At 45.1% G+C, this 144,179-nt stretch overlaps 1 protein-coding gene across 1 annotated transcript; it reads left to right on the top strand.

Annotated features, from left to right (window-relative positions):
- Positions 1 to 82,747: 82,747 nt before the first annotated feature.
- CHRNA4 (cholinergic receptor nicotinic alpha 4 subunit) lies at positions 82,748 to 143,912 on the top strand. The gene is made up of 6 exons (XM_040435648.1): positions 82,748 to 82,950; positions 100,786 to 100,937; positions 112,718 to 112,762; positions 115,493 to 115,602; positions 137,800 to 139,180; positions 143,787 to 143,912. The coding sequence occupies exons 1-6, from the start codon at positions 82,893 to 82,895 to the stop codon at positions 143,910 to 143,912; spliced, it is 1,872 nt and encodes a 623-aa protein (XP_040291582.1). The 5' UTR covers positions 82,748 to 82,892.
- Positions 143,913 to 144,179: the final 267 nt, after the last annotated feature.

Genomic DNA, 144,179 nt, shown 5'->3' with positions numbered 1-144,179 from the left:
ATGCCTGCTGAGTAGCACACAGGCTGCGGGATGATCCCCAACCTGTGTGCTTTCCTGCACAGCTCATCAGGCGCAATGACGTGACTTCATCGCATCTGCTTCTGGGGAGGGGACAAGCCAGGGAAGCAGGGAGCTGATGACTCCCTGCTTCACTATTACATTTAACTGTATCTGCGTCCTCAGGAGTGCTGGGTGTTACTATGGAACAGATCCTGCAGGAGGCCTTTATGTGGTGAGGACAATGTCTCCACTACAGTTGCATAGAGGTTGGAGGAATCTTTAATATTGAAATCAGTGATTGTTGCTCAGTTTACACATAAAAAATGCACAGAAAATCCTCCATGATGCTGGAACTCGGGGGAGGAGGAAAAGCTTCCACAGGGAATATGTATTATTAATGACACTATGAGGCGGAGAGGTATATTGCCTTTTTTTATATTACTTAAAACAAGCCCCGAGCTGTCATTATCTTTGTACAGTACAGCAGTGAACACTGCTGTCCTCTGCTTATAAAAATGCCAAATTGTCTTATATAAAACAGATTTTATTTTTCTAGGATTTTCATAAAGGACATCAAAAATGTGATTTGACCATGATGTTTCAACAGACCCTTAAAAAACCTCTTAATGGGAAGAGAGGAAACTAAATGAAGCACAGGTGTCAGCACCTGGCAAAGCTGGGCAGAGGCTGGGATTACATTATACTGTGTAGAAATAGCACTGCAAACCAGGGGTGGATTGGCCATGGACCGTACAGGAGAATTTTATCGGTGGGCCGATGCCCAGGCGGCCACCCAAGCCTCCCTCTCTGCTGCTGGTTGGCTACATAATGAGCTCTCAACAGTAATTAACGCCATCAAAACCAGGTACTCATCGATCTGGCCAGCGAACACACATTCCCTCCTCAATTCAACTGTTGTGTGCACCTCACCTCCTAAGCAGTGATGGTCAGTTCGCAGTGTTCGCCAGCGAACACATGCGGGCTGCCATCTTGACTCACCCGTCCTGCGATGCACAGGTAAGCCTTTACCTGTTCAAATGCGGTCACTGGGAGCAGGCAGTACCGAGAATAGCCGCCGGGGGCCTTCATCAGGCTGTTCTCGGAACTGCCTGCTCCCAGTAACCGCATTTGATTTCAGACTGGCTCCCGGCACAGGCACAGGCACAGGTAAAGGCTTACCTGTGCATCGCAGGACGGGTGAGTCAAGATGGCAGCCCTCATGTGTTCATTGGCGAACACTGCGAACTGATCATCACTGCTCCTAAGGCCTCTTGCACACGAACGTTGTGCACCCGTTCCGTGCATTGGGGACCGCAATTTGCAGTTCCTAATGCATGGGCAACGTCCGTGTGGCGGCCAGGACGGATCGAGACCCATTCAACTTCACTTCTGACCAGCTCGTCTGCCCTATTGGCTGATTTTAATTAGTGCTAGTATATAGCTTGGCCTGCTCCCCCTCACTCACTGAAGCCATTTGGCACCAGGAGAAAGATAGTGAACCTGCACTTTCTGAATTATATGGTAGCCGTCATGGCACATAACAGGTAAAATTTAGTGTTAGGAACCCGTCTAACTAGAGATCGCCTTGACGTGCGGGAGACGGGCTCAAATAATTTTGTACAAAACGATTTGCCAAGCATCTCTAACTTATTAGTATAGCATTTGCAATTATGATGCAATTTTGTACTTTATTTGGTTTGCAGTGAGCTGTTGCATTGCATGTTTTGTTTAACAGTCTTGTTCTCAGCCATAGAAACGTGCCCCTGCGCTTTGGGATGTGCTGACTGACCCCCTTTTTCTTTGCAGCTTGTGCTGGAGGTGTGGCTGCCTCCTTAGTCGTGCACTCCTGACCAGCTCGTCTGCCCCATTGGCTGATTTTAATTAGTGTTAGTATATAGCTTGGCCTGCTCCCCCTCACTCACTGAAGCCATCTGGCACCAGGAGAGAGATAGTGTGTGGACTCTCATTGCAGTCCTTGGTGACCTTTTGGCGCCAGGGGTGGTGTGGAGTGGGCCCGGCATGCACGCTGGTAACTGCTTTCCGTGGATATAATGGAGGCCATTTTGGCACCAAAAATGACAGAAATTCAGGCGGATCCAGCATGCATGTGGAACCTGCACTTTCTGAATTATATGATAGCCGTCAAGGCACATAACAGGTAAATTTAGTGTTAGGAACCCGTCTAACTAGAGATCGCCTTGACGTTCGGCAGACGGGCTCAAATAATTTTGTATAAAACAATTTGCCAAGCATCTCTAACTTATTAGTATAGCATTTGCAATTATGATGCAATTTTGTACTTTATTTGGTTTGCAGTGAGCTGTTGCATTGCATGTTTTGTTTAACAGTCTTGTTCTCAGCCATAGCAACGTGCCCCTGCGCTTTGGGATGTGCTGACTGACCCCCTTTTTCTTTGCACATTGGAATGAATGGTTCCGTATACGGAACGCAAAAAACGGCCCGCCAAACGGAAAAAAAAAACGGTAGTGTGAAAGAGGCCTGAGGATTACGTGTGTTTTTTCCTAGTGGAATTTCATGGAGAAAAATGCAGTGTAAGGGCTTGTTCACATGACCGTGCCGTTTTTTGCGGTCCGCAAATTGCGGATCCGCAAAAAACAGATGGCTGCCCGTGTGCCTTCCACAATTTGCGGAACGGAACAGGAGGCCCATTATAGAAATGCCTATTCTTGTCCGCAAAACATTTTTCTTCTGTGCAGAAATTGTTGTGCGGATTTTAACATGTCAATTGTTTGTTTGATTCAGCACCATCTGTAGAGTGATTAGACTTCAATGGGGTTGTTAACATAAACAGAAAATGCCCACCCAACAAAAAAAAACGCACAAAAAACACACCAGAAGCGCAGATGTGCAGATTTCTTGCGGATTTTCTGCATACAGATCTGCACCGTGTGTAGCCAACCTTACAGTAGCCTTGTCATCATTTCACTTCTGACCCCATTATCTGTCCATTTGCTGAATTTCTGCACAAAAAGTGTCCTCACCGTGTACATAAAATTTTGAAAATCTTTACTGCTTAGCTGGTACTGTATTAGGCCTCATGCACACGACCGTTGCTTGGGTCCGCATCCGAGACGCCGTTTTGGCGGCTCGGATGCGGACCCATTCATTTCAATGGGGCCGCAAAAGATGCGGACAGCACTCCGTGTGCTGTCCGCATCCGTTGCTCCGTTCCGCGGCCCCGCTAAAAAAATATAACATGTCCTATTCTTGTCTGCGCTTTGCAGACAAGAATAAGCATTTATATTGCCTGCGCCCCCGTTCCGTTCCGCAAATTGCAGAAGGCAACACGGACGCCTTCCGTTTTTGGGGGATCCGCGGTCTGCGGACTGCAAAAAACGGCACGGTCGTGTGCATGAGGCCTTATACTGCAGATTTTTCACATGAAAAATTGGAGCAGAAAATCCTCACTTAGGCTTTTTTGTTACTGTCATGTCACAGTCGCAGCATGTCGCATGTCGCAGTGCGACACCATAGACTATCATTATAAAAATTGTTGAGCGACATTGGTGCTACAAAATGTCGCTCGACACATGTCATGTGGCCCTAACCTTAATATGCACAGTGTTCATTTACCCTAAGGCCTAGTTCACACAAATGTTTTTTTTGCGAGTGTACAGGCCGTTTTTTTGTGTTCCGTATACAGTCCGTATACGGAACCATTCATTTCAATGGTTCCGCAAAAAAAAACGGAATGTGTTCCGTATGCATTCCGTTTCCTAATTTCCGTTCCGTTGAAAGATAGAACATGTCCTATATTTGGCCGAAAATCACGTTCCATGGCTCCATTAAAGTCAATGGGTCCGCAAAAAAAAACGGAACACATACGGAAATGCATCCGTATGTCTTCCGTATCTGTTCCGTTTTTGCTGAACCATCTATTGAAAATGTTATGCCCAGCCCAATTTTTTCTATGTAATTACTGTATACTGTATATGCTATATGGAAAAACGGAAAGGAAACGGAAACACAACGGAACTCAAAAACGGAACAACGGATCCATGAAAAACGGACCGCAAAAAACTATAAAAGCCATACGTTCGTGTGCACTAGGCCTAAGGGTAAGTGCACAAGGCCTTTTACTGTACGTGGATTTTTGTGCTGTTTTCACTGCGTTTCTGCATCTGTCACTTGCAGATTCTTTTGCAGATTTGCCCCAGATCTCGCCATCTGCATTGCAAAGGGTGAAATCTGCACTGAAATTCAATACAAACAATTAACATGCTGTGGATGTCAAAATCTGCACCGGACCGCCTCATCATCAATTAGACAAACTTACGGCAATCGGTGCTCCTGGCGTTAAAACTACTCCAGCCCGTTTCCAGGCGTAAACCCCCTCTCCGTCTCTCCCGACTGCCAACAAGGCTGGTCAAAAAAGGGATTTGCGACTATTTTTACGACTAAAATAGTCACAAGTCCCTTAATAAATGACCCCCAGTGTGTTATTTTTTTTTACATGTAGAAATTGACCTGCCGCTTGGATTTTGAAATCTGTAGCATGTTAACTGTGCAGATTTCACCCTTTTCTATGCAAAGAGTGCAATCTGGGGCAAATCTGCATCAAAATCCACAATAAAATCCGCAAGCAAAGCCTCATGCAGACGTCCGTGGAACACAGTTCGTGAGATACCGGACTGGCATTGCAGGAGCGCACGGCATCATTGGTTGCCATGTCGCCTTGCGCTCCTGCAATGCCAGTCCGGTATCTCACGGACCGTCTTCCACGGACGTCTGCATGAGGCTTAACACATTGGATCTTGGTATGGATTTAGTGTGGAAAGGCATCGCGATCCACATGGAAAATCTGCATAAACTACATTGCTGCGTGCATGTGGCCTAAGGGGAAATGAACACAGTGCGTATTCCAAGTGGATTTTCCAAACAAATGTCCACTCAGAAAATCACCATCAAAGTTAGGGTTCATGCACACTGCAGTGTTGTTTATGCAGATTTTCATGCAGCTGTGTTTTTCTGTGTTACTTTTGAATTTTGATGCAGATTTGCCCCAGATCTCATGGTTTGCAATGAATGGACTGAAAATCCACACAAAAAATTGACATAGCACTGGTGAGGATTTTCAAATTCCATAAAGCAGGTCAATTTCCTCACTTGTAGTGCCCTGGAGCAAGGGTACTTTGGACTAAGACATTTGTGGACATTTGAATATACAAATTAGTCAAAAGTCTAAGGACACCTTTTATTTCAGAAACAAAAGGGAAAATGAAATATCTGAATACCCCAGCAAGTAATGGGTAAGGGAAGGGCCTATCTTTTAGGCTCTGTCCAGAACACGGCTGAAATCTTGAAAGACGCCATATTGGAAAAATTTGCCCTTGGTCCAATATGACAACTTTCAAGATGGCAACCATGTTCTGGCCTTAGCCTAAAAGATAGGCTCTCCCTCACCCATTACTTGCTGGTGTATTCAGATATTTCATTTTCTCTTTCGTTTCTAAAATAAAAAGTGTCCTGAGACTTTTGACTCATCCTGCATATAGTGGCTCACTCCTATGATCAAGGCCTAGGTGGACTATTTTGAAAATATTTAATATACTCAAAGTAAAAAAATATGTACCATAGATAAGAAAAAACAAATATAACACAATATAAAAATATATATTTTTCGCCCTATAAGACGACCTAGGTTTTAGGGGAGAAGAATATGAAAAAAAACATTTTTGATTAGTCCTCAGATCAGACCCCAAATCAGACCCTCAATGTTAATCATACCTCAGTTCAGAGCCAGTTCAGTTCAGAGCCAGTTCAGAGCCCCTAAGACCTTCAATCAGACCTCAGTTTAGACCCCTAAGTGAATTATCCCCAATCAGACCTCAGATCTGAGCCCCAATGTGAATTACCCCAGCCCCAGACCTCAGATCAGAGCCCCAATATGAATAAGAACCTTCCCCCATTCAGACCTCAAACCAGACCTCAGGATGGACCAGGAAGAGGTGAGTACAGAGCCAGGGGATTGCTTTATTCACCGCTTCCCGATCCTCACGTACTAATAAGCACTTCCATAATGGAAGCGCTCATTAGTATTCACCCCATAAGACGTATTTTGGGGGAAAAAGAGCGTCTTATGGGGCAAAAAAATACGGTATATTAGAAAAAAGCAGACAATGTAGTCGCCCTTTGCGTTAGTTCCCACTTTGAGCAAATACAGTTCATCAATTAGTTAGCAAATATTTTCAATCTGGACAAATGCTTTCAGTCTGAACAACCAATGGTATATTGGTTGTTCCCAACCAATATACCATATTTTTTCGACTATAAGACACACTGGACTATAAGACGCACCTAGAATTTGGAGGAGGAAAATAAGAAAAAAAAAAATTTCCATCAGAACTCAGAGCAGACCCCCAAATCAGATCCCTATTCTTTATCAGACCTCAGATAAGACCCTCATTGGACCACCAATCCTCATCAAACCCCAAAATCAGACTCCCAAACTCCATCAACCTCAGATCAAACCCCTCAACCTCCATCAGCCTCAGAGCAGCCTCCCATCAGACCCCCCAGCCTCAGGACTACAAGATGTACTGCCACTTTCCCCCCATTTTTTGGGGAAACAAAAGTGCGTCTTATAGTTTAAAAAATACGGGTATGTTTGTGGCAGTTTGTATATATGTGCACTTTTTTTGTTGGTAAATATCCTTATGATAGCATATATGCTTTTATTTTAGTTTAAAAAGTCCTTGCAGACAAAATCCAAAATTGAATATTCCTTATTAGTTGGTGGTAATTACCAACAATGTGATATTTATAACAATCTTGTAACAATCGTTTTTACAGCTACACAAATATATTGGTTGGAGACACGTTTTATATATATATATATATATATATATATATATATATATAAAACGTGTCTCCAACCAATATATTTCTGTAGCTGTAAAAACGATTGTTACAAGTAGAAACTTATTTGTACAGTCACTGAGTATATCAATATGTTGCACAATAAGTCTATTTTTAAGTAGTCATTGGATACATCAATGCTTGTACATTACTGTGGCACCTGTTGAAAATCGCTTGTTATTAGGCCCCTTTCACACGGGCGAGTATTCCTCGCGGGTGCAATGCGTGAACGCATTGCACCCGCACTGAATCCGGACCCATTCATTTCTATGGGGCTGTGCACATGAGCGGTGATTTTCACGCATCACTTGTGCGTTGTGTGAAAATCGCAGCATGCTCTATATTGTGCGTTTTCCATGCAACGCAGGCCTCATAGAAGTGAATGGGGCTGCGTGAAAATCGCAAGCATCCGCAAGCAAGTGCGGATGCGGTGCGATTTTCACGCACGGTTGCTAGGAGACGATCGGGATGGAGACCCGATCATTATTATTTTCCCTTATAACATGGTTATAAGGGAAAATAATAGCATTCTGAATACAGAATGCATAGTACAATAGCGCTGGAGGGGTTAAAAAAATAAATAAATAATTTAACTCACCTTAATCCACTTGATCGCGCAGCCCAGCTTCTCTTCTGTCTTCTTCTTTGCTGTGTGCAGGAAAAGGACCTGTGGTGACGTCACTCCGGTCATCACATGATCCATCACCATGGTAAAAGATCATGTGATGGATCATATGATGACCGGAGTGACGTCACCACAGGTCCTTTTCCTGCACACAGCAAAGAAGAAGACAGAAGAGAAGAAGCTGGGCTGCGCGATCAAGTGGATTAAGGTGAGTTAAAAAATATATATTTAACCCCTCCAGCGCTATTGTACTATGCATTTTGTATTCAGAATGCTATTATTTTCCCTTATAACCATGTTATAAGGGGAAATAATACAATCTACAGAACACCGATCCCAAGCCCGAACTTCTGTGAAGAAGTTCGGGTTTGGGTACCAAACATGCCTATTTTTCTCACCCGCGTGCAAAACGCATTACAATGTTTTGCACTCGCGCGGAAAAATCGCGCATGTTCCCGCAACGCACCCGCACCTTTTCCAGCAACGCCCGTGTGAAAGAGGCCTTAGAGGTCACTCAGCTGCTGCTCGATCTTCTGCATCCCGATTTGTGAGGTGCCCTTACCGCCTCACCACTAGATGTTATATTGCAGGAATGCCCAACCTGTGGCCCTCCAGCTGTTGTAAAACTAGACATTCCAGGATACCCTGCTGTAGGCTGATAGCTGTAGGCCAGGGGCGGACTGAGAACCCTCAGGGCCCCCGGGCAAAATAAATCAAGGGCCCCCTTACAGGCCCCACCCATGTTCTGCTGCAAGCCCCACCCTTGTCCCGCCTCCATGCCCCGCCTCCAGCCACACCCTACACAATCTTTAATAAGATTTCAAAGTTAAAGCGACACAAAAGGCACCCAGACCCCTTCAGCTCATTGAAGTGGTCTGGGTACAGTGTCCCTTTTTCAAATCGAACTGCAATGTTCTAGAGAAACTGCATTGTTTACGTTCCAGCAATAAGTCAGCCTCTAGTGGCTGGCAGCCACCTGAGGGCTTCCTGGAGTAAAACAGACCTTTGGTCTGGTATCTGACGCTGGACGTCCTCACACTCTGCATGATGACCTCCAGGGTCAGATTTTTCCCCATAGGAAAGCATTGATTCAATGCTTTCGTATGGGGTGATCTAATCTCAGCGTCCATTAGTGAGCCTCTGTTAGAAGCAGTGTGGGCATAACTACTGTGAAGGGGGCACATATCTGGGCATAACTACTGTGAAAGGGGGGGAGGCCCTTCACAGTAGTTATTAATCCCTTTCAGCAGTCTCCCCTTCAGTGAATGGGGGACTGCTGAAAGGGGTTAATAACTACTGTGAAGGGCCTAGCTGTCTGGGCAACCCCACAGATCATCCCCCCACCCACCTTGTACTTGTTCCACTGATCCGCTACTTGGAGGCTACATGGGCATGAGTTCAGTTACTTCGGTGCGCAATCCCATCCTGAGGCGCGTAATCCCGCGAGACCCGTGACCTACAGCGGCGGGTCTTGCGGGATCACGCGCTGCAGGACGGGATTGGCCACCGAAGTGACTCAACTCATTCCCGCGCAGCCCACAAGTAGAGGAACAATTACAAGAGGGGTGGGGAATAGCCAAATAAAAAAATATTTTGAACCAAAAGGTGTTATGGGGGATCTGTGGATGGCACTGTTGTGGGGGGATCTGTGGATGGCACTGTTGTGGGGGGATCTGTGGATGGCACTGTTATGGGGGGATCTGTGGATGGCACTGTTATGGGGGGATCTGTGGATGGCACTGTTGTGGGGGGATCTGTGGATGGCACTGTTGTGGGGGGATCTGTGGATGGCACTGTTGTGGGGGATCTGTGGATGGCACTGTTATGGGGGCTCTGTGGATGGCACTGTTGTGGGGGGATCTGTGGATGGCACTGTTATGGGGGAATCTGTGGATGGCACTGTTGTGGGGGGATCTGTGGATGGCACTGTTATGGGGGCTCTGTGGATGACACACTGTTATGGGGGCTCTGTGGATGACACACTGTTATGGGGGCTCTGTGGATGACACACTGTTATGGGGGCTCTGTGGATAACACACTGCTGTGGGGGGGCTCTGTGGATGACACACTGTTGTGGGGGGGCTCTGTGGCTGACACACTGTTGTGGGGGGGCTCTGTGGATGACACACTGTTGTGGGGGGGGGGGCTCTGTGGATGACACACTGTTGTGGGGGGGGGGCTCTGTGGATGACACACTGTTGTGGGGGGGGGGGGCTCTGTGGATGACACACTGTTGTGGGGGGGGATCTGTGGATGACACATATATAGCAGCATATACAGTGTCATCCACAGATCCCCCATAACAGTGTTCCTGTGAGTGAATGATCCCCAATACACTGCGCATGCGCGAAAAAGACGACTTGGTGCAGGCGCAGTAGAGGTTAACAAAATGCAAACAAAAATAAAGGTTAACAAAATGCAAATATCTAGACCTCTTCAGCACCTCTGTGACGTTTAATTGACAGTATTATGTCTATATCGTGGAAAATAGTTTTAAGGAAATGAAATAAAGATTTAAAATTTTATATTAGTCAGCAGTTCAAGCTAGACGTAATGCAAAACTATCTCCCACGATATAGACATAATACTGTCAAGTAAACGGAACACCGGCATCTGGTGTTGTAATGGCAGCGGGGCCCGGTGCAGTCACTGTATTCTATTACACCGGGCCCCGCTCACTGTAATACTAATATTCCGATGTGAGCAACTTGAAATCCTCCGCGATCCTCTCCCTCTCTGTACTCACAAACTCAGTAGCAGGCCGGGCGGCAGCGCAACTCACTGACGTTACGCGCCTGCTCCTTCCACTTTATGAATGAAGCAGGCAGAGCAGGCGCGTGATGTCAGTGAGTTGCGCTGCCGCCCGGCCTGCTACTGAGTTTTAGAGATGGGAAGTTCGGATCTTTTTCATGAATCGGATCTTCGGTTCACTTCCTGAGCCGGCTCTCAAGTGAACCGAAGGTCTGGAGGGACTCGCTCCTGGCAAACACAGCTCTGCTGCAGTGGAGCAGACTGATGTAATTACACTGTATAGTTATTGCAGGGATTTAGATAATGGTCTAAGAGTTTATTAGTTAAAAGAATCAAATGAGTCAGAGACTCATTTGATTCTTTGAGTTAAAATAATCCTGTCACCGAGTCCCTGCCAGGCTTCCTGCTCTGCTACATTGCTGCAAGCACCCTGTACACACACAGCTCTGCTACATTGCTGCAAGCACCCTGTACACACACAGCTATGCTACATTGCTGCAAGCACCCTGTACACACACAGCTCTGCTACATACAATGTCCATGTCCGAAGTGCCCGACCGGTCAGTCCGCCCCTGCTGTAGGCTGTCCTGGTATGCAGGGAGTTGTAGCTTTGCAACAGTTGGGGCCGGGGGGCCACAGTTAGAGCTTCCCTGTTATATTGGATCGCGATTCTCTTATTGCTGGGTGTTCAGGATTTAGTTGGTGTTTGCAGCTCTTGATCCTGGTTTTATTTTGCTTGGTATTTGTTACTTGATGCTGCTTTGTTTGCCTTCTTTTTGGCTTTTGCACACAACTGTGTTTTTTATCCACATCCCATCCGCATTTTTTGTGGGTCGAATGCAGACCCATTCACTTCAATGGGACCGCAAAAGATGCCGACAGCACGCGGTGTATGTATGGTGCTGTATGTCCATTCCGTAGCCCTGCAAAAAAATAGTACATGTCCTATTCTTGTCCATATTAGGGCTCATGCACACAAACGTATTTTCTTTCCGTGTCCATTTGTTTATTTTTGCGGACCGTAAGCGAAAACATTAATTTCAATGGGTCTGCAAAAAAACCAGAAGTTACTCTGTGTGCATTCCGTTTCTGTATGTCCGTATTTCCGTTCCGCAAAAAAATATTCGCATTACGGACAAGGATAGGACTGTTCTATTAGGCACCAGCTGTTCCGTTCTGCAAAATACGGAATTCACACGGACGTCATCTGTATTTTTTGCAAATCTGTTTTTTGTGGACCGCAAAATACATACGGTGGTGTACATGAGCCCTTAAAGACAAGGATAGGACAGTTCTAATGAGGGCAGGATGTTCCATTCCGCAAAATGCGGAAAAAACACGGTCGGTATCTGTGTTTGCAGATCCTCAATTTGGCTAATCATGTGTTTTTAATTTTTTTTCTGTTATGGCGTTCACCGTACAGGAATTAAAAAAAAATAATTTGGACACAGCAATACCTGATATGTTTATTTGTTTTTTTGTTAATATATTTTATATGTATAATAGGAAAAGGGGGGTGATTTAAATGTAAAATTTTTTTTTTTACTTTTTATTTAATAACTATTAGCCCCCTTAGGGGGCTAGAACCAGGGATATTTTGATCCCTTGTCTTATTCACCCTAATAAAGATCTATTAGGGTGAATAGGATTTTCACATGCTCCTTGCTGAGCTGTGCTTTGGGCAGCAGGTATCTTCTCATGGCAGGCCTGGAAGGCTTTACAAGCATCCTGGCTGCCATGGTAACCTATTGGAGCCTGCGGGGACTCGGATTGGAAGGCAAAGTGAGCTGCATTGTGCAGCCTTGATTGCGGTACTTGAGGGGTTAAATGAGGGAGTTCGGCGGCCAGTTGCCTGCTGTATGATGCAGTCGGCACCCGCCGCGTACGGAGTGGGCTTGACGTACAGGTACATCACGGTTGTTGAAGGGGTTAAATACTGTACTTTGTGTTTATTCAAGTTTTTAAACACAAGTTGTTTAGACATAAACATTCTTATATTCTCTATTGGCAACAAAAATATTGATAGAGAAACATTAAATGCTGCTAAAATAAAAATATATTTATTTAATTATCATTTATGATGTAATATTTCATGATTGATCATTATTTTTTTGCTTTATTTATTTATTTACTTATTTTTATTTTTAGCAACCTTTAACCACCTCAGCCCCCAGTGCTTAAACACCCTGAAAGACCAGGCCACTTTTTACACTTCTGACCTACACTACTTTCACCATTTATTGCTCGGTCATGCAACTTACCACCCAAATGAATTTTGCCTCCTTTTCTTCTCACTAATAGAGCTTTCATTTGGTGGTATTTCATTGCTGCTGACATTTTTACTTTTTTTGTTATTAATCGAAATTTAACGATTTTTTTGCAAAAAAATGACATTTTTCACTTTCAGTTGTAAAATTTTGCAAAAAAAAACAAGATCCATATATAAATTTTGCTCTAAATTTATTGTCCTACATGTCTTTGATAAAAAAAAAATGTTTGGGTAAAAAAAAAAAATGGTTTGGGTAAAAGTTATAGCGTTTACAAACTATGGTACAAAAATGTGAATTTCCGCTTTTTGAAGCAGCTCTGACTTTCTGAGCACCTGTCATGTTTCCTGAGGTTCTACAATGCCCAGACAGTACAAACACCCCACAAATGACCCCATTTCGGAAAGTACACACCCTAAGGTATTCACTGATGGGCATAGTGAGTTCATAGAACTTTTTATTTTTTGTCACAAGTTAGCGGAAAATGATGATTTTTTATTTTTTATTTTTTTTTATTACAAAGTCTCATATTCCACTAACTTGTGACAAAAAATAAAAAGTTCTATGAACTCACTATGCCCATCAGCGAATACCTTGGGGTCTCTTCTTTCCAAAATGGGGTCACTTGTGGGGTAGTTATACTGCCCTGGCATTCTAGGGGCCCAAATGTGTGGTAAGGAGTTTGAAATCAAATTCTGTAAAAAATGACGAGTGAAATCCGAAAGGTGCTCTTTGGAATATGGGCCCCTTTGCCCACCTAGGCTGCAAAAAAGTGTCACACATCTGGTATCTCCGTATTCAGTAGAAGTTGGGGAATGTGTTTTGGTGTGTCTTTTTACATATACCCATGCTGGGTGAGAGAAATATCTTGGTCAAATGCCAACTTTGTATAAAAAAATGGGAAAAGTTGTCTTTTGCCAAGATATTTCTCTCACCCAGCATGGGTATATGTAAAAAGACACCCCAAAACACATTCCCCAACTTCTACTGAATACGGAGATACCAGATGTGTGACACTTTTTTGCAGCCTAGGTGGGCAAAGGGGCCCATATTCCAAAGAGCACCTTTCGGATTTCACTCGTCATTTTTTACAGAATTTGATTTCAAACTCCTTACCACACATTTGGGCCCCTAGAATGCCAGGGCAGTATAACTACCCCACAAGTGACCCCATTTTGGAAAGAAGAGACCCCAAGGTATTCGCTGATGGGCATAGTGAGTTCATGGAAGTTTTTATTTTTTGTCACAAGTTAGTGGAATATGAGACTTTGTATGTAAAAAAAAAAAATAATAAATCATAATTTTCCACTAACTTGTGACAAAAAATAAAAAATTCTAGGAACTCGCCATGCCCCTCACGGAATACCTTGGGGTGTCTTCTTTCCAAAATAGGGTCACTTGTGGGGTAGTTATACTGCCCTGGCATTTTCCAGGGGCCCTAATGTGTGGTAAGTAGGTAAATGACCTGTGAAATCCGAAAGGTGCTCTTAGGAATGTGGGCCCCTTTGCCCACCTAGGCTGCAAAAAAGTGTCACACATCTGGTATCGCCGTACTCGGGAGAAGTTGGGGAATGTGTTTTGTGGTGTCATTTTACATATACCCATGCTGGGTGAGAGAAATATCTTGGCAAAAGACAACTTTTCCCATTTTTTTATACAAAGTTGGCATTTGACCAAGATATTTATCTCACCCAGCATGGGTATATGTAAAATGACACCCCAAAACACATTCACCAACTTCTACTGAATACGGAGATACCACATGTGTGACACTTTTTTGCAGCCTAGGTGGGCAAAGGGGCCCAAATTCCTTTTAGGAGGGCATTTTTAGACATTTGGATACCAGACTTCTTCTCACGCTTTGGGGCCCCTAAAATGCCAGGGCAGTATAAATACCCCACATGTGACCCCATTTTGGAAAGAAGACACCCCAAGGTATTCAATGAGGGGCATGGCGAGTTCATAGAAAAAAAAAAATTTTGGCACAAGTTAGCGGAAATTGATTTTTTTATTTTTTTTTCTCACAAAGTCTCCCTTTCCGCTAACTTGGGACAAAAATTTCAATCTTTCATGGACTCAATATGCCCCTCAGCGAATACCTTGGGGTGTCTTCTTTCCAAAATGGTGTTATTTGTGGGGTGTTTGTACTGCCCTGGCATTTGAGGGTCTCCGCAATCATTACATGTATGCCCAGCATTAGGAGTTTCTGCTATTCTCCTTATATTGAGCATACAGGTAATGAGATTTTTTTTTTCCGTTCAGCCGCTGGGCTGAAAGAAAAAAATGAACGGCACAGATTTCTTCATTCGCATCAATCAATGTGGATGAAAAAATCTCTGCCAAAAAAAGAAAAAGGAGGGGAAAGGCGTCTGCCAGGACATAGGAGCTCCGCCCAACATCCATGCCCACTTAGCTCGTATGCCCTGGCAAACCCGATTTCTCCATTCACATCAATCGATGTGGATGAATAAATCATTGCCGGGATTTTTTTTTTTATATATACAAAGTGTTTGCCAAAGTATATGAACACCGCCACCTCCTCAGCTCATATGCCTCGGCAAACGTATCTTTTACTGCAGAGGAGAAATCTCGTCTTGCAGCGCCGCATACACCGACTTGCGTGTAATCTGACAGCAGCGCAATGCTTCTGTCCGAATGCACATCAGTGCTGCAGCTAGTCGATCGGTTGGTCCACCTGAAAGGTAAAAAAAAAAAAAAAAAAAAAAACCAGGCCGCAAAGCAATAACTTTATCAACTTTAGAACAGAACATATTAACTTTTTTTAACTTTTGTAACTTTTTTACTTACCGGTAATTTTTTTTTTGTTTAGTTTTTTTTACCTTTATAGAACAAACCTCTCCTTCCCCATGGGACAATGTGCAAAGCGCAAATCGCCTAAAGATGTGGCGAAGTACGTTATGCACTTTATCCCAGGTGAAAGGAGAGGTTTGCAGCAGCTGTGAGTAAAAGGGCCCTAATAGCCCTGTGTGCCTGTCCTGTGAGATGCAATCCCTATGCTAGGTGTACCTGTGTGTGGTACTTCTGGAAACACTCACCTAAGCATAGGGCAGGGTGGTCAGGGCAGTCAGGACAGAAATAGCGGGTGTCACGCCTTATTCCACTCCTGCTACAGACACGACATTTTTTTCGGGGTGGCGGTTGGGTTGAGGTACCAGCAACGACACTGGGGAAATGTCGCTCGTGTAGACGGCTAACTACACTGGTGGATGGGGCCACGGAACCTCCTGGGTAAAGGAGGTTCGCGATGATCTCTTCCTGGAATTTGAGGAAGGATCCTGTTCTCCCAGCCTTACTGTAGAGAACAAAACTATTGTACAGCGCCAATTGAATTAAATATACAGACACCTTCTTATACCAGCGTCTGGTTCTGCGGGAAACTAAATAGGGAGCCAACATCTGGTCATTGAAGTCCACCCCTCCCATGAGCGCATTATAGTCGTGGACTGAGAGGGGCTTTTCAATGACACGGGTTGCCCTTTCAATTTGGATTGTCGTGTCTGCGTGAATGGAGGAGAGCATGTAAGCGTCACGCTTGTCTCTCCATTTCACCGCGAGCAGTTCCTCGTTACACAAGGCAGCCCTCTCCCCCCTTGCAAGACGGGTGGTTACAAGCCGTTGGGGGAAGCCCACGCGACTAGTTCGCGCGGTGCCACAGGCGCAAATCCGTTCTAGAAACAAATGCCTAAAGAGGGCCACACTTGTGTAAAAATTGTCCACATAAAGATGGTACCCCTTGCCGAATAAGGGTGACACCAAGTCCCAGACTGTCTTCCCACTGCTCCCCAGGTAGTCAGGGCAACCGACCGGCTCCAGGGTCTGATCTTTTCCCTCATAGATCCGAAATTTGTGGGTATAGCCTGTGGCCCTTTCACAGAGCTTATACAATTTGACCCCATACCGGGCACGCTTGCTTGGGATGTATTGTTTGAAGCCAAGGCGCCCGGTAAAATGTATTAGGGACTCGTCTACGCAGATGTTTTGCTCAGGGGTATACAAATCTGCAAATTTCTGGTTGAAATGGTCTATGAGGGGCCGAATTTTGTGGAGCCGGTCAAAAGCTGGGTGGCCTCTGGGACGGGAGGTGGTGTTGTCGCTAAAATGCAGAAAACGCAGGATGGTCTCAAATCGTGTCCTGGACATAGCAGCAGAGAACATGGGCATGTGATGAATTGGGTTCGTGGACCAATATGACCGCAATTCATGCTTTTTTGTCAGGCCCATGTTGAGGAGAAGGCCCAGAAAAATTTTAAGTTCGGAAACGTGGACTGGTTTCCACCGGAAAGGCTGGGCATAATAGCTTTCCGGGTTTGCGGTTATAAATTGTGTGGCATATTGGTTGGTCTCTGCCACGACTAAGTCCAAGAGCTCCGCAGTCAAGAACAGCTCAAAAAATCCCAGGGCCGAAGCGATTTGAGCCGTCTCAACCCGAACTCCAGACTGGGCGGTGAAAGGGGGAACTACAGGTGCGGCTGAAGTTGGTGACTGCCAATCAGGGTTTGCCAGCACCTCAGGGACTCTAGGGGGTCTACGGGCCTGTCTGCGCGGTGGCTGCGACGGGGTAACTACTGTACGTGCCACCGTACCAGCTTCAACTGCCCTTCTGGTGCTCGCTACTTCACCAGGTTGTACGGCAGTGCTGGTACTAGGTCCAGGAAGGGCTGCGCTGCTGGTGTATGCCTCACCACGTGATCCGGCAGCGACAGCCCCACTCTGCTGCTCTTGAAGCGGATCCTGCGTAACCTGTGGTCTAGCGACACGGGGCCGGGTACGCCTGGTGCTGCCAGGGACCTCAACCTCCTCGTCCGAACTTTGGGTCAGAGAGCCACTGCTTTCTACAGGTTCATATTCTGACCCGCTAGATTCGTCAGATGAGGGTTCCCACTCCTCATCCGACTGGGTCAGAATCCTGTAGGCCTCTTCAGAAGAATACCCCCTGTTTGACATTTTGGACTACTAAATTTAGGGGTATTCCCTGAGACTACCCAAGAAAAAAAGCAAACCTGTCTTACAAAGGGGAGGCTAGCGAAGTACCGGAGGCCGCTGCGGTTGATAAAAAATATAAAAACAGATTTTTTTATCGCCGCAGTGCGTGTAAAGTGAATGTGCAGTTATCAAAAAATAATAATTTTTTGTCACTGCGGTGGGGCGGGCGTGGGTGAACGCAAGTGTGGGCGACCGATCAGGCCTGATCGGGCAAACACTGCGTTTTGGGTGGAGGGCAAACTAAAGTGACACTAATACTATTATAGATCTGACCGTGATCAGTTTTGATCACTTACAGATACTATAAAAGTACAAATGCTGATTAGCGATACGCTAATCAGCGAATAAAAGTGACTGCGGTGCGGTGGGGTGGGCGCTAACTACCTAACCAAGGGGCCTAAACTATCCCTAAAACCTAACAGCCAATACCAGTGAAAAAAAAAAAGTGACAGTTTACACTGATCACTTTTTTTCCTTTCACTAGTGATTGACAGGGGCGATCAAAGGGGTGATCAAAGGGTTAATTGGGGTGCAGGGGGGTGATCTGGGGCTAAGGTGTGCTGTTTGGTGTACTCACTGTGAAGTCTGCTCCTCTGCTGGATCCAACCGACGAAAAGGACCAGCAGAGGAGCAGAGAAGCCATATAACAGATCATATTTACTAATATGATCTGTTATCTGGTTTGTGATTCGATTTTTTAAAAATCAGCAACCTGCCAGCGACGATCATTGGCTGGCAGGTTGCTGATGCAACTCTCCTCGAACTTTTGCCGGCCCGCGATGCGCATGCGCGGGCCGGCTGTGACCGAAATCTCGCGTCTCGCGAGAAGACGCGCCGGCGCGTCCACTCGGAATGAAACAACCACCTCCAGGACGCGTCTGTGCGTACAGCGGTCCGGAGGTGGTTAATGTTCCTCTATCAATATTTTTGCATAAGCAGAAAGTCATAAAGTCTCAGTATTAGCTGGTTGTGCATTTATCCTTTCTATTGCATTTTCTTTCGCATTCGTCCTGCCGCAAGTATGAAAGTAGCCTGAGAAGTGAGTGGTCGGTCACCAGGCGGAACTTTCTCCCCAACAAATAGTAGCGGAGAGACTCAAGTGCCCACTTGATAGCCAGGCACTCTCTCTCCACTATACTGTACCTGGTTTCGCCTGGGATGAGCCTACGGCTTAGGAAGACAACGGGATGCTCCTCCCTGTTGACTTCCCGAGACAGTACAGCATCAAGGCCTACTTCAGAGGCATCAGTTTGTACAACGAACTTCCTCTTAAAGTCAGGCGTCACTAAAACCGGTGATCCACACAGGGCCGACTTCAAAGTGGCAAAAGCATCTTCCGCCCGATCATCCCAGCGAACCACCACTGATTTTCGTCCCTTCAAGAGCCCTGTCAAGGGCGCGGCTAGAGTAGCAAAGTGGGGAACAAACCTCATGTGATACTAATAGCCCACCATTCCCAGGAATGACTTTATTTGCCTAGTAGTGACAGGTCGGGGCCAATTCCGTATCGCCTCTATTTTGTTCATTTGGGGTTTGATGACTCCGCGCCCAATGACATACCCCAGGTACTTAGTCGCTTCTAACCCTATCGCACATTTTTTTTGGGTTAGCGGTTAGGCCATCTTTCCGAAGGGAGTCCACTACAGCCTGTACTTTGGATAGGTGACTTTCCCAGTTGGTACTGTGGATGACAATATCATCCAGGTAAGCAGAAGTGTACCAACGATGTAGACAAAGCACAATGTCCAATTGTCGCTAAAAAGTGGCGGGGGCGCCATGCAGGCATGATGAAGGCAGTTTTCTCTTTGGCAGCCTCCGTTAAGGGCACCTGCCAGTACCCTTTCGTGAGGTCCAAAACAGAAAAATACTGGGCTTGTCCCAACCTCTCGATGAGCTCATACATCCGGGGCATGGGATACGCATCGATCTTGGAAACCTCGTTAAGTTTTCGAAAAGTCGTTACAAAACTGCAACATCCCGTCCGACTTGGGTATCAATACTATAGGACTGGCCACTCACTTTTTGACTCCTCAATGAAATCTAGCTGCAACATTATCTGCACTTCCTCCGATATGGCTTGTCGCCGAGCCTCGGGTACCCGGTATGGTTTTAATCAGACTTTTGCCTGAGGCTCAGTGACAATTTCATGCTGGATTATGGAAATGCGTCCAGGGAGGTCCGAGAACACATCCGTGTTCCGACTAACGAACTCCCTGGCCTCCTGAGTCTGTTTAGACGAGAGGCTGTCAGCAATTTTTACTGTGGCAGCCGCCTCTCTTGCATCAGACAGAGGGGCCGGTACCTCTTCTCCTAGAAAACCCGTCTGTGGGCTGTCTTCTGTACAGGTTTCCCTATCTTTCCAGGGTTTGAGTTAATTCACATGGTAAACCTGCTCCAGCTTTTGCCGCCCTGGCTGGTGTACCTTGTAGTTTACATCTCCAAATTTTCTCGAGTACCTCGTAGGGCCCCTGCCACCTAGCCAGGAACTTACGGTCCACGGTAGGCACCAGAACCAAAACCCAATCACCCGGGTTAAAGATCCGGACCGGGGCCTGCCGATTATAGACCCGACCCTGGGCTCGCTGAGCTGCCTCCATATGCTCCCTAACAAGAGGAAACACTGTCTCTATCCGATCTTGCATCTGGGTAACGTACTCAATGACACTTTTATGTGGAGTGGGTTGTTGATCCCACGCCTCTTTGGCCACGTCCAAGAGACCGCGAGGGTGTCTGCCATATAGCAGTTGAAGGGCGAGAACCCAGTAGAGGCCTGGGGTACCTCTCGCACTGCGAACATGAGATAGGGCAGAAGGAGGTCCCAGTCCTTCACATCTTTAGCCACCACCCTTTCCAACATATTTTTGAATGTTTGGGTAAACCTTTCTACCAGACCGTCCATTTGCGGATTGTAAACGGACATCCGTAGCCGTTTTATGTGCAGCAACTTACAGAGTTCCCTCATCACCTTGGACATAAAAGGGGTCCCTTGGTTGGTCAGAACCTCTTTAGGTAGTTTTATCGGGAAAACATCTCCATTAACTCCTTAGCTATGAGTTTGGCCGAGGCATGTCGCAGCGGCACTGCCTCCGGGTACTGAGTGGCGTAGTCTAGAATGACTAAGATGTGTTGATGCCCTCTGGCGGACTTTGGTACTGGGCCTATGAGGTCCACAGCTATTCGGTCAAACGGTACTTCGATAATCGGGAAAGGTACTAGAGGACTATGAAAATGTTGCTGGGGGCTAGTTATCTGGCAGGTCGGGCAAGACTTACAAAACTCTTCTAGTTCTTTGAATATGCTGGGCCAGTAAAACCGCTGTAGAGTACGATCCTGAGTTTTCTGCAGCCCCAGATGACCCCTGAGAACAACACGTGGGCTAGATCTAACACAAGCTTGGGGACCACCAACTGTTCACTTCGGTGGAAGAGGGGGAGACACTGTGACACAATATATACATACAGTTGAAACCAGAAGTTTACATACACTACCTGTATATAAAAAGACACATATGCATCTTTTTCTCGATATCTGACTTGAAATCAGAATAAACCTTTCCTGTTTTTGGTCAATTAGGATTACCATAATTATTATTATTTGCCAAATGCCAGAATAATGAGAGAGAATGTTTAAGGCATTTTTATTACTTTCTGCAAAGTCAAAAGTTTACATGCATTTGACTTGGGTCAAACGTTTTGGATATCCTTCCACAAACTTCTCACAATAGTTGGTCGGAATTTGGGCCCATTCCTCCTGACAAAACTGGTGTAACTGAGTCATGTTTGTTGGTTGCCTTGCTCAGACCTGCCTTTTCAGCTTTGCCCATAAATTTTCAATAGGATTGAGATCGGGGCTTTGTGATGGCCACTCCAAAACATTGACTTTGTAACCAGTTTGGCAGTATGCTTCGGGTCATTGTCCATTTGTCCAGCTTTAACTTCCTGGCTGAGGTCTTGAGATGTTGCTTCAGTATTTCCACATAATCTTCTTTCCTCATGATGCCATCTATTTTGTGAAGTGCACCAGTCCCTCCTGCAGCAAAACAACCCCACAACATGATGCTGTCACCCCCGTGGTTCACAGTTGGGATGGTGTTCTTAGGCCTCTTTCACATGGGCGAGATTTCACCACCGGTGCAATTCATTTCTATGGGGCTGTGCATATGAGCGGTGATTTTCACACATCACTTGTGCGTTGCGTGAAAATCGCAGCATGCTCTACTTTGTGCTTTTTTCACGCAACGCAGGCCCCATAGAAGTGAATAGGGCTGCGTTAAAAGACGCAAGCATCCGCAAGCAAGTGCGGATGCGGTGCGATTTTCAAGCACAGTTGCTAGGAGATGATCGGGATGGGGACCCGATCATTATTGTTTTTCCTTATAACATTAATCCACTTGTTCGCGCAGCCCGGCTTCTCTCCTGTCTTCATCTTTGCTGTGCAGTAGGAAAAGGACCTGTGGTGACGTCACTGCGCTCATCACATGGTCTGTCACATGATCCATCACCTAGGTGATGGATTATGTGATGGACCATGTGATGAGTGCGGTGATGTCATCAAAGGTCCTTTACCCAGGTCCTGAAGAAAGAAGAGAAGCCAGACTGCGCGAACAAGTGGATTAAGGTGAGTTAAATATTTTTATTTATTTTTTTTAACCCCTCCAGCCCTATTTTACTAAGCATTCTGTATTAAGAATGCTATTATTTTCCCTTATAACCATGTTATAAGGGAAAATAATACAATCTACACAACACCTAACCCAAACCTGAACTTCTGTGAAGACGTTCGGGTTTGGGTACCAAACATGCCGATTTTTCTCACGCGCGTGCAAAACGCATTACAATGTTTTGCACTCGCGCGGAAAAATCATGCATTTTCCCGCGACGCACCCGCATCTTATCCGGCCCAAAACCATGACACCCATGTGAAAGAGGCCTTAGGCTTCTAAGCTTTTCCTCCAAACGTAACGATGGTCATTATGGTCAAAAAGTTCAATTTTAGTTTTGTCAGACCACAGGACATGTCTCCAAAAATGTAGGTCTTTGTTCCTGTGTGCATTTGCAAACAATAATCTGGCTTTTTTATGTTTCTTTTGGAGTAATGGCTTATTCCTGTCAAAGTGGCCTTTCAGCCCATGTTGATACAGTACTCATTTCGCTGTGGATATTGACACAATCTTACTAGCTTCCGCCATCATCTTCACAAGGTCTTTTTGCTTTTGTTCTTGGGTTGATATGCACATGTTGGACCAAAGCACGTTCATCTCTGGGACACAGAACCTGTCTCCCTCCTGAGCGGTATAATGGCTGGATATTCCAATTTTGTTTGTACTTGCGTATAATTGTTTGTACAGAGGAACGAGGCACCTTCAGGTATCTTTAAATTGCACCCAAGATTGAGCCAGACTTGTGCAAGTCCACAATTCTCTTCCTGATATCTTGGCTGATTTCTTTAGACTTTCCCATGATGCTACACAAAGAAGCAGTGTGGCAAGCGCTGAACTTCTATATAGCAAAATAAAAAGTTTTCTTCCAAAATTAAAAGTCTTTTCTACCACTGTCCCGAGCGCCTGCTGACGTCTCTCCCTGCACTAAGTACACTAGAAAATGCCAGAATCCAAGATGGCTGAGGCTATTTATAGGGCTGTGACATCACAGGGTTGGCTGGCTGCTGATTGGCTGCATGCATGGCATTGTGGGTGATCCTTCGTTCCCAGAGTTCCTTGCTCCATGTCCTAACACGTGAGGCAGCCATTTTAGGAAAAAATTGGATTTGTTACCACGAAGCGTGAGGAAATTCGGATTCGGTGCAAATCAAATTTTTCCTGAAGTTCGGATCGAATTCCACTTCATCAACTTCAATTCGCTCATCTCTACTTCTGACTATCTGGTTTAGCTCCGATTTTTTATGTCTGGAAAAACTGCTTACTCTTTCCCATAGACTTGCATTGAAGCTCTATACAAGTCTATAATAGACAGAAATTGTAACAATGTTCTGTTTAGACTGCGATTCTCCACCACCCATCCACTAGAAGGTTCTGGTTCAGCTAGAAACTCTGTATAAGGAAAGCAGTCACAGCCCTTAGTTGTTCTGTAGATAGAGAAAAGTACAAAGTAGGAGAGACTGTGGCAGATTGCATGAGTGCCCAGAGGTAGACGCTGAGATGGAGATGCTGAGCCACTGAGCCACAGACCCTGTGCCACCAGTCTTTGGCCAAGGTATCAGTGTTCTAAGAGAGAGAGACAGAGACAGATGGAGAGGGACAGATAGCTCAGGCCTTCCCTCAGCATGAAATCTTCTTCTGCCTGGGAGGAGACTGGAGAAGCCAGCACAGTGCCTTGCCTTTATTATTTTGAACTTGAGTTCCTATAGTAAAGCACACTGTTTTACAGCAAACTTTGACCCTCTGAATTTATTTCCTATTGGGGTGCACCACACCTTACCAACCTCTCCGAAGAGCAGCAACGCGTGGTGACACCATATACCGTAAGGCTACCTGCACATGGGCGTGTGTTTGAAAAAAGAAAATCTGCGTAGATTTATTTGCGCTTCCACACCAAAAACCATATGTGTTACTTTGTTGTGCATTTCATTTGGCCCATATATATGATTCTTACACAGGGGCCCTTTGTTGTTGGTGTTTTTCACCTATGCCCTGGACAACACTAGATAGGTAAAATATGTTGTGAATGGTATTTAAATGAGGGTCTCTGTGGTTGGCAATGTAAAGGTACCCACACATGTTGCATATTTGCATGCAGAAACTCTGCATTAAAATCTGTGATAAAAACTACACAAAAATCCACACTATTGATCGCGGTTTTGGTGATTTTTGATATGGTTTTTATACAGTTTTTGTTGAGGATTTTAGTGAAGGTTTCCCGTTTATGTTAACAGCCTCATTGAAGTCTATAGGGAAAACCACTATATATAAGGTGGCGCAACAGGCGCCTCCGCCCAGGGTCCTATGTGTGATACGACCCAGGTGTAGGAATGCCGAGTGGTATAGTGCGGCCTAAAATGTCTCTCTATGTGTGTCATGGTGCTCCTACCTGGATACGGCTGGACCCCAGGCTTTGGCTCTTAAGCAATAAATAGGAAGAAGAATACTGGCGTTTGAAGAAATAATTCCAGACCTTGTATAAAGTTGAACAGCAGCTTTACTTGAATAAATGTTCATCAGAAACAATCTTGCTAGGTATAGTACTGTTAGATTCTGCACTCCGGTTCATCTACCCCCTGCTGTATCAGCATAGGAACAAATTCTTGAAAAACAACAAGTAAATAAAATCGAGTAAGTCACAAATTCTTCTCCCTGTGTACCTATAATGAAACCAGAAGCAGAATTCCCCCGATCTTTACACATGCTGAAGTCTCCTCAGCTGTCTCACAGCAGCCTGACACTAATGTCTGGCATGGGTTCCTATTAGCTGTAGTTGTGTACACATGGTGGGCAGGTCCGCGCCTGTCACTGGCACATAGATTGCATGTGTAATTAATGACTGGCGCGGGATGTCATTGTGAGAATGTCACCACACGGCTACCTGCCTGGCATCAGCAATGTGTCTGCTCTCTGAGTGTCCGTCTGGGACTTGGCGTTTGCATATTTGGTTTGCATTTGTGCCACCTGTCTACATATAAAGTGTAGTTATTTTTCTCGTTTGTTTCCTGCTCCATTTCCAAGAACATGGGCAGAATTTCATACACTGTATTATTTAAAGGCTATGTACACCTTCGGAGGCAATTTTTTTTTTAATGATTGCATTTTACTCATTTTTGGTCACATCATATTTTCAATTGGTCTTTATTAAAAATATTGAACCGTTCTGACACAAAGGGTTAAGTGTTTTTCTAACTGTGTGACTGGTACTTTCACTTTGTGCTGTCATCTAATAACCCTTATCTCTAAACTACTAAGAGGTCCTAAACACTTGTTTAAGCCACATTCTTATCAGCGAGATAAGGACTGGGCTATAATGAGTGTTTATAATGTCAGAGAGCAGAGATAAGGAGCCGTCAGCTCCCCAACTGATGGGAAAGAGAGAAAATCCAGAGGCTGCTAGTAGAGCATGTCAGTTATGTACAGTAAAAAGGGCTCCATATTTTTAAATAAAAGACCAATTGAAAAAATTATTTTTAGTTCAAAATGAGTACAATGCAATAATAATTTTAAAAAATTGCCTCCAAAGGTGTATAAAGCCTTTAAAAAGCCAAGGGCATCTGTCAGCAGATTGGTACCTATGAATCTGGCTATACTGTTGCATGGGCACTTGGCAGCTGAAGGCATCTGTGCTGGTCCCATGTACATATGTGCCTACATTGCTAATATATGCAACTGGTATGCAAATGAGCCTCTAGGAGCAATTGGGGCATTGTCGTTACCCCTAGAGGCTTTGATAAACAAGACCAGGCAGTGAAAACGTCAGGACACCTGGCCCTGTCAAAGTAGAGAGGGCCCGGCAGTTGCAGAGAGAGCTGAGCCTCTAGGTGTAACAGCAACGCCCCCGTTGGTCTTGCAGGCACATATATGAACGTGGGACCAACAGAGATGTCTTCAGCTGCCAAGCGCACATGTAACAGGTCAGCCAGTGTCATAGGTACAAATCTGATGACAGATGCCCTTTACAAATAACTCTTAACTTTCCAAGACTCCTGAATGGCAGCTGTATCTAGTTATGTAGCTTTTCTTACTATTACTAGTTGATTATGTCGTCTAGTATGATCATTAACTGTTTGGTGGTACGCTCTGATTTCTCTTGGATTGCAGATGGGTCTTTTTTCAATCTCCTTAGATCATATTACCCATATAAAATCTCTGTTTAATATAAACTTTCCTGCTTTTTCCTGGGATTGTGACCACGTTTGTTCCCCCCCTCCCCGCACTATGCGTTTCAGTTCCATGTCATTTGGTTTATTTTAATCTCTTTGTTTAAGTGGTAGCGAAAACCTCTTACATCAGCAGAAGCTCCGAGTGAGCAGAAGCAAGAGAGGAAATCTGAGGCTGGGAGGGGGGCTGTCAGGTGCAGGATGTTTTAGGAAATGTTCCTTTATAGCTATAATTATGGTATTGGGTGAGCAGCCCAAAGATAAAACACAGCTGCCAGGAGCATCCAGGAGGAGACGGGGACAGTCAGCTTACTAAGCAGCCCGATTCTGCTGGGAAATATCCCTCATCTTCACCTTCCTACACATGGCGGTGGTGCTGTGTATGAGGGAGGGGAGGCACAAAAAGCAATGTGAGAGCAGAGCCCCTGCAGGATCAGTAATGATACAGGACTATTCAATATCAATCTGCAGCACCACATCTCTGATTTGTATCATACAGGAGGTATATTCTTGTACATAGGAGGCAGTATTATACTAGATATAATCTTGTAAATAGTAGGCAGTATTATAGTAGTTATATTCTTGTACATAGGAGCAGTATTATAGTAGTTATATTCTTGTACATAGGAGCAGTATTATAGAAGTTATATTCTTGTACATAGGGGCAGTATTATAGAAGTTATATTCTTGTACATAGGGGCAGTATTATAGTAGATATATTATTGTATATAGGAGGCAGTATTATAGTAGATATATTATTGTATATAGGAGGCAGTATTAAAGTAGTTATATTCTTGTACATAGGGGAAGTATTATAGCAGTTATATTATTGTACCATACATAGGAGCAGTATTACAGTAGTTATATTCTTGTACATAGTAGGCAGTATTACAGTAGTTATATTCTTGTACTGTACATAGAGCGGCAGTATTATAGTAGTTATATTTTTGTACACAGAAGGAAATTATATTGTAGTTGTATTCTTGTACATAGAGGCAATATTATAGTAGTTATAGTCATTTCTATTGATGGGAGGGAGAAAAATGCACACAAAAAGTATCCGTATTTTGTAGATCTATGATTTGCAGACTGAAATATGGAAACAGTCGTGTGCATGAGGCTTTATACATTGGGGTTAGTATTAAGGTAGTTATATTTTTATAAATAGTGTAAGCATTCATTGGGTAAGGTCATTGATGGCAAGTATGTATCACTGAGGCTGCTACTCTCAGTGATATAAACCCTGGAGGTAGGTTGTGACTAGAGTTGAGCGAACACCTGGATGTTCGGGTTCGAGAAGTTCGGCCGAACGTCCCGGAAATGTTTGGGTTTGGGATCCGAACCCGACCCGAACTTTGTCCCGAACCCGAACCCCATTGAAGTCAATGGGGACCCGAACTTTTGGGCACTAAAAAGGCTGTAAAACAGCCCAGGAAAGAGCTAGAGGGCTGCAAAAGGCAGCAACATGTAGGTAAATCCCCTGCAAACAAATGGATAGGGAAATGAATTAAAATAAAAATTAAAAAAATAAAAATGACCCAATATCAATTGGACAGAGGTCCCATAGCAGAGAATCTGGCTTCACGTCAGCAGAGAATCAGTCTCTTCATGCCATAGCAAAGAATCTGGCTTCATATCAGCACAGAATCAGTCTCTTCATGCCATAGCAGAGAATATGGCTTCATGTCAGCACAGAATCTGTCTTCATGTCATAGCAGAGAATCAGGCTTCACGTCACCCACCACTGGAACAGGCCACTGTCACACATTTAGGCCCCAGCACCCAGACAGAGGAGAGCGGTCCCGTAACAGAGAATCTGGCCTGATGTCAGCACAGAATCTGTCTTCATGTCATAGCAGAGAATCAGGCTTCACGTCACCCACCACTGGAACAGGCCACTGTCACACATTTAGGCCCCAGCACCCAGACAGAGGAGAGCGGTCCCGTAACAGAGAATCTGGCCTTATGTCAGCGCAGAATCTGTCTTCATGTCATAGCAGAGAATCAAGCTTCACGTCACCCACCACTGGAACAGGCCACTGTCACACATTTCGGCCCAGGCACCCAGGCAGAGGAGAGAGGTCGCGTAACAGAGAATCTGGCCTAATGTCAGCACAGAATCTGTCTTCATGTCATAGCAGAGAATCAGGCTTCACGTCACCCACCACTGGAACAGGCCACTGTCACACATTTAGGCCCAGGCACCCAGGCAGAGGAGAGAGGTCCCGTAACAGAGAATCTGGCCTGATGTCAGCACAGAATCTGTCTTCATGTCATAGCAGAGAATCAGGCTTCACGTCACCCACCACTGGAACAGGCCACTGTCACACATTTAGGCCCCGGCACCCAGGCAGAGGAGAGAGGTCGCGTAACAGAGAATCTGGCCTTATGTCAGCGCAGAATCTGTCTTCATGTCATAGCAGAGAATCAGGCTTCACGTCACCCACCACTGGAACAGGCCACTGTCACACATTTAGGCCCAGGCACCCAGGCAGAGGAGATAGGTCGCGTAACAGAGAATCTGGCCTTATGTCAGCATAGAATCTGTCTTCATGTCATAGAAGAGAATCAGGCTTCACGTCACCCACCACTGGAACAGGCCACTGTCACACATTTAGGCCCCGGTACCCAGACAGAGGAGAGCGGTCCCGTAACAGAGAATCTGGCCTGATGTCAGCACAGAATCTGTCTTCATGTCATAGCAGAGAATCAGGCTTCACGTCACCCACCACTGGAACAGGCCACTGTCACACATTTAGGCCCCGGTACCCAGACAGAGGAGAGCGGTCCCGTAACAGAGAATCTGGCCTGATGTCAGCACAGAATCTGTCTTCATGTCATAGCAGAGAATCAGGCTTCACGTCACCCACCACTGGAACAGGCCACTGTCACACATTTTGGCCCCGGCACCCAGACAGAGGAGAGCGGTCCCGTAACAGAGAATCTGGCTTTATGTCAGCGCAGAATCTGTCTTCATGTCATAGCAGAGAATCAAGCTTCACGTCACCCACCACTGGAACAGGCCACTGTCACACATTTAGGCCCAGGCACCCAGGCAGAGGAGAGAGGTCCCGTAACAGAGAATCTGGCCTGATGTCAGCACAGAATCTGTCTTCATGTCATAGCAGAGAATCAGGCTTCACGTCACCCACCACTGGAACAGGCCACTGTCACACATTTAGGCCCAGGCACCCAGGCAGAGGAGAGAGGTCGCGTAACAGAGAATCTGGCATATGTCAGCACAGAATCTGTCTTCATGTCATAGCAGAGAATCAGGCTTCACGTCACCCACCACTGGAACAGGCCACTGTCACACATTTAAGCCCAGGCACCCAGGCAGAGGAGAGAGGTCCCGTAACAGAGAATCTGGCCTGATGTCAGCACAGAATCTGTCTTCATGTCATAGCAGAGAATCAGGCTTCACGTCACCCACCACTGGAACAGGCCACTGTCACACATTTAGGCCCAGGCACCCAGGCAGAGGAGAGAGGTCGCGTAACAGAGAATCTGGCATATGTCAGCACAGAATCTGTCTTCATGTCATAGCAGAGAATCAGGCTTCACGTCACCCACCACTGGAACAGGCCACTGTCACACATTTAGGCCCCGGCACCCAGACAGAGGAGAGCGGTCCCGTAACAGAGAATCTGGCCTTATGTCAGCGCAGAATCTGTCTTCATGTCATAGCAGAGAATCAGGCTTCACGTCACCCACCACTGGAACAGGCCACTGTCACATATTTAGGCCCAGGCACCCAGACAGAGGAGAGCGGTCCCGTAACAGAGAATCTGGCCTTATGTCAGCGCAGAATCTGTCTTCATGTCATAGCAGAGAATCAGGCTTCACGTCACCCACCACTGGAACAGGCCACTGTCACATATTTAGGCCCAGGCACCTAGGCAGAGGAGAGAGGTCGCGTAACAGAGAATCTGGCTTCATGTCAGCACAGAATAAGTCTTCATGTCATAGCAGAGAATCAGGCTTCACGTCACCCACCACTGGAACAGGCCACTGTCACACATTTAGGCCCCGGCACCCAGACAGAGGAGAGGTTCATTCAAATTTGGGTTGCCCCGCAATATAATGGTAAAATGAAATTAAAAATAGTATTGAATGAGGAAGTGCCCTGGAGTAGAATAATATATTGTTAAGGGGAGGTAGTTAATATCTAATCTGCACAAGGGATGGACAGGTCCTGTGGGATCCATGCCTGGTTCATTTTTATGAACGTCAGCTTGTCCACATTGGCTGTAGACAGGCGGCTGCGTTTGTCTGTAATGAAGCCCCCTGCCGTGCTGAATACACGTTCAGACAAAACGCTGGCCGCCGGGCAGGCCAGTACCTCCAAGGCATAAAAGGCTAGCTCTGGCCACGTGGACAATTTGGAGACCCAGAAGTTGAATGGGGCCGAACCATCAGTCAGTACGTGGAGGGGTGTGCACAGGTACTGTTCCACCATGTTAGTGAAATGTTGCCTCCTGCTAACACGTTCCGTATCAGGTGGTGGTGCAGTTAGCTGTGGCGTGGTGACAAAACTTTTCCACATCTCTGCCATGCTAACCCTGCCCTCAGAGGAGCTGGGCGTGACACAGCTGCGTTGGCGACCTCTTGCTCCTCCTCTGCCTTCGCCTTGGGCTTCCACTGGTTCCCCTGTGACATTTGGGAATGCTCTCAGTAGCGCGTCTACCAACGTGCGCTTGTACTCGCGCATCTTCCTATCACGCTCCAGTGTAGGAAGTAAGGTGGGCACATTGTCTTTGTACCGGGGATCCAGCAGGGTGGCAACCCAGTAGTCCGCACACGTTAAAATGTGGGCAACTCTGCTGTCGTTGCGCAGGCACTGCAGCATGTAGTCGCTCATGTGTGCCAGGCTACCCAGAGGTAAGGACAAGCTGTCCTCTGTGGGAGGCGTATCGTCATCGTCCTGTGTTTCCCCCCAGCCACGCACCAGTGATGGGCCCGAGCTGCTTTGGGTGCCACCCCGCTGTGAACATGCTTCATCCTCATCCTCCTCCACCTCCTCCTCATCCTCGTCCTCCTCGTCCTCCAGTAGTGGGCCCTGTCTGGCCACATTTGTACCTGGCCTCTGGTGTTGCAAAAAACCTCCCTCTGAGTCACTTCGAAGAGACTGGCCTGAAAGTGCTAAAAATGACCCCTCTTCCTCCTCTTCCTCCTGGGCCACCTCCTCTTCCATCATCGCCCTAAGTGTTTTCTCAAGGAGACATAGAAGTGGTATTGTAACGCTGATAACGGCGTCATCGCCACTGGCCATGTTGGTGGAGTACTCGAAACAACGCAACAGGGCACACAGGTCTCGCATGGAGGCCCAGTCATTGGTGGTGAAGTGTGTCTGATCCACAGTGCGACTGACCCGTGCGTGCTGCAGCTGAAACTCCACTATGGCCTGCTGCTGCTCGCACAGTCTGTCCAGCATATGCAAGGTGGAGTTCCACCTGGTGGGTACGTCGCATATGAGGCGGTGAGCGGGAAGGCTGAAGTTACGCTGTAGCGCAGACAGGCGAGCAGCGGCAGGGTGTGAACGCCGGAAGCGCGAACAGACGGCCCGCACTTTATGCAGCAGCTCTGACATGTCGGGGTAGTTGCGAATGAACTTCTGCACCACCAAATTCAGCACATGCGCCAGGCAAGGGATGTGCGTCAAACCGGCTAGTCCCAGAGCTGCAACGAGATTTCGCCCATTATCGCACACCACCAGGCCGGGCTTGAGGCTCACCGGCAGCAACCACTCGTCGGTCTGTTGTTCTATACCCCGCCACAACTCCTGTGCGGTGTGGGGCCTGTCCCCCAAACATATGAGTTTCAGAATGGCCTGCTGACGTTTACCCCGGGCTGTGCTGAAGTTGGTGGTGAAGGTGTGTGGCTGACTGGATGAGCAGGTGGAAGAAGAGGAGGAGGAAGCTGAGTAGGAGGAGGAGGAGACAGGAGGCAAAGAATGTTGCCCTGCGATCCTTGGCGGCGGAAGGACGTGCGCCAAACAGCTCTCCGCCTGGGGCCCAGCCGCCACTACATTTACCCAGTGTGCAGTTAGGGAGATATAGCGTCCCTGGCCGTGCTTACTGGTCCACGTATCTGTGGTTAGGTGGACCTTGCCACAGATGGCGTTGCGCAGTGCACACTTGATTTTATCGGACACTTGTTTGTGCAGGGAAGGCACGGCTCTCTTGGAGAAGTAGTGGCGGCTGGGAACAACATACTGTGGGACAGCAAGCGACATGAGCTGTTTGAAGCTGTGTGTGTCCACCAGCCTGAATGACAGCATTTCATAGGCCAGTAGTTTAGAAATGCTGGCATTCAGGGCCAGGGATCGAGGGTGGCTAGGTGGGAATTTACGCTTTCTCTCAAATGTTTGTGAGATGGAGAGCTGAACGCTGCCGTGTGACATGGTTGAGATGCTTGGTGACGCAGGTGGTGGTGTTGGTGGTACATCCCATGTTTGCTGGGCGGCAGGTGCCAACGTTCCTCCAGAGGCAGAGGAAGAGGCCGAGGCGGTGGCAGCAGCAGCAGAAGAGGCCGAGGCGACGGCAGCAGCAGAAGAGGCCGAGGCGGCAGCAGCAGAAGAGGCAGCAGGGGGAGCCTGAGTGACTTCCTTGTTTTTAAGGTGTTTACTCCACTGCAGTTCATACTTTGCATGCAGGTGCCTGGTCATGCAGGTTGTGCTAAGGTTCAGAACGTTAATGCCTCGCTTCAGGCTCTGATGGCACAGCGTGCAAACCACTCGGGTCTTGTCGTCAGCACATTGTTTGAAGAAGTGCCATGCCAGGGAACTCCTTGAAGCTGCCTTTGGGGTGCTCGGTCCCAGATGGCGGCGGTCAGTAGCAGGCGGAGTCTCTTGGCGGCGGGTGTTCTGATTTTGCCCACTGCTCCCTCTTTTGCTACGCTGTTGGCTCGGTCTCACCACTGCCTCTTCCTCCGAACTCTGAAAGTCAGTGGTGTAGTACAGTCGATATGAACCACATGAAGTTTCACCAAATATCCAGTCTGCAGGTTTGCAATAGGGTCATACCAATATACAGGAGCTGCAGCAATGATCACTTGTTAAATATAGTTCCATATATTCATAAGCTGTTAGCAGAGAGTCAGGACATGCTAAATAAACCTCTTCAAATGTGCTATTAGATAACTGAGGAAAGTTTTAACAGACAGAGTCTTTACAGTGGACTCTTCCAGAAAGCCCCCTGTGTATTCTGCTACTTGGTTTGGTCTCCTCAGTGCAGACATTTACTGTGAAGGAGGTAGGATCTCTGTCTAAGTTCTCTAAAGCTAAAGTTCATTTATCTATTGTAAAAAGTTATAATATATACCCATAATAGTTCTGTAGAATGTAAAGAGGTGACTGTATGTTTTTTAGCAGCCTTTAAACCCTGCAGCACATGCTAGGCTGAGTAGATGATGTACAGTTAGAGAGCCATGTGTTCTTCCTAAAATGGCTGCAAGACATGCTGTATTCCAGGTCACCCTGCTGCAATATCTTTGTAAATGATTTTCTCTTGTTCATTTTTCTGTATGCTTTGTTATATCCTGTAACATGTATGTGGGAATGTAATATAATGACTGCCTGTTATGATATAGGTGGGCTGGTGACCTGGCTGTATACCACATAGTGACAGTGTTTCCCTGTTGTATTACAGGCTCCAGCCAAGTGCACTCCACCTCAATAAAGCTTTAAACCACAGAAGACCTGAGTGTAGTCCCTTAGAGTCCACTTAGAGTTTATGCCTGGAGGAGCTGGTGACCGAGTGAGTGTGAAAGCTGGAGGTGTCGCAGATGGTGCAAGGAAAAGAGGGTTACATTTGGTGCCGTGACTCGGATGTCATCATTCTGCTCAAAGTGACCAGTGAAGATACCTAAAGTCACCAGTGTGCGAGTTATGAGGTGATTGTGCCACGGCGGAGCTGCTAGGCGGCAGATTGACCTTATTAGCGGTTTATATCCTCTCAGGAATAGAAGATGAGTGGACGAGCCAGAGCCGGCGGAAGAGCACGTGCCAGGGGGCAGCCCAGCCAAGGACAGCCTGGACAGGAGCAAGAGGCTCAAGAACCTAGACGCATTGAAAGACCCCAGCAGCCACCAGCCGAGCCTTTGCTTGTGGGAAGAGGGCGCCAGAGAGGCCCACCAGTAGTGGAGAGACCTCCGACTGATGTTCTGCAGCTTTCAGCTGGATTTTAGGACATATCCCTCGGAGACCGGGTGGCCGCAGGCGTGACTTCCATGACCTTGGAGTGAACACCCGGCAGACTATTGAATAGAAATGTGAGACCTGTTTTTTTTTTGCACTGTGTGACAGGTTAAGGTTTAATCTCAGAATCAGACTTCTATCTGCACGGTAGCGTGTGTCTTAGGTTTTTCTGAATGACACTATCAGTACCTTCAATGTAAGATATCCTTTTTGGGATAGATTTCAAGTAGGCCTCAAATACCAGAAACTAGTTATTTTGAGAATGGCAAATTTGGGAATAGTTTTTCAACCCAGAAAAAAAAAACGGCTTTTACGGTCGCTACAAATAACTTGACCAGCTAAAACAGTACAGATTTGCTTGAATAGAAATGTGAGACCTGGTTTTTTTTGCACTGTGTGACAGGTTAAGGTTTAATCTCAGAATCAGACTTCTATCTGCACGGTAGCGTGTGTCTTAGGTTTTTCTGAATGACACTATCAGTACCTTCAATGTAAGATATCCTTTTTGGGATAGATTTCAAGTAGGCCTCAAATACCAGAAACTAGTTATTTTGAGAATGGCAAATTTGGGAATAGTTTTTCAAACCAGAAAAAAAAGTATGCTTTTACGGTCACTACAAATAACTTGACCAGCTAAAACAGTACAGATTTGGTTGAATAGAAATGTCAGGTCTATTTTTTAGGCGCTGGGTGACAGGCTCAACTTGCCCCTGATGTAGTATATGGCCAAAAAATAACCACACTGTTGATGGTTAAATGCACTTGGGTGACACAGGCTCAGCCTGCACCAGATGTAGTATATGGCCAAAAAATAATCAGACTGTTGATGGTTAAATGCACTTCGGTGACACAGGCTCAGCCTGCAGCTGATGTAGTATATGGCCAAAAAATAACCAGACTGTTGATGGTTAAATGCACTTCGGTGACACAGGCTCAGCCTGCAGCTGATGTAGGATATAGCACAAAATAACCACACTATTGATGGTTAAATACACTTGGTGATAGCTTGTGCTGGCGCACCACAAGTCACAAAATGGCCGCCGATCACCCCAGAAAAAAAGTGATCTAAAAACGCTCTGGGCAGCCTCAAAAAAGTGAGCAAGTCAATACTAGCACTTCAATGATCCACAGCTGCAGATCGATCACAGAATGAAGTCTTTTGGAGGAGTTAATCACTGCCTAATCTCGCCCTAACGTCGCAGCTGCAACCTCTCCCTATGCTTCAATCAGCAGAGTGACGTGCAGCGCAACGTGACCCAAGCTTATATAGAGGCTGGGTCACATGCTGCACTGGCCAATCACAGCCATGCCAATAGTAGGCAAGGCTGTGATGGCCTCTTGGGGCAAGTAGCATGACGCTTGTTGATTGGCTGCATGCAGCCTTTCAAAAAGCGCCAAGAAAGCACCGAACCCGAACACGGACTTTTACGAAAATGTTCGGGTTCGGGTCCGTGTCAAGGACACCCCAAAATTCGGTACGAACCCGAACTATACAGTTCGGGTTCGCTCATCCCTAGTTGTGACCAGTGATGTTAGATCACTGAGTTTGTGGTAGCTGGAGTTTGGGTCCGGGATTTAGGAGTGAATGAAGAGTTGGGTGGGAAGGTCACTCCCATACTCCATCCCGGGTGTTCCTACCTCAACCAGGTGGAAAACGAATTAAAAGGCATGCTGCCCAAGAGCAGTATGTGTGTGTGCTGGTCTGAGAGGAAGACCCATAGACAAAACCACTATACAAAGTGGAATCTGTAGGTGAAAACCTACAAGCTGGTGAGAAGCCTATATCACTGCATTTTTATTTTTTATTTTTCATGAACTGTTATTTTGTTTGCTGAAGCAAGCCTGTATCATTTTGCCATGGCTGAAAGGTCCCGTCTCACAATAGGTTCAATCTTATAATACTAATGTTCTGTACATGGGAGCGGTATTATAGTAAATATATACTTATACATAGGGGACAATGACCTTTGAAAATAGCTGCACACATTGTTGTTTATAGGATATCTTTAGTGTTCAGACTTTACCTCAAAAACAGAAGACATACATAGGGTATCTCTAAAGGAGTGTAGAAAAGCAACAAACAAAAAGTCCTCCCTTATTAAAATATAACTTTTATTTTCATATCTAAAATTTTGAAAACCCCTATTTGGTGTATAAAAACACGATTATACTATGCTTGATAGTTCACCACAATTAGAGTCAGTATACGGACAGGTTATCATGAGGTGGGACTGTATTGTCCTTCTTACTCACGGTTTGGTGACATGTATATCTTATCAGTTGTGATCTCTCGTCCAGGGTTGTGGGAGCAACATTCCTGTCCCTATAATGTCCCTGGAACTCACCCTGCCTACAGGCAAAGCACCCACCCCGAAAGGGGTGACCCCACCTCTCGGTGGCTAAACCCTTGCTGACACCTGCCCCAGCCCTATATGGTAAAATTTTGTCCCCAAAAAAAAAAAACGGTGATAAAGGTTGTAGAGTCCCAATGCTGCGTTTCCCCAATAAAGCGGCTGGTTCCTCAGGGGACAAAAATTGAAGATAAGAGGGAACAAGACCGGCAACAGTCCTATAGTTTTGACCTCCAGCCTAGTATCACCTCAAAAAAAGACCATACCCTATGATAAGGGATATAAACAGCGACCAAGAGCACAGGTATGGACTACTGGGTGCAAGGTGTTCAAAATAAGGCGCCTTAAATAGGTAGAGTCCCCCAACTCATGTAGTTTGTAGTCCCTCTTAGTGTCAAATACTCATGCTTATATGTTCGGGGAGAAATAGCTGCAGCATTTGATATATTTCTTACCTCAACCGTTGGGCAATTTTAGACAAATCACGCTGCTGTGGAACGCATATGGGTTCCACAGACCGTCCGGAAGAGGAAATAGTACCACTTCCATCAGTGGTACACTCCTACGTCCCATCAGCCAGTCAGAGGAGAAAGCGCCGCTGTGGAACACACATGCGTTCCACAGACCATCCGGAAGCAGGAGACATCGCTTCCTCCGCCGGTGGAACGCTATGTGCTCCACCAGTCAAACGGAAGGAAGAACCACTATCCCCATACCTCCAGCCATTGGGAGTAAGGCCCTACTATCAAGCTCTGCCCCTTAGTAATGACCATGAAACGCAAATGCGTTCCAACTTTCATACTATAGATTAAAGAAGGGGAACATAACTAATAATGGGGGCACTTATGGAATTTATAAAAAGATTAAAAAAAGATAAAGAAAGGTACATGCATTATCTCTTATAACTTATAGGTGGTACCTTATGTCATATTTAGTGCCACCCTCAATATAAACGCAGGTGGAGCCTGAGTTATTAAAACTAGGGCTATCACAATAATGTAGGGGAATGGGGTGACTACTGATAATTATAAGCCCAATACAATCTAAGGAGAGTTCAAAACAAGTGTCCAACTGAATTATGGATACCTGATTGATCGAAAATCAATGATTTAGTACATTGGATACTTCATGATCCGATAAAAAAAAGCTATCGATATAGTGAGGGTTTTTATGTAGCTCAACAACAAATATTATTCGGCCAGAGAAGGGGGAGGGGAGTTTAAAGGAAGCAATTAAAGGAGAGCTGTTCATTTAGGCTCTCTGGGTACACCGTTCTCAGATAATAAATCCAACGGGTCTCTGTTTGTAAGATCTTTTTATTCCAATCACCTTTCCGGGGAGAGGGATTAATTACTTAAATTACCTGGAATCTGAGATCATTCGGGTTTCCTTTATGGAATTGAAGCACATGATTGGCTATTGGGGTATCTCTTTTGTTTATGATGTCTCCTAAATGGTCCCGAATCTTTCTCCTCAATTCTCGTTTTGTTTTCCCTACATAATTGTAGGGTCAGCTACAAGTGATCAAATAGACTACCCCCCATGTCTTGCAATTGGAGTAGTCCCACATTTTATATGACTTTCCTGTAGTAACACTCCTAAAAGTCTTTGACACATTAATAAAGGGGCATGCTATACAGCCTCCACATTTAAAAGTCCCTAACGGTTTTCGGTCAAGCCATGTCTTAGTAGGTTTGGAATTTATATACATGCTGTGAACTAAATGGTCCCTAATTGATCTCCCTCTATGAAACATGACTGATGGATAAAGAGTAAGTATATCTACCAGATCTTGATCTGTCTGGAGGATATCCCAGTGTTTCCTATGGATCCGATACTGTCAGATTAACAGGAAGTTGGGGGGAGGAGTTTGGGGAACTCTACCTATTTGAGGCACCTTATTTTGAACACAACACAGACACCCTGCATCCAGTAACCCATACCTGTGCTCTTGCTCTCTGTTTATATCCATTATCATAGGGTATTGTCTTTTTTGAGGTGATACTAGGCTGGCGGTCAAAATTATTGGACTATTGCCGATCCTGTTCCCTCATATCTTGAATTTTTGTCCCCTGAGGAACCAGTCGCTTTATTGGGGAAACGCAGCGTTGGGACTCTACAACCTTCATCATCACCATTTTTTGGGGACAATATTTTACCAAATAGGGCTGGGGCAGGTGTCAGCAAGGGTTTAGGCACCAAGAGGTGGGGTTGCGCCTTTCAGGGGTGGATGCTCTGCCTGTAGGCAGGGTGAGTTCCAGGGACATTATAGGGACAGGAATGTTGCTCCCACAACCCTGGACGAGAGATCACAACTGATAAGATATACATGTCACCAAACCGTGAGTAAGAAGGATAATACAGTCCCACCTCATGATAACCTGTCCCCTATGCCCCTTCATGTGCCAGTAACAGGAGGGCCCCACATCATGTGCCAGTAACAAGAGGGCCCCCATCATGTGCCAGTAACAAGAGCCCCCCCCCATACCCTATCATGTGCCAGTAACAGGAGGGCCCCCCTATCATGTGCCAGTAACAAGAGGCCGCCCCATGCCCCATCATGTGCCAGTAACAAGAGGCCGCCCCATGCCCCATCATGTGCCAGTAACAAGAGGCCCCCCCATGCCCCATCATGTGCCAGTAACAAGAGGCCCCCCCATGCCCCATCATGTGCCAGTAACAGGAGGGACCCCCATCATGTGCCAGTAACAAGAGAGCCCTCCTATGCCCCATCATGTGCCAGTAACAAGAAAACCCCCATCATGTGCCAGTAACTAGAGGCCCCCCTATGCCCCATCATGTGCCAGTAACAAGAGGCCCCCCATGCCCCATCATGTGCCAGTAACAGGAGGGACCCCCCATCATGTGCCAGTAACAAGAGAGCCCCCCCCTATGCCCCATCATGTGCCAGTAACAAGAGAACCCCCATCATGTGCCAGTAACTAGAGGCCCCCCTATGCCCCATCATGTGCCAGTAACAAGAGGCCCCCCCATGCCCCATCATGTGCCAGTAACAAGAGCGCCCCCCTATGCCTCATCATGTGCCAGTAACAAGAGGGCCCCCCATCATGTGCCAGTAACAAGAGGCCCCCCCTATGCCCCATCATCTGCCATGCCAGTAACAATAGGCCCCCCATGCCCCATCATGTGCCAGTAACAGAAGGGCCCCCTCCATCATGTGCCATTAACGAGAGACCCCCCCCCCCCCCCCCCCCATGCCCCATCATGTGCCAGTTAAAGTATTATACATCTAAGAAAAAAAAACAACTTATACTTACCTCCATGTCAGCGATGCGATGCAGGCCTCTTCCGGCCTGTGTCCCGCGCTGTACAACTCAGGCGGCGCCATGACGTCATCGCACCACCTGCGCCGGCCTCTGATAAGCTGCCGGCCTAGTGCCTGCAGCCTATAAGACACACAGGGGAGGGACACGCCTCTCCCCTGCCCTGCCGCGATACAGATGGAGATGAGCGCTTCCACAATGGAAACGCTCATCTCCCTGTGCCGACACCCGCACCACGCACGCCTAAGTTTTCAACAGGGACAGGGTCCAGGGCCGGGCCGACCGCGTCGCCAGCTCGGGGAGGGGGCAATTGCGGGCTGCTGTCTGATGTGCTGGGCAGCCTGAGCCTATTTTCACGCAGGGGCCTGGAGCTGCAGCTCCATCCGCCCCTATGTTAATCTGGCCCTGCTATCAAGTATAGTATAATCGTATTTTTATACACCAAATAGGGGTTTTCAAAATTTTAGATATGGAAATAAAAGTTATAGTTTAATAAGGGAGGACTTTTTGTTTATTGATATCTTTAGTGTTACTTATTAATGTACGTCGTAAATCATATCAGATTCTAAAGGTTTACACTGCTTTATCAGTGTATTAATTATGCTTAGGCGTTTCTGACTCAGATATACAGTATCTGCTTTGTCAGATATAGCAGAGCTAAGTTTATTTGGCCCATAGAGGGTTTTCACAACTGTGTTTTCAAATAGGACTGAGGAAAACTTACTGCATCATTTTCAAATTAAAGGGGTTGCCACTTTCTGGCTACTTGTGACCAATATGATGAGAATATGGCACTTACTAATATAGCCTTTATTAAAAGTCTGCGCAATTTTCTATATTTCACAAGATATGCCCCCTTGTTTGCCAAGTCTTTTGTGTTGTCCACACAGATGTCCTGTCCATAAAATGGCCGCTGATGGAGGGAGACGTGACCAGACAAATCACCTCCGTGTGAACACTGCACTAAACTCCCAAGAGAATAAGTACAGATGGCAGGTACGGTGTATTTGAACGGAGGAGACATCACATGGAGATGATTTGTCTGGTCACATGTCCCTCCATCAGCAGCCATTTTATGGACAGGACCTCTGTGTAGACTTGGCAAACAAGCGGGCATACCTTATGAAATATACAAAATGGTGCCGAATTTCAACAAAGGCAATATTAGTAAGTGCCATATAGTTAACTACAAAGTGGCAGCAAATAATTAAATAACAACTTCATCTCTGCTGTATCCATTCCCATTGTAAGTTTTATCAAAGATCCTGAACCTTACGAGTTTGTTCTGTTTTAAGAAAGTACTTTGCTTCCTTCCACAGCAGAACACAAGTCTTCTATCAAGATAAGATACAGTTTTATACTGTTAGGATGATGAATTTCTGGATCTTTGGCATCACTAAGAGACTTGGCAGGAGCTGATGTAGAGCAGGAGGAGGCAATTCAGAAAAGAGTAAGTTGACCTCTGTCTAGAGTAAGGTATTAGTCAGCTTATCAGCGAGTCATCTTCCTCTCACTTCCAGCGAGGTTCATCTTTATAACCAAGCGCAAATGAACACAATCTGCTAGGGTCACTTATTGAGTGACTTCATTCATCATCACTATGACCAGGGTTGTCATAGAAGTCTGCAGAATTTGGCAGTTTTCATAGGATAGAGCTGCAGTCAATATGGTATAAAGTATCAGATCTAATAACGAATTAAGATCTTGGCTGGGGCTGGTAAAACGTGTGCCTCTGGAGGGCACTAGGAAGCCACACCAGGGGTAGAAAACGGGGCAATTGAGCCAGACCACTGTTTCCTAGAGGATTCTCCATCATAGGACTCCCAGGAACAAGTGGACAGGAAATTATTTTGCTGCACTTTCAGCTCCAATATTCCATAGAGTTGGGGTAGTTTCAGACTATCACATGACTTCATTATGTGATTACAGTTCTGCAGACTTAAGGCCAGGAAGGAAGTCACAATATCAGAAATCATTATGATTAGAGATGAGCAAAGTATTCAAAAATTTGATTTGACTGGTTTGCCAAATTTTACAAAAAAATTTGCTTTGGGACGTATTACTTCGTCACGAAGCGCATTTCTTTGTGAGTAGTGGGTACAATGACAGGGAGCAGTGATTGTGCCTCTCCCCATCATTGTACCACTCAGATGCCACGTTCATAGCTGATTGCAGCATCTAACAGTAATAACACAGTGTAAAATAAAAATAAAATTTTGAATCATACTTTCCTTATCTATTTGCTGGCGACGGGTAAGCAGCCACCATATTGATTGAAGTTCTGGCGTGAAATCTCACGAGGCCCGTGATGATGTCATCACATAGGCCGGCGTGGTGATGTCATGTGTTTCCGTGCACAAGATTTTGTGCGAGGTCTTCAACCAAGATGGCGGCGGCCGGCCCGTCGTGAGCAAATGGATGAGGTAAGTATGAGTTGTTTTGTTTTTTACACCATTTCAGGGAAAATCGGTTTGCTACCACGAAGCACGAGGAAATACTACTTTGTGGCAAATTGAATTTTCCCTGAAATTTGGATCGAAGTCCACAAAGTAGTCTTCGATTCGTTCAACACTAATTATGATGCTGCAAATCTGCTTAAGATGAGCAGTGTCCATAATGAGAATACAGCTCCCACACAAATGTGTTTCTGGCAGTGAACACACACATCTGAAACTACCCTTAAAGAGGACATGTCACCTCCTCTGATATGTCTTGGAACTGTATGATGTGTCATCCCTTTATTACTCCTGCTAGAAGTTCTTAATGAATTACTAGCAGTTTGCAATGAAGATCATTTTGTTCTTGGAGCAATAAGATATGACCAGAGGTGTCTACCAGTAGCTTCCATCCTACCTCTCCATATGCACGCTCTGGAGAGGTAACAGTTACCTCATCTGTAGGGCCAGCTTTGGAGTGGCTCAATCTAGACTGGATCCTGGGAACCATCCGAGGTGCTTGTGTTGATACCACAAAATGTATTATTTTTCTAAGGAGACTGTGGAGGGAATTCTATGGCTAGATGGTCTTGGCAACAGACCTTTGTTAAACAGTACTGCCGCTCTTCTGAATCATAATGATTTCAATTTATGAGGGCCACCACCATGTGCATGCAATTTCACCCACTAGCTGTTGAGATTGATGCTTCCTGCAAAATAAAATGCAGTTTGCAGGAATCTAAGATCTGCAAACTGTAGTTTTTTGAGGGATAAGGGCAGCTTCATAGCAACAGCAGCCCTCCCTACCTCCCAGGTTGTATCCTGGTAAGTACCTGAATTACATAGTAAAGTTTCATGCGTTCTATAGGCTTCATAAAGCGCCAGAGAAAGGCAAATCACAGTTCATTAGCTGACAAGAAGAAAGGATGATTTACACCGCACAATTGCCTGGCCAATTATCAGGAACTATTGTTACTGCAGACTCCAGAGTGAGGAAGTGGAAGAGGAGGTGGTGGACAATGAAATCACTGACCCAACCTGGGAAGGTGTCAAGCCGAGCGAGGACAGCAGTACAATGGGGGAGGGATCTGTATTACCACAACAGGCTGGAAGAGGCAGTGGGTATAGCAAAAGGGAGAAGACTGGCCACACCAAACAGGCCCGCAACTGTTCCCCAGAGCACCCCCTTGGAGCAATCTCCCTTGCCAAGGGGTAGGTGTTCCGCAGTCTGGTGCTTTTTTGAGGAAAGTGCGGACGATAAAAGAATTGTAATTTGCAACTTGTGCCGTACCAAAATGAGCAGGGGCGTGAACACTAGCAACCTCACCCCCACCAGCATGATCCGCCATATGGCATCAAAGGTCCCTAATAGGTGGGCCGAACGCATGGGTCCACAATCAGTGTCTGCGGGTCACACCACTGCCTCCTCTTCTCCTGTGTTACGTGCTGGACAATCCCTTGTCCAAGATGCAGGTCTGGATGCCTCCCACCATGCACCTGGACCTTCGCAAGCACCATCAGCTAGCACATCCACTTCTGTGTCTCAGCACAGCATACAGATGTCCATACCCCAGGCCTTTGAACAAAAGCGCAAATACCCAGCCACCCACCCACAGGCCATAGCACTAAATGCGCACCTTTCCAAATTGCTGGCCCTGGAAATTTTGCTATTTAGGCTTGTGGACTATGAGGCTTTCCACAGCCTGATGGCGGTGGCCGTCCCTCGTTACTCAGTCCCCAGCCGCCACTATTTTTCTAGTGTGCCGTCCCCGCCTTACACCAGCATGTGTCCCGTAACACCACCCGTGCCCTGACCAATGCAGTTATTGGGAAGGTCCACTTAACGACTGACACACGGACAAGTGCTTTTGGCCAGGGACACTACATTTCCGGGACACTGGGTGAACTTTGTGGAGGCCGGGAGCAAGTCGTACCCTGGGATGGCACAGGTGCTACCGACGACAAGGATTGCGTGCCATACTCCCATCAGCATTTCCGCCACCACCTACATTAGTGGCTGCAACCCCACCTTCTCCCCTTTTCCACTTCCACCTCTGAATTCTCATCTTGCAGCATCAGTCAGCCATCAGTCAGTAGCTGGAAGCAGTGTAGCACTGCAGTGGGGAAGTGGCAACAGGTCGTGCTGAAACTAATTTGCTTAGGTGACAAACAGCACACTGCCGCAGAGCTGTGGCAGGGTATAAGGGACCAGACTGAGCTGTGGCTCTCGCCACTCAACCTACAACCAGGCATGGTTGTGTCTGATAATGGCTGTAACTTTGTGGCGGCTTTGGAGCTTGGTAAGCTCACACACATAACATGCTTAGCCCACGTGTTCAACTTAGTAGTTCAGTGGTTTCTCAAAACCTACCCCAATTTGCCTGAGCTACTGTTGAAGGTGCGCCACCTGTGTGCCCATTTCCGAAAGTCATCTACAGCTGCCGCTCGTCCGGCCATGCTGCAGCAGTGCTTGCAATTGCCAGCTTACTGACTGTTGTGCGACGTGAGCATGCGCTGGAACTCCACGTTCCACATGTTGGCCAGGCTTTGTGAGCAGCAGAGGCCAGTAGTGGAATACCAGCTGCAACGTCGTTGCCTTTCCAGTCAGCTCCCGCTCTTCACAAGCGATGAGTGGGCATTGATGTCTGACCTCTGGGAGGTTCTACGCAACTTTGAGGAATCAACACAGATGGTGAGCGGCGATGTCGCTATTATCAGCGTAACCATCCCACTTCTGTGTCTACTCAAACACTCGCTGCTCACAATGAAGGCGGACGCTTTGCATGTAGAAGAGGTGGAAATGGGGGAAGACAGTACACAGGGTGATAGCCAGACCACCCTTAGTTCATCTTCTTAGCGCGAATTGGATAATGATGAGGAGAAGGAGCAGGAGACGGTTGCCTCCGCTACAGAGGGTTGTACCCACAGCATGTTTATTTCATCTGTTCAGCGTGGATGGGCCGAAGAGGAGGAAGAGGATGTGGAGATTGAGAGTCATCCTCCTGATGAGGACAGCGAAGTCTTGTCTGTTGGGACTCTGGCACACATGGCTGACTTTATGTTATGCTTCCTTTCCCGTGACCCTCGCATTATACGCATTTTGGCCAACACCGATTACTGGTTGTTCAACTTTTTCGACCCCCGCTACAAAGAAAACTTCTCATCTCTCATTCCTGTGGTGGAGAGGACGAACAAAATGGTGCAATACCAGAAGGTCCTTGTGGAAAAATTGCTCCAAAAAATTCCAGCTAACAGCACTGGCAGCAGAGTACGTAGTTCCTTGGGCAACCGAGGAGGGGAGGGGAACACACAGCAGAGGCAGGGCAACACTCTCCAAGGCCTGGGACAGTTTCATGACACCCCACCAGCACCCTCACCCTGATGCGTGTCCTAGTGTCAAAAAGGAGGGAAAAGTTTTGGAAGATGGTGAAGGAGTACGTAGCAGACCGTGTCAGCGTCCTCAGTGATCCCTCTGTGCCTTACAACTATTGGGTGTCCAAGCTGGACACGTGACACGAACTGGCGTTCTACACCTTGGAGGTGCTGGCCTGCCCTGTCACCAGCGTTTTGTCATAGCGGGTCTTTAGTGCTGCTGGGGGCATAATAACTGATAAACGCATCCGCCTGTCAACTGAAAATGCTGACTGGTTGAATCTTATCAAAATGAACAAGGCCTGGATTGCCCCTGACTTCTCTACTGCACCAGAGGAAAGTGGCTGAACATAAAGGCACTTTAAATGTGGCTTTTATGGTGTATTAAATACACTGTATTCCCATGCACCCCTTGCACCACTAAAAAGGGTATATGGTTTAATCTTCCTTTTCTTGTCCTCCTCCTCCTTCATATCAACATGCTTATTAGGCTTCCCTTGCTCCTATTGTTTTAGAGGGTCAGCTCAACAGCAGACCCTCACCCCTAATGTTTTAGAGGGTCACCAGCAGGCCCTCGCCCAAAATGGTTTAGATGGTCAGATCAGCAGCAGGCACTCGCCCCTAATGTTTTAGAGGGTCAGCTCAGCAGCAGACCCTCACCCCTAATGTTTTAGATGGTCAGATCAGCAGCAGGCCCTCGCCCTTAATGTTTTAGAAGGTCACCAGAAGGCCCTTGCTCCTAATGTTTTTGAGGGTCACCAGCTGTCACGGCTGAGGATGGGGGAAACCCTCAGCCGTGCGATGCCAGGAGATGGTAGGTCGCTACTTGGCCAGGACCACAGAATTAGGGAGCAGGTCACCTCCTATCGCATCCCTAATCTGACCCTGACTCCTAGCTGCATGAGCCGACCTTGATGGTAGGAGGGCTCATGCTCCGGAACCTCGGATCCCTACTAACCCTCCGCAGATCCCTGAGCTAGGAGCTGGGTAGACAGCCCGTTCCTCCTGGACGCGGAGAAACAGGAGTCTAAAGTGGCCAAGCTGCAAGGAGATGGGGTACATAAACAGAACTATGGATATGGCAGGAGAACAACTCTAGTTCAAACCTACCTGTCACAGCCTTGCTGACTGGATCCCGTGCTCACAAGCTAATGTCCAGACCATACATAAACGGACACAGCAAACTCACATACACACACAGGAACCCAGATCCATAGCTGCATTAAACATGAAAGGAAAGCAACATCAACTTAACATCACATATAAACCTTTATGACCACAAGGGTGGCCCTCACTGGCAGATGGTATAAGGGACCAGGAGGGTGCCTCTAGCTTACAAACAAGGCTGGAGTACCCCTCAGACATCAGGTCTCAACTGAGGCTATATAGCCCAAAGTGGCCACACCCACACAGACACACAGTGGAAAGGGAGTTAACCCTTCCAACACCAAGGAGGGAAAGTGCATACATAACTAAACCTCACACACCACAAACTGGGAAAGTGCACACATAAATAACACACCGCACCAGTTACCGCCGGCAACGGCATGCGTGGCATTCATGTCCTGTGAATCAGCCAGCAGGCCGAGACACTGCCACACACGCACACAATACTACACGTTGCCACGGGCAACCACAAGTGACGGAAAGTGTAACAGTGCACACCATACAAACCAAACCAGGAACTACAGCATGCACTTGGCAGCAACCTGCCTAGCAACTGCTCAGGATGCTATACCGCCAAACACAATCTTGTTGCCAGCGGCAACCACACGCGAGGCAACAAACAAGTAGCTCTCACCATGTAGTTGACAACTACCAAACCGCAGGCAACCACATGCAGGTCCAGAGTCACGACCATGACCATGGTCGTGACACCAGCAGGCCACCAATCATAATTTTTCAAGGGTGTGTATGATGCCCTGCTTTATGTATAATAAAGGGTGTATTGGAGTGCCGGTTCCTTGTCATTTTTGGTAGCCCTTTCACTTAGTGCATAGGCTTTATGAGTTTAGGAGTCCCACTACATGAACAATTGTACCATGTGATATACAGGTTGTATCGGAGTGCCTCTTCCTTGTAATTTTTGGCCGCTCTTGCACTTTATATACAAGTAAATATACAGGAAAGAATGTTTCCTAACAATTTTTCCTCTAAAATCGATTTCATCTTCGGCTTTGTGCGTATTATTGTCAGTCTTTAAAAGTGGCGTACTACTCGGACAACATCGTTTCCATCAGCGACCTGGGAGTCCAAGATGCATCCAGACATCCTCCCCATGCTGTTCCCGAACCATTTCAGTGGTGTTTCCATCAATTTCTGACCTTTTCCTGTGAACCAGACACCCTCCCCTCTGCCTGGTTTTAGACTTCCATTGTGCTCTGTGGCAGGCGCAGCACTATGAAGTGCCTTTTGCGATATGTCATTAGAAGTATTTTGATATCTCTGACTTTTAGTCTAACCAGACTTTCTATTACTCTGTAATTCCTCTAGCGCCGTTCTATGGAAACAGTAGGTTTAAAGAGCACACAAAATGCTTCAAATAACTTCTTTATTAACTTTTACTTTTCTTCATATACAACACTGCCGCCTCCGCAGCAGATAGTCCATGTACAAAACACGTGTTGAAAAGATATCACAAAATGGCGGTATGCATAAGATGGTGGTTCAACTGTTCAATCTTGTCATTCAACATAAAATGGTGGATATATTTCTCTCTTGAGTATCTGTACTCTCACTTTAAGTTATTTAAGCACTTTATGATCTCTCTGAGAGGTATATCTGAGGTTAACTAATAGTTCACTTGCAGTATGCAGTTAGCAGTGACTATTTGCAGATTGGTTGAGAATGATCTGGTATGATTGTATGCAATATGGAATCTGAATGCTTGAAATTTGTATCTTGCAATTTGTATTTGCAATTGTATGGTTGCAATTGGTGGAACTGTAAGTAAACACATATATATCTAGTTCAGTATACAGTTCTAAACACAATACTAACAATATGAACATTATGCAACTGTTTTAACTAGCTATTTTGGCCTCTTGTTCCCATAGAACTCAGCTCTCAGTGAATGTCTCTTCAGCTCCTGTCTCTGGTGAATAATGATTCTAGCAGTTCCTGATAGGGGAATTCCCAGACAGGCTGTGTGTGAGGCTGGCTGTGATTGGTCTAGACTTCTGCCCAGCAACAACAGATTAACACTATGCTTTCTGTTGTTTCTGCTGTGTCACTGAGCTTACCCTCTACATTACCATCTATTGTAGAGATGTGTAGTGCGGCCCTGTCCCATTACACCCTAGACACCATTAACACCCTAGACAGATCTGCAAGTGAAGGCAACTCGACCTGAACATATACTAGGACAGGTTGCTGACAGACATTTTAAATCATTTCCAAGAACTCTTTAATAAACCCAACTATGATGCCTGCTTCTGTTTAGACCTGTGTTCCACAACCTGGGGCTCTCCAGCTTTTGCAAAACTGCAATACATGGTGAGAATTGTAGTTTTGTGCTCACAAAAACAAAAGATCCTATTTCTAATTACAGTTTTCTGATGAGTACAATGAAGCCTGTGAGGCGAATCCCTGGGACTTGTACTGTGAGGCGAATCCCTGGGACTTGTACTGTAAGAGACAAACTTATATCCTCCGACTCCCAGCGGTAGTTGGTATAATTCTGTATAAAGCAGATCCAGGTCTGGGTTCATTTTCTACCAATGTATACATGGTAAATGCATAAGTGGAGATGAGAGAACATTAGTGCAATAAAATATTCCAGTGAAATGCCGCTTATTACAAGTGGAGCACGTCTTCGGCTCGGGGGCCTCTGCGGAGGGATTTCTGGTAACATCATAAATAAGTCTCATCACGCTATATTAAATCCACCATCCTTCCAGTGCACATGGGCATGTATGAATGATAATTTTAAATAAAGTCAATTGAATAATTCCTTGTGTCCTAGTGCAGGGTAATTAGTGGCATGGTGTTAGGCTTAATGCGTTTTGTTACACAGTGTTAATAATTCATGTAATCCATCCAAGCTCCCAGGCTTAATTAAGCAACATTATGAACATACAAATCTGGTTGTTTTCAAGAAGCTGCTCCCCAAAGTCTAATGGTTTCCAATGCCTTATGGAGCACGAATTTAAAGGGGAACTCCATTTTTACAGCAATGATGCCCCTCCCCTTTTCCAGGGGTCTAATAGGATTGTATGAAGTATTCTTTCCAATCAGTATTTTGTAATACTTTGCTATCCAGAGAGGGCTTACTTGGTTCATGACTGTATCCACTTTCTAAAAAACGCCTGAGGGATAGAAAATGGCTTCCAGAGGTTGTTCAATTTTTTGCAAATACATCTTGATCACTTTAACATTATTAGCTATTATTAGCACCTTTTTAATATATTGTTCTTAAGATCTCTACTTGCTGTTAGTGAATGGAACCTCCCAGTTTACAGCTAGAGGTTGGGAACTGTCCTGATCATGGTCAGCTGACATACATCTAGAGCAGGGGTGGGGAACCTCCGGCCCCCTGCCATAACATATTGTGAAAATGCTAATGACCGCTTCCATTATAGAAGCTGTCATTAGCATGCGGGAGCCACAGGAAGATGAGAACAGCGCTGCACTTGCTGTCCTCACCTTCCCTAGTCCTCTTCCGGCCCCATGCTGTGTCCTGACACGTACAGTGTCAGGACGTAGTGCACGTAGACGCACGCTATGACCTGATGCTGTGCGTTGTCAGGTCACAGTACAGCGTGGCGGGAAGAAGACCTGGGAGAGTAAGTGAATCTGCCAAGTGGCAGCACCGTCCGCAGCTGGAGAGGTAAGTTTATTTTTTTATTTATTTTAAATGTCTGATCTGAGGACTGATTGGGGCTGATCTGAGGCTAAAGGAGGGTGGGGAGGGTCTGATGGGGGTCTGATCTGAGGTGGGGGGTCTGATGGCGGTCTGATCTGAAGCTGGGGGGTCTGATGGGGGCTGATCTGAGTCTGGGAGGTCTGATGGGGGCTGATCTGAGGCCGGGTTAAGTCTGATAGGAGTCTGATCTGAGGCTGGGGGCCTATTGGGGGGCTGATCTGAGACTGGGGGGTCTGATCTGAGGCTGGGGGTCTGATGAGGGTCTGATCTGAGGCTGGGGGTTTGATGGGGGCTGATCTGAGTTAAAGGAAGGTCTGATGGGGGTCTGATCTGAGGTTGGGAGATCTGATATGGATGTGATCTGAGGCTGGGGGTCGGAACTAAGGCTGGGGATGGTCTGATGAGGGTCTGATCTGAGGCTGAGAAAGGAACAAATGCAGGGACAGTTGCGAAGAAAAAGGCAGGGACAGTGGCAAGGAGAGTGAAAGCTGGATGAACCCCTCTCTGGACCCCTCTGGGTTTAGCTTGGCTGCCATTAATGTCAAATACAGAACTAAATGCACTGCTCAAAAAAATAAAGGGAACACAAAAATAACACATCCTAGATCTGAATTAATTAAATATTCTTCTGAAATACTTTGTTCTTTACATAGTTGAATGTGCTGACAACAGAATCACACAAAAAAAAAAAAAAAAATGGAAATCTAATTTTTCAACCCATGGAGGTCTGGATTTGGAGTCACACTTAAAATTAAAGTGGAAAAACACACTACAGGCTGATCCAACTTTAATGTAATGTCCTTAAAACAAGTCAAAATGAGGCTCAGTAGTGTGTGTGGCCTCCACATGCCTGTATGACCTCCCTACAACGCCTGTGCATGCTCCTGATGAGGTGGTGGACGGTCTCCTGAGGGATCTCCTCCCAGACCTGGACTAAAGCATCTGCCAACTCCTGGACAGTCTGTGGTGCAACGTGACGTTGGTGGATAGAGCGAGACATGATGTCCCAGATGTGCTCAATTGGATTCAGGTCTGGGGAACAGGCGGGCCAGTCCATAGCATCAATGCCTTCGTCTTGCAGGAACTGCTGACACACTCCAGCCACATGAGGTCTAGCATTGTCTTGCATTAGGAGGAACCAAGGGCCAACCGCACCAGCATATGGTCTCACAAGGGGTCTGAGGATCTCATCTCGGTACCTAATGGCAGTCAGGCTACCTCTGGCGAGCACATGGAGGGTTGTGCGGCCCTCCAAAGAAATGCCACCCCACACCATTACTGACCCAATGCCAAACCGGTCATGCTGGAGGATGTTGCAGGCAGCAGAACGTTCTCCACGGTGTCTCAAGACTCTGTCACGTCTGTCACATGTGCTCAGTGTGAACCTGCTTTCATCTGTGAAGAGCACAGGGTGCCAGTGGCGAATTTGCCAATCTTGGTGTTCTCTGGCAAATCCCAAACGTGGACGTCGGGCCCTCATATCACCCTCATGGAGTCTGTTTCTGACCGTTTGAGCAGACACATGCACATTTGTGGCCTGCTGGAGGTCATTTTGCAGGGCTCTGGCAGTGCTCCTCCTGTTCCTCCTTGCACAAAGGCGGAGGTAGCGGTCCTGCTGCTGGGTTGTTGCCCTCCTACGGCCTCCTCCACGTCTCCTGATGTACTGGCCTGTCTCCTGGTAGCGCCTCCATGCTCTGGACACTACGCTGACAGACACAGCAAACCTTCTTGCCACAGCTCGCATTGATGTGCCATCCTGGATAAGCTGCACTACCTGAGCCACTTGTGTGGGTTGTAGACTCCGTCTCATGCTACCACTAGAGTGAAAGCACCGCCAGCATTCAAAAGTGACCAAAACATCAGCCAGGAAGCATAGGAACTGAGAAGTGGTCTGTAGTCACCACCTGCAGAACCACTCCTTTATTGGGGGTGTCTTGCTAATTGCCTATAATTTCCACCTGTTGTCTATCCCATTTGCACAACAGCATGTGAAATTGATTGTCACTCAGTGTTGCTTCCTAAGTGGACAGTTTGATTTCACAGAAGTGTGATTGACTTGGAGTTACATTGTGTTGTTTAACCACCTCCGGACCGCTGTACGCACAGACGCGTCCTGGAGGTGGTTGATTCATTCCGAGTGGACGCATATACGCGTCATCTCGCGAGACGCGAGATTTCCTGTGAACGCGCGCACACAGGCGCGCGCGCTCACAGGAACGGAAGGTAAGAGAGTTGATCTCCAGCCTGCCAGTGGCGATCGTTCGCTGGCAGGCTGGAGATGTGTTTTTTTTTAACCCCTAACAGGTATATTAGACGCTGTTTTGATAACAGCGTCTAATATACCTGCTACCTGGTCCTCTGGTGGTCCCCTTTGTTTGGATCGACCACCAGAGGACACAGGTAGCTCAGTAAAGTAGCACCAAGCACCACTACACTACACTACACCCCCCCCCCCGTCACTTATTAACCCCTTATTAGCCCCTGATCACCCCATATAGACTCCCTGATCACCCCCCTGTCATTGATTACCCCCCTGTCATTGATCAACCCCCTGTAAAGCTCCATTCAGATGTCCGCATGATTTTTACGGATCCACTGATAGATGGATCGGATCCGCAAAACGCTTCCGGACGTCTGAATGAAGCCTTACAGGGGCATGATCAATGACTGTGGTTATCACCCCATATAGACTCCCTGATCACCCCCCTGTCATTGATCACCCCCCTGTCATTGATTACCCCCCTGTAAAGCTCCATTCAGACGTCCGCATGATTTTTACGGATCCACTGATAGATGGATCGGATCCGCAAAACGCATCCGGACGTCTGAATGAAGCCTTACAGGGGCATGATCAATGACTGTGGTGATCACCCCATATAGACTCCCTGATCACCCCCCTGTAAAGCTCCATTCAGATGTCCGCATGATTTTTACGGATCCACTGATAGATGGATCGAATCCGCAAAACGCATCCGGACGTCTGAATGAAGCCTTACAGGGGCATGATCAATGACTGTGGTTATCACCCCATATAGACTCCCTGATCACCCCCCTGTCATTGATCACCCCCCTGTCATTGATTACCCCCCTGTAAAGCTCCATTCAGACGTCCGCATGATTTTTACGGATCCACTGATAGATGGATCGGATCCGCAAAACGCATCCGGACGTCTGAATGAAGCCTTACAGGGGCATGATCAATGACTGTGGTGATCACCCCATATAGACTCCCTGATCACCCCCCTGTAAAGCTCCATTCAGATGTCCGCATGATTTTTACGGATCCACTGATAGATGGATCGGATCCGCAAAACGCATACGGACGTCTGAATGAAGCCTTACACGGGCGTGATCAATGACTGTGGTTATCACCCCATATAGACTCCCTGATCACCCCCCTGTCATTGATCACCCCCCTGTCATTGATCACCCCCCTGTCATTGATCACCCCCCTGTCATTGATCACCACCCCTGTCATTGATCACCCCCCCTGTCATTGATCACCCCCCCTGTCATTGATCACCCCCCTGTCATTGATCACCCCCCTGTCATTGATCACCCCCCTGTCATTGATCAACCCCCTGTCATTGATCAACCCCCTGTCATTGATCAACCCCCCTGTCATTGATCACCCCCCTGTCATTGATCACCCCCCCTGTAAGGCTCCATTCAGACATTTTTTTGGCCCAAGTTAGCGGAATTATTTTTTTTTTTTCTTACAAAGTCTCATATTCCACTAACTTGTGACAAAAAATTAAATCTCACATGAACTCACCATACCCCTCACGGAATCCAAATGCGTAAAATTTTTTAGACATTTATATTCCAGACTTCTTCTCACGCTTTAGGGCCCCTAGAATGCCAGGGCAGTATAAATACCCCACATGTGACCCCATTTCGGAAAGAAGACACCCCCAGGTATTCCGTGAGGGGCATATTGAGTCCATGAAAGATTGAAATTTTTGTCCCAAGTTAGCGGAACGGGAGACTTTGTGAGAAAAAAATAAAAAATATCAATTTCCGCTAACTTGTGCCAAAAAAAAATTTTTCTATGAACTCGCCATGCCCCTCATTGAATACCTTGGGGTGTCTTCTTTCCAAAATGGGGTCACATGTGGGGTATTTATACTGCCCTGGCATTCTAGGGGCCCCAAAGCGTGAGAAGAAGTCTGGTATCCAAATGTCTAAAAATGCCCTCCTAAAAGGAATTTGGGCCCCTTTGCGCATCTAGGCTGCAAAAAAGTGTCACACATGTGGTATCGCCGTACTCAGGAGAAGGTGGGGAATGTGTTTTGGGGTGTCATTTTACATATACCCATGCTGGGTGAGATAAATATCTTGGTCAAATGCCAACTTTGTATAAAAAAATGGGAAAAGTTGTCTTTTGCCAAGATATTTCTCTCACCCAGCATGGGTATATGTAAAAAGACACCCCAAAACACATTCCCCAACTTCTCCTGAGTACGGAGATACCACATGTGTGGCACTTTTTTGCAGCCTAGGTGGGCAAAGGGGCCCATATTCCAAAGAGCACCTTTTGGATTTCACTGGTCATTTACCTACTTACCACACATTAGGGCCCCTGGAAAATGCCAGGGCAGTATAACTACCCCACAAGTGACCCCATTTTGGAAAGAAGACACCCCAAGGTATTCCGTGAGGGGCATGGAGAGTTCCTAGAATTTTTTATTTTTTGTCACAAGTTAGTGGAAAATGATGATTTTTTTTTTTTTTTTTTTTTTTTCATACAAAGTCTCATATTCCACTAACTTGTGACAAAAAATAAAAACTTCCATGAACTCACTATGCCCATCAGCGAATACCTTGGGGTCTCTTCTTTCCAAAATGGGGTCACTTGTGGGGTAGTTATACTGCCCTGGCATTCTAGGGGCCCAAATGTGTGGTAAGGAGTTTGAAATCAAATTCTGTAAAAAATGACGAGTGAAATCCGAAAGGTGCTCTTTGGAATATGGGCCCCTTTGCCCACCTAGGCTGCAAAAAAGTGTCACACATCTGGTATCTCCGTATTCAGGAGAAGTTGGGGAATGTGTTTTGGGGTGTCTTTTTACATATACCCATGCTGGGTGAGAGAAATATCTTGGCAAAAGACAACTTTTCCCATTTTTTTTATACAAAGTTGGCATTTGACCAAGATATTTATCTCACCCAGCATGGGTATATGTAAAATGACACCCCAAAACACATTCCCCAACTTCTACTGAATACGGAGATACCAGATGTGTGACACTTTTTTGCAGCCTAGGTGGGCAAAGGGGGCCCACATTCCAAAGAGCACCTTTCGGATTTCACTTGTCATTTTTTACAGAATTTGATTTCAAACTCCTTACCACACATTTGGGCCCCTAGAATGCCAGGGCAGTATAACTACCCCACAAGTGACCCCATTTTGGAAAGAAGAGACCCCAAGGTATTTCGTGATGGGCATAGTGAGTTCATGGAAGTTTTTATTTTTTGTCACAAGTTAGTGGAATATGAGACTTTGTAAGAAAAAAAAAAAAAAAAAAAGAAAATCATCATTTTCCGCTAACTTGTGACAAAAAATAAAAAGTTCTATGAACTCACTATGCCCATCAGCGAATACCTTAGGGTGTATACTTTCCGAAATGGGGTCATTTGTGGGTGTTTGTACTGTCTGGGCATTGTAGAACCTCAGGAAACATGACAGGTGCTCAGAAAGTCAGAGCTGCTTCAAAAAGCGGAAATTCACATTTTTGTACCATAGTTTGTAAACGCTATAACTTTTACCCAAACCATTTTTTTTTACCCAAACATTTTTTTTTTATTAAAGACATGTAGAACAATAAATTTAGAGCAAAATTTATATATGGATGTCATTTTTTTTTGCAAAATTTTACAACTGAAAGTGAAAAATGTCATTTTTTTGCAAAAAAAAATCGTTAAATTTCGATTAATAACAAAAAAAGTAAAAATGTCAGCAGCAATGAAATACCACCAAATGAAAGCTCTATTAGTGAGAAGAAAAGGAGGTAAAATTCATTTGGGTGGTAAGTTGCATGACCGAGCAATAAATGGTGAAAGTAGTGTAGGTCAGAAGTGTAAAAAGTGGCCTGGTCTTTCAGGGTGTTTAAGCACTGGGGGCTGAGGTGGTTAAGTGTTCCCTTTATTTTTTTGAGCAGTGTATATAACATTTTCAACGTAAAAATTAGACTGCTATATGTGGTCAAAATGGCGCTTGTACTATTTTTATATATAGTGCAGGCGCCATTTTGTGATTTTTTTTTTTTATTAAAGCACAAATTCTGTAACTTACCCCTAAGTCACTTATATGTTTGATCAAATATAGCACTCAAATTTTTAAGTTGAGAATTTTGTATGGCCCCCGAACGATGTTACAAATATCTAAGGGTTCCCCACCCTTGATCTAGAGGTTGGGATCTGTCCTGATCATGGTCAGCTGACATACATCTGGAGGTTGGCATCTGTCCTGATCATGGTCAACTGTCCTGATTACAAGTTTTAAGATACATTGTAACGAGAAGTGCACCTTTTTCATTTAGACATTATAAGCATGGGTTTTCAGCCTTGGGGTGTCAACAAGAAGGCTCCCATTCACTGACAGCTATCAGGGATTTTAAAAAGTCTCACTTTAAACCACAGATTTAAGAGAAAATGAGACAAGTATTAAGAAATTCATCTTGATATTTGTACAGTATATATCATCCAAACGTGTATGATTTGCTTCTTAGCAAACAGAAAAGGCATGAAGCAGTAATGGCAAGAAAAGAGGCATATGGGACAGACTCAGACAGACACATTTTTTATATATGCCACTCCTATGAGTGGAAATATAGATAGGTTTAGACTTGGTTTTATATCACCTGTATATGGCGGTGATTTTTTAGGATACATTTTACTGACGGACTCATTTTAGTGAGTGTAGGATCTTGAACAGGGATGGGTCTCCGGCTCTGCAGATGCTGCAATGTTAGCAAATAGAACTGGAACACGTACAATGGGATGCAGGCACCAGGACATCCCTTCCCATGTGGTTAGGTGTCTGCTGGTGTCAATCATCACCTGAAAGGACTCCAATTTCTATCTTCCTTCAGGTCCCCTGTTTTCTATGTACACCACTGATGTTAATCCTTATTAGTGCTCCCAATCCATGTCATTCTACGACTCGTGACTCCTTTATGTTTGTAAAAAAAACAGCAAAGAAGAATATTCTGCATTTAACAGTCAAAGGGGGAGATTTTACTCCACATTGTGATTGCTGTAAAACACATTCATTCCCTTTCATCCATAAGATAGATTGTAAATTGAAAATGCTATGGAGAATACTTGAGAAAATAGGTTTTACACAATAGCTCTAAAACATCTTGTCACTATATGCCGCTATCAACTCCTCTACCGCCCACATAATAACGTTTTCTCCAAAAATACAAATACTTTCAACGATCTGTCAGCTATAGAAGGATTAGACTGCTTCATATGTATAGGAAGGAATAGGAGTAGTAGTCAGACACTACACCATTGACATTACTGACTCCCAGCACATATAGGACCATAAAATGATCCCCCCCCCCCACCCACCTACGGATGTGGCCTCTAGTGTTGAGCGAATCGAAGTCCACAAGTCCACAAAGAATTTCAGGATAAATTTGATTTGCCGCAAAGCCAAATTTCCTCATGCTTTTTGGTAGTGAATCGATTTTACCTGAAATAGTGTAAAAAAACATACAGTATCTCATCCATTTGCTCGTGACGGACAAGCCGCTGTCATCTTGCTTGAAGATCTTGCAAGAAATCCCGTGTGCGGTGACGTATAATGTCATCACGCGGGCCGACGTGATGACGTCATCACCGGCCGAGTTGGCCAATCGGGACCAAATAGATGAGGTAAGTATGATATATATAATTTTTTAACACTGTATTATTACTATCAGATGCTGCGTTCAGCTATGAATGCAGCATCTGAGGGATACAATGACGGGGGAAGCGCAATCGCTGCTCCTTGTCATTGCATCCACTACTTACAAATAAATTTGCGACAAAGTAATTCTCAACTAAGCAAATTTTTTTGTAAAATTTGGCGAAGCAGTCAAATAGAATTTTGTAATACTTCGCTCATCTACAGTGGTCTCCAATCTGTATCTCTCCAACTGTAGTACCTCAGCCCAGACTTGTTCCTGGCCTCTTGGTAGGAGTGGGCTGGTCCTGCTCCCTGCCAAGAGAGGGAGATCCTGTCAAGAGACAGAGAGGAGAGGAATTGCCGAGCTCCTGCTCCTGTTACAGATCCTTCACGGAGAAATACTCAATTTGTTCTCAAGTAAAGCCTTAAGATTCCAGACAGCAGAGTGAACTGCTACCTCAGCATCTACAGACACTGCTGTAAGGTGAGGGACTACAGCCAATCCACCTATCACCAAACAACCACTAGGCCAGTATCACCTAAGTGCTGAACTACAACCAACCAACCAACCCCATAACCTTGCTGGTGCCAGAGAGAATTGAACTATGCCTGCTACTACTGTATGTACTGTATTTCAAGTTCTAAGTTGCACTTAGTAAAAAAGACTTTGTCATGTTTAACTGTGGCCTCATTCTTCAGTAATACATTTCCACTGCACTTTCCAATCTCCAGGGAACAATGGCCTGAGGGAGCACACTTTGACATAACGCTTCATCAGGGCCACCACCACTCCTCTCATCTACCCTGGCTCGCTACACAATTCTGATCTGAAGTATCTTTAGGATCGGTGTTCAGGTAGTGAGTCAGTACCCCATATGAGGCCTCTGATTGATGTTCATAAATAAACCCGTCCATATTTCATTTGTGAAGATGGTTTGGTCGTGTTTTGCTCTCAGTGTGTCATCCTTATTCTATGGACACTGCTCAACCAATAAATAAGTGTTTTGCTCATTCATTGGATGATCGGCGGTACCTTCACATGAGCAGATTATTGGGAGCAAGCGTTCATAAAAACGTTTCTGCCCTCCTTTATATTTGACTGTGACACTTCCACTTGACACTTACTGGTCTTTTGGCCCAACTGGTTTTAATTCTTTGTTCCCTTGCACTTTAAGCCCTGCCAACTCATATACAGTGAGTTGTCTTCTTCAGGCTTATGTTAAATGGGTTGCACAGGATTAGAAAAAGATGGCTTCCTTCTTTAAAAACAAATAGGCTAAAATAATACATGATTTAGCACGGCGATTGATGGTCTGTTCTTACATATAAATATAGCAATCATCCTGCTATAAATGAGGAGAATCAATAGTACGGTTGTCTCCATACAGTTTTCATTATTTTCAGCAGCTCACCCCCTCTTTACATGGGGCTAGGTGCTACTGCAAATTATTTTTATGCCTATGTGGAGATTTCCAGTGGGACTACCAGCCCTATGTGAATAGTACCTATTGAGTATAAGCGATTGTATGGGTGAGGCACAAGTCTTTGTGATTCTCAAGGTCCTTCATTGCAGCATTAGTAGAGAGGTGACCGGTCACAGCTGTGTCACCTTCAGAAAACATTTCAAAAAGAAAAATCATCAATAGAAAATCAGTTTGAATAGATTTCAATTACCGGCCACTAGACTAATTATGTCTTCTCCATCCATTTCATCTGATTTTATGTCCAGTGATTGTTCCACTAGCAATTTCTTCTGCTCTTTGTGTATTGATTGTAAAAAATGAATATTAGTAGAGGGCCTTCACTTACAGTTATCTGAAGTCCCAGTTCACAGCCTCATGCTCAAGTTGGCTAAGTGAACACCTTATTTTAGGGAGAAGCCACATGTGATGACTTCTCATCTCCTCCTGAACTACTGTGCATGGTCATTTCATGTACAGTAAATACTTCTGTGGTGACCTCCACTGATCAAATCATGGTCACATGTAAGTGGGTTAGAAACTAGCCTAACCATATATTTTACAGTAACGGTTGGTATAGGTTACAGTTTGACCCCGTTGTGGTGGCAATACCTCCTAGGAGTGTGACTGGAGAACATACCAGCATTGTCATTATGTTATGGGTATGCATGCTGTTATATCTCCCAGCACTTGTCACGCTCGGAGATACCACCTTGTTTAAAGGGTCATTCGAGGCCAAAACTTGAAAGTGAATCCTTTGGCCAAAGCCATGAAGCGAAACATGCTCCCAAAGTTTCATTCACCTGATTGGTGCCATTATAGTGAACCCCTTCTAGGCCACTTTAGAGTCAGTATGAGAAATACATGCAGGCAGCATCACATGGTGTTACAATGATGACTACTCTCCTGTAGGATACCTACACACCTGTGATGATAGGGCTTGGATAAAGTTAAGATGTAAAATTACCTCAGGATTATGTCTCAGGCTTCTTGAAGCATCATTGCTAAAGGCCCCTTTACACTGCCCGATGCTCGGGCAGATTATCGCTAATAAGCATTCGTACAAATGATCATTAGTGATAATCTGCCGGTGTAAAGGTGACACTGCTTACCTGTTCATTGGGTAATTGGATGTTTGATGCGGTCACCTAAATCATTGTTTGCCAGCAGAAGATGGTAGCGTCTAAACAGTCTCTGCTGCCAGCAGACGAGTCTGTATGGGGATGGTATTAGTGACCGCTCCTCCCTATACTGTGGAGGAGATCACTGCATATAATAGCAGTGCTTCACCTCCACTGACGAGCAGGCGAACGTTTCCTTCCTGACAATCGTCAGCCTCATCTGTCAGTGAAAAGGGGCCTAAACTCCAATTTCATATTTTCACCCCTGTGGGAAGTGCTTAATTGTGTGCACAGCTAATCGACATATGTATTGAGAGGGGATTGCTACACCGCTGACTCAGTAACTGGCCTTGGAGCCACACAATATGTAGCAACAGGAAATAAACGGGAGCAGAAAGCCTGAACAATGCAAAAATAAGGAAGACATAGTAAAGGGGTTGTCCAAGTTATTTATATTCATGACGTATCCTCAGGATAGGTTATCAATATCAGATCTGCGGGGTCACACACCCGGCAACCCCACTTATGAGCTGGTTGAAGAGAAGGCACGCGGCATGGTGGCGCTCCCTCCTTTTCATTGTTTACCTGCTTGCCATCGCATCCACAGCGGTGAGCAGGCGTAATTACACCTAAGTCATCCCATCCATTTCAATAGGACGGCTCGTTCCTATACAAGTGCAAATTATCAGGCGGTTTTCCAAATGAAATCAATGAAGATGATTGCAAGCATTTTTGGCTTCCAATGTTTCATTGGCTTCCAATGCAGTGTAATGCAGTGTTGTCTCCTGGTCATTAGTGTTGAGCGCGAATATTCGAATAGCGAATTTTTTTAGCGAATATCGGCACTTCGCTAATTCGCGAATATTTCGAATATAGCACTATAAATTCGCTATTTCGAATATTTGTTTTTTTGCTTTTTTTATTGTTATTTTTTTTCTTTCCCACTTCCCAAAAGTAGTTCTCACCTGTCCAGTGCAGCCGTACTGGGGGGCGACAGCCTTTAGGGGAGGCTGCCGTGATGGGTTTTGGGGAACGAGGGGACGTGGGGTAATGGAGTGTGGACGGGCGAGGTGAGGTAGGGGTTAAAAATGGTGGGAAGTAGCGGCCGAGGTGGAGTAGCGGAGCTAAGGGTTTATAGGGGTGGCGCCAAGGGCTATCCGGCGCCATCTTGATTTTGGAAGCAAGCTCCCACCCACCCTCCCTGGTTTTTGGGTTTCAATATTGCTTGGTGATGGGTGATTGAGTCTGTTTGTCACGGCAGGGGTGGCGGTAGGAGGTCCTGGAAGCTGGGCTATGACTTGGTGTCTTGTGGATGGGAGGGCCTCAATTGGTGGGGCTGGACTCCCAGGTTTCGGTAATCGGGCGGTTAAAAGGGGATACAACACTCAGGGGTCTCCGAGCTGGTGTGGTGCGGCTGGAGGCAAGTTGTACTTACCCGGGTGTTTTTGGTGCACTTGTTTTAGAGTGTAACTAGGGCTTTCAGGACCTCCTTCGTCGGGTTCATGATGGACATGTGTTTATTGTTAATGTTATGTTATGCTAATAAAAGGCTGCTGTGGCCATTTAATTCCAGTACCTGCCTCAGTGTATTTATTGGGGTAAAAAAGGGGGGTGGGGCTGGTTGAGTGTTTGGGGTGGGAAAAGGGTATGTGGGACCCGAGTGGACTTCCCCAATAACCCTATCATGAGGATTCCTGGCTTCCTGGCTGCTCCAGTCAGTGCCCGTTGCCGCTTCTGCCGACTTCCGTGCTCATGGAGCGTCCCCATCACCATGGGAACGCCTCCATACTAGAATGTACTGTCGGATGTGAGAATTAAGTTGAAATCGCAATGCGATTAATATAACTTTAAGTAATCGCATTGCGATTTCAACTTGGACCTGGTTTACTATGGTTGGCTTGGTCGAATTAGCGAAGATAACGAATATGACGAACATATTCCTCAAAACGAAGATAACGAAGTATTCTCCATCTTCGTTTTAGCTCCATATTCGTCACCTTCGCTAATTCTAGCAATCAAATAGGAAAGTTGACTATAGAGACAGCTAAGTTTTTAATTCGCTATGCGATTATATTACTTTTCTTTTTTTTTAAATAAATAAAATAATTATAATACTTAATAATTATTATAATTATTCTATTTATTAAAAAAAAAAGCAAAGTAATATTATCGCATAGCCAATTAAACACAGCTGTCTCTATAGTCAACTTTCCTATTTGATTGCTAGAATTAGCAAAGTTGACTATTATGGAGCTAAAACGAAGATGGAGAATACTTTGTTATCTTCGTTTTGATGAATATGACGAATACATTCGTCATATTCGTCATCTTTGCTAATTCTAGATATAAAACCAATAGGAAAGTTACCTTAAGTTAAAATCGCAATAAGCGTTTATTAAAATCGCATATTAATCGCGATAACTAGAATAATGACGAATATTCGATTTCGACGAATATGAGACGAATATTCGCGAATTTCGTCGAAATCGAATATGGCACCTCCCGCTCATCACTACTGGTCATAACGCCTCAATCTTCCTTTCTCCCTGACTTTTTATAATCTTGGTCTGTGCTGACTCTCAGCATGTCATCTGCTATCCATCTTCTATTTCCTGCAACTTTCTCTTCTTACTTTTTGTATCTTTATCCTCTCCTCGCCTTTCTCTGCTCTCTCCTTACTCTTCCAGTTTCTCTCCTTGCTTCTCTTTGCCCTCTCTGCTCCTTTTTCTCCTTGCCTCTCTCTCTCTGCTCTCTCCTCACTTGTCCTGCTCTTTTCTCCCTGCTCATCCTGCTCCTCTCTCATTACTCCTTCTCTTCTTTGCTTTGTCTGCCTCTCGTTCCTCATTCTTTATGCTACCAACTTCTCGCAGTTTATGCTCCTCGTTCTTCCTGCTCTTTTTTTCCTCACTCTTCCAACATCTCTGCTCTCGCCTCTCCCGTACTGCTCCTCTCTCCATGCCTCTCTCCTCTCCCGTCTTGCTCCTTACCTCTCTCTGCTCTCGCCTCTCCCGTACTGCTCCTCTCTCCATGCCTCTCTCCTCTCCCGTCTTGCTCCTTGCCTCTCTCTGCTCTCACCTCTCCCATCCTGCTCCTCTCTCCATGTCTCTCTCCTCTCCCATCTTGCTCCTTGCCTCTCTCTGCTCTTGCCTCTCCCATCCTGATACACTCTTCTTGCCTCTCTCTCCTCTCCCTTCTTGCTCTTTTCTTCTCTCTGCTCTCGCCTCTCCCATCCTGCTCTTCTCTCCTTGCCTCTCTCTCCTCTCCCGTCTTGCCCCTTGCCTCTCTCTGCTCTTGCCTCTCCCATCCTGCATCTCTCCTTGCCTCTCTCTCCTCTCCCTTCTTGCTCTTTACCTCTCTCTGCTCTCGCCTCTCCCATCCTGATCCTCTCTCCTTGCCTCTCTCTTCTCTCCCTTCTTGCTCTTTACCTCTCTCTGCTCTCGCCTCTTCCATCCTGCTCCTCTCTCCATGCCTCTCTCCTCTCCCGTCTTGCCCCTTGCCTCTCTCTGCTCTTGCCTCTCCCATCCTGCTCTTCTCTCCTTGCCTCTCTCTCCTCTCCCTTCTTGCTCTTTACCTCTCTCTGCTATCGCCTCTACCATCCTGCTCCTCTCTCCATGCCTCTCTTCTCTCCCTTCTTGCTCTTTACCTCTCTCTGTTCTTGCATCTCCTATCCTGCTCCTCTCTCCTTTTCTCTTTTTGCACTCACCTCTCTACGCTCACCCCTGTCTCTTCCCCCTCACCTCCCTGCTAGCCTTTCTCTGCTCTCTCCTCTCCTTCCTCACATTGCTCTCAATGCTCTTCCGCTGCCCTCTGTTCCCACCTCACTCTGTTCCCTATTCCTCTCTATTCCTTCTTTACTTCTCTCACGTGTTTCTTTTGTCTGTATTACAAACATCAAAGGCAATGTGATGCAGCCCCAAATGTCTCTAATCATTTTCTTTGCTCCTGAGAAGTTGATAGGTGTCAATTCTTTATTTTTCTTCTGCGTGAGTTAGTGATGTAATGAAGCAGTACAAGCCATGGTTTTGAACCAATACTATAAACACATCAATATCTCAATGTTTGCAAGCATAAGAGAGTCAATGAGTATACTCTCCAAGCTGATCTCAGCAGCTGACAATCAATGCAAGAGCAAGCATTGTACAACGTGACCTGTGTGGGCCAAGGTGGATGGCTGGTGTTAAGCAAGATCACAATGCACAAACTTTCTAACTTAAGTAACTCATCTGAGGTTTAATGTCCCATGTGAGTATTTAATGAGTTGCTTGAGGTTCTTAGTTCTTCAGATAATCCAGCAGTGCCAATACTCATTACCGATCCTGCCCTGTAGTATTTGCCCTGAAGCAATATAACACCAAAGATCCAAAATCAAGAGCAGCAGTAAAATTAATTTCAACCAATTTAATTCCATGTTCTTTTCCACAGGGAAGATTGTTAAAGCAGCTATAACCTTGTACATAGGGGCAGTATAATAGTAGTTATATTCTTGTACATACGGGCAGTATTATCGTAGATATATTCTTGTCCATTGGGGGCAGTGTTATAGTAATTATATACTTGTACATAGGGGCAGTATTATCGTAGATATATTCTTGTACATAGGGGGCAGTATTATAGTAGTTATATTCTTGTACATTGGGGGCAGTGTTATAGTAGTTATCTTCTTGTACATAGGGGGCAGTATTATAGTAGTTATATTCTTGTACATAGGAGGCAGTATTATAGTAGTTATATTCTTGTACATAGGGGGTAGTATTATAGTAGTTATATTCTTGTACATAGGAGGTAGTATTATTGTAGTTATATTCTTGTACATAGGGAGCAGTATTATAGTAGTTATATTCTTGTACATAGGAGCAGAATTATAGTAGTTATATTCTTGTACATAGGGACAGTATTATAAATATTCTTGTACATAGGTAACATTATTATAGTAAATATATTCTTGTACATGGGAGGCAGTATTATAGTAGTTATATTCTTGTACATAGGTAACATTATTATAGTAAATACATTCTTGTACATAGGAGGCAATATTATAGTAGTAATATTCTTGTACATAGGCGTTATAGAGAGTGGATGTGGCCCCACCGTGCCAATTAACCGGTTTGTCTTTGGGCTATTCCTAAGGGCTGTCCCCTGGTTTTCACCCTTTAACTCCTATACAAAGATCTGGCTTTCACAGTAGGGGAGCCACCAGGGCACTACTTCTTGGATAGTTCCAGTGTAGTTTTTGGCTGGCCCACAGGGGTTAAAAAGACTAGTGCAAAGCAGCAAAGGATCAGGAAATACTCGTAGTCAGAAACGGGAAAAGGTCAGGGCAGGCAGAGTTCCAAGGTTAGGATAGGCAGCAGAGAGTCAACACAACAACCAGGCAGAAGTCATGGTGCAGTGGAGAGTCAGATTTGATAAACTGGCAGAGTTCAGTACATTGGCAGACTAACAAAAAAGAACACCTTCACAGAACATTAGCGAGCTAAAAACTGAAAGCTCAGGGACCCTCCACTAGTGGAAGGTGCCTTAAATACCCAAAGGTGACTAGCCACTGGCTGGCAGAGATTTGCAGTAACTGGACACTGTCCCTTTAAGGGAACCAGAAAGAGGGCTAGCAGCCGGGAACTTGCTGCATCCTTTGGTGTGGAACACTGATCTATTGTGGCCATCCCTACTACAAGAAGGCAGAATAGAGCAAGCGGGGACTAGCTGCTGAAATCAGACAGATCACCACTGAGGAACAGTTAAATATGAACCCCACTGTGGGTTCGGCCACTATGAAGGGGTGTGTTAAGAAATTTGGATAATCCCTTTAAGGGATAAGCCTGTGTTTAGAGGTTAGGTTTCTAGAGAGGATAGGACAGATGCATGTGAGAATGCTCTGCAGACAAAAATCCTCAATTTCCAGGGAATCGCCATCTCTAACACTTCTGCAGCTAAATAAAAATTTCTGCATTAAAGTACTCCAGAGAGAGAAAAAAGCTAGAGGGTCCCCAATCTACAAGGCCATGCAGTGGAGTCAGTCAGCAAGGTATTGTGCATGCTTATGGCAGAGAGAGATCTTGCTGCTGTGAGAGAGAATATTGCTAACGCACCCTTCCACAGTCTGAGATGATTTCCCATCTAGGGTCATATCGCTAGGACCTGCACCTCTGGGACCCGACCCCATACTTAGAACGAAGCCAAAGTGCAGAAGGGCGCACGGCGCAAGCGCGACCGCCCTCCATCCATTCCTATGGGAGTGTGCCACCGCCTATTTTCGGAATTCCCACTGAAATGAATAGGATGCGCCGAGCCATTTTCAGGGCTCCCATAGGAAACAATGGAGGGTGGCTATGCATGCGCGGTGTGCCCTCTGGCACTTTGTGGGCTCCATTCTAAGCATAGGTGCAGGTCCCAGAGGTGGGATCCGCACCTATCAGATATTGGGGGCATATACTAGTGATGTGCCCAAAATTCCCAAGATGGAAATACCCCTTTAACCACCTCAGCCCCCAGTGCTTAAACACCCTGAAAGACCAGGCCACTTTTTACACTTCTGACCTACACTACTTTCACTGTTTATTGCTCGGTCATGCAACTTACCACCCAAATGAATTTTACCTCCTTTTCTTCTCACTAATAGAGCTTTCATTTGGTGGTATTTCATTGCTGCTGACATTTTTACTTTTTTTGTTATTAATCGAAATTTAAACGATTTTTTTGCAAAAAAATGACATTTTTCACTTTCAGTTGTAAAATTTTGCAAAAAAAAACGACATCCATATAGAAATTTTGCTCTAAATTTATAGTTCTACATGTCTTTGATAAAAAAAAAATGTTTGGGTAAAAAAAAAATGGTTTGGGTAAAAGTTATAGCGTTTACAAACTATGGTACAAAAATGTGAATTTCCGCTTTTTGAAGCAGCTCTGACTTTCTGAGCACCTGTCATGTTTCCTGAGGTTCTACAATGCCCAGACAGTACAAACACCCCACAAATGACCCCATTTCGGAAAGTACACACCCTAAGGTATTCGCTGATGGGCATAGTGAGTTCATAGAACTTTTTATTTTTTGTCACAAGTTAGCGGAAAATGATGATTTTTTTTTTTTTTTTTTTTTTCTTACAAAGTCTCATATTCCACTAACTTGTGACAAAAAATAAACACTTCTATGAACTCACTATGCCCATCAGCGAATACCTTGGGGTGTCTTCTTTCCAAAATGGGGTCACTAGTGGGGTAGTTATACTGCCCTGGCATTCTAGGGGCCCAAATGTGTGGTAAGGAGTTTGAAATCAAATTCTGTAAAAAATGACCTGTGAAATCCGAAAGGTGCTCTTTGGAATATGGGCCCCTTTGCCCACCTAGGCTGCAAAAAAGTGTCACACATCTGGTATCTCCGTACTCAGGAGAAGGTGGGGAATGTGTTTTGGGGTGTCATTTTATATATACCCATGCTGGGTGAGAGAAATATCTTGGCAAAAGACAACTTTTCCCATTTTTTTATACAAAGTTGTCATTTGACAAAGATATTTATCTCACCCAGCATGGGTATATGTAAAAAGACACCCCAAAACACATTCCTCAACTTCTCCTGAGTACGGGGATACCAGATGTGTGACACTTTTTTGCAGCCTAGGTGGGCAAAGGGGCCCATATTCCAAAGAGCACCTTTCGGATTTCACTCCTCATTTTTTCCTGAATTTGATTTCAAACTCCTTACCACACATTTGGGCCCCTAGAATACCAGGGCAGTATAACTACCCCACAAGTGACCCCATTTTGGAAAGAAGACACCCCAAGGTATTCCGTAAGGGGCATGGCGAGTTCCTAGAATTTTTTATTTTTTGTCACAAGTTAGTGGAAAATGATGATTTTTTTTTTTTTTTTTTTTTTTCATACAAAGTCTCATATTCCACAAACTTGTGACAAAAAATAAAAACTTCCATGAACTCACTATGCCCATCAGCGAATACCTTGGGGTCTCTTCTTTCCAAAATGGGGTCACTTGTGGGGTAGTTATACTGCCCTGGCATTCTAGGGGCCCAAATGTGTGGTAAGTAGGTAAATGACCTGTGAAATCCGAAAGGTGCTCTTTGGAATGTGGGCCCCTTTGCCCACCTAGGCTGCAAAAAAGTGTCACACATCTGGTATCTCTGTATTCAGGAGAAGTTGAGGAATGTGTTTTGGGGTGTCTTTTTACATATACCCATGCTGGGTGAGATAAATATCTTGGTCAAATGCCAACTTTGTATAAAAAAATGGGAAAAGTTGTCTTTTGCCAAGATATTTCTCTCACCCAGCATGGGTATATGTAAAATGACACCCCAAAACACATTCCCCAACTTCTCCCGATTACGGAGATACCAGATGTGTGACACTTTTTTGCAGCCGAGGTGGGCAAAGGGGCCCATATTCAAAAGAGCACCTTTCGGATTTCACAGGTCATTTTTTACAGAATTTGATTTCAAACTCCTTACCACACATTTGGGCCCCTAGAATGCCAGGGCAGTATAACTACCCCACAAGTGACCCCATTTTGGAAAGAAGAGACCCCAAGGTATTCGCTGATGGGCATAGTGAGTTCATGGAAGTTTTTATTTTTTGTCACAAGTTAGTGGAATATGAGACTTTGTATGAAAAAAAAAAAAAATAAGCATTTTCCACTAACTTGTGACAAAAAATAAAAAATTCTAGGAACTCGCCATGCCCCTCACGGAATACCTTGGGGTGTCTTCTTTCCAAAATGGGGTCACTTGTGGGGTAGTTATACTGCCCTGGCATTTTCCAGGGGCCCTAATGTGTGGTAAGTAGGTAAATGACCTGTGAAATCCTAAAGGTGCTCTTTGGAATATGGGCCCCTTTGCCCACCTAGGCTGCAAAAAAGTGTCACACATGTGGTATCGCCGTATTCAGGAGAAGTTGGGGAATGTGTTTTGGGGTGTCATTTTACATATACCCATGCTGGGTGAGAGAAATATCTTGGCAAAAGACAACTTTTCCCATTTTTTTATACAAAGTTGGCATTTGACCAAGATATTTCTCTCACCCAGCATGGGTATATGTAAAATGACACCCCAAAACACATTCCCCAACTTCTCCTGAGTACGGCGATACCAGATGTGTGACACTTTTTTGCAGCCTAGATGCGCAAAGGTGCCCAAATTCCTTTTAGGAGGGCATTTTTAGACATTTGGATACCAGACTTCTTCTCACGCTTTGGGGCCCCTAGAATGCCAGGGCAGTATAAATACCCCACATGTGACCCCATTTTGGAAAGAAGACACCCCAAGGTATTCAATGAGGGGCATGGCGAGTTCATAGAAATTTTTTTTTTTTGGCACAAGTTAGCGGAAATTGATATTTTTAATTTTTTTCTCACAAAGTCTCCCGTTCCGCTAACTTGGGACAAAAATTTCAATCTTTCATGGACTCAATATGCCCCTCACGGAATACCTGGGGGTGTCTTCTTTCCGAAATGGGGTCACATGTGGGGTATTTATACTGCCCTGGCATTCTAGGGGCCCTAAAGCGTGAGAAGAAGTCTGGAATATAAATGTCTAAAAAATTTTACGCATTTGGATTCCGTGAGGGGTATGGTGAGTTCATGTGAGATTTTATTTTTTGACACAAGTTAGTGGAATATGAGACTTTGTAAGAAAAAAAAAAATTAATTCCGCTAACTTGGGCCAAAAAAATATCTGAATGGAGCCTTACAGAGGGGTGATCAATGACAGGGGGGTTGATCAATGACAGGGGGGTTGATCAATGACAGGGGGGTTGATCAATGACAGGGGGGTGATCAATGACAGGGGGGTGATCAGGGAGTCTATATGGGGTGATAACCACAGTCATTGATCACGCCCGTGTAAGGCTTCATTCAGAAGACGGGATGCGTTTTGCGGATCCGATCCATCTATCAGTGCATCCGTAAAAATCATGCGGACATCTGAATGGAGCTTTACAGGGGGGTAATCAATGACAGGGGGGTAATCAGGGAGTCTATATGGGGTGATCACCACAGTCATTGATCATGCCCCTGTAAGGCTTCATTCAGACGTCCGGATGCGTTTTGCGGATCCGATCCATCTATCAGTGCATCCGTAAAAATCATGCGGACATCTGAATGGAGCTTTACAGGGGGGTAATCAATGACAGGGGGGTAATCAATGACAGGGGGGTGATCAGGGAGTCTATATGGGGTGATCACCACAGTCATTGATCATGCCCCTGTAAGGCTTCATTCAGACGTCCGGATGCGTTTTGCGGATCCGATCCATCTATCAGTGCATCCGTAAAAATCATGCGGACATCTGAATGGAGCTTTACAGGGGGGTAATCAATGACAGGGGGGTGATCACCACAGTCATTGATCATGCCCCTGTATAGCTTCATTCAGACGACCGGATGCGTTTTGCGGATCCGATCCATGTATCAGTGCATCCGTAAAAATCATGCGGACATCTGAATGGAGCTTTACAGGGGGGTGATCAGGGAGTCTATATGGGGTGATCACCACAGTCATTGATCATGCCCCTGTAAGGCTTCATTCAGACGTCCGGATGCATTTTGCGGATCCGATCCATCTATCAGTGCATCCGTAAAAATCATGCGGACATCTGAATGGAGCTTTACAGGGGGGTAATCAATGACAGGGGGGTAATCAATGACAGGGGGGTGATCAGGGAGTCTATATGGGGTGATCACCACAGTCATTGATCATGCCCCTGTAAGGCTTCATTCAGACGTCCGGATGCGTTTTGCGGATCCGATCCATCTATCAGTGCATCCGTAAAAATCATGCGGACATCTGAATGGAGCTTTACAGGGGGGTAATCAATGACAGGGGGGTGATCACCACAGTCATTGATCATGCCCCTGTAAGGCTTCATTCAGACGTCCGGATGCGTTTTGCGGATCCGATCCATGTATCAGTGCATCCGTAAAAATCATGCGGACATCTGAATGGAGCTTTACAGGGGGGTAATCAATGACAGGGGGGTAATCAATGACAGGGGGGTGATCAGGGAGTCTATATGGGGTGATCACCACAGTCATTTATCACGCCCCTGTAAGGCTTCATTCAGACGTCCGGATGCGTTTTGCGGATCCGATCCATCTATCAGTGGATCCGTAAAAATCATGCGGACGTCTGAATGGAGCTTTACAGGGGGTTGATCAATGACAGGGGGGTAATCAATGACAGGGGGGTGATCAGGGAGTCTATATGGGGTGATCAGGGGTGATCAGGGGCTAATAAGGGGTTAATAAGTGACGGGGGGGGGGGGGTGTAGTGTAGTGTAGTGGTGCTTGGTGCTACTTTACTGAGCTACCTGTGTCCTCTGGTGGTCGATCCAAACAAAGGGGACCACCAGAGGACCAGGTAGCAGGTATATTAGACGCTGTTATCAAAACAGCGTCTAATATACCTGTTAGGGGTTAAAAAAAACACATCTCCAGCCTGCCAGCGAACGATCGCCGCTGGCAGGCTGGAGATCAACTCTCTTACCTTCCGTTCCTGTGAGCGCGCGCGCCTGTGTGCGCGCGTTCACAGGAAGTCTCGCGTCTCGCGAGATGACGCGTATATGCGTGACTGTGCGCAGCGCTGCCACCTCCGGAACGCGATCCTGCGTTAGGCGGTCCGGAGGTGGTTAAATCTGCACCCCTCAGTTTAGGAATTTGCAGAAGAACCTGTACAAAGGGAAGGAGCTATAGCAGCTTGATGCATGGTGTACATTATCATATGACTCTCCAATGATCTATGCCGTATATTATCACATTTTCAATCCCAGTTAATCCTTCTGTACATATTGGTCCTTGGTTTCATCCTGTAAACATGTGACATCCTGATAGATTTTCATCCTGGACTGCGGGTGACTTTGCATTGTCAATAAGTTGTGTAACGAGGGTAAAGAATAATGAATGAAGTCCTGTGAACATGATGGTAATTACTGCATCTTGATTCATGACCCTCAAACATCCTTGTGCCCTAAGGTATAATTAGAATCGCCTTTAATTCCTGTATGATGGAGGACAGCAGAGCGCAGGCCTCTGTGACAGTCAGCACAACGCTGGATGCCCTGTGTACGGGACGTCATACAGAAGTTGGGGCTTTTCTTCCCCAAGGGGCAAATATTTAGTGCCGTCCACCCCTGCACACACATACAAATGCAATGTTGTGTATATATACACGGTCGAGTCACATTATTATGACCACTAACTACATTCGACTTCAGCAGTGCATAGCTCATGAAGGAAGTGATGGGTGGTGAGCTGGCTTGGTGGGTGTATAAGGTGTGCGATAGGCGGTCTGCACACATATCCCTCATTGCTGTCATGATTTATCCGAGTTGCATACAGGGATAATTATTGGCTTTCGGGCCAAGGGTGGCAGTATTTCTGAAATTGCGCAGTTTGTGTACTGTTCCTGTGCTGCTGTGGCGAAAGTGGCAGCATTGTGAATCAGTAATATCCGAGAACAAATACCCTACAACCATTGCTGGAAGAACACAAGCTGGTGGTGGCAGCGTTATGGTCTGGGGAATGTTTTTGTGACATTCTCTGGGCCCACTCATCCATGTGCAACTGATTTGGCTATGAGGTACATCATGTACACCCATACATGCTGATTGTCGCCCCTGGGGAGGATGGGATCTTCCAGCAAGACAATGAGACATGTCACACAACTAGAAACGTCTGACATTGGTTGGAAGAGCATGGCCAAGACTTCCAGGTACTACCCTGGTCCTCTAATTCCTCCGACTTCAACCCAATGAGTATCTGTCGGATCACCTCGAACGTCGTGTTTACTGTATGGATCCTTCCCCACGCACCCCCCATCAACTATGGGATGCACTGCAGTCACCTTGGCTCCAGATACCTGTGACAACCTACCAGGACCTTACTGAGTCACTCCCAGGCCGTCTAGCTACTGTCCGTGCTGCACATGGAAGTAACTCTGGGTATTAGCTGGTGGTCAGAATAATGTGACTCTACTGTGTAGTTTACAGTTTATAGTATTTTTATTTTTTATATTATGTATGTGTAACTTCTCGATGTACAGCGGCATGGAATTAATAACACTTTCAAATAAATTAGATAGATAGATACATTGGTAATTGTATTATAGTAACAATAAACTTGTACATAGGGGCCATATTATAATAGCTATATTCTTGTGCATAAGGGGACAGTATTATAATAGTTATATTCTTGTACATAGGGAGCAGTATTATAGTGGTTATATTCTTGTAAATAGTAGGCAGCATTGTAGTAGTTATATTCTTGTACATAGGGGCAGTATTACAGTATTCTTGTACATAGGGGGCAGTATTATAGTAGTTATATTCTTGTACATAGGGGGCAGTATTATAGTAGTTATATTCTTGTATATAGGGGCTGTATTACAGTATTCTTGTACATAGGGGACAGTATTATAATAGTTATATTCTTGTACATAGGGGGCAGTATTATAGTAGTTATATTCTTGTACATAGGGGCAGTATTATAGTAGTTATATTCTTGTACATATGGGGCAGTATTATAGTAGTTATATTTTTGTAAATAGGCAGTATTATAGTAGTTATATTCTTGTACATAGGATACGGTATTATAGTAGTTATTTTCTTGTACATAGGGGCAGTATTATAGTAGTTATATTCTTGTACGTAGGAGGCAGTATTATAGTAGTTATATTTTTGTAACTAGGGTAGTATTATAGTAGCTATATTCTTGTACATAAGTGACAGTATTATAGTAGTTATATTCTTGTACATAGGGCAGTATTACAGTATTTTTGTACATAGGGGGCAGTATTAGAGTAGTTATATTCTTGTACATAGGGGCAGTATTATAGTAATTATATTCTTGTACATATGGGGCAGTATTTTAGTAGTTATATTTTTGTAAATAGTAGGCAGTATTATAGTAGTTATATTCTTGTACATAGGGGCAGTATTATAGTAGTTATATTCTTGTACATAGGGCAGTATTACAGTATTTTTGTACATAGGGGGCAGTATTATAGTAGTTATATTCTTGTACATAGGGGCAGTATTATAGTAGTTATATTCTTGTACATATGGGGCAGTATTATAGTAGTTATATTTTTGTAAATAGTAGGCAGTATTATAGTAGTTATATTCTTGTACATAGGATACGGTATTATAGTAGTTATATTCTTGTACATAGGGGGCAGTATTATAGTAGTTATATTCTTGTACATAGGGGCAGTATTATAGTAATTATATTCTTGTACATAGGGGCAGTATTACAGTATTCTTGTACATATGGGGCAGTATTATAGTAGTTATATTATTGTACATATGGGGCAGTATTATAGTAGTTATATTCTTGTAAATAGTAGGCAGTGTTATAGTAGTTATATTCATGCACATAGAAGGCAGTATTGCAGTACTTATATTCTTGTACATAGGGGCAGTATTATAGTAGTTATATTCTTGTACATAGGAGCAGTATTATAGTAGTTATATTCTTGTACATAGGGAGCAGTATTATAGTAGTTATATTCTTATCCATAGGAGAGGATAGACCTGTGCTGCTGATAGACGTGTCAACAGAGCCAGCTGGTCCAGCCACAGAGACCACGACCACAGAGCCAGCTGATCCAGCCACAGGAACCAGTGTGGATAATGAAGGGTTCCAGACAGTTAAGAGGAAAAACATCACAGCAGATATTTCTGAAAGAACCATCACAGCAGAGAGAACACCTGAGCTATCAGTACGGGAAGTAGCTTCTGGATGTTACAGTGCACTGGGAGAAGAAGATCTGGAGAAAGAAGCTGAAATGGAGCAAGTTCATTCACTGAATACTGAGGACGACTCTCAGAAAGAGGAACCTATCCCCTCAGTGTCCACGAAAAGATTGGGCACTACAGGTCACAGCAGTGGGAGGAGGGAAAAAAAGGCCAAGAAGTTTAAGTGACCTGAATTAGACTATAATCTCTGTTAATGTGAGCAGTGTAAAGACTAAGAACAGGGGGCAGGAGATTTACCCTTCTCCCTACAGGAGACTTATCTGAAGAGCAATGCTCATGAGTATGAAACCTAGAGACACTGGAGACATGGAGCGTCTTTCTGCTCCATTGTGCTGGAGAGAAATGATGGTGTAGTAAGATAGAAGATGAGAAAAAATAACTGCAATCATGTGTAGTGGAGGAACATCCATGTGTCAACATGTGTATAATGTTTGTGGTGTTTATTATCAATGTGATGTAACTTTATTTATTTTCTATGACTTTATTGTAATATTTTGTTGCTTGATTTTAAATAAAAAGATCATTATAGTAGTTATATTCTTGTACATAGGGGGCAGTATTATAGTAGTTATATTCTTGTACATAGGGGGCAGTATTATATCAGTTACATTCTTGTACATAGAAGGAAGTATTATAGTAGTTATATTCTTGTACATGGAGCAGTATTATAGTAGTTATATTCTTGTACATGGGGGCAGTATTATAGTAGTTATATTCTTGTACATAGGAGGTAGTATTATAGTAGTTATATTCTTGTACATGGAGGTAGTATTATAGTAGTTATATTCTTGTACATAGGAGGCAGTATTATAGTAGTTATATTCTTGTACATAGGGGGGAAGTATTATAGCAGTTATATTCTTGTACATAGAACAAAGTATTATAGTAGTTATATTTTTGTACATAGAAGGAAGTATTATAGTAGTTATATTCTTGTACATGGAGCAGTATTAAAGTAGTTAAGTTCTCGTGCACTGGGTAGTAGTCTTATATATGGGGGCAGTGTAAACTAGAAACAATGAAAGTCCCAGTAAGAAAAGTAGAATAAAATTCTTCACTGTACAGACTGATCCACAGGAAAACTGCATTTACACGTTTCAGACGCTTGACATGCCCTTAGTCATAATGCATCTTATAAGTGTGGGCTTTATTATAGTAGTTGTATTCTTGTACATACAGGACAGTATTCTAGTATTATATAACTAGACATAGGGGCAGTATTATAGTAGTTATATTCTTGTACATATTATAGCAGTTATATTTATTTTGCCTTCTTTCTTTTTTATTAGTATATAAGATCCAGACTATGGACAATTTCACACTTCATATTTAGACATTCAGGCACCTATGTGCATTACTAGATCATGCATATCTACATGGTAGGTGATTTTTACTACATCTGCTCTGGGGGTCCTTATGGGACTGGATCTCACTATTAATATTACAGACTCCATTCCTAGTCATCCCAGAGGCAGTGGTCTCAATAAGGTTAACCAGCACAGTCAGTTCACTGTTGGAATCCAATACTTCAGTTGCTTCTACAATGATAAATGCATTCCGTCTTGTCATCAAAGCCATCTTGCTCCCTTGTTGCTCCTCAGGTCGGACAATCTCTCGGTTCTCGGTGGGACCGCTGCCTTTTGATCTCTTTATATAAAGCTTTGTGTTCTGTACACAATAGAAGCACAGCAATAATTCACCCAATGTAAAGATCCTTCAACAGAACCATGCAAACAGGGCAGAGGCACCATACAGACGGGTTTGTGTTGCTTTCCTTCTGGTGAGTACCCCCCTCCCAGATCTGGTTTCTACACCTCAGCCTGTCAGTGTTAATGAGGGATATTTGATCTCTTTTCTGTCAGCACTGGCTTTACAACAAATTGTAGATGTAGCAGTGCTGAGCCTGCGCATGAGGAACACACTGTGAAAGAGTTTCCTTCTGTGTTTATAGACAAGTGTAGCAGGGTTCTGTTTGTCATTTAGCAATTTAACTGAATTTCTATGTGAAATCCTAGAAGTTGAGAAAGATTATATCAGCTCTAGTAGCTCTTTTCATGAATGATATCCCTCGTTGATTCTACTATGGTTCAGGAGGACGAATGCCTTTCATGACCACCTCCCGCCTGCGGGCTATAGGAACTCAGCTTCTGACAACAGCTCTACAATTGTCACATAACCACAATGTTTTCCTATGGGGAGAAAAGTTGCATTTAACATTTTGTCCATTTTGTGCAGTCCAGAGCGCCGCTCTTGGCCTCTGGCGGTGTCTGGTGTTGCAGTATTGAAATGAATGAGACTGAGATGCAATACCAAACACAACCAGAGGACAAAAATGGTGCTGTAACCTTACACAACCACTATACATAGTTAGAACTTTAAATTGAAGAAGACCCAGGAAGATTTTTGCCCTTTGTTGCCATTTATCCTATAAGTGCATGATGACGTTTTCACTGCCTGTCAATAAAGTGCAGAGGGAGCAGAGCCTCTAGGAGTAATGGCAACACCCCCATTGCTCCTAAAAGGGTCATTTGCATATATTAAAACTTCATTTTTCTCAGCAATGCGGGCACATATGAACATGGGACCAGCACTGATGCCTTCAGCTGCCAAGCGCACATGTAACAGGTCAGCCAGTTTCATAGTTAGAAATCTGCTGACAGATGCCTTTTAAAGGGGTTATTAATATAACATTTTTTATTTAGATATCATATAATACATGACAATCTCTTTCTAGAAAACTAGAAGAAAACTACAACCAGCCCTGTATCTCACATGGATACTTAGATCTCCCCATTCTCCTCCATGGAATGGGGGTGCGGGTCCTTTCTGCTGCTTATCACAGCTCAGGAGGCAGTTTAAGGATGAAACTGAGCATGTGCGTCCATCTCCATGAGGTGGACAGAGAAACAAAAAACAAACAGCAGGTGGCGCTATGGAGATTTTGGTGAATAACTCAGTGGCTCTACCAATTTTTTAATTGCATGCAATTACAAAAGTATTCACATCAAGGTGCTGATTTGCAAACTGTAAGATATTTTTCTTGGGATAACCCCTTTAATAGCACCAGGGGGGCTGACACAGATTCTCTTTATCACATACTAACCTCTAATTAGTGAGAATACATCTTGCTTTGCTTACCACACAAGGAAATCTGACAAGGCTTTGAGGCTGAGGGAGAAGCACTCCAGAGACAACAACTAATATTCCGGCATTTATTATTAAAATACATAAATCACCATGTTCACGGCTTTCCATATGATCAGAGGCCACTGCATGCCCGGGGGTCAAGCCACAAGATGAACGTCTCATCCGGCCATATAAATGAGATGCAAATCGAATGTAATTCAGCTATTTAGCTGCTCGGTACAATCAGCCCAGTAGCTCCCGCTATGTACACGGCCACCTGTGGTTTGGTGACGGCCATATGCATGGTCCTCATGTACCGCTCTCTAGACACATAAGGTTGACCTGAGCTGGCTATGCGCTTAAGACAATGAGTGACCGCAGTTTTCTGTGGGATCATTCATAAGAACGATCCCACAAGAAACACGCCAGGGTAAACTGGGCGACCAGGGTGTCAGCTTTAAAAAAAAAAAAAAAGTACTCCCTAGTCCATAGGCCTAATGGGAAATGATCATGTCTGAACATGCCGTTTCGGCCGACAGCGGCAAAAATTTTCCAGCATGGCCGATTACCTTTTCGGCAGGCAAGAGGCTGCCATCAACCATCACAAATGATCACATTCCCGCCAACTTTTATCTCATGGGTATGGCCAGCAATGGTTTTTGGGGTCACAGCTGCCCTTGTCTCAAAGCAGTTATTAACATAGACATTTGGCTGAAAAGGTTTGTCCAGGATTAGAAAAAACATGGCTGCTTTCTTCCAAAAACAGCACCTCCTCTGTCCCCAGGTTGTGTGTGGTATTGCAACTCTGCCCCATTGACTCCACTGGAGCCGAGCTGCAATACCAGACACAACCTGGGGACAGGGGAGGTGCTGTTTTTAGAAAACTCCTTGAATGCACGTGTACCCGAGGGGGGATCCTGATGACTTCATTATCTCATGCAAGTAGATCGTCTGCCATCAAGATGATTCCTATTGAATTGTAACGGTGGCCATAAATGTTAGATAAGCGTCAGTCTATTGTAATGATTCTGGCAGGATCGGGCAACCATATTCAGTGGATGGAGGTTTTCGTACTCACCCCCCCCCCCCCCCCAGTGACAGATGTTGGGACAGAGAAGGGTTGAGCATTTGAATTTCAACATGCCCAATCCTCTGTACGTGCAGAAGACAAGCCACTGAGAGGCAGCAGGTATTCTCCTCTCCGCATGTTCTGCTGAGCCAAGCATGCGTGTGTATGGCGGAGTCTCATATGTGCGGTGCGCTTGAAGGGGTGACTTTATTACAACTTATTTCCCTCTCCACAGGATACGGCGTAAGTATCTGATCAGCCTGGATCTGACCTCTGTAGCCCCCGCTGATCACAAGAACGCGGGCCCATGAGCGGGATGGCGGACATTCAGCTCAATGGGGCTTCTAGAAATAGTCTAGCGCTTGTACTCAACTATCTCTGGCAATCCCATAGAGCTGAATGGAGTGACGGACACGGGCCCCTGATCTTGTGAGCAGTGGGGGGCCCCAGCGGTCTGAGTATCCTGAGGAGGGGATAGCCTTGTTAGGCTACTTTCACACTAGCGGTTTTGTTTTCCGGTATTGAGTTCCGTCACAGGGGCTCAATACCGGAAAAAAACTGATCAGTTTTATCCTAATGCATTCTGAATGGAGAGCAATCAGTTCAGGATGCATCAGGATGTCTTCAGTTCAGTCCCTCTTACGTTTTTTGGACGGAGAAGATACCGCAGCATGCTGCAGTTTTCTCTCCGGCCAAAAATACTGATCACTTGCCGGATCCGGCATTAATTTACATTGAAGTGTATTAGTGCCGGATCCGTTTTTCTGGATGACACCGGAGAGACAGATTTGGTATTTCAATGCATTTGTCAGATGGATCCGCATCCGGATCCGTCTGACAAATGCCCTCCGTTTGCGTCCGGATTGACGGAACTGCCTGCCGGAATCCTCTACCCCAAGTGTGAAAGTACCCTAAGACGTCCACAATGTGAGTGCAGTAGCAGCAGTAAGGCCCTATTCACACGACAGTATTTTTGTCCACATCCAACTCTTTTGCAGATCGCATACGGACCCATTCATTTCTATGGGCCGCATTCCACACACAAAAAAAAAAAAATATGGATGCAACACAACGTCACGCAGGTGTCATCCGTTTTTCTTTGTGGATCCTTGTTTTGCGGACGACAAAATACATACGGTCATGTGAAAGCACCCTTAGGGCTTATTCAGAAAACCGCATGATTGGGTCCGCATGCCTTCCGCAAAGCGCAGGCCCATTCATTGCAATGGGGCTTCGAAAGATGACCATGTGCTGTCCCCATCCGTAGTTCCGTTCCGCGGCCCCGCAAGAAGGAGCATGCCCTATTCTTGTCCCCAATCGCGGCATTTCTATCATAGGGCCGGCCATGTGCAGTCCACAAAATGCAGAACGCACACGGCGGGTGCCCATGTTTTGTGGATCTGCAATTTGCGGACTACAAAACACTACGGCCGTCTGCATGAGTTATTTAATACAATTACTCAGACAGTACTGGTCCCAATATCAAATACACTGCAAATTCCTGGCACTCACTGGGACTTTCTGGGGAAAATCTGTAATTTGTCACCAGCTGCTGGTCTCAGATGATAGGTGACAAACAGCCTTATTTAAGGGACTGTATGACATTAAAAAGAGGTGTCTGCTTTACCTCCTTGTCCATGTCTATGTCTGACATTAGCTGCAATACCAATCACAGCCACAGTCAGCAGTGGCGCTGTCTCAGGAAATTTCTCCATTCCTTTTAAGTAGGACATTTTCTAGTGTTTCTCTACAAGCAACAAGTGGAAGTGCTGCATAGAAATAATGTGCAGGGGAAAGACACAGTGAAATCCCCAGCACTTGTCTGATCAGTCTCATCTGCTGGATTCCCTGGGCTGAGTTATTAGGTTACATGTCCACGCAGCACTGAGGGTGATCGTTGATCTGTGGGGCTGGGATTTGGTAGAGGTGAGGGTTAATTCTATCATCTCATAGAGGGTGACAATGAGGACTACCACAATGGATGTGCTGGACCCTTGCAGCCAGGGTGATGTGCACACTGAGCGCTTGCTGACAGTCTGTCTCCTCCAGCTCTGCTGTCACGTCTGGTGCTATGCTGGAATCAAATGTGTCCTGCATCTCAAAGCAGCCAGCCTGTCCTCACCGCTGGGGGAGAGCAATAATCTTTAATAATAATCGCCTAATGCAATTACCAGGTCCATTCAGGCTAGTGCTAATGTGATTAGATCTGATGTGCTTTAATTATACCTAATATGCTCGGTGAGGATGGAGAAGCTTGGTAGCTCTGTCTCCTGGCACCTCAAAGAGTCCTACACACCTCTCTCCACCCAGTGCCCGAGGTGGGCAGGTCTTAGAAGAAGAAGAGAAGCAGACTGCCCCTTCTCTGCCAGACACAGCTCTCACTCATCAAGGAGCCAGCAGCCCAGGAACCCACCACTTCTTCCATGGGTGAGAATGTGAAATGAGAATACTTCAAGAGACTGGAAGACTCAGGTGACATCAGCCTATGGAGCAAAGGGTCAGTTCAAGGAAGGTCCCATTACACAGTGACTGGAGAAGGCGATGATACTCTAGTGGAGAAGACTTCCAGGACTTCCAGGCTGCTCTCCAATCATAAGAAACCCTAGGTCATTTAGTCAACATTATGACTTTCCAAGGTTCCTCTGCAGCTCTTCTCCTGGTGTCTTTGCTTCTGTCTCCAGGTGAGTCTAAGTTCTTTCTTGAAACTGTTAAGACTCCAGAGGGCACCTACTCTATAACATGGGAGAGGGTTATCACTGAGATCTGATGTGCATCCATGTGCCTCCAAAGATATGATGGAGAGACAGGATCTGAGAGGGCTTACATGACATACAATTTACTTTCCTATTCTATGATTACCTACACACTGACTTTCATACACTCACTGTGTCCTTCTCAAGCTCAGATAGTTCATAAGGTGAAGGAGTCTTGCTATCAGCACCATGTTGGAACCCGGTGGACTCCTCACTGAGAATTAGATGGACAACATAGGAGCAACTATCTAAAGACTTTGTCACTTGTCCTTTAAGGCATTGCTGTTCTTTCAGCACCATGGACATCTCATAAATACTGCTTGTGGACACTTGTCTGGCAAATTGACTTTATAACAGTAAATGTATGGACTTTCATGATATAAGATTGTTGTGCTGCCATATTGTGCACCCTACTGCTACATCATGAAAGTCTGATTACTCTTACGTTATGACACCTTGGTCCACCTAAATCTCTTTATGAATGTTTTTTAGTGTTGAGCACGAATATTCAAATAGCAAATTTTTATCGCGAATATCGCCAATTTGAGAATTGGCGAATATTTAGACTATAGCGCCATATATTCGTTATATCGAATGTTCGGCATTTCTTTCCATCTGAACACATGATTCCTCTCTGCTTCTTGCTTGTGGGCCAATGAGAAGGAAGCAATGTCAAGTTCCCAACAATACTTAGTGCAGCAATCAGTAATCTGTAGTCAGTCCTGCTAAAATGTGAAGTTGCACGTAGTGCGAAAAATATTCTAATCACTGCTGATTAGCGCAATCGCAAATATATTGGAGCCCTTGACTCTATCTGCATATAAAGCTATTGTAATGTTCTGCCGTGCCAACCATTTTCTCCAGTCTCAGGAAACTTCTAGCAGCTTGAAAAATGTAGCCAAAGTGACCCACGCCGGTATTTCGCGTTACGAATTCGCATTACGCGATTTTTAAATTGCCGATTTATCGCATTCAATAAAATAATCTCGAATTCTCGAAATTCGCGAATATATGATGAATATTCTACAAAATATTTGTCTATGATCCAGAAGAGACAGCAGTGTCCTGCACTTGATAGAAGACGGATATGCTGCCATATTGTGCACACTACTTTATAGTGAAGTCCAAATCTATATGAACTGCCCATGGTGCAGAAAGTGACAGCTGTGCCAGGTGGGTGCTTTATCTTAGACAGCCGGCTCTATCATGAAAGCCCAGTAAGGGTGTTTTCACACTTCGGTTTTTGCCGTTATTTTCTTCTGCACATTTGGTGGCGTTTTCGGTGCATTTCTTGCTGTAAAACCTCCAGAATAGAAAACTCAGGGCACACAAGCATTTTTTTTATTTTTGCTTCTGGCCTTTTTGTTCATTAGGTGGCATATTTTTGTCATTTTGGCTTCTTTTCAAAAACACAGCATGCTGAAGCTCTTGGCGTTTTCTTTTTCTTTTTTTGGGTATTTTGATCTCACTGAAAAAATTGCTTATTCTGGCTTTTTTTTTTAGTGGTCAAAGGAGACCAGTGCCAAACTGGCGTGTGTCAGTACCCGTACTCTTATCTAGAAGTCAGATCACTCTAGTCTATGAATACGTCAAGATGCTGCCGGAGGTGCTGAAGGGACGGCAGCGTCTTCAGGAGTTCTCCCAGTCCATGTAACTGAGCCTAATAAGGCTACGTTCACACTAGCGTTGTGCTTCCGGAACTGCCCGCCGGATCCTGAAATCCGTATGCAAACGGATATCTCTTTTTGCCATTAGACTTATTCATTGAAATACCAGATCCGTCTTTCTAGGAATAACGGATCCGGTATTTCATTTTTTTCACAGCTAGAAACAACTGCGCATGCACAGACCGGAAAACCGGATCCGGCGACGCGGCAATTTCCAGAACACTTGGTACCGTATCCGGCATTAATACATTTCAATGAAAATTAATGCCAGATCCGGCAAGTGCGGTATTGTTCCGGGATTTTGTCCAGAAAAAATACCGCAGCATGCTGCGGCATTTTGTCCGGTCAAATACCGTACAAGGGACGGAACGGAAGACATCCTGATGCATACTGAACGGATTGCTTTCCATTCAGACAAAACTGACGCTTTTTTTTTTTTGCGGTAATGAAACCCTTTACCGGATTTCAATACCGGAAAAGAATAACGCTAGTGTGAAAGTACCCTAAGGCTTCATTTACATCTCCGTTTGGTAAATCCTATAGTCTTTTCTGACAGAGGAACAGACTACCGGAGTTATCATATCCGGCATAGCCAGACCAGGTCCCCATTCACTATAATGGGATCTGACATAAAAATCCCAGTTTGTCTCATCATTTATACCAGAAACTCGGCAGATCCCACCAAAGTGAAAGGGAACCCGGAGTTGTCCGGCTATGGTAACTCGGGCAGTCTGGTCCTCTGCTGCAAGACACTCAAGGAGACGCTAAGGAAGCCTATGCCTGTAAAGGCTCAGCGGCTTGTTTAAGACTCTGCTGATCCTTTAGCTCCACGGACTGCTCCGAAGGGACTGTGCGTAGAGATTTCCATGGACTGAGGGCATCTGGCTTCTAGATAAGGGACTTCATGATAGAACAGCCATGGGCACAATCTCCCCTTCCAGGCACCATGGACAGGTCCTAAGTGCTGAGACCCAGATTTCCATGGACTGAACCCTCCAGATAAAAGTGGCCGCATTTCATTTACAAGATTCCAACACTTGGCGAGTGGCAGAGTCATGGGCAGGTGCTGATGCAGATAGGCAGAGCCAGTCAGCGATAACGTGCTGTCATGGGGGGGGAAGGGGAGTCCAGCACTGAGAGGGGTCATGTTAACTCTTTGCCGTCCATGGTCAGTAGTAGTACCAGGATATGATGGAGCTTGTAGTCCCGCCACACAGGAAAAGCAGTCTGCATTTCTGACATTGGAACAAGGTGGAAGTAGTCGCTGGGGGTGAAGAGGGTCGATTGTGCCCAAAGTATCAGCATCACGGACTTCAAAGTTCTCCCCAGAATATCAATGTCATCTCCTGGAGTAAGGTGTGAGCACCTGGCCTTACCAGTGGTCTAGGGGTGTAGTGGAGCTGAGTTTGTCATTTACAATTCACAGTGATGTCACAGTAATTATTATTTTTAATATTAATATTTATTTTAAAGTGCGTTCCCCTCCAGAGTGCTGCACATATCGGAAGGGTTTACATGCTTAATACAATGCAAAACGAGCCCAATAAACTGACAGACAAGTGCTCACATTGTAGGAAGGAAGAGGCGAGAGTAGAATCTCAGGTATTATCTGAAGTACTTAATACAAGAAAGATGACTGCACTATGGGCTTCTTCATGACGCAGAAAAAGAGACGATCCCAAAAGACAATTTCAGCTCTGCTACATCATGTCTATTCCACATGATAGGAGTAGAACCAGTGGAGACCCCTACTCATCCATAGGCTTAGTTGTTAGTAAAAATAAGGGAAATGATTGCAAATGAATAAGATTTGACCCAAATGTTGTAATTTTAGGGCCAAATTTTGGGTGAGTGGATTCAGGTGAGAGAAAAATTAATAAAGTAATTAGTTAATAAAAATAAAAAAAAGATAAAAAATAAAAATAGGAGACCCCAGAGAGTCATACACAATTGTACAGGCCAATTAGAGAACTTTTGATTTGGGTCGAATCGATTTGGACCCAAATCAAATTGGTGGAACTGAACCCGAAGCGGATTGTGAGCAATTAGCTCGTCTCTAGCGGTTAGTGTACGTTACCTGCTGCGTTGTGGGGGTGGAAACCTGTTGGGCCACAATTCAGTTTATTACCATTATATTTCCACGTCTCTCGGTAACTTATAGATGTAGCAGAGCTGAGTTTGTTATGGGACTCAGCCAGGGCTGCAGGTAAACCTACTGCATTAATCGATCCCTGCTTCATCCAGGAGGAAAGAGTTAACCTTGCTTGCTTGCTGCACCCTCTGTGGTCTGTCTGTATGTGACCGGGGGGCTTGCTGTACACATGTTTTATTGATGCCGATCCCCCCCGCCTCCCCCCTCATTTCTACATAAAAATCGCCAACCCTGAGGTTGTTAGTTTAATAAGAGAAGATTATTCCTCGTTTTCATCCGGCTCTGGATTCCCGGGGGAGACATGGGATAGAAAGCTGCATCGTAACACTCTGCGAGTGCGAAGCTGAGAAGCCAGCACCCCCCAAGGAGATGAGGCTCTGCGGGCTGCTGTTAAATGGCGCAGTTTTATTATACAGTGCTGACATACTCTGTAGTGCTGTACAGAGAATCCGTTCATTCATGACATTTACTGCCCCGAAGGAGCTGACAATCTGATTATCCCCCCCTCCTCCTTCCCCGGAGGGGTATGTCATTGGATTAAAGGAAACATATGAGGACTGGAAATCCTACAGGACCTAATCTCTGGCCAAGCACTTGTCTGGATGACTACGGTCTTGCCCCAAAATATCTGCCCACTTGGAGCAGCCAAGCGCACGTTCATTTAAAGGTCCTGTCCAAGTGTTTTACGCCGATGACCTATGCCCAGGATAGGTCACCGGTATGGCTGCCTCCTCGCAGCTTACCATGCACAGCGCCATCCATTGGACAGCGACAGCGCCATTTACGTGGATGGGACTGAGCTGATCCGATGAACATGGCGTCACTGGCCTAGGAAGAGGCCACATTGTACACCAGTCTCTTCAAACAACTGATCAGCGGGGGTGCCAGGAGTCAGACCCCCACCGATCAGATACTGACGTCCTATCCCGACTCTGAAAACCCCTTTAAATGGGAAGAGGAAGATAAGCAGCTGCCAGACACTTCTAGTAGTTGCTTCTGACCCAGGAGAATAAAGGATTGGACATGTTCAAATCCAACGTGCCTGATCCGTCTCTTCCTCATATTCAGCCAACTGTGGTCAGTCCGAATCAGTTTTTGTGAAATTACAACTCCCATTATGCTGGTCTCCTCTGTGGTGTGTACCAACAACAGTGTTGAAATCCAAAATCCTACAGACCACCAAAGCTTTGGAACGAAGAGCATCCAGCGTGGAATGTCCTTTTAACTCTTTCCTACCCAATCCACAATCTAGACAGAACCTTTCATTGCAGGCTCCAGGGAGAGGACTGCTCTCAAACTTTGCTTTGCTGATCAATATGTTCTTTGAGGCTATGAACACCTTAAGGGTCCATTCCCACGTCCGTGTGTGTGTTTTGCGGATCCATCGGCGCAATTGAGGACAAGAATAGGACAAGTTCTATTTTTTTCGGGATCGGAATTGCGGACCCGGAAGTGCGGATCCGCAATTCCGGAATCCAGGCAGCACATCGTGCTGCCCCATAGAAATGAATGGGTCCGCATTTTGCGGAACGAAATTGCGGACGTGTGAATGGACCCTTAGGGGCATTATTTTATGATTGCATTTTGCTCATTTTGAGCTACAAATCCAAATGACTAAAGACAGACATCCCAACCTGCAAAAAACTCATTTCAGGGAGGTTTTCTTTTTTTTTCTTTCACAAACTTTTTATTACATTTTCCAAACATATGCAGTATCTGCACACTTTGCTCTATGGTGTGGAGGACTGGGCTCAATACCCTGCCCCAAATTATCATATTTATGTATATGATTAAAGGGATTCTGTCACCACCTAGAAGCCCTGTGAGCTAAACATCTGCTCATGTCCAGGGTAGCATTCTGATTTCTAAGGTGGCCTTATAAAAGCTATTTGTGGCTTTATTCTGCGGAAAAACTGGTTGTACTAACCTGTCAATCATTGAATTAAGGTGCCCAAGCAGGGGAGGTCTGTGGATGCATGGTGCCCGGCCGCACGCATCACCGTTCGTGCCCAGCGCCGCCTTCTACTCCTCAGTGCCGCCTCTCCCTCACCCTCCTCCCTCTTTGAGATCCCACGTGTGAGCACAGGCTCAGCCTAATGCGCCGTTGCGGACTGCTGGCATCGGCTTCTTCTTGCATGGTGCGCACGCGCTGAGAAGGGGACACTGCTACAGGTTGCCGGAAAGGTTTACTGCGAGTAAACTAGAGATGGGAAGTTCGGATCTTTCACATGAATCGGTTCATTCGCTGAGCTGACAAAAAGCAAGTGAACCGAAGCTTAGGTTGCGCAATGCGCATGCGCGGATGCTTCCATTCACTTGCTGACTCGCTGAGTCGGCTCTTGGTCTGAGTCAGGAAGTTTATTCTTTAAAACCCTGTGTGTAATTATCTACCCCACTGTAGGAAAAAAACAAGCATCCAGGGGGTGTGAATTTAACACTGGGGTAAATAATATAATTAAAATCATTGAGGGTTAAATGTATTCAAAAAAAAATACATCTCTCTCAATAGTTATATAGCTACTGAATGAGACAGAAGAAGGGATGCCTTTAACATATAGATCTCCTTGAGAAGCCAATTTGACCCTAAAGGGTTAATTCAACCTGTAATCTAAACTCTGTCCTGTCACTTCTCTTATCTCTCTGCTTGGCTATCAGTAAACCTTTCCAGGATATATTGTCTCACATGAGGGTGTCAGGGAGCCACCATCTAATAGCTGGAGACCCCTGAACCTCCGGGAGACTTGAGATCCCTGCTAAGACCACCACCGATACTCAGAATAATGGAGTCACAATACCAGTTTGTGGCATCCATTGGACTGTATTTCCTCTAGTTTTTCACTTCAGTGGAGCAGTGTATTGTCATCCCTTCATTCTATGGATCCTTATGTCAAGTCTTCATGATATCCTATGACATTAAAGGAATATTCCTTTACAGGGGTCGGCCCATCTCAGATATTGATGGCATATAGCTATGATATGCAATTCGTGTGAGATCTGGCACCCACTCCTATCTCCAGAAACGGGGCCCCCCTAGTAAACGGAGAGCAGCCCCCGGGATGGGAATACCCCTTTAATGTCACTTAGATAATGCTGACATCCCCTGGGGTACATGTAGGCCTACACCCATTTTCCAGCAGGGACTACTACCATAGTGTGAGCTCTGACTACAGATTTTGGTGGTTCCAGAGGTACGTAGAACACATACCCACACACACATGATATCAAACAGAAGCCGTAATGTTAAATCTGCTCATCAGCCCAAAACCCAAGACCTATTTGTTCCTATTACCAACTACATATGGAAATACGTTTGGCAGAATGCACCAGTAAAATCAATGTAGTGTGTGATGAAGAAGAGGGGAGGACATGTCTATGAAAAGAACAAGAACATTGAATTCTGGATTATTTATGTAAAAAATTGGCACATGGTCGGTTAAATATTCCGAACCTGGCCAACCAATGAGAGAGCTGCTGGCAGGGAGTTTTTTGGATGGCACTTGCAATTCCTGGGTCCCTCAGGCCCTGCACTGGACATAACTCAGTATTTCAGGTTTGCATAGTGTTCCTTTTAAAGGGGTGGTCTGCTTTGAACAATGCCTTCTATTAGAATTGTCCCCCGATGATAAGCTGATTACTGCGGAGACCCCCAGTGTTTGGCCGTCATCTGCTGGGAAACGGGCAGCAAGTGTTTAATTTCCCTGCAGCACCTCCACAGCGGAGATGAAGCATTACACCGTTCTCACTGAAATCAATGAGCTGTTCATGTGATGCCTGGATGTGATGTGTCCTCCTGAGAGAAACACTCTTTGTAGAACTGCTCTCCCCCTTAATAAGTGAGGCCCCTGAACAAGAGATTCCCATATATTTACTCAAATCCCCTAACGGGTATTTTAAATGGGGTTAATAAACCAAAGAACTCTTTTAAAGGGGTTGGCCGCCCATATGGGAAATTGATGGCATATCGCTACAATATGCTATCAATGTCAAGTTAGGGTCCCATATGTGGGACCCGCTCCTATCTTCAGAATTGGACCCCCACAATGTAAGCAGAAAGCAGCCGGTGTGTGTGTGTGCGCCGCCAGCCTCCACTCACCGTTATTACGCCGCCATGGTGAGCACTGGCTCAGCTATTTCCGGCAGTCCCATAGTGGTGAATGGTGACGTGCTGTGTGATGCCCCCTCCACTATGGCAGCCCACTCACCTCTCTTCGGAGCTGCAGTAGTGATGAACGGAGAACATCCTGTGCGAGGGCTGCGTGCTCTCCTTCACTTCAAGGGCCCGTTCTCTAGATAAAAGTGGGTCCCAGAGGTGGGATCCGCACATATCTGACATTGATGGGATATCCCAGTGATATGCCATCAATTTCCAAGGTGAGCCAACCCTTGTGTAATGGAGAGCACTGCAACTTGAATTTTCCTCACCATGCTCAATATCTCTGTCTGCTGTCAGTGAATGTTGTTGTTTTTTTTTTGTCATTACCATTCACTGATGTTAAGCAGAGATCTTGAAAATGGTAAAGAATTCAAGACAAAGTTTATAAGAACGTTTCAGGACTTTGGCGATTCAGGTTTGTTACATAACCCCCTTGCTTATGATGGTGCTTTCCTGCATTATGTTGCTTACTGCGGCGGTATGACTGCTGCATGAACGGTTGGCATGTATACGTTGGCATGGGGATACACATTATGTATGGCACAGAGCTCGCAGCAAACAGTCACTCTTCCAAATATCTACCTTAAAAATTCAAGACATCATCCAAATCCACTTCCTTCAGCTGGATTCCCCACCTGCTGCTTTCATAATATCTAACACCTGCTGCCCCCTGCTCTCACACATCTGTGCCACCTTGTCATCCATTCCCCTTCCTTCTCCCGACTCTTCCTCTCCATACTGATGATCATATAATTCTGCTGATTTTTTGCAAAGATTTGAATTAGCAGATGGGAAATCAGACGTCGTCTGTAATGACTACACAATTATTTAGTTATGCTGTTGGGGGCGCTGTATTTTAAAGTGTCCCTCATTATTATAACAATTTTCTGTCTGACTTTATCTTCCTTTGAGATGAATCAAAAGAGGAGGAAAAATTAGTATTTCTAGCTCCCAGAGACCATGTGGGCTCTCATGTGGACACATATACCTCTCTGTCCTAGACTAGAGGAACAACTGCATTGAGGGATCCATACTGTAAGGACAGACACAGTGGCATAACTTTGGGGTTGCCTCACTTCAGCATGTAGAGAAAGGTAATACAAGGCACTTACTAATGTATTATTATCCATATTGCCTCCTTTGCTGGCTGGATTCATTTTTCATCACATTATACTCTGCTCGTTTCCATGGTTACAGACCACCCTGCAATCCAGCAGCGGTGGTCGTGCTTGCACACTATAGGAAAAAGCATCAGCCTCTCTAGTGGCCGGGGCCATGGGAGCACACATAGGCTAGTGCTTTATCCTATAGTGTGCAAGCACGACCACCACTGATGGATTGCAGGGTGGTCGTAACCATGGAAATCAGCAGTGTATACTGTGATGGAAAAATAAATCCAGCCAGCAAAGGAGGCAATATGGATAATAAAAATATATTAGAAAGTGCCTTGTATTAACTTTCTCTACATAATAAATGCCATTTGCTGAAGTAAGACAGCCCTTTAAGACTCTGGGCCCCAATGTCAAATCTGTAACAAGGCCCTCTCCTACCACTTGCTGTTCTTCATCTTTTATGGCAGATCAGTATTATCAGGATTCAACCAGTACCTCCTCACCCCTTATAGATGCACTATACTATGGGGTGTTCATTGCTTAGGTCAATGTAAAGGAAAAGTAAGCAAATAAATAAATTTTAAAAAAACCCTACCCAAAGTGGTTGTGAGTGTAACACCTCAGAGTTGTGTTACTACACACCTCTACCCCGCTACTATCTTCTAAGAGCCTTTATACTGTCATCAGATATAATTTACATTATGTCTTCCACAAATGTGCATATAAATCTATGTTAAATGCAATTGTTCATGTAATTTGCCTGGTTACCAGTACAGGTACAAGCTACAGTTTAGTGTATCTGAGCTGGAATGGATTATTCCAGCTTAGCTCCCCCTCTGTGGAGAGGTGGGCTGGTCCCACATCCTAGGTGGGCTGGTCCCCCATCCTGCAGTGTACTAGCCACCCCTGTTGGGGAAGACTGTGTGATAGTGTCCAGGAGACCCCCTGCATAGGGAAGACAGGACGGACCTAGTCTCAGCTGAGACTTGGCCATATACCCGGTCTGAGCACCTTCAGCTCAACTGGATGAGGAAAGCAGAAACTACAGACAACCTCCAGAGTTCCAGGAAGAAAGCATCCCCTGAGAATCCATCTGTGAGATATGTCCAGAGACCTAGGAGAAGCCAATTGCTCCTCAGCTAGTCTGTCCCCATACAGCAGAAGGTACCAGATAAGTGCAGAAGCTAATCCTGCCACAGTTACAGAGCTACCAAGCAGACGATTATCCTGCAAGCTCCACATTTAAAGCAGAAGTATTCATTCCTGCCAATGATTGCCAAAACCTGCAGGGACCAAGAGACCAAAGCTGTATACTGCTTGGATGCAAGTTATTTTAAGTAAAGCAACATTTGTACTTCATCTGAAGGTCTGGACATAAATTATTTTGCCAAGTTCCTCTATTACTTCTACTATCACTACACTTAAACTTATTGCAATTGAGCCAGGAGCCAGGAGTCCAGCCGTACCCAGGTAGGAGACACCGTGACACAACTATCACTAACCTACAGTGACATTATAGGCCATTACACCACTCTGGCATTCCTAATCTGGGACGTGCATTATAACACCTTGGAAGGGCCCTGGGATAGTACCCTGCGCACGCTGCAATTGGCGTCACGACAAATACAGGATATATTATCCAGCTGACCCTGCCACTGCATTAAAGTGGTGTCAGCGAACCCGTTCCTGGTCACTGCATGAGTTTCACTCCAGAAATTATCTTCTAGTAAATGGTACATTTTTTAATAAGGGGGTACTGATCTGCAGAATGGGTGGAATGTAGTGTTACTGGTCTTCTATTGCAGTCAGAGCAGTGGGGGAGGGCTTCTGTTGCAGATAGCTGCCTTACAGCCACACAGAGGTTTATAAGGAGGAGAAGGGGGATGACTGATCTCCTGGGATGTATCTCTCACAGTTTTACAAAGGTCAAAGAAGAGGAAAATATTACGCAGAATTATTTACTGTTCCTTTAAGGAGCGGTAATATGAGTGGGTTGGTAGTGGCAGGGTTTTAAGGGACATGTCAAAAATCTCTTCATCTAATCATAATCTGGTATCAAAGGCAATGTTCAGTCCTTTGTTGCAGTCATTGACCACCATCACAATAGAAGCGCAGAAGATGGGCAGATGCCTCCCAAACAGAGCAGTCTCCGTTGTGTATTGGATTTTTGGATGCCACTTATAGGGGCAGGACATACTGTGAGCTGATTTGCAGGCTACTGATTCCATCCAAGGAGGAGAGACCTCGCGCCTCCACCACATCACTTGTTTCTACTAATTATTGGGCTGAAAGGCGGAGGGGTAACTGTGTGCAGAATCGGTAGCCCTCTCTTATCTGGTAGAGGGACTGTTGGGCCTGGGTGTGACCTCAATCTCTGTACCGCCCGAACCGCTGGTCTCCATCGATGGCTTTCCAGGCTGTGGCTGTCAGGGCATTCTGAGAGTTGTCGTTTTTCCCCAGATTGGAGACCACTGCCCCTTCTGGAAATTCTGTCATATTTAGGCATTCTTGAATGATTTCAAGCACAATCTGCCCCACATCTAGAAATTCATACATCAACCTTGCTCCTGCCCGAACGCTGGATATCATTAGGGTCATGGCTTACATTCAAGGACATCAATAACAGACGGCCCACTTTTTTTTCTCCTCTTCACTCATATAGAACGCGGCTGGCTGTACGTAGCTGTATATCGGATGCTCACAAAGGAATCTGTGATGTCCTTGACAGTGTTTGGCGCATTATGTGATCTGTATGGAAAATGCAATATCGGTGGTTGCTATGCAGAATTCCCCCGGTAACTGCATTATTAATGTAAATATACGCACTTCTCACATGTATATCTATTCCATCAAGTGGGGACTTGTAACCAGGCTCGGACTGGCCCACAGGGGTACAGGTGAATCCCCGGTGGGCCCCTAGTCTCCCACCACCAGAACAAGTGGCACATAACAAAGTAGACTTACTGCACTACATACATATATTCAATGTACAGCACCTCCTGTGTTCATATTGAAAACTATCCAGCTTATTATTATAGACACGATCAGAGCTGAGATGACTTCTAGGTATAGAGGAAAGCTGCCAGAGTCCTCTTCTCCCCAGGACCTACCTACCTTATAGTTGCTGCAGGGACCCCCATATTCAATCACCTGGTAGCATCTTGCTGCTGTGTGAGCAGGTAATATGTGAATGTATCCTTACGGTGGGCCCCAAAAATACATTTTACTGGTGGGCCCTAGGAACCCCTAGTCCGACACTGCTTGTAACCCTGGACTGTTTCCTCCTCACACTGATTATGAGTGCAGCGAGCAGCCACGTCGCTTCCTATGACCTAGACCACGGGGGGTCAATATAGTGGTTCATATAGCGATCCAATGCGCTTTTTGTTTTTGAAATTTCAAGTAGAGTAGACTCTTGGTTGCTGCAGCAGTGACCTCCCTCCTCTGCTTCGTGCCAGACCGAGCTTCGTCCACTTTGGCTAAGCATGGTCCTTTTGATAACCAATGGTGGCATATCCAGGTTCAAGGAACTGAAATTTGGAGAGCTCTTGGGCTTTCTGTAGACCTGTTTAAGCCGTTCCAGCATCTCATGACTCGTTGGGGACGGATGTTGGGGTTAACAGCAGTTAAAGGGGTTGGCCAACAAAAAATATTCTACAGTTTTCAAACCAGCACCTGGATCTGAATACTTTTGTAATTGCATGTAATTAAACATTTATTATAATGACTTCATTATCAAAATCTATCTGTGTAGCGCCACCTTCTGTTTGTTCTTTTTCTAATTTCTGTGTCCTGCTCACTGAGATGGAAGGACATGCTCAGTTCCATTCTTCTTCTGCCACTAGTGTTGAGCGAATCAAAGTATCCGAAGGGGACGTTGATGCGAATTTCAGGAAAAATTCTAAGGCAAATTTCCTTGTGCTAACAAATCAATTTTTCCCAAAATGATGGCTGAAAGTAAAAAAAAAAAATTATACTCACCACATCTATTTGATGAGAGGACATCTCCGCGATCAAGTGGGTGAGGTGAGTATAAATAATTTTTTATTAACCCCTGAGAAGCTAAATGTGAGTCACAGATGCCGCGATCAGCATTGAACGTGGCATCCGAGTGGTTAAATGACTGGGCGCAGCGCGATGGCCGTTCCCCGTCATTGTGCAGGCTCCATACAGTTGAAAGCGCTTCGTGACGAAGTAATTAGTAACAAATCTAATTTCTTGTCAAAAATCTGTGAAACTGCGAGATCGAATTTTTCTAAATTTCGCTCATCTCTGTCTACCACCAGCGGCCCCAGCAGAAAGGACACGCCCCTTGATATAGTCCATGTCTCCTGAGAAAGGACACGTCCCCTAAGCTTACAGCTTGAAATAAATTTTAGCAATAAATGGACAGATCTCTGGATCCATGTGAGGTACAGGGCTGGTTCTGGCTTTGCTAGAAAGAGTTTATCATGTACTAGATTACGTATAATTTTCATTTTTTACATTAATCATTGGATAACCCCTTTACGTCTTTCTTTTCAGCTTCTAGATTGTCCGCAGTTACGCAAGGTCACCTGTGATTTCTCTCGAGTAGGTTCTTACCCATTAAAGAAAGGTCATAGATTATGTATGTCGTTCTCTAGAGACTGGCGACCCACTTACCAGCGATGCCTCCTGCCCTTCCTCTAAGAGTGCAGAGATTTTTTTGCGCAGGTCTATTATTAATGATAAAGGGTTAAATAACCATTACAGTTTAGAAAATGATGATGTACACCAGCAACTCAGGTGGCACGAAATGTAACATACACTGATGTAGCAGAGCTGAATCTGTCATTGAAGTTGTCAAGTGGCACCTCAAATGAGGATATAATAGTGTATTAACTTCGCTTTAAAAGACCGACTTAGGACGGTTTTATAGAACACGTAGCTCTGGGCAATAAGCATGTCATCAGTGTTTCTGCATATATAAAATAATACTACCATACAGTGCCTACATAATGCAATCATAAAACTTAAGGCCTCTGGCTTTTTCAGTGTTTTGCGGTCCGTTTTTCACGGATCCATTGTTCTGTTTTTTGTTTCCGTTGTATTTCCGTTTCTGTTCTGTTTTTCCGTATGGCATATACAGTATACAGTAATTACATAGAAAAAATTGGGCTGAGCATAAAATTTTCAATAGATGGTTCCACAAAAACGGAACGAATACGCAAGACATACGGATGAATTACCGTATGTGTTCCATTTTTTTTTTTTTGGCTGACCCATTGACTTGAATGGAGCCGCGGAACGTGATTTGCGGGCAATAATAGGACATGTTCTATCTTTCAACGGAACCGAAATACAGAAATGGAATGCATACGGAGTACATTCGTTTGCGGAACCATTGAAATGAACGGTTCCGTATACGGACCGTATACGGTACGCAAAAAATGGCCCGTAAACGGGAAAAAAAAAACGGTCGTGTGAAAGAGGCCTAAGTGTCATATGTTCTAACAGAAGATATGGCTAGTGGCAGTTGAAGATTTAAACTCAGCACATGAGACCCCCTCAGTGAGGCGGACAAAGAAATAAGAAAAAGAACAAACAGCAGGTGGCGATATACAGATACATTGCATTGAATAACTCAGTGGTTATACAAAATTTTGAATTACATGCAATTACAGAAGTATTCAGATTCAGGTGCTGATTTGAAAAATGTTGAATATTTTTCGTGGCACGACCCCTTTAGTGCATTTAACATAGGGATTGCTAGGCATAAACATAAATTCGGCCTGCAGTTGTGCAGCTTAAAGGTCATGATGAAGCTGTAGGTCTGACTCCCAGCACCTTTGATATGTATGAGATTATATATGGAAATGGACATGGGAAACTTATGGTTCCTGCCACTCCTTTTCTTGGAGCACAACCAGAAAGTCAGCAAAAAAGACTTTGGCATCTCCTCTTTGGTAGAAGATATGAATTGAGAAGAGGTGATCCAGAGTATGAGCAGGACAACCACTTTCCAGCAATAAAGTAAAACAAAGCAAAAAGAAATTATATATATATATTTATTTAGCAAATGGTAGCACATATTCTCAGACTAGTAATAATAACTTGTGTGGTGTCATTTCTAAGTGTTAAGATGTTAACTCATTGATGTTCTTTTTTTAAACTGAGCTGAAGATGATGAGAAATGGTGAAGGGGGATGCTCTAGTTTTTCATTAAATCCATATTTTGGGGGTTGTCTTCTGTACAAATTGTCTGATATGTGACCAGTCATCATCACACTATATACCTCCTATGAGTTGTCAGTTTACTATGTCCAAAATTGGCCAAATCCACCACTGTTAGTAGGATTAGTTGATAATGTAAACTGGATTGGGGCTTCATGACTGTCCCCGATGGTCATTGTCAAGTGAATGAAGGCTCAAGAATGTTGGCTTTCACCAAACCGCTCCTTGGTTCCCCTGCACAAGGTGCTTCTTTATGAGGAAAATAGCCATTGATGACTATTAGAGTTGAGCAAACCTGCCTTTTGGTAGGTTCGAGTTCGGGTTCGGGGTTTAAGTGAATTACATAATGGATTCCGTTCTCCTTTAGAGGCATTCCGTTTTGCATGCCGTCATAATACAAGTGTATGGCCAGAAGAACGGAACCCTCGTTGCTGGCCATACACTTGTATTATGCGGCAAGCCGACATTGAATTATGTGATAGATTCTGTGAGAACGGAATCCATTACGCAATTCACTTAAACCCCCGAACCTGAACTCGCACAAGGTTCGCTCAACTCTGAAGACTATCTTATGGGAATGGTCAGTAGAAGAGCTGGCTCAAACGCCCTCATTATCCAGTTGCATCGACCCCCTGAGGAGCCGGTGTAGAGGATGGGAGTGATAGTGGCCGTGATGAAGTGTTGTGTCACTGTGTACTCCCTCAGGCTGTTGTTCACTGGGGATCAGCGCGGTGGAATTATAGTACAGAAGAATGAGGACATGAGTTAAAAGAAGCAAAGTGCAATGGAGAACTTGAAATACATATAGTAGCAGCAAGCTTCAGTGCAGTTCTTCTCGGGCCCCAGCAAGGATGTGGAGGAAGGTTGATTGGTGGTAGTTCAGTACTCAGGTGATACTGGTCTAGTGGTTGTTTGGTAATGGGTGCCTTGGCTGTAGTCCCTCACCTTACAGCAGTGTCTGTAGATGCAGAAGTAGCAGATCACTCTGCTGTCTGGACTGTCAAGGCTTTACTTGAGAACAAATTGAAGTAATTATCTCTGTGGAGTCCGTAAGAGGAGCAGGAGCACAGCAAGTCGCTTCCTCTCCACTCTGAGGCTTCTCAGGAAGCAGGACCAGCTGACTCCTACCAAGACGGGAGAAACAGGGTAGTTAACCCTGTTCCTGCCAACCTTTGCCATTCCTTCCTTGCTGGTCATAACAGCCAGAAAAAAAAAAAGCTAATTAAACACTATTAAACCGTGCGCCCAAATAGAAAACACAGATGGTTCGTATGGGCAAAATATCAGGGAACACATTACATGCAATAGTCGGGGGGTAGTTTATGCAATAACCTGGCCGCGCAATAAGATATATATTGGATGCACAAAAAGACAATTGAAAAAAAGAATGGGTGAGCATGTATATAACATCCAAAGAAAATTCAAGGGACACCCATTATTACGACACTATAAAGACAAACATGAAAGAAAACTTTATAGGTTCAGCTTTCTGTAGATTAGAAACAGTTTTTTAATATGGGCTTAAATGCAGAGATTGAACTGTGTGGTTTTGAATAGTGATTTTAGTAACTTAAGAAAGAAAAGAGTATGGGGGTGGGGGGACGTAGGGGGGACTATGTTTTAAGTGAATCGGCGAAGAAAGAGTTAAAGCAGGGTGGAAACAAGAGTATATATAGAAGGTTTCGAGTGGTGCCAAGCTGAATTTCTGACGAAGGATAGCCATGTATCCGAAACGCGTTGGAAATTTGGCATATCCAGCCATCCTTAGCTCAAACAGTGACATCACTTTCTACCGAGGAGCGCAAGCTTTTGATAGAGAAATGGAGCTGAGCCACCATCCGGGGCACGCTCCTAAAAGTAGATACCGACCCAATATACTCTAGATTTTATTACTGCATACAAGAGAAGGGAATACGCCGTGGACTTGGAACCTGTAGCAAGGTAAAGATTCCTTGGGCATAGTGGTTTACATTTGTGGTGATCTTTTCGTGGTGATACCAGGTGCGGTGTATGCGCGTTATCATTTATATTATTGATCACAAATAAAATGCACAACATAACAATATAAACAATTGGTAGTACCCCCAGGCCTGGTGTCCTACACAGTCATTGATTCCATGACCACCATGTCCTCAGCTAGAAGCTACAAAGACGTTGGTTGTTTGACACTGAAGTATCCTTTATTAGGCTGCTTTAGATCAATGGTATAACTGGGGGGCTGCGGGTGGGCATGTCCCCTGTGTGCTGTGTGACAAGGTGCACAGGTTACTTTGCCTTTTCCAAGGTTTTTAGATACAAGGTTTGGACTGTGAATTGAATATTTGCCCTGGGTAAGGAAAGTCTAGCTACAACCTCTTGCTCATAGTATGAAAATCTTGATCTTTTTGTTTGATCTTTTTGGGGTTGATGGTATAATGGAGTGATCTTAAAAATTGCAGTCCAAGGAGATATCATAAATTAAGACATACTTGCTCTTTCTTCTAGCTCTGTGTCACATCGAGACCCGTGCTCATGCAGAGGAGAGACTGTTGAAAAAGCTTTTCGTGGCGTACAACAAGTGGTCGCGTCCTGTTGCTAACATATCCGATGCGGTTCTTGTGCGATTTGGTCTTTCCATTGCTCAGCTCATCGATGTGGTAGGTGGTCTTTATTTCTCTTGAGAAACATTTTACTGTTTTTGAATGGGTTGTGCAGTGACAGGAAAACATGTTTTCTTCCTTAAACAGTGCCACACCTGTCTACAGGCTGTATGTGGTATTGCGGCTCAGCCTCCTCTGCTCAATCAGGCTGAGCAGCAAAACCAAATGACAGAAATAGCAATGTTTCTGGAAGAAAACGTAACCACTTGTCTTTTACTGACACGTATATTCTGCTCAGCTAGACATTTGTTCATTTTGCGGAGATTAGGGGCTGTCAGACACCTCTGGCTCTTCTTATCTCCTGGGAAATAAGAATATTGGACAAGGCAACATTGGTGCAATGCTCTTTATAGCCTGCTGAGTATGATTAGGAGGTAGTGGACACCAGAACAAGGCTTGCCATCACTATAGGAACATAACCTCTCAATGTTCTCAAGTCTCCTTTTATTTACACCCATAACATGTTCAAACATTCTATCAGACCATTCTGCGTAAGGGCTCATTCAGATGGCCGTATGCTGTCTGCAAAAATGCGGATCCGTTTTTTTTGCGGACAGTTCAGCATGTCAGCAAAAAAACGTATTGCATTCCGTTTTTTTGCTGACCCATAGACTTCAATGGGGCCATGTCCTGATTTTCACTGACAAGTATAGGACATGTTTCATTTGTTTTGCTGAGCCGTGCAATGGAAGAAAAGGACCCATAGAAGTTAATAGGACAGCATCTAATCCGCAAAAAAACGGATCTGCATTTTTGCGGACAGCATACGGCCGTCTGAATGAGCCCTTAGGCATATCGGAAAAAGCCTGTAAAAAGTATCTGCTGCTCTGGAGGACCCAACAGATCCATACATTAGATAGACATCCCACTGATTTCAATGTTCTCTGTGGTGGGAAGTTTTGTGTGGGGTTCAAGTCCTCCCACTGTGGAATATTTTAGGTTCCCCTGGAAATCAGAGCTAACTAATGGGTATCTCTGCAACCCCTTATTCTCATTTCTAAAAAAAATGGGCAGAAAGCCTCTTTAAACTGCTTGTACATGATTGTCAGTACCCCAAATTGGGTTACTATGCCCCTCAATGAAACACCTCCTTTCTGCCTTTTGAAGCAAAAACCTTGGCAAATGGGTTTGTCCTTTGTATTCTGTTGGCTGGTGGACTGGGTAAACTGGGAAAATTGTCACTGAGCATGCATTTCTAAGATTGCAACTGTATTTCCAATTAAAGAATTTGCTCTGATCCACATGAGAAAGAGCTCAGTGTTCTGTACTTATTGGAATATTGTTGGTTCCATCCTAATTATTACTTTAGTAACATATGGTAGTAACATAGTTTATAAGGCCGAGAAAACACATCTGTCGTTACAGTTCGGCCTGTCATCCTGCAAGTTGATCCAGAGGAAGGCAAAAAAAAAACTGTGAGGTAGAAGCCAATTTTCCCCACTTTAGGGGATTAAAAAAATTCCTTCCCGACTGCAACCAGGCAATCAGAATAACTCCCTAGATCAACGACCCCTCTCTAGTAGCTATAGCCTGTAATATTATTACGCTCTAGAAATACATCCAGGCCCCTCTTGAATTCCTTTATTGTACTCACCATCACCACCTCCTCAGGCAGAGAGTTCCATAGTCTCACTGCTCTTACCGTAAAGAATCCTCTTCTATGTTTGTGCACAAACCTTCTTTTCTCCAGACGCAGAGGATGTCCCCTCGTCACAGTCACAGTCCTGGGGATAAATAGCTGATGGGATAGATCTCTGTACTGACCCCTGATATATTTATACATAGTTATTAGATCTCCCCTCAGTCGTCTTTTTTCTACAGTGAATAACCTTAAGTTTGATAATCAGGGTACTGTAGTCCATCCATTCCAGTTATTACTTTAGTTGCCCTCCTCTGAACCCTCTCCAGCTTTTTTCCTTCATTTTATCATACTGGCATCTACAACAGCTACTGGGAGAGATGTTTCTGCAAGACTTCCCTTTAATCTCCCTCTGCTCCCTCCTAAGACTTTGACTGATGAATAAATAAATATTTGGGCTCTTGTACAGATGTCATTTCCCCTGGAGCCGCAATTAGGATGTATTTATAATGATTAAAACACTTGTTTTTCCTAATTAGTCAGGGCCTTACCCAGTTTTTAGGGATCCCAGAAGGCTCCTCGAGGATAAGAACTCACTTCTAAAAGTCAATAAAACACAACAAGGGAGATTATATCAAAACTAGTCTAAAGATTGCAAAAACACACGTTGTGTTTGGTAACTATTCAGTTTTCTTTTCATAAGCAGCTCCATAACAACGCTCTAATTTTATCATTTAGAGTCTTAAAGGGATATCTTTAGTGGCCTTTTAGAAGTTAACAGTGACTATTGTTGCTAAGTTATGGCAGTGAGTGTGGAACCACTGTGTCAACCAACAGATTTGGCTTTGGGCCACTCCCAAGGGTGTTATCCTGGCAGTCCCCTGGTTTTCACCCATTAACCCTTATATAGGAATCTGAACTTCCCACCAAGGGAAGCACCAGGCCACTACCTCCTGGAGTAGTCTCTATATGATTGACAGCTGAGCCACAGGAGTCAAGAGTCGAGCCAGTGCAGGGCACTGAAGGTTCATGCAAAATCATGATCAGGGACAAGCTGAGGTCAGGACAGGCAAAGTACATGCAGCACAGTAAACGATCCAAATTCAGGGCAGACAGCAAAGGGTCAATATGGAGGTCAGGCATGATATGGAGGTCAGGCATGGGCCAGGTCAGATAGTGTAGAGTCACTATCCAGGAAACGGGTAGAAAGACAGTACATGCGCAAACAACAGAAACAGCACACCTACTAAAAAGCTAGGACATCTATTGCTCAGGCACTGTTCCACAGAAGAAGGTGCCTTAATTACCCCAAGGAACCCTATGGGCAGAGGTTGAGAGGCCTTGCTGGCAAGCAGGCCGCAACCTGCGTGAAGGGACAGAGAAACCTCGGCAGTCAGGCCATTTGGGAAGTTGAAAGCAGGAGGCAGGTCTGCACCGCTGTGATACAGAAACCCAGGGCTGGTAAGTCAGGCAGCAGTGGCCACAGGTTGCTGCTGTACCATGGGGCTGCTACTGGTTCCAAGAAAAATCATTCAATTGTTTCCCTAGCAAAAGATTCTTTCATAATCACTGATCGAGTTCAGATGGCTTGCCAAACATGGTAGATTGGTGAGCATCCCAGCTCATGAACCCTATCTACATCATCCTTGATCTTCATGATCAGAAGACAGTTCAAAAACACTAAAAACAAAATTTTTTCACGATTGGTGAAGAGCATGGTTGATCCAAAAGTGCTGGGTACCACCAATGGAACCATGGCTGTTCATCATGTAAAAGGGACTGTGTTCTGACGTACTGGATTGTATGTCCTTCTAGTTAGGTGGACTGTACAATATGTCCCCTACAAGCCTCGATCATGGATGATCTAAAAAGTCAGGACTTTAAAACTTCTCCTGGTCTTGTAGACATCTTCCAACTTCCCCTCACAGGGGAGAAAAGTGGTTTTCTTTGCTGCTTCCTATTCCTGTTCGACCCTGAAGGCATTTGTGACCAACAGAGATCGTCATAGATTTCTGATTAGTTATGTAGTGTATGATACGTACCTCAAGTGAGGCTGGACGAATTAAGGGAGGCCAACATGATGGGTTTTGGGGTACAGGACAGGGAGGTAAGGGGTTAGCAAGGAGCTAGTGGGGCGGGCTGTAAGAAGGGGCGGGGTATAGGTAATAAAGGGGGGGCGGTCGCGTGCAGGGTGGCACCATTTTGAAGAAAACATAAGGAGCAGGCATCTGCATCTCACCATGTCCGACGTGGATGAAGTTCTGGTGAGGCTGAGGGTGGAGGCCCGAGGTTCGGGCTGGCTACAGGACCAGGTAGCCAGCTTGTTGCAGGGGAGGCTGTGGGTACTGTCAGCCCACCGCCGAGCGAAAGACGGCCGCGGCGGGCCAGGCAGCCGGCGCGCCTTATCATGGAGGACACCCCCAGAGTCCAGCCCCGGTTAAGGAGCCCCTCCGGGCTGGGGGGGACATTCTCAGCCCCTCCTTAAGTCCTCCCTGCTCGGGAGGAATCCAGGCATGCGGCGGGACTCAGCAAGAGGTGGGGGGGGACCCCCCAGCATGCGGCAGCGGACGGCAAGGCTGAAGGACCAGGTACTGCAGGCTCCTCCCCTTCTGTGGGGGGGGGGGGGGCCTGCTCAGCGGAGGAGACTGCAACATCAAAAAGCACGGGGCTGTGCATCAGAGGGTGGCTCCGGTGCACAGGCCCATTCAATATGGCGGACAGCCCCTGGCTGGTCCTTCTGGTGTGTCCAGTGGAGCAGGATCCAGGTCAGCAAGGTTTTGCTATTCCGTTTTCCCCTTTGGAAACGGTGGTCAGGAAGGTTAAAAATGTGCGTTCTGCTTTGGTGCACCCGGAGGTAGTGACGCAAAAATTAGCTAAGGAAGTTGCTTTGGGGAGAATGGATGGGCCTTTTGATCGTTTCGCCTTTGGGTGTGGTTCCAAAAAAGGAGCCAAACGCTTTTCGTTTGATTCACCATTTGTCGTTCCCAAAGGGGGCGTCGGTGAATGATGGGATTGATCCGGAGCTGTGTTCGGTGGTGTAGACGTCCTTTGACACATCGGTCGGTAGGGTGCGGAGGTTGGGGCCGGGTACCCTGTTGGCAAAGACGGACATTGAGGCGGCGTTTCGTTTGTTGTCCAGTTCATCCGGATAGTTTGCATTTGTTGGGTTGTTTTTGGAATGGGGGTTATTTTGTTGACAGGTGTTTACCAATGGGGTGTTCTGTCTTGTGTGCTTTTTTTGAAAAGTTTAGCTCCTTTTTGGAATGGGTGAGGAAGGACGTGTCGGGGTGTGCTTCGCTTATTCATTATTTAGATGATTTCCTGTGTTTGGGTCCTGCGGATTCCAGGGTATGCGGTTTGTTGTTGGCGTCGTTGCAGTCGGTGTTTGAGTCGTTTGGGGTGCCGTTGTCGGCGGAGAAGACGGTTGGGCCTACTACGGAATTATATTTTTTGGGCATAGTGTTAGACACGGTGCGGATGGAGTGTAGGCTGCCTGAGGACAAGTTGGACGACCTGAGGGCTGCGGTACGGACGGCAAGGGGCGGGCCAAAAATTAGTTTGAGGGATTTGCAATCTTTGTTGGGGAAGCTGAATTTTGCTTGTCGGATTATTCCGATGGGCCGAATTTTCTGTTGGAGGCTGGCGGCTGCCACGGGAGGTGTGGTTTCGGTTCATCATTTTATTCGGCTGGGTAGGGAGTTGAGACGGGATTTAGAGGTTTGGGAGGGGTTTTTGGAGCAGTTTAATGGTAGGGCGTTAGTCTTGGAGGACACGGTCGAGAGTTTTGAGTTGTTTTCGGATGCAGCGGGTGGGGTGGGCTTTGGTGTCTATTGTGAAGGCCAGTGGTGTGTAGGAAAGTGGCCTGAGTCATGGTTTTTGAAGGGCTGGGTGGAGAATGTTGCTTTTCTAGAGTTGTTCCCTATAGTGCTGGCTGTTGTACTCTGGGGTGACAAGTTCAGGAACACAAAAGGTGCGGTGTCATTGTGACAACTTGGGTGTTGTGCAGGCGGTCAACAGTCTGACGGCATCTTCCCCTCCCGTTGTCAGGTTGTTGCAGCATTTGGTGCTACTTTGTTTGCTTTTGAATGCTTGGGTTTTAGCGGTTCATGTGCCGGGCATTGCTAAGGCTACTTTCACACTAGCGTTCGGGGCTCCGCTTGTGAGCTCCGTTTGAAGGGTCTTACAAGCGGCCCCGAACGCATCCGTACTGCCCCAATGCATTCTGAGTGGATGCGGATCCGCTCAGAATGCATCAGTCTGGCAGCGTTCAGCATCCGCTCAGCAAGCGGACACCCGAACGCTGCTTGCAGCGTTCAGGTGTCCGCCTGGCCGTGCGGAGGCAAACGGATCCGTCCAGACTTACAATGTAAGTCAATGGGGACGGATCCGTTTGAAGTTGACACAATATGGCTCAATTTTCAAACGGATCCGTCCCCCATTGACTTTCAATGTAAAGTCTGGACGGATCCGTCTGAACTACTTTCACACTTAGAATTTTTTCTAAACTATAATGCAGACGGATCCGTTCTGAACGGATCCAAACATCTGCATTATAGGAGCGGATCCGTCTGTGCAGACAGCAGACGGATCCGCTGTGAACGCAAGTGTGAAAGTAGCCTAATGGAGTGGCTGATTCTCTTTCTCGTCTACAGTTGGAGCGGTTTCGTCAGCTGGCGCCAGCTGGTACCATAGCGGGTTTGTTTAGACAGTCGCTGAGTGCGGTTACGTGGTTGGATTACGGTAAGGCTTGGCGTCGTTGGGAGGAATGGTGTGTTAGTTTGAGGGTCGGGGTGGATGGGGGTGAGGCTCCGTTGGTATTGTTTTTGGGTCATATTGTTAAAGAGGGCTGGTCGGTGGCGAGGGTGAATAGGTGTTTGGCCGGTTTGGTTTTTGGCTTTAAATTACGGGGCCTTCCGGACGTTTCGAAGACATTTTTAGTGAGGCAGGTGTTAAAGGGCTTTAGGCGGGGTAGGCGATTGTCCGACAGTAGGAGGCCGGTCTCTTTTGATATGTTGTTGCGAATGGGGGTTTATGTTGATTCGGTTTGACGGTCGGCAAGTGAGGTGCGTTTATTTAGGTTGGCGTTTTCGCTGGCCTTTTTTGGGGTGTTTCGTTTGGGTGAATTAGTGAGCAGGAGTGTGGGCAGTCCCGAGGGTTTGGGGGGGGAGGATGTAGATTTGTATGGGGATAGGGTGGTGGTACGACTTCGGGTATCTAAGACTGACAGGGAAGGCAGGGGTTGTAGTGTGTCGTTGTATGCGGTGCCGGGTTGTTTGGTATGCCCGGTCAGTTGTTTGAGGGATTATAGGTCGGGGGCTAGCTGGGTGGGTGTGGGTCCTCTATTACGACATGAGGACGGGTCGTTTTTGTTAAGGTTTCAGTTTGTGGCAGTTTTCAAAAAATGTTTGGCAGCGTTAGGAATGGACTCTAAAGGTTTCAAGGGTCATTCCTTCCGGATTGGGGCGGTGACTGAGGCAGCACGGCTGGGTTTGGGTGATGAGGTGATCAAGAAGATTGGGAGATGGGAATCTGTTTGTTTTAAGTCATACGTGCGTTTAGGGGGTTTGTAAAGCGTTGTTGTTTATTAATGCCGTGTCTTGTCCCCTTTTTCTTTTCTCCTTTATGTTTCAGGTGGTGCGGCTGCGTTAGTATGGATTCTGGGGCACTCGTTTGTTTTTTGGGGTGCTCTTCGGGCAGACGTGAGGCCGAATGGGCGACAGTTGGGGATTGGGAGAGGGGCGGCGATCATAAAATGGATCGGGCGTAGAGGTATGCTGTGGGGGAATGTGATGGGGGAGGTGCATCGTCCTGGTGCTGCATGTCGGGGGCAATGATCTGGGTGTGCGGTCATGTAGGGAGTTGATCAAGGACATAAAATTTGACCTTTTGAGATTGTGGTCATTGTTCCCGGGTTTAATAACCGTTTGGTCGGACATTGTGTATTGTAAGGCGTGGCGGGACGCGAGGTCGGTGGAGCGTGTGAATAAGGCGCGGATTAAAGTGAATAGGGCGGTTGGTAAGTTTGTGGCCAGGAATGGGGTTGTGGTGGTTTGGCACACTGATTTGGAGGCTGGTACCGGAGGTTTTTGGAGGGCTGATGGCGTTCATTTGAACGCAGTGGGGATTGATTTGTGGTCCTTGGGCCTGCAGGGGGGTATTGAGAGGGCGCTAGGTGTTTGGAGGAACCCGCAGGCTTGAGGCACAGGAGTCAAGCTGCGCGTTGTTGGCGGTGGAAGGTCATAGAAGCTGGTGGTATTGGATGGTATGGAAAATGGGAGGGCCTCCAGGATGGGGGCTGGACTCTCATAGTTGAGGCATTTGGTTGGTTCAGAGAGGCGTCCATCAGTTGGTGTCTCCGAGCTGGAGTTTTGCGCCTGGAGGTAAGATGGAATTGCTGTGTTGGGGTGTTTATACATATATGATTAAGAATTTGGGGCTTCTATGACATCCCTCGTCAGGGGGTATGTTACTGTCATTGATATATACATGTTATGTATTTATTTATTTTATTAATAAAACGGCTGCTGTGGCCGATTTAATCCAACACTGGCTTTGAGTGTTCTTTTGGTAGAAGGGTTGGGGTTCAGATTATCTTACTTAAGTGATGTGAGAGGCCCTGGGGAATAACCAATAACCCAATCATGCTAGCATTGATCCTTGACTAGGCAAATATGCTCTTCAGGGGTGTTAAGAAGATGGGTGCCCGCTGTGATGGTCTTCACATAGGCTATTCTTTGACTGCTAGTGGACTGCACAAAGTGTAGACAGTAACAGCTGAGTGTCAGCCTATATGGGGACCATCAGATATTTGACACCACATTTCCTACAGGGGTGGTCATCCACCTTTTCCATGTTCTTGAAAAGCAGTTTTAGAAAGTGAACATACGTCATGCCCAAATGCTCCATAGTTTTCTACTAACTCTTGAGGACCGTAAGAAAGCTGTACCATTCGAATGGTGTATAGAGACCGATTGCCCTCTGTAGGTATATACCTTAAACGTAGTCAGTGCCCTCGCTCTGTTGTCATGACAGTCTTATCCACCCCCCACACACAGATTTATACTTTTGTATATAGTAATAACAGAGCTTAGTGTTGTGAAGCCGCCTCAATAATTGATAGTGGTTAGGATGAGTCACTAATGGTATTAAGGCCGCCTCTAGCTCTATGTTTACCCATTTTACTCTTCATCCGGATAATCAATTATCTGCAGGCATTTTTGGCACACATAGAATGGGCTCAGCATCACTGTACACTCTGCGCACCACCGGCAGAACACCCTCTCACTGCACCAAGTGTTTATGTAGCAGGTGGTGCTATGGCAAGAGCGGAAAAAAGGCTCGGCCTGGGGCGGCCATGAGAAATGTACAGCAGAAATTAGCTGGCATCCTCCTAATTATTGTATGTGTATGTGGGGGGTGGATACGTGCAGAAAGGATATGAATTCCACAGCAAATAGCATATAGAAAACCAAGCTATGTCTAATGAGACTGGAGCCACAGATACCAGCAAGCCCTGCCAACTTAAACTAGGCCTCAGGCACACGGCCCTTGTTTTGGTCCGCATCCGAGCTGCAGTTTTGGCGGCTCTGATGCCGACCCATTGACTTCAATGGGGACGCAAGAGATGCTGTCCGCATCCGTTGCTCCGTTCCGTGGTCCCCAAAAAAATAATATAACCTGCCCTATTCTTGTCCGCATTTTGAGGACAAGATTAGGCAGTTATATTAATGGCTGTCCGTGCCGTTAGGCAAATTGCGTGTTTTGCGGATCCGTGTTTTGCGGATCCGCAAAACACACATCCGTGTTTTGCGGATCCGCATTTAGCATACCGCAAAACACACAACGGTCATGTGCATGAGGCCTAATGAGTAGGCTGTAGTCATTAATTATACAGGTTCTCCGCTTTTTTTTTTTTTAGAAAGGTGATTATAGGTTTGCACAAAGTTGTTCCCCCAATGAGCCGTGGGGAAACCCAAGTTCCCATGTGATACATGGAATATTGTATAGAGATATATGGGAGGAGGGGGGGAGGGGGCAGTCAAAGAAGAGTTAAATGGATGCTGAGTATCTGAGCACTGCTTGGTCATTGCACCTAACATCTACAAGTGCTCAGAGCTGGTCAGGTCACCTGTAAAGAGGCTTATTTTGTTATCTGTAGCAGCAACATATCTCACAGCCCTGTACACAGATTATTAACCCTGGGGTACAGCTATACCGAAATAGGAGTCACGCACATGTCCTAGTGTATAAGGAAAGACAAATGCAGCTTTGTCACATAGTACACCAGTAGATTTTACATTGGGTCCCAAGACCTTCAAGTTATACGTTTGTGCTGTGGCTCCAGAGGAGCGGAGTGTAGGATGAGAGTGGTGGTGCCTCTGGCTGCAATTCTTCCCTGATGGCAATGTATGGATGTAGGCAAAGATGGGGGTTGTAGTACTCATTTTCTTTATCACTCCAAAGGCTCTCTTTCTATGAAGAATTTAAGACTGGCAATAAGGTTCCTGCAAACTTATCTGCAACACCGAGGCTGAGGGATACAGGATTAGGATACGGCTGGCCAGGATAGTGTGAAAGTGTATCAGCAATGTTCCTCTCACTGCAGTAAAGTCTCTATCAGCCTTAAACAGCAAATATCTTACTTACCGCCATGCAGATTCTGGACCTTCTAGTTCTTTCTTTCTTTCTGGAGTTCTGTAAAATAGAGATAGCTTTCTTGATGCAAAGTTCCAAGGAGTGAGCACATGTAACTCCTCTTACTTCCTCAGTTAGCACTAGAGTCACACACTGAACTAGGGGCAGACCTAAGTCCATCACCTAGCTTCCTAAAGAGGCAGAATCAGGATTTTTAACCTTGACAAATCCATAAAGACATCAGAACAACAAGAAACAACTTTGAAAGTACCCTGTTCTTGTGTACTGCATCTATAATGTTCATATCACTTCCTGAGGCTAACAATCTAATATCTTAGATGCAGAAAACACTGGAGAACCAAGAGGAATCCCATTTGCCATTTGGATCTCTTTCTTACGGGTTGCATAGTGGCCAATAAAACTGAATTTGCAGGGACTGTACCTAATTTTCAAAGACAGTACCAGCAAATGTGGGCTGTACCAGCCCGTAAGTGAATAGGACATATGTAAGACTTGCCCATAAGTGGGTGGTCCTAGACTGTTATGGACCTCGTCAGGGTATGGCTTATATGCTTATCAAATTTTGCTTAATAACAGTAATACAGTTATTATTGATAAGTCCTGTGTGTACAATGATAGCAAACTGGGTGGTCTTCAAAAATAGGTTCCTCTGGTGTCCCAGGAAACCCCAATCTGAATATGCCCCACTGACTCTGGGTTCTTATAATTCTTGCCTCTAACCCCCTTCCCACACCCTTTAATAAAGATTAAGGAGACAGCCAATAGTATCAGTGCTCAGACAGATGAGTAGCACCATATTCCAGAGATGGGTCAGTGCCCAGGAGCTTAGTATTACACCATTTGTCCAGTAGTAGACTAGATGGATGTGAGACATTTAAAGGGGCTTTCCAGTAATATAGATTTTTGAGCAAATACGCACAACCTGCCCCTTAAAATAGAAGATTCATAGATAGCGGCTCCATGCTGCTCCAGTCCTCCTCGCTGCCTCTACTTTCTCCATCTTACGATCCCCGCGCTGTTTTCTTCTGGTGGTACATGGACATGATCACATGCACCAATCCAGCCAATGATTGACATCAGTAAAGACAAGCTGCTTGTGGCCACATCACTGCTGAAGTCAGTTATTGGCTGGAGAGGTGCATGTGACCATGTCCATGCGCTGCTAGAGGTAAACAGTGCAGGGACCGGAAGGTGGATAAAGCAGAGGCAGCGGGGAGGAGTCTTCTATTTCAGGGAGCAGGCTGCTGGCACTTCTGAAAAATCAATATTACCGGAAAACCCCGAAAAAAAAGGTTGGGTTCACGTTATATTTCTATTATCTGGATACCAGCAGGACACTTTTTTGCATCTGTTTTACATAGAATTGATGCAAATGGGTCACTTTCCTGTTTTTGCCTTTTTTGGGGAATCTGTTAAATGAATCTGCTCAAGACATGATGTGATTATCGTCCATCAGTGTCATCCCTTGTGTATGATCTCAGCCGAGCTTGTCAGTGTCATGGTCCATATTGATATGCCAATGACCTATTTATGTTCTCTGCAGGACGAGAAGAACCAGATGATGACAACCAATGTCTGGGTGAAACAGGTGAGATACCACAGGACCCGTCACATGATGCTGGACTGATAGGCCTAAGAACAACCTCTGCAAGGATGATAAAACCCAGGGGGTTACCACCAACAATAGCCCTGTCCTTCATACATGACCTTCCTATGGCAGTAACAGTAGTCTGATAGAGTAACCCGTGAGAATCAATGCCTACATGTCTGTGTTTCCATTTCATTCTGAAGTATAGAAGAAAATGTGCAACAGGTGGCCTGCCTCTTAAAATAGGGTCCTCTCTATATTTCGCGTCCCAGGTGTAGGATATGCTGAGTGGTATAGTGTGGCCTAAAATGTCTCTTATTGTGTGTCACAGTGCTCCTACCTAGATATGGCTGGACCCCAGGCTTTAGCTCCGAAGCAATAAATAGGGTGAATAATTGAGGGATTTGAAGAAATAACTTGTCCAGACCTTGAGATAAAGTTCAATGGCAGTTTTACTTGAATAAACATTCTCCAAAACGTTTTCAGGCTTTGTCTTGGTTCCAGCAGGCTTTAGCATGAAACTGGCAGGCAAACTCAACTCTGCTATATCTTTCACTCTGCTGTACTGACAAGCTGACTAAGTAACTTTGATTCCTCTTTATGCTGCACTTCTCTCTTTAGTCAGACTTAACTTCAGCCGAGGAACTAATCTCATGGCCAGCAGAGCTTAAAGGAATTCTGTCACCTCGTTTTAGCTTATAGAGCTGCGGACATGCACGGCTAGATCGCCGCTAGCATGTCCGCAATGTACCTGTCCCATAGCGCTGTGTCCTTTTATTGTGTTTAAAAAATGATTTTATAGATATGTAAATGAGCCTGGTAAGGTGCCCAAAGGGACTGTACGAACCTTCTTGGTGCCCAGCCACACCCCCCTGTGAAGGAGCCCAGCACAGCCTGCGTCCTCCGAATCTCCTCCTTTCTTCACAGTTAGATTGCCGTAATCTCGCGATGTGTGAGCTCGCGCATGCGCAGTGTCGGTATAGTGTTTCTTCCCAGTCTTGGCATCAGTTTCAGGGAAGGAACTGCGCATGCGCGAGCTCGCGCATCGTGAGATTACGGCAATCTAACTGAAGAAAGGAGGAGGACGCAGGCGGTGCTGGGCTCCTTCACAGGGGGGGCGTGGCTGGGCACCAAGAAGGTTAGTACAGCCCCTTGGGCACCTTACCAGGCTCATTTACATATCTATAAAATAATTTTTTAAACACAACACAGCGCTATGGGACAGGTATATTGCGGACATGCTAGCGGCGATCTAGCCGTGCATGTCCGCAGCTCTATAAGCTAAAACGAGGTGACAGAATCCCTTTAAGGTGCTCTGGCTGGCATGGGCACGTCCAGCGGAGACGTGCCCCTGCACACCCTTCCCCTAGCTGAGGGTAAACTAGACTGACTAACTGGTCCCCACCCTTCCTGCAGGAAGTAGGACTAGCCCACTTCTCTCTAGAGGGTGGTTATAATGGAATGTAATACTCCATTCTACCTAAGTACAGCTCTGCAGTGTTTGCTGCCACCTGCTGGTGAACCAGGCATATTACATGAACATAACTGTTGCAAACAGATTAGGAATGCACAGTGTGGAGGACCTGGACAAAATACATAGATGGCATTGGTGTTAGCCCAATAAAGACAGTAGCAGCGTGCAGGAGTGGTAACACTACTCTGGGGTGTTACAAATGTACATGGAAATTATCAGAAATCTGCTGCTGACAGATCTGTTTTCTATACATCTTCCTCAGTTTATGGCATTGTGCTGTAGGTCTCAGTGGCCCATTAACACCTTTATTAACCCAACATTATTGTTCATTTTTTATATAATAATCAGTAAGGCTACTTTCAGACTAGCGTTAATATTTTCCGGTATTGAGATCCATTATAGGGTCTCGATACCGAAAAAAAAACGCTTCAGTTTTGTCCCCATTCCTTGTCAATGGGGGAAAAACGTAACTGAGCAGAACGGAGTGCTCCAAAATACATTCCGTTCCGTTTTCATACCGGAGAGCAAACCGCAGCATGCTGAGGTTTGCTTTCCGTCCTGGGATGTGGAGCAAGACGTCATGACCCACAATGCAAGTCAATGGGGACGGATCCGTTTTCTCGGACACAATCTGACACAATAGAAAACTGATTCGTCCCCCATTGGAGTTCATGACGGATCCGTCTTGGGTACCTTAAAGACAATACAACCGGATCCGTTCATAACGGATGCAGATGGTTGTATTAGAAGTAACTGAAGCGTTTTTGCTGAACCCTGCCGGATCCAGCAAAAACACTAGTGTGAAAGTAGCCTAAATAGATCTTTATCCCTAACATTTTTGCTCTTTCACTTCTTTCCATTTCCATACTGTAATGTAGAAGAAAACTTGTATGGAAACTATCAGCAAGCTATTGTTAATGGGTCTATTATTACTATTATGATCCCTTGTTCCTGTGCTGTGGGTGGGTCATGAACATCTTAATTACCTAAGCATTGTGCTCAATAACAGATGAATGTACTAAGTGATAGGCATTCATATGGAAATGCAATTATTTGGATGCCCATGTGTTAATTGCTATGTAACCATACCCTAACCTAGGTTATATGGGTAGTATCACATGGGGACCTTGGTCTCCTTTAAGTGACAGGATTCTTTTAATATTGACATCCATTGTATTGCCACCTGGTAATTATTGTAATGGTCTTTAAAGTGAGCTGGTAATTTACCTATGTGTTATCTGCGTCCCGTTCGGCAGGAATGGCATGACTACAAGCTGCGCTGGGACCCCCTGGAATATGAGAATATCACATCGATCAGAATCCCCTCGGAGCTGATCTGGAGGCCAGACATCGTCCTGTATAACAAGTGAGGCAACCGTCATTATCTTCATTCCATATGTTTATTGGGGGTACAACTTTTGGGTTGCTTTGCTCGTTAAGCTTCGTGGCGTGCCCACAGATTTTCGTGTATCTGTAGTATTCTAGCAGGGTAATATGTCTTACCCTAAGGACTCATGTACATGGCCGTTGCTGTTTTTGCGGTCCTCAAATTGCATATCTGCAAAACACGGATACCGGCCGTGTGCATTCTGTATTTTGCGGAACGGAACATCCGGTCCCTAATAGAACAGTCCTATCCTTGTCCATAATGCGGACAATAATAGGACATGTTCTATATTTTTGCGGAACGACCATGCAGACACAGAATGCCCACGGACTCATTTTAAGTGAATGGTTTCGCATAAGGGCCACAAAAGAATTGAATGGACACAGGAAAAAAGTTCATGTGCATGAGCCCTAATTCAGTTGCATCCATACATTTTGAACCATTTCACTCCAAAGACATACTGATAGGGACCTTAGATTGTGAGCCCCATTGTGGACAGCTTGATGCTAATGTCTGCATGCGCATGAAGCCGATGCCCTCAGTGGTTATTGCATGCCCGGGCCTGGCGGTGAACTGTGCACGCAAGGGATCTCGGTTGCTGGAGAGGATGATGTAAGATGATTACAGGACTGGGGAGGAGATAGGAGGGTAAAACGCCAAGCGGCCTGAGCTCTCATTTGCAAACCATTAAAACCTTGTTTTTGCAACTTTAGAAAATCGGACTAAAACCACAAAGGTACCGTTATGATCATCTGTGTGTGTGCAAGAAGCCAATATAAGCCGTGTAGAATGTGAACAGTTGGTGACAGACTCTCTTTAAGTCTGTATCATGAGGTTAGCTGTTTATTATGATGTTCTGCAGCAGCTGAGGTTTGTATTATGATGTTCTGCAGCAGCTGATCTGTTTCTCCGTTCCGTTTGAAGGCTCTCACAAGCGGCCCCGAACGGATCCGTACAGCCCTAATGCATTCTGAGTGGATGCGGATCCGCTCAGAATGCATCAGTTTGGCAGTGTTCAGCCTCCGCTCCGCTCAGCAGGCGGACACCCGAATGCAGCTTGCAGCGTTCGGGTGTCCGCCTGGCCGTGCGGAGGCGAGCGGATCCGTCCAGACTTACAATGGAAGTCAATGGGGACGGATCCGCTTGAAGATGACACAATATGGCTCAATCTTCAAGCGGATCCGTTCCCCATTGACTTTCAATGTAAAGTCTGGACGGATCCGCTCAGACAACTTTCACACTTAGAAAATTTTCTAAGTTTTAATGCAGACGGATCCGCTCTGAACGCTAGTGTGAAAGTAGCCTATATACACACCTCAACTGCTGCAGAACATCATAATACAAACCTCAACTACTGCAGAACATCATAATACAAACCTCAACTACTGCAGAACATCATAATACGCACCTCAACTGCTGCAGAACATCATACTACACACCGCACCTGCTGCAGAACATAATAATACAGACCTCAGCTGCTGCAGAACATCATAATACACACCTCAACTACTGCAGAACATCATAATACACACCTCAACTACTGCAGAACATCATAATACAAACCTCAACTGCTGCAGAACATCATAATACACACCGCACCTGCTGCAGAACATAATAATACACACCTCAGCTGCTGCAGGGCATCATAATACACACCTCAGCTGCTGCAGAACATCATAATACACACCTCAGCTGCTGCAGAACCTGGTAATACACACCTCATTCACTGCAGGGCATCATAATACATACCTCACCTGCTGCAGAACATCATAATACACAGATCAACTGCTGCAGAACATCATAATAGATACCGCAGCTCCTGCAGGGCATTATAATACACACCTCATCTGCTGCAGAACCTGGTAGGCTACTTTCACACTAGCGTTCGGGGCACCGCTAGTGAGATGAGGTGTGTATTATGATGTTCTGCAGCAGCTGAGGTGTGTATTATGATGCCCTGCAGCAGCTGAGGTGTGTATTATGATGTTCTGCAGCAGCTGAGGTGTGTATTATGATGTTCTGCAGCAGTTGAGGTGTGTATTATGATGTTCTGCAGCAGCTGAGGTGTGTATTATGATGTTCTGCAGCAGTTGAGGTGTGTATTATGATGTTCTGCAGCAGCTGAGGTGTGTATTATGATGTTCTGCAGCAGCTGAGGTGTGCATTATGATGTTCTGCAGCAGCTGAGGTTTGTATTATGATGTTCTGCAGCAGTTGAGGTGTGTATTATGATGCTCTGCAGCTGCTGAAGTGTATATTATGATGCCCTGCAGCACTTAAGGTGTGTATTATGATGTTCTGCACCAGTTGAGGTATGTATTATGATGTTCTGCAGCAGCTGAGGTGTGTATTATGATGTTCTGCAGCAGTTGAGGTGTGTATTATGATGTTCTGCAGTAGTTGAGATGTGTATTATGATGTTCTGCAGCTGCTGAAGTGTATATTTAAGGTGTGTATTATGATGTTCTGCACCAGTTGAGGTGTGTATTATGATGTTCTGCAGCAGTTGAGGTGTGTATTATGATGTTCTGCAGCAGTTGAGATGTGTATTATGATGCTCTGCAGCTGCTGAAGTGTATATTATGATGCCCTGCAGCACTTAAGGTGTGTATTATGATGTTCTGCACCAGTTGAGGTATGTATTATGATGTTCTGCAGCAGATGAGGTGTGTATTATGATGTTCTGCAGCAGTTGAGTTGTGTATTATGATGTTCTGCAGCAGCTGAGGTGTGTATTATGATGTTCTGCAGCAGTTGAGGTGTGTATTATGATGTTCTGCAGTAGTTGAGATGTGTATTATGATGTTCTGCAGCTGCTGAAGTGTATATTTAAGGTGTGTATTATGATGTTCTGCACCAGTTGAGGTGTGTATTATGATGTTCTGCAGCAGTTGAGGTGTGTATTATGATGTTCTGCAGCAGTTGAGATGTGTATTATGATGCTCTGCAGCTGCTGAAGTGTATATTATTATCTTCTGCAGCACTTGATGTGTGTATTATGATGTTCTGCAGCAGTTGAGGTGTGTAGTATGATGTTCTGCAGCAGTTGAGGTGTGTATTATGATGTTCTGCAGCAGTTGAGGTGTGTATTATGATGTTCTGCAGCAGTTGAGGTGTGTATTATGATGTTCTGCAGCAGTTGAGGTGTGTATTATGATGCTCTGCAGCTGCTGAAGTGTATATTATCATCTTCTGCAGCACTTGATGTGTGTATTATGATGTTCTGCAGCGGTTGAGGTGTGTAGTATGATGTTCTGCAGCAGTTGAGGTGTGTATTATGATGTTCTGCAGCAGTTGAGGTGTGTATTATGATGTTCTGCAGCAGTTGAGGTGTGTATTATGATGCTCTGCAGCTGCTGAAGTGTATATTATGATGTTCTGCAGCACTTGATGTGTGTATTATGATGTTCTGCAGCAGTTGAGATGTGTATTATGATGCTCTGCAGCTGCTGAAGTGTATATTATGATGTTCTGCAGCACTTGATGTGTGTATTATGATGTTCTGCAGCAGCTGGAAAACATCTTAACATCAATTAGTGTTTGATACAATAGAAGTTACATCCTGCATAGGGATCTGCGACAGCTTCTGCAAGAAGAGATAAGCCGCATCTATGTAGCACTGCTTATCTCTGAATGATCGGCAGGATCTGACCTGTACGAAGGGTACAGGCTGGTAAGGAAATGTAAATTGTGATGTCAACATTCCAAAATTTGTTAAATTAAAATGTCCGATATTTTGAAATATCTCCATATGATGGCAGTGCTGGTGTTTTTCATCTGGCTGACATTTCATTTATGAACTGCATTATCTGAATGTCATTTACCGCTTGACAAATCTTGTGAATTTATTGAAAAGTGCAAGATCTCTGTAGGGGAATAGGAGGGAGTCGGATGTGGGCGTACGCGCTGTGTGCTCCGTACAGAGAATGACCCCACAGAACAGTCCTGGGCCGCAGGTACCGTAATAAAACTTGAATTGGATCCCGCATGAAAAGCACAAGCCGGGATTCTGCTTTATTACAATAATCTCTCATCCCTTTTCACTGGTTTCCATACAGTAAAGGCATTTAAACGCACTGAGGATAAAACGGATTATCTGGAGATGCTCCGAAAATAGAACATGTCTTCTGTTCCTCAAAATTAAAGGGAACCTGTCAGTATTTTCAAACAGGTTGCAAACACGGATTCAGCAGTGAGCACAATCCCCGGTTACACCCTGTGTTAGGGTATGTACACACACATTGGATTTTACACAGATTTTAAAGCTGATTCTGTGCTGAAATCCATGTCAAATGCAACAGCAATCTGCATCCCATGTATACGTGCGGTATGCCAGACCGACAGGGGGATTATACGTGAGGTCACGGTGTGAACAATAGGTGGGCCGAGGTAAATACAGTTCTGGCTACTCACGGTTATGTCGTCCCTGGGCAGGCCTGCCCAAGTGATGAGGAGAACGGCACAGGAATTCTCTGGGGCACACTCTGGTGTAAGGGACACTGGCCAGATGGTGGTTCGAGGTGCCCTTGGTGGTCTGTATTAATGTGCCAGTGGCAAGGTCCCTTGTAGTCGTGACGCCAGTACCTTTTATGGTGGTACAACCATTTACTGTAGTGTTAACTGAGGAATTGGAGACTGAGACAAGGATGGTGCAATCCAACTTATAACTTTTACTGAACGTTGCTCCTGGTAACGGTTACATCCAAGTATAAAACAGTCTCTAATACAACCAGACATGAAATACAGTCTCTTTAAGATGGACAAAGGTAAAGCTGCAAGAGGTCCACTGCTCACAAGTGTGATGTCTGTCTCTCAGGCTATTAATGATATAGGTTTTATGCTTACTGGTAGAGGACTTCTACGCTGGTCCTGGTTATCCCAGTGCAGGTTAGTGAGGCTGCCGGAGGTCCTAAGGCGCTTATAGAGATGGCCGTAACCCTTTGGGTCTCTGTTTCTTTAGTGCTTCCTGGATTAATAGCCTTTCAGAAGCTAAACTTCTAGCTGATGTCCACCAACTCCTAGCAAAGTTCTGAGTAGGATGTGGACCACTGCAGCTCAGGGCTTAAGACTCCAGATTGAGAGCTAAGACTGAACTGCCAAGACTGACTAACTAGGCCTGAACTGGGCTATATATATGGGATGTGTTGTCTCCCCCTAGTGGTAGGCTCAATGTAATGGAATCTAATACACCTGTAGGCAGAGATTATGCATAAAGATGTATTGCAGCATGAAACAGGTTATATAAAGCATACAAAGCATAACACTACGACTTTGCAGTACCCACGAGGGTAATGGGACACTGCATACGTTTGGGGTTTCTGCAAACATGTTCTCACGTAACGCAAACTTTCCCAGCAGATTTGTAGCTGCGTTTTTTACTGCATACGACTTTTATCAGGTAGATTCAACACTGAATAGCTAAGGATTAGTCCCATTTAATGACAAAGGGTATAATTATCATGTTTATCTGTTGCGCACCCGCAGCACATCCATGGCAGAAATCTAATTGCAGGTTTCAGATGTCTTGGATCTTGTATTAAAATACTTGTTAACATGAACTGATACTCCAGAGCTACGCTCACTATTCTGCTGGTGCAGTCACTGTGTACATACACCATATTACTTATCCTGTACTGATTTTCAGTTATATCATGTATCATACTGCAGAGCTACACTCACTATTTGGCTGGTGCAGTCACTGTGTACATACATTACATTACTTATCCTGTACTGATCCTGAGTTACACCCTGTATTATACTCCAGAGCTGCACTCACTATTCTGCTGGTGCAGTCACTGTGTACACACATTACATTACCTATCCTGTACTGATCCTGAGTTACACCCTGCATTATACTCCAGAGCTGCACTCACTATTCTGCTGGTGGAGTCACTGTGTACATACAATACATCACTTATCCTGTACTGATCCTCAGTTACATCCTGTATTATACTCCAGAGCTGCATTCACTATTCTGCAGGTGCAGTCATTGTGTACATACATTACTTACCCTGTACTGATCCTGACTATTCTGTATTATACTCCAGAGATGCACTCACTATTCTGCTGGTGGAGACACTGTGTACATACATTACATTACTTATCCTGTACTGATCGTGAGTTACATCCTGTATTATACTCCAGAGCTGCACTCACTATTCTGCTGGTGGAGTCACTGTGTAAATACATAACATTACTTATCCTGTACTGATCCTGAGTTACATCCTGTATTATACTCCAGAGCTGCACTCACTATTCTGCTGGTGGAGTCATTGTGTACATACATTACATTACTTATCTTGTTCTGATCCTGAGTTACATCCTGTATTATACTCCAGAGCTGCACTCACTATTCTGCTGGTGGAGTCATTGTGTACATACATTACATTACTTATCTTGTTCTGATCCTGAGTTACATCCTGTATTATACTCCAGAGCTGCACTCACTATTCTGCTGGTGGAGTCATTGTGTACATACATTACATTACTTATCCTGTTCTGATCCTGAGTTACATTCTGTATTATACTCTAGAGCGGCACTCACTATTCTGCTGGTGGAGTCACTGTGTACATACATTACTTATCCTGTACAGATCCTGAGTTACATCCTGTATTATACTCCAGAGCTGCACTCACTATTCTGCTGGTGGAGTCATTGTGTACATACATTACATTACTTATCCTGTTCTGATCCTGAGTTACATCCTGTATTATACTCTAGAGCTACACTCACTATTCTGCTGGTGGAGTCACGGTGTACATACATTACTTATCCTGTACAGATCCTGAGTTACATTCTCTATGGAATCACCAGCAGAATAGTGAGATTAAAATATATAACCTTTTGTCCAGAGTCAGTGCAGGGGCTCAGATTATTTGGGGGAGGGTCCCAATAAATTAACTGCCCCCTGTATTAGACACCCTTAATCTGTCCCTGATAGCAACCCAGGACTGCAGCAAGACAGGGACTCTCCATTTGTCATTTTTAGACAGCTTTTCTTGTCATTTCAAATCTCTGGTCAATAAGTTAAATGAAATGGTTAATTGTTAAAATATTCAGGGACAAAATATGTAACCTCAGCACCTGCTATAATTACTCCCCTCAGCAAACTGTCTTAAAAAAATTCCTTCCCCTGATGGCCACTTTTGGATAGTATTATTTTGTGTCTCTGGTTATGTGGCAGAGAGGCTGTTGGACACACTATGGTCCCAGGGTCTATGTTCAACTGCATGTTCCATATCTGGATACTACACACTAAGAATGCACTGTTTTGTCCCTGACGATGCAGGTAAAATGATGCATTTTAGCTGAATTTAAGAATTATGAACCTCTCCCTACCCTATTGGATGCCCATACAGTTTCAATAGCTGTCAGCTATTCTTCTTGACTCCCTTACACAATGCGCATGCTCAACTCAGCTGAGTGTGTATGTTTTTCAGTAGGTAGAAAGAAAATTATGCTGCCTGACACCTCTGCTTATCTCCTATGGAAACAAAGGTACAGGCAGGTTCAAATCCACATGCTCAGTCCTTTCTCCTGAGATCTGCCATTAGGGAGGCACGTTGGAACACCCCAATATACTGTACACTACATTGTCTACCATTCTCATCTACATTAGGCTACTTTCACACTTGCGGCAGAGTAATCCAGCAAAACGTATGCGAACTGATGGCATTTGTAAGACTGATCAGGATCCTGATCAGTCTTAAAAATGCCTGATCAGTCAGAAAAATGCATTAATTTTTTTCACCTTTTTTTCCGTCTGCGCATGCACAGACCGGAAGTACGAATCCGGCATTCCGGTATTTTGAATGCCGGATCCGGCACTAATACATTCCTATGGAAAAAAATGCCGGATACGGCATTCAGGCAAGTCTTCAGTTTTTTTCGCCGGAGATAAAACCGTAGCATGCTGCGGTTTTATCTTTTGCCTGATCAGTCAAAATGACTCTCCATTCAGAATGCATGGGGATATATCTGATCAGTTCTTTTCCGGCATTGAGCCCTTTTGACGGAACTCAGTGCCGGAAAAGAAAAACGCTAGTGTGAAAGTACCCTTAGAAGTTTCAGTTGACTTTCCTATAAGATATAAGAGTCCATGATGTACAGAGGTCAGTCCAAGTAAGATGAAGGTTAATAATTCTTAAATTCAGCTTTAATGCTTAATTTTACCAGAATTGCCAGGGATAAAATTGTGCATTCTCAGTGTGTATTATCCAGATATAGAACCTGCCCAAATCAAACACCAGGCAAGGACAAAAGCTTGAGCCCTCACAGATCCTCATTATTGTTCTTGAACAACCAAGTTCTTAATAGCTCTTAGTTTTGTCTTTGCAGACTGTTCCCACCGGAGGTTGTGTCCTCTTCTAGTTAAATAATCTGCTACTGCTCGGAAATGCTTGCAATACACTTTAAAGTAGTCCCTGGTTCTGTTCCAGTCATTTAGATTCCACTGTAATTAACACAGGAAAGCTGAAGTAGGGGATTGTGCTCCTGCAGCAAACCTTCTTGTGGTCTTCATTTTCCAAGAACACTCCAGGGACACAAGATAGGGGCCGGCTGCTTCGATAAGTGTTAGCGAGGGAATTACCACTTATCATGAAAGAAGCTTGTGATTATCAAACAGACCTTTCAAGATCTGCTAAAACTGAGATGGAAATGTTTGTACGGGACAAAGTCTTTCTGTATTTTTTGTGATGTATGATCGTGGTTCTCTTATCTCTCTTTCACTCCATTTGTGATTAGCTTATGAATGCAGAGATCAGGCATAAGGGGAATGATAATCTCATAAGAAGGACTACATAACTATTAAATTGACTGAGGGACAGAAGACGTTCTTTTTCTTTCTAGAGATGTTTTGTATTTATATAATCACTTCTGATGGGATTTATCCTGATAAGAAGGTCAAGAACTCAATCAGAGTGGAGGATCATAAAGGTTAAAAGACTATTAGAGGCAATCAATGGTGGGATGTACAAGGTTATAAATTACGTGTCTGGTAGACCTAATCAATGCCTTGAGTATTGTAAAAAGTTCTAGTGAGGGTTTAGTAGACCAAACCAATACCTTTGGTAGAGGTTTGTAGAAGTTTGAGGACCCAGTCAATGGTTACACTTCAAGACCTTATCAATTAGTCACGTAGAGGGCTGTATATTGTTTATGGTAAAGTCTAGTAGACTTAAGACCTGTCATTAGTGTTGGTTGAGCACCAAAGTGCTCGGGTGCTCGAGTAGAACACCTCGGGATGATTGGGTGCTCTACAGAGCACCCGAGCACAATGGAAGTCAATGGGAGAACCAGAGCATTAAACCAGGCACCCCCTGCTCTGAAGAGGGGAGGGTGTCTGGTTCACAAGAAAGGGTCAGAAATTGATGGAAACACCACTGAAATGGCTCGGAAACAGCATGAGGAGGGTGTCTGGATGCATCTTGGACTCCCAGGTCGCTGCTGGGAACGAGGTTGTCCAAGTAGTACGCCACTTTTACAGACTGACAACAATACGCTCACAAAGCCTGGCCAACATGTGGAACGTGGAGTTCCAGCGCGTGCTAACGTCGCACAACAGTCAGTGAGCTGGCAATTGCAAGCGCTGCTGCAGCGTTGCCAGACCGGCGGAAGCTGTCGATGACTTGCGGAAATGGGCACACACACAAACCTTCACCAGTAGCTCAGGCAAATTGGTAGGTTTTGAGAAACCGCTGAACCACTAGGTTGAACACGTGGGCTAGGCATGGTATATGTGTGAGCTTGCCGAGCTCCAAAGCCGCCACCAAGCCGCCACCATTATCAGACACAACCATGCCTGGTTCTAGGTGGAATGGCGAGAGCCACAGTTCAGTCTGGTCCTTTATCCCCTGCCACAGCTCTGCGGCGGTGTGCTGTTTGCCACCTAAGCAGATCAGTTTAAGCACGGCCTGTTGCCGCTTCCCCACTGCAGTGCTACACTGCTTCCAGCTACTGACTGATGGCTGACTGGTGCTGCAAGATGATAATTCAGAGGTGGAAGGGGAGGAGGAGAAGGAGGGTTCCAGCCACTAACGTAGCTGGTGACAGAAACCCTGATGGAAGTAGGGCCCGCAATCCTTGGCGTCGGTAGCACCTGTGCCATCCCAGGGTACGACTCGCTATCGGCCTCCACAACGTTCACCCAGTGTTCCGTCAAGGAAATGTAGCCTCCCTGGCCAAAAGCACTTGTCAATATGTCAGTCGTTAAGTGAACCTTCCCAATAACTGTGTTGGTCAGGGCACGGGTGATGTTACGGGACACATGCTGGTGTAAGGCTGGGACTGCACACAGTGAAAAATATTGGCGGCTGGGGACAGAGTAACGCAGGATGGCCACCGCCTTTAGGCTGCGGAAAGCCTCAGTGTCCACAAGCCTAAATGGCAACATTTCCAGGGCCAGCAATTTGTAAAGGTACGCTTTTAGTGCTATGGCCTGTTTGGCTGTGTATTTGCGCTTTCGTTCAAAGGCCTGGGGCTATAGACATCTGTATGCTGCGCTGGGACACAGAAGTGGATGTGCTAGCTGATGGTGCTTGCGAAGGTCCCAGTGCATGGCGGGGGGCATCCGGGCCTGCGTCTTGGACAGGGGATTGGCCAGCACATAACACAGGGGAAGAGTAGGTAGTGGTGTGACCCGCAGACACTGATTGTGGACCCAGGCGTTTGGCCCACCTATTAGGGTGCTTTGATGCCATTTGGCAGGTCATGCTGGTGGTGGTGAGGTTGCTAGTGTTCGCGCCCCTGCTCATTTTTGTATGGCACAGGTTTCAAATGACAATTCTTTTATCGTCTTCACTTTCCTCCAAAAAGCGCCAGACTGCAGCGGAACACCTACCCCTTGGCAAGGGAGATTGCCGCAAAAGGGTGCTCCGGGTAACAGTTGCGGGCCTGTTTTGTGTGGCCCGCCTTCTCCCTTTTGCCACATCACTACCTCTTCCAGCCTGTTGCGGTGCTGCGGTTCCCTCCCCCTCAGTACTGCTGTCCTCGCTCGGCTTGCCGCCTTCCCAGGTTGGGTCAGTGACTTCATCGTCTACCATCTCCTCTTCCACTTCCTCACTCTGGTTATCCTCCTGACTTGTTGACCTAACAACAACCTCAGTTATTGACAACTGTGTCTCATCCTCATCATGAACCTCTTGAGACACTAATTGCGGTTGACTTATTGGCAACTGTGTCTCATCATCATCATCCACCTTGTGAAACCCTAATTGCCGTTCCCCACCGTCATCTTCTTGTGACTGTGGATGCTGAAGAGTTTGGGAATCAGGGCACAATATCTCCTCATGTCCCTCTTCAAGCGGGCTTGTCGAGAGGCCCAAATCAAGGAATGGCGATGAAAAGTGCTCCTCGGAATATCCGAGTGTGGGATCACTTATTTGCCAAGACTCTCCATGGTGGGAGGAAGGAGTATCAGGGTGAGGATTCTGTTGACCAGACTCTTGGCTACTGAGAATGGACTTTGTGGAAGACAGGGTGGTGCTTAACCGACTGGAAGCATTATCTGCCGCAATCCAACCGACCACCTGGTCGCACTGGTCTGACTTCGAGAGTGGTGTCTTGCGCCGCCCTGCAAACTGGGACATGAAGCTAGGTATCATGGATGAGTATGTTTCTTGTGCTCTGGCAGCAGGCACAGTTTTACTGCGACCAGGGCCACGGCCTCTGCATGCACCATCAGCAGCACGGCCATTACCCCGTCCCTTACTGCTGGCCTTGCGCATATTAAATGGTATATATGCTTGACAGTATGTCACATGTACAGTAGCGCAGGTTTTGTAAGTGTATTCGCAAATAAAGTACATAGAATGTCACTGATATTTTTAGGATGTGCACACGTTAAACAGGAGATGTAGCACAGATAATGTCGCTGTACGCAGCGTCTATAAAAAAGTACACTGAATGTCACAGATAATTTTAGGATGCGCAAACATTATACAGGAGGTTTAGCGCAAGTAATGTCGCTGTCACCAGTGGCTAATAAAAAATTACACTGAATGAATGTCACTGATATTTAGGATGCGCAAACGTTATACAGAAGGTATAGCACAAGTAATGTCGCTGCCCCCAGCGGCTAATAAAAAATTACACTGAATGAATGTCACTAATATTTAGGATGCACAAACGTTATACAGGAGGTATAGCGCAAGTAATGTCGCTGTCACCAGCGGCTAATAGAAAATTACACTGAATTAATGTCACTAAAATTTAGGATGCGCAAACGTTATACAGGAGGTGTAGAGCAAGTAATGTCGCTGTCACCAGAGACTAATAAAAAAATTACACTGAATGAATGTCACTGATATTTAGGATGTGCAAACGTTATACAGGAGATGTAGTGCAAGTAATGTCGCTGCCACCAGCAGCGAAAAAATTAGAGTTAATGTCACCGATATTTAGGATGGGCAAACGTTATACAGGAGATGTAGCGCTGGTAATGTCGCTGTCACCAGCGGCCAAACAATTGCACTGAATGTCACAGATATTTAGGCTGCGCAAATGTAAAATAAAAGATCTAGCAGAGGTTGTATCACTATCAGAAGCGGCACTAACAATTGCACGCAATTTAGTGCAGGTTGGGCTAATAATATATATTGCAGCCAGATACAACTATAGTCCTTAAAAGGACTTTTGGGTCTCTAACAATTCCATGCAATTTAGCGCAGGTTGCGCTAATAATTATATTGCTGCCAGATAGAACAATAGTCCTTAAAAAGACTTTTGGGTCTCTAACAAGTTTTTTTACTAAAATATTACTATTTTACTCCCTACACTATCTGTCTCTTCTTCAGCACAGCTCTCCCTGACTAAGACTGAGCCGAGCACGTGTCATCGGGTGCTGTATAGCACCCGATGCCGCTTTCCGGCCAGCCAATCACTGTAATGCCAGTAGCCAACAAGGCTACAGCTTTACAGTGAGTACCAGTACCTCTGCGCACGTTTATTGGCTGGGCAACAAACGTGCAGGGAGGAGACTCGAGCAGTGTGCTCGAGTAAAATTAGTGTTCGGCAGAGCATGCTCGCCCAACACTACCTGTCATCTCTCCTGACATGTCCAGTTTAGTAACTACTTTCATCCCCCAAGTAATCACAATTCTGGAGCATCTAGTCTGATGACTCTATATAGTGTCATTAATTTATCATTTCCAATGAAGGTCCAGATAGGTGTTACGGAACCATCAAACAGATTCAGTTAAATCGGTTGAGGGGATCATCATACCCATCTTTACATTTTCCTTGATGCTTGATTTCCTTCATACTTCAGTAAAGTTCCAAAACATTGAAGCCTCCAAGATAAATGTCTGTAGGTTGCATAAAGCTACAGAGTGTGATGTGAGGGCATAGTTACTGGTAGTTCAGAGGTTGGTGGAGGCCATGTTAAAGATTTTGTTTCAGAGCCCAAGAGGTTCAAGTTATGTCTCTGCTGACAATCGATATGGTCACCTTGATAGCACCCACAGAGGTTATCACCCATCTCTCCTACAGCCCTGCACAACATATTTGCCTAGTTCTGCCCTAGCATATTAGTGATGATACATGGTCTGCCATGCTGCTGTTAATTTAAGATACTACCTGAAGGATATAAATTAAATGAAACCACTCAACTAAAATGACCTAGTTCTCTCCAGTAAACACGCAGCATAACGCAAAGTGTTTAGTCCTTCCACACAGCATCTTAAGGTGGACTGCTAGGGTGAAATAATGCTTTTCCCATGTCCTAGAACCAGAGAGAGAAGCTGAGAAAGGGCAACTATTTATAGGGAGATAATTCTCCCCTTTCTTACACTGCCAGTTCTCCTGGGCCTCCATCTCTCTTATACTCAAGAGGTTCATCCGTTCCCATCCTCCCTCCTGTGGAAAGCTTAGTATGGGGGTCAGGAGGGTGTAGTGTGTGCTATCATTAGTGGCGAATGACGGAAAATCTGGCAGTAGCGGCTGATTGTGACAGGAGCCTGGGAGCAGAGATGCGTCTCGCTGTTTCATCCTGGATTCGGATACAGTGCAGAGAGCGTCAGATGTCAAACTGTCTTACACGGGAAGTGAGAGATATGATGTGCGTAGAACAGAAGTGATCTGCACAAACTGGATGAAACTTCAGCCTCGCTCTATATATATCAACACGTCATTAATATTATATGAAATGCCAATCTACAAAGGGAAGGAGAGTTTACAGCAGTGGTCACCAATGTGTGTGTGTGTGTGTGTATATAGACACACATATACACACACATTACACATACATACACATTACATAAATGCGCAATTTATGCATGTTACGCAAACATATACTTTACACACACATGTAGTTACACATATTCTGTATATGCACATTACAGTTACACACATTACACATACTTACCTGTCCTCCAAATTGTTGTCACTTCCCACAAGTGGAGAACAGCCTTGTACAGCAGAACCAGCTTCCTACTTAGTCTCGCCCTTCCTGTTTTGTCCGCCCTTTGTTCTTTGTCCAAGCCAGGGGCGTAACTATAGGGGATGCAAAGGTAGCAGTCGCTACCGGACCCAGGAGCCTTAGGGGGCCCAAAAACCCTTGTGCCACATAAGAAGACACTGGTATTATAGAAAGTGCATGCTGGTCAAGTTACACCTCTGGCTGGAGGGAAGGGGTTAGGTCAAGAACTTTTACCTCAGGCAGCATGGAGGCTATGTGCTTCCCGGCCTCTGGCCACAAAGCACTGAGGGAAGGGGCGCCCAAGCTGAACTCTTGCACCAGGGCCTATGAGCCTTTAGCTACACCCCTGATCCGAGCTGATGCCTATATCAAGTTACAACAGCCAGGTGCCTCATTTTGTTCTATTCATTATTGAAGGCACATCCCTGATTACACAGGGAGATGTGCTGCCAATAATTGGGCATCTTTCATCCTCAAATGTTCGTTCATCGGCTGATTGGCTGCTTGATCATACAAGCCAATTATCGCGAATGAGCTTTGCCATGAATGTGTGTTTGCAATAATTTGTCAATAATCATGCAGTATAATAGGAGCTTAAAATGTTCCGACTGCTGTCATTTTCTACAATCCATTCATAAATACGTAGGAGGGGGAAGGCAAGACTTTCAGACACCCATGACCTGTGCTATCTCCACACCTCTACCTGTGCCAGAAGATTGTTGGGCTCCCGAACTGGAGAGCCACTTCACTGTTCTATACTGTATTTTACATGCAGAGAGCACAGAGGCTTTCTGACCTGGGGCCACATTACCTACTGGCATTAGGTGCCAGCAGAGTATAGGGTGAAGGATTTAGACTGCTACCACGGATGGTATATGGTTCTCCATATACCTTTCCTGGACTAATGTCAATCCTAATAGATGACGTTTTCTATGCAGAATGTAGATTCCCCTGTATAACAAAAGCAGTAATGGTTGGAGGACAGCACTAAAAGTCCCTCAAATTAATCTGAAATGCAGCAGAAGGCCACAGTCCACCAATAGTCCAAGCGCAACAATGGAAACTCAACATCGGCAATATCATTCTTTCCAGCTTCATTCTTATCCCATCACGAATACAGTAAAAAAAAAGGCAATGTTTCAGCTTACAGCAAGACATATGCTGAATTGTTGCCTGTTTCACTGTATTCAGCACCATAGGTCTTGTCCTAGTGAAATGCTGTGGAGAAGACTCATGTATAAGCTGGAGCAAGCCATTTTGTTTGTAACGATCCAGTAAGGGGCCACTACCATCATTTTTTTCCCCACCAGAACAGGTGGATGCTTGCAGAATTATTTGACGCCACTCCATGTATTCTAGTTCCTGTCCTGACTCTTAACTTTCTTCTTTGCTTGGACTTTTAGCACGGCAAACAGCCTCGCTGGATTTTCTCTCTCAGACCATTCTCTGTGCCCAGAAAGAGAAGGAGGATGAGTGAGGCAATTACAGCATCGCACATTACACTGATAAGTGCAGTGCTCTTCTGTGGGCATCTTTATCTAGTCCTATCATGAGAACAATAGAGCTGTCATGCTGTCACCCTGATTCTACAATCTACTATTTTACTAACAGATAACATCTTGACATTGCAGAAAAAGCTGCAATAAAATAACAATGAGATCCCTATCTATATAGAAGTTTTATCTCTCTGTGCTGACTGCTACAGACGGACAGCACTTTGTATTTAATTTTCAGTGTTCACAGTACGGCCGAAATGAAAAAGAAAAACAGCTAAAATTTCTTTAAAGACTTGTTTTCTATGGACATTGAGTTTGAAAAAATATCCCTTTCTAAACCAACGTACATCTTTAATTGTAGCAAGCTACCGAACTGCTTCTGTGAGGACCACAGGCTTCAAGCTATACACTCGCTGAGAGGTGTTTTCCTGCTCAGTAATCCAAGAGCTTCCTCTATTTAAATGCAGAGATACGGACAACCTTTTACTGAGCCTTTTAAATATGCAATGCAGCGCAGGAGCTAATAAGTCAACACTAGAGGATTTGCAAGGCTTAATGCGTAAGTGTTAAAATTCGAGAATGCCGCTTGGAATAAATGCCTGGAAATTACAAGTCTAGAGTAAAAACAAGTATGAGGTTAGTAAGATGTTAATAAATATCTATACAATAACTCCCTGGTGCTCAGTACCTGGATTCAAAGTATATATGAGTATTACCTTTGATTTGACATAATTCCATAAGGTGAAAGAGTCATCAGTTTCAATTGAGAACTTAAAGGGAATGTCCAAGACTAAAAAAACATGGGTGCTTACTTAAAAAATAACAGTACCACGCTTGTCCACAGGTTCTGTTTGGTATTTCAGCTAAATCCCATCACTTTAAGGGAGCTGAGCTATAAGACCACACACATACTGTAGGCAAGTGTGCTGCAGCTTCTGGAAGAAAGCAGCCATGTGTTTCTAATCCTAGACAATCCCTTAACCACTTAAGGACCACAGGTTTATACCCCCCTAGTGACCAGGCTTTTTTTTACAAATCGGCACTTCACAACTTTAACGGTTTATTGCTTGGTCATGCAACTTGGCACCCAAATTAATTTTACCTCCTTTTCTTCTCACAAATACAGCTTTCTTTTGGTGGTATTTGATTGCTGCTGACATTTTTCGTTTTTCTGATATTAATCAAAATAGACCGCAATTTTCTCAATAAAAGTGTATTTTTAACTTTTTCTGGTAAAATTGTTCAAATATAATTACATTTCTATACAAGTTTGTGTCAGAATTAATTGTGCTACATGTCTTTGATAAAAAAAAATCCAATAAGTGTATATTTATTGGTTTGCGCAAAAGTTATAGCGTTTACAAACTATGGTACAAAAATTTGAATTTCCGCATTTTGAAGCAGCTCTAACTTTCTGAGCACCTGTCATGTTTCTTGAGGCGCTAGAATGCCAGGATAGTATAAATACCCCCCAAATGACCCCATTTTAGAAAGAAAACACCCCAAAGTATTCGCGGAGGGGTATGGTGAGTTCATGTATGATTTAATTTTTTTTTCACAAGTTAGCGGAAAATGACACTTTCTGAGGAAAATAAATAATAAAGTTTCCATTTCTGCTAACTTCTGGCAAAAAAATAAAAAATCTCCCACGGACTCACTATGCCCCTCAGTAAATACCTTGGGGTGTCTACTTTCCGAAATGGGGTCATTTGTGGGGTGTGTTTACTGTTCTGGCATTTTTGGCGGGGCTAAATTGTGAGCAACCCTGTAAAGCCTAAAGGTACTCGTTGGACTTTCGGCCCCTTTACGCATCTAGGCTGCAAAAAAGTGTCACACATGTCGTATCGCCGTACTCAGAAGAAGTAGGGCAATGTGTTTTGGGGTGTATTTTTACATATACCCATGCTGGGTGAGAGAAATATCTCTGTAAATTGACAACTTTGTATAATTTTTTTTTAAAAGTTGTCATTTACAGAGATATTTCTCGCACACATTATGGGTATATGTAAAAATACACCCCAAAACACATTGCCCTACCTCTTCTGAGTACGGCGATACCACATGTGTGACACTTTTTTGCAGCCTAGGTGCGCAAAGGGGCCCAAATTCCAATGAGAATCTTTACGATTTCACAGGGCATTTTTATGCATTTGGATTCCAAACTACTTCTCACGCTTTAGGGCCCCTAAAATGCCAGAGCAGTATAAATACCCCACAAGTGACCCCATTTTGGAAAGAAGACACCCCAAGGTATTCCGTGAGGGGCATGGCGAATTCATAGAAGATTTTTTTTTTTGGCACAATTTTTTTATACAAAGTTGTCAATTTACAGAGATATTTCTCTCACCCAGCATGGGTATATGTAAAAATACACCCCAAAACACATTGCCCTACTTCTTCTGAGTACGGCGATACCACGTGTGACATTTTTTTGCAGCCAAGATGCGCAAAGGGGCCGAAAGTCCAACGACTACCTTTTAGGAGGGCATTTTAAGGCATTTGGATTCCAGACTTCTTCTCACGCTTTAGGGCCCCTAAAATGCCAGAAAATACTGCAGATGTGACCCCATTTTGGAAAGAAGACACCCCAAGGTATTCCGTGAGGGGCATGGCGAGTTCATAGAAGATTATTTTTTTGGGCAGAAGTTAGCGGAAATTGTTTTTTTTTTTTTTTTTCTCACAAAGTCTCCCTTTCCGCTAATTTGTGACAAAAAGTTCAATCTTTCATGGACTCAATATGCCCCTCAGTGAATACCTTGGAGTGTCTTCTTTCCAAAATGGGGTCATTTGTGGGGTGTTTGTACTGCCCTGGCATTTGAGGGTCTCCGCAATCATTACATGTATGGCCAGCATTAGGAGTTTCTGCTATTCTCCTTAGGCCTCATGCACACGACCGTTGTTTGGGTCCGCATCCGAGCCGCCGTTTTGGCGGCTCAGATGCGGACCCATTCATTTCAATGGGGCCGCAAAAGATGCGGACAGCACTCCGTGTGCTGTCCGCATCCGTGGCTCCGTTCCACGGTCCCGCAAAAAAAATATAACATGTCCTATTCTTGTCCGCGCTTTGAGGACAAGAATAGGCATTTATATTGCCGGTGCACGTTCCGTTCCGCAAATTGCGGAAGTCAACACGGGCGCCTTATATTGAACATACGGGTAATGAGATTTTTTTTTTTCGTTCAGCCTCTGGGCTGAAAGAAAAAATGAACGGCACAGATTTCTTCATTCGCAACGATCAATGTGGATGAAAAAATCTCTGCCAAAAAATGTGCAAAAAAAAAAAAAGCTGCGATCGCTAATAAAGATCCAAAAAGTGATCTTTATAGCGCCGCAGCGATTTTACGGTGTTTTTGCAGTGATCAGAAAAAAAACATTTCTGTCACTGCGGTGGGGCGGACTGAACGCAAGTGTGCGCACAAGATCAGGCCTGATCGGGCGAACACTGCGTTTTTTGTTGAGCCTAAGGTTACCCTAATGTACTGATATAGATCTGATTGCGATTAGTCTTGATCACTTACAGATACTATATAGTACTAGTTCTGATTAGCGACAACGATGACGCTAATCAGCGACTAATCAGTGACTGCGGTGCGGTGGGCTGGGCGCTAACTACCTAACAAGTAGCTAACTAACTGGCGGTGATAAGGGACCCTTAGGCCCCATCAACACGTCCGCAATTCTGTTCCGCATTTTGCGGAACGGAATTGCGGACCCATTAATTTCTATGGGGACAGACTTTGTCCCGCTCGGATCCGGAATTGCGGATCTGCACTTCCGGGTCCGCACTTCCGTTCCGCAAAAATATAGAACATGTCCTATTCTTGTCCGCAATTGTGGACAAGAAAAGGCATTTTCTATATAGTTCTGGCAATGTGCTGATCCGCAAAATGCAGAAAGCACATTGCCGGTGTCCTTGTTTTGCGGATCCGCGGATCCGCAAAACACATACGGACGTCTGAATGGAGCCTTACAGGGGGGTGATCAATGACAGGGGGGTGATCAGGGAGTCTATATGGGGTGATCAGGGGTTAATAAGTGACAGGGGGGGTGTAGTGTAGTGTGGTGCTTGGTGCTACTTACAGAGCTGCCTGTGTCCTCTGGTGGTCGATCCAAGCAAAAGGGACCACCAGAGGACCAGGTAGCAGGTATATCAGACGCTGTTAACTAAACAGCGTCTAATATACATTTCTGGGGTTAAAAAAATCGCATCTACAGCCTGCCAGCGAATGATCGCTGCTGACAGGCTGTAGATCAACTCGTTTACCTCGCGATCCTGTGAGCGCGCGTTCACAGGAAATCTCGGGTCTCACGAGATGACTCCTATTGGCGTCGAGACCTGAGAGAGCCGCCGCACTCACGCCTTTCGGCGTTAGTGTGACGGCAAGCAGTTAAAGGGGTTGTCCGAGTTATGAAAAAAATATATATATATAGCACTGTAAATCTGATGGGCAGCAATATATAACTAAGTTAAGCAAGTTTTAGGCAAAAATAATATATATTTCCTAATTTCCCTGGTTTCTTCTGACCCTTTGTTTACCTGCAATAACAACAATCTCTGCCCCTCCCCCTACTGTGCAAAGGGAGTGAATACAAGTGCTGCCCTGAGTGACATGTCTGCCTGCTGGGAGACTCTGCAGCATGTTGTATTTGTAGGACTACAAGTCCCAGCTGTACAATGACACTGCTGATACATACAGGATCTTCCCCCTACCTGTTTTTATGTAATGCTCTGCAGAACTCCTCTGTCAGCTCCTGTGCCCAGCATGTGCCTGCAGCTACTCAGTAAAGCCTTCAGCCCTGAGTCTGTGCAGCTGAAGGGGTTAATGTTTTTCCTCAAGAATCCAGGGAGAGAACAATAAGCAGCAGCTGGCAGTGCAGGGGGGCGTGGTCATTACAATGAGTCTGGTGTACAGACACAGATCTCAAGCTCTAAAGCTTGTGCAGGAAACATCATCAAAGCAGGTAGAGAAGCTGACATCACAGGTCATGTGACCCTCAGTGAAATTTGAGAAAGGAGCAACTGGAGATAAAGTAAGTGAATTGTAAAGTCCTTACATTTGCCTAGCTATAAACATACAAAGAACAAAAAAATAACTCAGACAACCTGTTTAAGGTAAAGTGAAATGCTGGCTTTCCTCCACAACTGGTAGGATGGAATGTCTGGTGTCGATGGTCATCCCAAAGCAGTGAGTATTTGGATTGTATCCCACCAGTTGTTCACTATATCAACAGTAACCATGTTTAGTAGTAAGTTGCAATGAGTATTGGGAAAGTATGACAATCCATGACCTTGGGAAGACAAGGTCTCATGTATTTGGCAGAGCAGTGTGTACTGAATCAGCATGGTGGCACAAGATACACCCTTACAGCACAATATTAAGGTATTATTTTCTAGAAGTAATACCCCTTAGGACAACCCCTCCATAATATGTCATCTTAGAGTTGCCCTATAGATTTGCCATAATATTGGAGCCGTACTGTGGCTTTCATGAGGCCTTTAAAGAGGACCTTTCACTAGAATAAAACATCTAAACTAAGTATACAGACATGGAGAGCGGCGCCCAGGGATCCCCCTGCACTTACTGTTATACCTGGGCGCCGCTCCGTTCTCCCGTTATAGCCTCCGGTATCTTCATAGTTAGGCTCCACCCAGAAAAAAAGCCTCTCAGGCTATGAGCTGAGCGCTGCGATTGGCCAGCGCTACAGCATGAGAGAAGGAGACCCCAGCAGGTTCCCCTGGGTGGAGCCTAACTATGAAGATACCGGAGGCTATAACGGGAGAACGGAGCGGCGCCCAGGTATAACAGTAAGTGGAGGGGGATCCCTGGGCGCCGCTCTCCATGTCTGTATACTTAGTTTAGATGTTTTATTCTAGTGAAAGGTCCTCTTTAAGTGCACTTGACCAGCTCAGTGTCATAAGTAGATTGTGTTACCTGCTCCACAGATCTTTTCCAGCATTGTTCCCAACTAAACCAAATTGTCTAGGAGGACTAAAATTGAGTTTCTAAGACACTTTAGCTGCTCATCCATGGACACTATTTGATGGCTACTCTCTCTCCTTCCTTCCTGGGCATGTGATTGAGCCTGTACAGTAAATAAGTCAAATGAGACTCAATAAAATACCAGTATTGATTCATTATCCAAGCCTGTATTCCTCTTATACAAGAATATAAATAGCCATCTTTCATTATTGTGATTTGCCACTTTTCCAAAATGATCATTCAAATCTTCTCAAATACATTTCTTCTCCTTTTTCCTTTAAGTGCTGATGGAGATTTTGCAGTTACTCATCTGACCAAAGCTCATCTCTTTCACGATGGACGCATAAAATGGATGCCTCCTGCCATTTACAAGAGCTCCTGCAGCATTGATGTCACATTTTTTCCCTTTGACCAGCAGAACTGCACCATGAAGTTTGGTTCATGGACTTACGATAAAGCAAAAATTGACCTAATTAGCATGCACAATCACGTTGACCAGCTAGACTACTGGGAGAGCGGAGAATGGGTCATTGTCAATGCTGTTGGCAATTACAACATCAAAAAGTATGAGTGCTGCACAGAAATATACTCAGACATCACATATTCCTTCATCATTAGAAGGCTTCCTTTATTCTACACAATTAACCTCATCATCCCATGCCTTCTCATCTCCTGCTTGACAGTGCTGGTCTTCTACTTGCCTTCAGAGTGTGGAGAGAAAATTACTTTGTGTATTTCAGTGCTACTGTCTCTAACTGTCTTCCTCCTCCTCATTACAGAGATCATACCTTCCACTTCTCTGGTAATCCCTTTGATTGGTGAATATCTTCTGTTCACTATGATCTTTGTTACTTTGTCTATTATAATCACAGTATTTGTGTTGAATGTGCACCACCGCTCTCCTCGCACACACACCATGCCAGCCTGGGTACGTAGAATATTCTTAGATGTGGTACCTCGGGTACTATTCATGAAGAGACCAGCAAAAGATAACTGCAAGAAGCTAATTGAGTCTCTACATGCTAGACGACTCAGTCCTCCACCCAGGCTGTGGCCTGAGACTGAGATTGAACCAGCCTTCCAGAGCTCATCATCAGCGAGTCCCACCAGTCAGAGAGCCTCACCTACATCTTCCTGCTGCCACCAGCTAGAACAAACAGCCAACACCCAAGTGATCTGCAAGTCACCATCAGGGCAATATTCAATGTTGTGTGAAGAATCAACACTGACTAGTTGTCCTTCTCCACAAAATAAGACCCACCTTCTTGCAGAGCCTCATACCAACCTGATGCCAAAAGTACGTTCTGTAAGTGTCCAACAGATGTACACCCCCAAAGAAATCAATGAGGGCACAATTCGTTGTCGCTCCAGAAGCATACAGTACTGCTACCTTCACGAGGATTCCTTTCAGACCAATGGCCAATCCAGCAACTCTCCATTGTCTCAGAGATGCCATGTTAATGAAGGACAGCAAGGGAGTCAAAACTCCCAATGTAAATGCAAGTCCAAAACTCAAGAAAAACCAAGTGGTGCCAGTCAAGTTACCAAAACGATTAGTGCCAAAGAGCAGCATGTACTTCTAATGTCCCCATCTCTCAAGCTGGCCATAGAAGGAGTACACTACATTGCAGACCACCTGAGAGCAGAGGACACTGACTTCTCTGTAAGTATACAGATGAATACTTAGTTGTTGAAAGTGTATCTATACATAATGGTCAATATACTGTATGTCTTCATATACATTTGGTAAATGTATCTGTAGGAAATATATTAGGAGTCCTCCTTAAATGTATTCATCTTGAAAAATCTATATATTGAAGTGCATGCATTATACTGAGGTGTATTTAAGGGGTTTTCCCACATTTTTATACTGGTTATCCTCTGATTAAGTAATCAGTGTCTGATTGGCAGGAGTCTGACACCTGGGACCCCCACCGATCAGGTGTTTGAGAAGACTGTCGTGCTCCTGTGAGCGCTGCATCCTTCTCAAAGCTTACTGTAGCGCAGCTCATTCCCATGCAAGTGGATACAATGTACAGCGCTGGATTCCCACTAATCACATACAGATGACCTATCCTGAGGATAGGTCATCAGTTTAAAAAAAGTCGAAAAAACCCTTTCAGATGTGTGTGGTGGAGAGGACGTGTTTTGGAGTGAGGACATGTGGATTACTTGGGTGGTTTTGGGAAATAGTGAGAATGTAAGGAACCTGGTCAACCAATGGTGGTTTGATGAAAGTTTTGTAGAATTATAAAGTCTGGTGAATCATTATGGCTTTGTATGGATTGTCTTGATTGGGTTTTCATCACAATTGACAAAGTGTTTGGCATAATGTGCAATGTTTCCCTGAGATTCACATCCATTTTTATCCAAAAATAGTATTGGTCTGAGGAAATTCCTAGACTTTTTTTGTGTAAGATTAGTCACTTTTGATGATTAGAGCCCCTTCATTTCTTCCACTCCTTTGACACGCTCCCATTGATCACTGCTTCGAGACATAATATCTGGCCTTCTATGGTCACATTAATTAACAGTGTTCCCAGCTTTGCACATTCCATACTTTTTAGAAGTGTTGCTCAGCAATAAGAAAAAAACAAAGTAATCCCTGCAGTGACCCAACCCTCCCTCCTTCACAGCAATCAGCTGTATAGAAACTTGTCAATAAGTGTTCGGTTCCCCTGCAGACCCCTCACAGAGGAAATTAAGCATTATACAGTGCCCATTCAAATCTATGAACTGTGTGAAATGCAGGACAGGATAGGTCCTCCAGAACAAGACACCCTCCATTCTGGCCAAGATATGAAGATCTTGAGTAGTAGACCTCTTCTATTAAGGGGTTCTCTGGGCTACAAATATCCGGATAGGTCATCAATACCATATTGGTGGGGATCCAATACCCCTATGGGTCAGCTGTTTCTGGTTGCCACTCTGCTGGAAACAGTTTACAGTTTACAGAGTGGAAGCAGAAGGCTCTGTACACTGTGCCATTTCTAGTGCCAGCATACTGGAGCTCAGCTCCCATTCACTTGAATGGGAGCTGAGCTGCAGTAGTACCTCAGTACAGCCACTACACAACGTATGGAGCTGTCTGCCTCCACCTCCATACAATGTATAGCTTCGCACACTAAGCCCACAACAGCTGATCGGTGGGGTGTCATGTTTCGAATCCCGACCGGTCTGATATTGATGACCTATTTGGAGAAAAGATCATCAATATCTGTAGTCCAGAGAACCCCTTTAATTCAGAATTCCCTACTAGGTTGCGATAACACATAGTGGATACTCTGCAGACTCGCCTCCGTGGATTTGTATAGTACCAGCAAAGTGGGTGAGATTTTAGGAAGTTTCATAAACACACTGCTAAAAATAAATCTGCAGCAGGTCAGTTTATGCTGCAGATGTCCACCACAGATTTCACAAATGATAAAGTCCGTGACAAATCCACATGCAGCGGAAAATCCAGCCCATGTGGCCGTATGCCTAGGTTGTACGCAGGGCCGGTGCAAGGATTTTTGCCAACACAAGCGAAGCCTGGCCCTGGTCCCATCTTCAGCAGCTGGCTTCTCCTTTGTGTGGTCCTGGTATCTTCTCTCTGCTTCAGACAATTGCTGGTTTGAGGACCGTATTTTTCGCCCTATAAGACGCACTGGCCCATAAGACGCACCTAGGTTTTCCATTACACCTCAGGTCAGACCACCAATCAGACTCCCAATGTTAATCAGACCTCAGATCAGACCCCCAATGCCTCAGATCAGCCCCCCCATGTCAGCCATCAGCCCCCATCCATCATCCCCCCATGTCAGCCATCATGCCCCCATGTCAGCCATTAGCCCCCATCCATCATACTCCCATGTCAGCCATCATACCCCCATGTCAGCCATCATGCCTCCATGTCAGCCATCATGCCCCCATGTCAGCCATCATGCCCCCATGTCACTTTTCTCCCCCTCCATGTCAAATCACCCCCCTATGTCACATCAGCCCTCCATGTCACATTTCTCCCCCTCCATGTTACATTTCTCCCCCTCTATGTTACATTTCTCCCCCATGTCACATTTCTCCCCTCCCATGGCACATCACCCCCTCCTTTTTACATCACCCCCCATGACCCCTACTGTGTCACACTTCTCCCCCCCCTTCCATGTCACACTTCTCCCCCCCCCTTCCATGGCACACCATCCCCCCCCATGACACATTTCTGCCCCTCCATGGAACTGCCACTGGCGCTCACCTACCACTCCAGTCGGCAGTCTGGCTGTGTGTGACTGACAGCATGAGTCACCACCAGCTCCCTCCAGTTCCTGCTGCTGCCTGCCGCCGCGAGCCATGCCAGTCACAGCCTGTGACCGGCCGTGCTCACTCACGGGGCCGCACACATGCATGCAGCGCAGCTGCGCAGGCAGGGGCGGGCGCCCAGCGGCGCTGTGGTGAAGTGAATTGATTTATTTAAAAAAAAAAAAGTTCATTTTTTTTCCGCCCACCCCTTCCGCCGCTTGGTCTTCCTTATGGTAGCACCAGGCCTGGTTGTACGAAAATGCAGCTCACCTTTACCCACTTGACTAAGACTAAGTTGTGATACCAGGTGCAACCCATGCACAAGAGTGATGCTGTTCATGGATGAAAGTGGGCAATTTTTTTTACTGATCATGAACAGCCCCTTTAAAACAAAGAGTTAAAGATATCTAAAACTCCCTCACATCAATGCCATTCCGACATGAATTCCTACAACGGACCTGATTACACGGACCCATGGCGTATAAGCATATTAGAAGGGTGGCAGAGGGATATGTCTACGTGGCAATACTTGTGTTCTTTGATTCTTGAGCCACTAGTCTTGGGGTACACCGCACCTCCTTATTGTTCAGTCTCGGCCCATACAGAAGACACTGCTGACCTTGTCACTCCATGTAGGCCTGCGTTATTCAGCTTTGGTCATTATGTGGCAGGTGCAAGCTGTGCTGTCTGATAACTTTAAATGGAAGCCATTGTCAGCAAGCTACTCACAGTGTGATAAAGTGAGCGCACAGCCTGCAATCATTTAGTCTATTTCCATCTCAAGTGGCTGTTATCTGTCTTTTCTCTCAGCATCTTCCTCCAGACTGTAGCTTTCAATCCCCTCTACTAAGATTGTGTATGCCAAATCTTTACTCCTTTCTTCCTTCCCCCCACACGTTGCTTTCTATTTTACATTCTGCCGTTGACTGGTTTTCAGGCTCACAGTTCTGCTTGACTTCTGAAGGCCTTCCCTTGTGTCTGACATTCTCTGGCCATGACTGTAACACACATCACTCTCAAACATTTGTTGCTTCCACCCTTCATAAGATTGCTGTTGTGAAGGCTTGATGTACACATACTGATCAAACTGGACTCCCACTAAATTCCCCACCTCTAGTTTTGGATCATTGCAGCCTTACATAGGTCCCATCCTACCTAATAGCAAAGGGAATGGGTCCAACCGTGGTTGTCCCCCTTTTCTCTTTATTCTGACAGTGAATGACAATGGCAATGCCTACAACAGGGCCCCCAAATCAAAGGAAAGGGTGCCGTGAATGTGCAGCATGCTCTCCCATATCAAGCATGGACACCTTTCTATTTACCTGTATGGGAGTTCCAGAAATAGCTGAGCCGGCTCTCAGCTATTTTAGTCACTCCTGTAGAAGTGAATGGAGGGTGACCATGCTTGCGTGGTGCACCCTTTTTCACTTTGGGAATCCCATTTTACAGATAGGCGCAGGTCCCAGAGGTGCAACCTCTACCTATCTGACATTGGTGGTATATCCTAGCCATATGCCAGCAATGTGTGAGATAGGCCAACCCCTTTAAAGCTGATGGCTGGGGCTCTCAACAGCAAGGCAACCTTTGATTACCTTATGTTTATGACCCCTCTAACAAAAAGGGATTGTGTAAAGAGGACAACATGTTAAGTCAAGCCTGGACAGTTCATAAGTGGAGGACCACCTCTCTTAGGTACCTACTGTATGTTCCAAAAATATATTTTAGTTGCCTGGAGATTCAAGATTTTGACTCCTGTTGTTGATGGTAATGTTCAGCAATGTAACAGAGTATATCAGTATTGGAGGGGATGTCCAGAGTTAGAAAAACAAATCTGCTTTCTTTCAAAAAATACCACCACACCGGTCCTTGGATTATGCCTGGTTCCCAACCATTGTTGCAATAGATATATTGAACCTCCCATAATCACAACTTTCTCTTATACCACCTATAAAACATGTATTACATATATGTAACTTGGCCTCTCGTTCCTTCAGGTAAAGCAGGATTGGAAGTATGTCGCTATGGTGATTGACCGAATCTTCTTATGGATGTTTATCATCGTCTGCCTCTTGGGAACCGTTGGACTGTTCCTCCCACCTTGGCTGGCCGGAATGATATAATCCCATTGACCCAGGAAAACGCACAGATCAGCTTTGCTAACTGTGGGTGGGGAACATTGGATTTGGGTGGGAATATGGGGAGCATGAATGCATGGTATATGCAGGCAGGCTTGACCGGACAGAAGAACAGATGAAGATACTTAAGAATTCTGTCAAAACTAGGACACAGCAAAGAAGAATGACCAGAGTGAGAAAGCGTGTGACAGTGTCTGTAGTATATGAATATTTAATCTTATGTCTGACTCGCATGAGTGGGTTTGGAAAGCT

This window comes from Bufo bufo, chromosome 6 (genome assembly GCF_905171765.1).
Source record: "Bufo bufo chromosome 6, aBufBuf1.1, whole genome shotgun sequence".
Taxonomy (NCBI): domain Eukaryota; kingdom Metazoa; phylum Chordata; class Amphibia; order Anura; family Bufonidae; genus Bufo; species Bufo bufo.
Note: the sequence above shows the minus strand (reverse complement) of the source record. Positions and strands in the feature narration are given on the sequence as shown.

Coding starts and splice junctions, on each gene's coding strand:
- CHRNA4 (XM_040435648.1), top strand. CDS start 82,893: ATGACTTTCCAAGGTTCCTCTGCAGCTCTTCTCCTGGTGTCTTTGCTT. Junction 112,763..115,492: donor CCAATGTCTGGGTGAAACAG/GTGAGATACCAC, acceptor CCCGTTCGGCAG/GAATGGCATGACTACAAGCT. Junction 115,603..137,799: donor GACATCGTCCTGTATAACAA/GTGAGGCAACCG, acceptor TTTTCCTTTAAG/TGCTGATGGAGATTTTGCAG.